The 141,669-nt window shown below is 34.5% G+C and overlaps 16 protein-coding genes and 1 non-coding gene across 27 annotated transcripts; 8 read left to right on the top strand and 9 right to left on the bottom strand.

Moving 5' to 3' along the window:
• The first annotated feature begins 885 nt into the window (after positions 1–885).
• On the top strand, positions 886–4,914 carry LOC110812447 (glutathione hydrolase 3-like). Its single transcript, XM_088208049.1, has 7 exons — positions 886–1,377; positions 2,265–2,602; positions 2,828–3,346; positions 3,571–3,806; positions 3,912–4,176; positions 4,265–4,402; positions 4,495–4,914. The coding sequence occupies exons 1-7, from the start codon at positions 1,266–1,268 to the stop codon at positions 4,771–4,773; spliced, it is 1,887 nt and encodes a 628-aa protein (XP_088064175.1). The 5' UTR covers positions 886–1,265; the 3' UTR covers positions 4,774–4,914.
• Positions 4,915–5,631: 717 nt separating this feature from the next.
• On the bottom strand, positions 5,632–12,636 carry LOC110812432 (SNARE-like superfamily protein). The gene is made up of 4 exons (XM_022039210.2): positions 12,409–12,636; positions 8,476–8,562; positions 6,076–6,144; positions 5,632–5,933 (listed from the first exon to the last, which is right to left on the bottom strand). The coding sequence occupies exons 1-4, from the start codon at positions 12,547–12,549 to the stop codon at positions 5,799–5,801; spliced, it is 432 nt and encodes a 143-aa protein (XP_021894902.1). The 5' UTR covers positions 12,550–12,636; the 3' UTR covers positions 5,632–5,798.
• A 2,337-nt stretch (positions 12,637–14,973) lies between these two features.
• Positions 14,974–21,672, bottom strand: LOC110812435 (ATP-dependent 6-phosphofructokinase 3). The gene is made up of 13 exons (XM_022039218.2): positions 21,087–21,672; positions 20,188–20,234; positions 20,002–20,041; positions 19,611–19,673; positions 19,367–19,504; positions 18,427–18,585; positions 18,285–18,338; positions 18,061–18,129; positions 17,787–17,916; positions 16,755–17,020; positions 16,031–16,079; positions 15,793–15,947; positions 14,974–15,483 (listed from the first exon to the last, which is right to left on the bottom strand). The coding sequence occupies exons 1-13, from the start codon at positions 21,351–21,353 to the stop codon at positions 15,286–15,288; spliced, it is 1,635 nt and encodes a 544-aa protein (XP_021894910.1). The 5' UTR covers positions 21,354–21,672; the 3' UTR covers positions 14,974–15,285.
• An 18,943-nt stretch (positions 21,673–40,615) lies between these two features.
• On the bottom strand, positions 40,616–40,697 carry TRNAS-AGA (transfer RNA serine (anticodon AGA)). The gene has a single exon. It is a non-coding gene; the product is annotated as a tRNA-Ser (tRNA).
• Positions 40,698–42,356: 1,659 nt separating this feature from the next.
• Positions 42,357–44,376, bottom strand: LOC110812419 (nudix hydrolase 8-like). Its single transcript, XM_088207522.1, has 9 exons — positions 44,257–44,376; positions 43,926–44,173; positions 43,761–43,826; positions 43,447–43,584; positions 43,276–43,350; positions 43,155–43,205; positions 42,993–43,027; positions 42,763–42,871; positions 42,357–42,659 (listed from the first exon to the last, which is right to left on the bottom strand). Exons 1-9 carry the CDS (start codon positions 44,348–44,350, stop codon positions 42,465–42,467), a joined length of 1,011 nt encoding a protein of 336 aa, XP_088063648.1. The 5' UTR covers positions 44,351–44,376; the 3' UTR covers positions 42,357–42,464.
• Positions 44,377–47,740: 3,364 nt separating this feature from the next.
• On the top strand, positions 47,741–53,527 carry LOC110812446 (mitochondrial-processing peptidase subunit alpha-like). 2 transcript variants are annotated; one of them, XR_015813369.1, is made up of 13 exons: positions 47,741–47,909; positions 48,808–49,050; positions 49,169–49,465; positions 49,551–49,718; positions 49,849–50,016; positions 50,140–50,223; positions 50,402–50,468; positions 50,670–50,767; positions 51,356–51,428; positions 51,528–51,598; positions 51,747–51,796; positions 52,472–52,572; positions 52,718–52,830. XR_015813369.1 is itself a non-coding variant. In XM_022039230.2 (13 exons), exons 1-13 carry the CDS (start codon positions 47,871–47,873, stop codon positions 52,972–52,974), a joined length of 1,518 nt encoding a protein of 505 aa, XP_021894922.2. In that variant the 5' UTR covers positions 47,741–47,870; the 3' UTR covers positions 52,975–53,527. The 2 variants fall into 2 exon arrangements, 1 of the variants encoding a protein (XP_021894922.2); XM_022039230.2 differs by lacking the exon at positions 52,472–52,572 and adding an exon at positions 52,928–53,527.
• A 2,512-nt stretch (positions 53,528–56,039) lies between these two features.
• On the top strand, positions 56,040–62,188 carry LOC110812428 (NAC domain-containing protein 75-like). 8 transcript variants are annotated; one of them, XM_022039205.2, is made up of 7 exons: positions 56,040–56,056; positions 57,365–57,664; positions 57,992–58,169; positions 58,460–59,022; positions 59,686–59,976; positions 60,227–60,337; positions 61,542–62,188. In XM_022039205.2, the coding sequence occupies exons 2-7, from the start codon at positions 57,542–57,544 to the stop codon at positions 61,626–61,628; spliced, it is 1,353 nt and encodes a 450-aa protein (XP_021894897.2). In that variant the 5' UTR covers positions 56,040–56,056; positions 57,365–57,541; the 3' UTR covers positions 61,629–62,188. The 8 variants fall into 8 exon arrangements, with proteins under 8 accessions (XP_021894897.2, XP_021894896.2, XP_088063307.1 ...); XM_022039204.2 differs by lacking the exon at positions 56,040–56,056 and adding an exon at positions 56,414–56,550; XM_088207181.1 differs by lacking the exon at positions 56,040–56,056 and adding an exon at positions 56,452–56,605.
• A 4,221-nt stretch (positions 62,189–66,409) lies between these two features.
• Positions 66,410–69,433, bottom strand: LOC110812429 (Phosphotyrosine protein phosphatases superfamily protein). The gene is made up of 6 exons (XM_022039208.2): positions 68,927–69,433; positions 68,139–68,261; positions 67,813–67,906; positions 67,631–67,713; positions 67,386–67,475; positions 66,410–67,031 (listed from the first exon to the last, which is right to left on the bottom strand). Exons 1-6 carry the CDS (start codon positions 69,125–69,127, stop codon positions 66,771–66,773), a joined length of 852 nt encoding a protein of 283 aa, XP_021894900.1. The 5' UTR covers positions 69,128–69,433; the 3' UTR covers positions 66,410–66,770.
• A 5,059-nt stretch (positions 69,434–74,492) lies between these two features.
• LOC110812418 (Leucine-rich repeat (LRR) family protein) lies at positions 74,493–76,021 on the top strand. The gene has a single exon (XM_022039193.2). The coding sequence runs from the start codon at positions 74,615–74,617 to the stop codon at positions 75,818–75,820; it is 1,206 nt and encodes a 401-aa protein (XP_021894885.2). The 5' UTR covers positions 74,493–74,614; the 3' UTR covers positions 75,821–76,021.
• Positions 76,022–77,767: 1,746 nt separating this feature from the next.
• Positions 77,768–79,960, bottom strand: LOC110812398 (HAD superfamily, subfamily IIIB acid phosphatase). The gene is made up of 3 exons (XM_022039167.2): positions 79,497–79,960; positions 78,287–78,496; positions 77,768–78,105 (listed from the first exon to the last, which is right to left on the bottom strand). The coding sequence occupies exons 1-3, from the start codon at positions 79,865–79,867 to the stop codon at positions 77,928–77,930; spliced, it is 759 nt and encodes a 252-aa protein (XP_021894859.1). The 5' UTR covers positions 79,868–79,960; the 3' UTR covers positions 77,768–77,927.
• A 13,676-nt stretch (positions 79,961–93,636) lies between these two features.
• On the bottom strand, positions 93,637–96,633 carry LOC110812436 (DUF1005 family protein (DUF1005)). The gene is made up of 2 exons (XM_022039219.2): positions 95,823–96,633; positions 93,637–94,766 (listed from the first exon to the last, which is right to left on the bottom strand). Exons 1-2 carry the CDS (start codon positions 96,416–96,418, stop codon positions 94,106–94,108), a joined length of 1,257 nt encoding a protein of 418 aa, XP_021894911.1. The 5' UTR covers positions 96,419–96,633; the 3' UTR covers positions 93,637–94,105.
• A 5,012-nt stretch (positions 96,634–101,645) lies between these two features.
• On the top strand, positions 101,646–106,678 carry DER1 (DERLIN-1). 2 transcript variants are annotated; one of them, XM_022039239.2, is made up of 7 exons: positions 101,646–101,768; positions 103,205–103,340; positions 104,947–105,020; positions 105,188–105,281; positions 105,646–105,774; positions 105,870–106,030; positions 106,306–106,678. In XM_022039239.2, the coding sequence occupies exons 1-7, from the start codon at positions 101,752–101,754 to the stop codon at positions 106,415–106,417; spliced, it is 723 nt and encodes a 240-aa protein (XP_021894931.2). In that variant the 5' UTR covers positions 101,646–101,751; the 3' UTR covers positions 106,418–106,678. The 2 variants fall into 2 exon arrangements, with proteins under 2 accessions (XP_021894931.2, XP_021894932.2); XM_022039240.2 differs by having other exon boundaries at positions 105,870–106,054; positions 106,283–106,678.
• A 510-nt stretch (positions 106,679–107,188) lies between these two features.
• Positions 107,189–109,040, top strand: LOC110812462 (profilin-4). Its single transcript, XM_022039247.2, has 3 exons — positions 107,189–107,528; positions 108,382–108,519; positions 108,605–109,040. Exons 1-3 carry the CDS (start codon positions 107,400–107,402, stop codon positions 108,737–108,739), a joined length of 402 nt encoding a protein of 133 aa, XP_021894939.2. The 5' UTR covers positions 107,189–107,399; the 3' UTR covers positions 108,740–109,040.
• Positions 109,041–111,962: 2,922 nt separating this feature from the next.
• On the top strand, positions 111,963–114,800 carry LOC110812407 (profilin). Its single transcript, XM_022039180.2, has 3 exons — positions 111,963–112,250; positions 113,937–114,074; positions 114,363–114,800. The coding sequence occupies exons 1-3, from the start codon at positions 112,128–112,130 to the stop codon at positions 114,495–114,497; spliced, it is 396 nt and encodes a 131-aa protein (XP_021894872.1). The 5' UTR covers positions 111,963–112,127; the 3' UTR covers positions 114,498–114,800.
• A 914-nt stretch (positions 114,801–115,714) lies between these two features.
• On the bottom strand, positions 115,715–119,664 carry LOC110812443 (glucan endo-1,3-beta-glucosidase 13). 2 transcript variants are annotated; one of them, XM_022039226.2, is made up of 4 exons: positions 119,264–119,664; positions 116,685–117,959; positions 116,297–116,330; positions 115,715–116,195 (listed from the first exon to the last, which is right to left on the bottom strand). In XM_022039226.2, exons 1-4 carry the CDS (start codon positions 119,319–119,321, stop codon positions 116,036–116,038), a joined length of 1,527 nt encoding a protein of 508 aa, XP_021894918.2. In that variant the 5' UTR covers positions 119,322–119,664; the 3' UTR covers positions 115,715–116,035. The 2 variants fall into 2 exon arrangements, with proteins under 2 accessions (XP_021894918.2, XP_088064371.1); XM_088208245.1 differs by lacking the exon at positions 119,264–119,664 and adding an exon at positions 118,761–119,206.
• A 1,208-nt stretch (positions 119,665–120,872) lies between these two features.
• On the top strand, positions 120,873–126,775 carry MKK6 (MAP kinase kinase 6). The gene is made up of 8 exons (XM_022039222.2): positions 120,873–121,054; positions 121,511–121,595; positions 123,624–123,758; positions 124,607–124,831; positions 124,919–125,101; positions 125,292–125,515; positions 126,374–126,419; positions 126,540–126,775. The coding sequence occupies exons 1-8, from the start codon at positions 120,981–120,983 to the stop codon at positions 126,630–126,632; spliced, it is 1,065 nt and encodes a 354-aa protein (XP_021894914.1). The 5' UTR covers positions 120,873–120,980; the 3' UTR covers positions 126,633–126,775.
• A 13,073-nt stretch (positions 126,776–139,848) lies between these two features.
• Positions 139,849–140,601, bottom strand: LOC148252923 (uncharacterized). Its single transcript, XM_088207811.1, has one exon. The coding sequence runs from the start codon at positions 140,599–140,601 to the stop codon at positions 139,849–139,851; it is 753 nt and encodes a 250-aa protein (XP_088063937.1).
• Positions 140,602–141,669: the final 1,068 nt, after the last annotated feature.

Here is a 141,669-nt window from a genome sequence, read left to right as displayed (position 1 = left end):
ACATACAATATTAATTACCAGTCAATCAAATATTTTAATTATGATCAATAATCTGATTTGTGAGATTTAATTTGATTAATAGTAATTACACAATTAATTTTTCTAATATAAATAACTTTTTGAATATGTAGCCACGTGACGTAAAATTATAGGTTGAGAAAATCTTTCATAATAAACAAAAATCAAGTCAATTCCACAAAATTATAGGAAAATAATCAAAGAAGCAAGTTCCAAAACAACTAATAAATCAAATTTGATAATTATAAATACATGTTAATTAATGTTAAGCAAATTAATATATACAACTTCTGAGAATAAGCCATTGACCTATATATATATATATATATTTATATCAAGTTTCCATCAATTTGAAAATATATAATAACCCAATAACATGAGTTAAAAAATTATATTCCCGTACATATCTAACAAACACGTTGAACTACATCAATTTTAAAATAATCCTCAAAATTTATTGATTGCAAATAAATATGTTAGTTCAACTTTAAAATAATCCTTATAATAATTAAGTGATAACATTTGTTTGCTGAGACACACTTAATTGATTATGTTCAACCTTATCTTTTATATAATATATATATATATATATACACATATGCAAATTAGTTCACACTTTCCAACACGAGTCAGAAATTTTTTAAGCAAAGATGAAGCTATATATATATATATATTTATTTATTAATACTACAAGTTGATAATAATACAGTTTTATAAGGAGAATATATAAAGATGAACGCCATGTATCCTCACACAGAATGATATAAACAATCACTCCAAAAACTAATTCGAATAATATTAAAACCAAAATTTGGATATTTTGTTTTTGAAATCCAAGAAAGAGAGAACATGGGGGAAGGAGGGGGAGAGAGAGAGAGAGAGAGAGAGAGTAGCACAATTTGCACGTTCTCTTCTCATTCAACTACTAAATGTTTTTTTCTTACTATCTATCCTTCTGGTAGAAAATATATACACATATATATATAGATATATACATACATAGGGTGTGAAAATCAGGATTTAAATTGTTGAAAATGTACTCACGTGGCAGAACCTGATTGGATAGGAGTATGAAAAGAGTTGGCTCTGTTATAAGGAATCCTTCTGGCATTAGAAAGGAAGACCCTGTCTCATTTCTGTTTGTAGATTCTATAAATACTACTGAGAAAACCAATGGCAGTCTACAGTTATTCCATCTCTCTTCTTGGTATCTGCTTTGAGTCGGAGAGAGGAAGGGGAGGAGGCGCATGGCGGAACTAACACTTCAAGCTTTACTTATGGGGAGTGATGAGAGGAAGGAGAAGAAGAAAAACTGGAGCAGAGCTCTCTGGTTGCTTCTTGTTTTGCTTATAATCTCAAGTCAGTTTCTTCTTCTTCTTCTTCCATTCACCTACTGATCTTTTTTCGATTTCCGTATATACTTAATCACTCTTTTCGGGTCTCAGTTAACATGTGTTGTTACTTTGGGTTTTCTATGCTCAGTTGACTTCTTCACTTAGTCACTGTTTTCAGGTCTCAGTTAACTCATGTTCTTACTCTGGGTTTTTTTATGATCAGTTGCCTTCTTTTACTTAATCACTCTTTTCATATCTCAGTTCATTTGTATTCTTACTTTGGGTTTTCTATGATCAGTTTCACTCTTTTCACTTAAAGTCACTCTTTTCAGGTCCCATTTAATTGTGTTCTTATTCTAGGTTTTCCATGCTCAGTTGACTTTTTTCATTTAGTCACTGTTTTCAGATCTCAGTTAGTTTGTGCTGTTACTTTTGGGTTTTCAGTGCTCAGTTGACTTTTTTCTGTGAAATGATACTCGCATAACCAGTGACATCTCAAACCGATACAGTAATGAAGAAATTTGTGGTCAAAGTTTTATGAGTTATCATACTCCATGCTCTTATCCTACCTGTTTCATTTTATTGACCCCGGAAGAAAGAGAAAATTCAATTGAATTTGAATTAAGTGAGAAAAGAAAAGAAAAGAAAAGAAAAAAAAAAACAGAATCATTTCACTATTTTCCAAGAATGGGGAAAGAGAAATTTAGGAGATATTGTCACCATGGAAAAAGTAAAGAATAACAACCTAGCAGAGAAGAAAAGGGTGAGATTATTTAGTATTTTCTTAATCAAGGATCGGATTATGATGACGTTTTTTGAAAAAATGAGTATGGCAGCCTTCAGATACAGATAATATTTGTAACTAACAAAGCTTTGTAATTAGCCCTTTGCGTAACATTGTTTGTTTTTCAGTTTTAGGTGTTCCCTTTAGGGAGAATATAAGTAGGCGCATACTGATACAAGAAAAGAAACAAAATGAGAGGATCAATCACAATGTGGATGACACTGTTGAGTCCGAAAGAGGTGTTGTTGCTGCGGATGATGGTCGGTGTTCTAAAATTGGTGCATCCATGCTTAGACAAGGTGGACATGCTGTTGATGCTGCTGTGGCAACTGCACTGTGTCTTGGTGTTGTCAATCCAACGTCTAGTGGAATAGGAGGTGGAGCTTTCATGGTTGTCAGGTCTTCATCAACTTCAAAGACTCAAGCTTACGACATGAGGGAAACTGCTCCCCTAGCTGCTTCAGAGGTTCGGACTTCTCCTTTCCCATTTCTAAAATGCTTTTTTGTCCCTACTTTTTCAAACATAAATCTATTTCAACCAAAGAAATAGCTATCACAAAACTTGCTGCTAGTTCTATCAAGTTGGTCCATTGTTAAAATTGGATCCAATTCTGTGAGACCTATGATTAATACCCAATGTCCAAATCATCTGACATTAGTTGCTTCTCTTGATCGGTGTAACAACAAACAGAATATGTACGAGAGTAACCTCACAGCCAAATATGTTGGTGCATTGTCAATGGCAGTTCCTGGTGAGATAGCCGGCCTTCATGAAGCTTGGTTGCAGTATGGACGTTTGGCTTGGAGGACCTTGTTCCAACCTGCCATCAAACTTGCTAGAGAAGGTTTTTTGGTTGCTCCTTACCTTGGGTTACAAATATCTAGGTTTGCAGATAAGATCATGAATGACCCTGGTTTGAGCCGAGTACTTGCACCAGAGGGGAAATTGTTACAAGCAGGTGATATATGCTACAATCCGGAACTCGCTGAGAGTCTAGATGCAGTTGCAGAACAAGGACCTCAGGCCTTTTACAATGGGATAATTGGTGAGAAACTAGTGAGGGATGTGAGGGAGGCTGGTGGGATTCTAACAATGGAGGATTTGAGGAATTACCAGGTAAAAGTTACAGATGCAGTTACTGCGAATGTGATGGGCTACTCTATCTCTGGAATGCCACCTCCTTCAAGTGGAACGCTTGGGCTATCTCTGGTGGGCATCTTTTTCCCTTGTATATCTTTTTCACGATTATACCATATTTATACTGTCAGTTCATACTATAAAACTGGATGATTATTGTTGTTTTGCTGACATTACCTCTCTCTATTCTAATGCAAGATTAGGAAATCTTGATGAAATAAATCTCGGATTGCATTCTATTAATTATGGTGGAACCATGTCAGTTCATTTATCTAACATGGATGTGCTTCGAACAGGTAGTAAACATTTTGGATAGCTACGAAAGTTTCTATGCTGCCAATAAAAGTCTTGGCCTACATCGCTTGATAGAAGCAATGAAACACATGTTTGCTGCTCGGATGAATCTAGGTGACCCTGATTTCGTGGACATAGACAAGTATATGCGCAAAATGCTATCCCCAGGTTTTGCCAAGAAACTTCAGCAAAAGATATTTGATGACACTACTTTTCCTCCAGACTACTATCTTCCCAGGTATAATATGCTCCTTCACTTCATCTACCTTTGTGCTCAATAGAATTTATATTCTTGTTTATGGGAAGAATGAGAACAAACATACCAGGTTTTTGTTATCACCAGATGGAGCCAGCTTAGAGACCATGGAACCAGTCATTTGTGTGTTGTAGACTCAGATCGTAATGCTGTATCGATAACATCAACTGTAAATTTTGTCTTTGGAGCTGGGGTACTCTCTCCTTCCACTGGTATTGTGCTCAACAATGAGATGGGGGACTTCTCAATACCCACAGAGAAATCAACTGATATGCTCCCTCCAGCTCCAGCCAATTTTATCAGGCCAAACAAGAGACCATTATCCTCCATGACTCCTCTTGTAATCACCAAGGTATAGTAATCACATGCTTCTACTTCTTCCCTTTTAGTGCCAGGTGCTGGAAGGTTCAATTGCTTACTTCATTATGATTACCTGGCAGAATGATCAATTGGTTGGAGTTATTGGCGGCAGTGGAGGAATGAACATTATTCCTGCAGTAATCCAAGTCTTTCTTAACCATTTCATTCTGGGGATGAAGCCTCTAGCCGCGGTTCAGCATCCTAGAGTTTACCACCAGGTTATTGACCTGCTTTTAGCAAGCAGACGCATGCATACAACCAATTGCTAAAAAGGGAATTTCGCTAATATGATGTTTTACGTATTATGCAGCTAATTCCAAATGTCGTCTTGTACGAGAACTGGACTGTGATTGATGGTGATCATATTGAGCTTGACAACAAGACAAAGATATTCTTGAAAGCTAGACACCATAAACTTGAAGCCAGGGCAGCAGGAGCCATTGTTCAACTGATTGTTCAAGATCTCCTAAAACCAGTTACTAATATGAGTCGTAGGATTGGAAAAGAGTCTAATAATGCTCAGGTTCTGCATGGAACCCTCACTGGAGTTAGTGACCCCAGAAAAGATGGGAAGCCTGCAGCTGTTTGATATGGGAGGCAGTGGTTTAGGAATTTGAGGCAGTGGTCTGCAAAGACACTGTGATTTATGATGTTTTTCCAAATAAATGAGTGAAATTGAAATGGTACCCCATTTCTTTATATAAAAATATCTCCTGTTCATTACTCATTATTCATGCCTCTGTTAAATAAATATTATTATACAAAATACACAAGGACAGAAGCATAACGGGGAAAGTAAAATAACTGCATGCGGTTTCCGAAGAAATCCGCTAAGCATCACTTCAAAATTTCCCAGCTGTTAGAAACTCAAAGTTATAATATATAAAGGGTGTGGAATATTGGTTAAAACGATTTAACCCAACCAATTTTTTAAATCAATTAATTTGTAGTATTTTTTCAGCTCCAAGGGATTTAATTAATCAGTTTTTACTCTTCTTTGTTTGGAATTTTCACAACTGAAACTGACCAAAATTTGAAGATTTAACTTCTTAAAATTTTAATATTATATTATATAACTTTAAAGATAATTATATATCTCTTTTGGTTGGAATTTTCATGACAACTTATGTTACTGAGGCTTTTGGCATCGTTAATCTGGCCCCCCCTTTAGGCGTGCAGGCGAAGTGCATTTTGACAACCATTCATTTTCAATGAAGGAAAAATATAACAGCCACATTTAGCTTCGCCATGGATATATACATATCTATATATATATATATATGTATATATATATATGATATTTGAGCTACTATGACCAATGCTCATCAGCTTCTATAACCAAAAACATGGGAGAGAGAGCGGTAAATCCCCATAGGGATATGACAATTCTAGTCTTTGTGAGGGAAGAATATTATGCCGCATTAAGCTGAAGGCATTATTGTAAAGGTAAGGAAATCAACTACATGTATCTTCATTTAACATTATCAACGATCAAAGAAGGTGAAATCTCTGTTCGATTTCTAATCAGGTTTATAATAAAGATCACGGTACAAATAGACAAGTAATGAGGGGGAAGAGGCTCACACAAAAGTAAGAAAATCCCATCAAATTTCTTCATGAGGTTTTGTCCATTAACTGTATAGGGGCCAGAATGTTAGACTTGCTTGTTTCAACGATACACCCATTCATGACCATTTCCTCCAACATGAAGTGTGCTTTCTCTAAATGAAACATAATATCAAGTTCACACTGCATAATTAAAAGTACAAAAGAAAATCAATCAACTTCTTTCTATTGTATTATACAGATAAGGAAAAACAATATAGACAAACCAGATATCTGAAACAATGGATTAATTTCTTTTTTTCAATATTTCCGTGGGGGTGCTTACCACATTGCCAAAATGCCGATCCATGGTCTCAACTAACAGGTGTATGAACTCCAAAATGGCAAGTTCATTCTACAAGAGAAAAAATAAATAAAAATTGTTGAGATGGAAACAATTTGAGACCAGTGAACTTAAAACATCCTGTGGAGTTTCATCAAGATTGGACAAGTCACAAGGATTCTAAGTGGGCTCATCATGCAAACCAAATCATCCATATTGAAGAATTGAATACAACCTACGGCCCACATATCAAAGAATTGAATACAACTAATCCATGTCATGCACAATGTATATTACAAGCCCGTATCATCAAAATAATATCAAGGATATTCTCATAGGATAGATACTAGTCACTACCAATCATGGCTCTTTCATTTACAGCCGGCATATTGGTTATAACATGGTTTTGGATAGCAATGGAGACAGACTGGCCCCACCTCTCAATGCCATGAACATTGAAAATATTTAAGGCCATACTTATCCCAGTAATATCAATGACACCCCTTGATTCATAGATCTGAACTAGATCTTCTAGTTAGAGTATAGATTTTATTTCTATCTAATCTACAATTTAATGTAAGCAGATAAGATTAGATATTTAGTAGTTTTTGAATTTTACTTACAATTTAAATCATCCACTGTAAGCTTTCAATTAAAATCTTATTAGTTACAGAGGGTGTTTGGATTGGTTCATTTTTATGGTAAAGAAATGCTTAAAAAAATGATAACCCTTAGAAGGGCTGAAAGCTCTATAGTTTGTTGCTCCAAAAAAACTTCCTAAAGACCAAAAAATGTTTTTAGAGCTTTAAGCAAAAGAAGCTCAATTGATCATTCTTTTAATCAAAATACCCTTAAAACAAAAGATTATATGCCTGTATCTATCAAAACTAATTGTCTTTTTTTCTTATCATCTTCCTAAAGTTTCAGCCTAACACCCTAATTATACCAAACATTAAATAGCTTCTTTGAGTTCAAAAATAAACAAAAAGAGTTTGATGTCTGAACATTTTGTCTACTTAAAATACAATGGAGCTAAAAACCTTATAGCCTAAGCACCAAAAATACCAAGTCAATCCAGTTTATTCTTCAGCAATATAAATACCTCTAGTATTTTATTTTTGAGATCAAGCCATGCATTGATATATATAAAATATGAGTTTGCACTGTCTTAGGGTCTATACTTGATGATACTCTTTATATTTGTTATTTCAAATATATATATATATATATATGTATATATATAAACAGGCCATGGGTGACGCAACTGAATCTTAAATACGATGCTTAAGAAACCCTCACCTCAAATCTAATGCTTTAGAAATTCTAGGTATGATTCCCTGTTTTCTTTTTATATTCTAATAATGAGATGTAATATTTAAGATACCTAAATTATCCTTAATCCCTAAATAGAAAAATTAACTAGATTTTTCCTACATCAACTAGTATTAGAGTTAAAATTTCCTACAGCTAAATCTCAAAACATTACATCTAAACAAATCTAATTGTCCAGACAACATCAATTAGATATCTAAACTTAATTTGCACTTAAAGCACTATGATCTTAAAATTCAATGGAGCAAAAAACCTTATAGCTTTACAGCACCAGAACGACTAAGTCAATCCAAAGAGGTCATAAGTAGATTACTAGTTTATATTTCAGCAATATAACCACCTTTATTATTTTCCTTTTTGAGATCAAGCCATGAGTTAATATATTACAAACAAGCCATGTGTGATGCAATCAAATCTTAGTGATGTAGGACAAATAGGCTTTAGAGTTAGGTATGCATTAGATTTTTTATGGGTTTTCTCAAATGCTTTAGTTGTATCAGCCAACCAAATCTTAAATATGATGCTTAAGAGATATTAAGTACCACTATAGTTAATTCCTTTGGTTTCACTCCCAGTTCTTAAGGCGCGATATCTAGAATACCTAGAGTTATCCTGAATTCCTAATTAAGCAAATTAACCATGACTTGTCTCATTGTTCTCATCACATAATAAATGGTAGTCATTACCGATCGGCTCTTCAATTACAGGCACATATAAAGTGCTTGTAGAACATGGTTTTGGGTAGAGTCTCTCTCCATGTCATGCACATTGAAATGTTTAAGGCCATATTCATCCAAATATATCGAGTATATCTCATAGAAGAAAAAAAAGGACCAAACACAATAAAATTTAAGCTTCATCTTAGTTACAGTAGATTAGTTACCAGTTCCTAGTAGATTAACACAAGCTATGTAGAACATGCCCTTTAGAGCCATGTGATTCCCATCACAAAAACTTTTGGACCTGGGAAAAGGTCTGTGGAACTAACCATTTCCCAATACTTCTCAGAATGCTGTGATTCATTTCATGATGGATACTATGCAAACATGATAAGTTTAGCATGTTACATACCTCATCATTGTCGACTCCAACTAAGAAAAAAAGAGACGCGTAACGCCTGTACACAATTTTGTAGTTACGATGCTCGACAAATGAACACTGTTATCACAATAAAGACAACATAAGTTGCATAAAAGCGTGCCATAAATAACTGACAAACATTCATAAGCATAAAAAATAAAAATGAAACAAAATGTTATAAGACAATGAAAAACAAATTAGAAGGTAACTTAACCAAGAAACAGATTTTGAGAGCAAAACATTTAACCACACAAGAACATAACAGCAACCAACAAGCTCTTTGGCGTATTATGGAACTTATGGATTTCCAAAATTTAATTCTATAAGGGAAAAAAAGTTAGTACATTTGAAGGGGAAACCAAAACGCTAATCAAGCAGATCTCTGAGAATATGCAAATTAAGTTTCTAAAAAAGGAGCCTATAGCACAATGTTGTGCCATTGAAGCTAAAACTGGAGTAGGTAATGATAAAGAAATACAGTGATGTTTTTGAAACACCTATAAAGTTACCCCTAGATAGATTTAGAAATCATAAAGTTAAATTGACTGTTGAAACAAAAACAGCCAGTCATGTTATGAGTGAAGGAGGAAAAAGATGTTACTGAACAGATAACAACTAAATTGCTGTAATCAGGGTCATCAAGCACAAGGCAAGCCCATTTTCCTTCCTAGTGGTGCTAGTAAAGAAACATAACGGGACATGGTGCACGTGTATTGACTAATGAGAGCTCAACAAACTCATTTTGAGTGACAAGTTCCCAGTGCCAATTATTGAAGAGTGAGTAGATGAGTTGGGAATGCCAAAGTTACTCCCAGTTAGACTTAAGATTTGGGTACCCGCATAAAAAAGTCCACATGACTGATATATTTTGACCGTTATTAAATGTGGTTTAGTACTCTTGGGTGATCAATCGGCATACAGCAAGGATATTCAACAGCACAAAGGGTGCTTAAGAGAAATTCCTACAGATATGGGTGTTCATTATCTGTTCCGGACTGAAAAAAACTGTACTGGACTGGTGTATTCAGTCCAGAATGTACTAGAAACAATCCAGTCCTGGGTCCAAGATATTCTGAACTGAGGAATCTGGTCCATATCAGTTTCACCGTGTGCTGCCTATCACCTCTGCCTCCTTTTACCCAGCAGCCTCTCACCTCTGCTTCCTTTTATCCAGCAGCCACGCGCTCTGCTTCTTTTCGTCCATCAGCTCTCCCATCTCTGCTTCCCTTCAAGCATGTACAGCCAATCCCCTCTCACGTCTGCTTCCCTCACATTTCTATTTTTTTCCCCTTTTATTTTTGTTTTAATGATGATTTTAATATGTGATATATGGAGTTTACTGATGATTTTTGGTAAATAAAAATAGAAATGTGAAATGGGTTGAATGTATATGAAATTTGTTAATTTTCAACAAAAAAAAATTCATGCACACAACATGTTTGATAAAATGCCTAACAAAAGAAGCAGACGTATTTGGAAAACGTTTGGACCGAATTTCAGGTCCAGACTGAAACATCCCGAATTGGAAACAGTCCGGTCTTTAATCCAAACTTTTTCCCAAATGGGTTTTCGTTCTGGCCCAGAGCGCTCCAATTTGGTCCACTTCTTGATCGATTAACACCTCTACCTATAGATCCTAAGAACGGATGTCCTCTATGCTAAGGGATCAAAATGCAGATTTGGGAGAGTATAGGTGGAGTATTTGGTTCATGAAATATGAACAAAAAGGGTTTACACAGGTCCAACAAAAAAGAAAGCTGTTACTCACTGACCACAAACAACCATAAAAAACTGGGGATTTTTAGACTTTAATGGCCACTGGAGTAGATTTATCAAGGATCATGATCAAATTGCCAAACCTAAGGAACAAATTAAGTGCACTAAACAAGCATAAGAAGCCTTAACTCAATTAAAGGAGACTCTTTATGCAGCTCCTGCATTAGTACTGCCAGATTCTCAAGAAACTTTTGCAATTAAGACAGATGCGAGCAAAGAAGTGAGGGTTGTTCTCATGCAGAAAGGAAATCCACTTTTTCCTATATGCAAAGTGCTAAATAAGAAATCAATTGCTCTCGAATTATGAAAAGAAACTAATGCCTATTGTTTTCACAGTAACATAGTAGGAGTAATATCTGGTGGGGAGGAAATCTACTATAAATACAGATCATGAAAGCCTAAAGCATCTGTTGGAACAAAGGATGGCAAGCTTCAGCCAACTGCAGCTATTGAGCAAATTCATTAGTTTACAAAAAAAAAAAAATCCATTACAAGAATTTGCATGCAAATGCCTTCTCTGGAGTCCATCCAAATCGAATATTGAGCATGGGAGAAACCAAACAGAGATCGCAAGATGATGAAAATTTGCAAGCAATAAGGACCTCAAACAATGCAAAAATCCAACATCTACAATTACATGGGAGGATGGATTCTGAGAAGGAAAGGGATGATAATATTGGGCCGGAATCCTAACATTAGAAGGAAATTGATTAGTTTTTTTTTTTTTTTGAAATAAAGAAGGAAATTGATTAGTGAATTTCATGATAGCCCTGGGAGATCATTCAAGTATCCAACCCACATAAAAAAGATTAGACTCCATCTTCTATTGGAAAGGGATGGAAAGAGACATTCAAAGCTATCTTTGTACTTGTAAAATATGATCAGCCAGGAACTTGGCAGCAGTGGCTGAGACTTGCCAGATATTGGTTCAAAACCTGCTACCACTCAGCTAGAAACCAATTGAGACGTTACATGCGTACAGTCAAACAATCAAATCCCCTATTTCCTAGAGACTCAAAGATTGCAGCTGAAGATAGTTACTCTCTAGATGATTTTCAGCTGGCCAACTAGTTAATTAACCTAAAGACAACAATTAGAGGATCTTTGGTTAAACCAGAAGTTGATTCTTGTTCGTTTTGGACCTTACAAGGGTCTAAAAAAGATTGGACCTTCTACTTACAAGCCCTCTCACAGGGGAGATCAATGGTCCTCAACCTGAAAAGCTCGTAGACAGAGAGCTTGTCAAATGTCTGAATAATCCAGTGCTAAATCAAGCAGAAGAATACACCCGTTACTGACAGCACCTGGAAATCTTAAGACGACTTGCTCCCCAGGTTTCGAACATTCTCTTTTGAGGACAATAGGGATTGGAGAAGAGAGGGGAAAGGGGGGTGAGGTTAAGTGAGGAAGTTGTAACTAATCTGTTAACAACAAATAAAAAATCCTACCTTTACAGATCTGAGCAAACTGATGCAACCAATTCCCAAACCTTGTACACAAGCTAGGAAATAGATGTAAAAGTCATTTGAAGATTAAATAAGACTTCACCTCTTACTTTGATCCTATGCGTTCTCTCTGTCTGTGCTCTCTCTGTCTTTTTCTTTCTGAACAACTCCAGTATCAAGTGTTAACGTATGTAATCACATATTGACCAACAATCTATACTAATTTATATACATATCGGGCAATTCTCACTATCATTCTATGATTTTCGATAAGAATCTAACATGATATTCGATTCTCTCATAGCTTGATCATGCCCAATAATTTGTTAGTAGTCAGACTGTATCTATATCTGCGTCCTGCCGACTCACTTCTCTCGATGCGTGGAAGGTTTTTAAGAGGTGTAAACCCACACAATCAGACTAATTTATACACATGTTGAACAACTCTTGCTAATAGTGTAAGAATCTAATACTAAGAAACAATTAATTCCATCAACGATTCACTTAGAACAAAATCATTTCCAATTTCATCTATTTCACGAAATATGAAACGAATCCATTGTCGTCAGATCAAACAGATAACCAAAACAAAAAAAAAAATGGGCAGCAACTGAATGAAGACAAGGTTGTTTTTTGATCCTAAGGTACAGATGAATATGATCTGGGGAATCAAGTAGAGAATTTGGAGAACAAGAGAGAGAACCTGTTGCTCGGTGCGAGCAAGGCATTTGCGGACGATTTCACCCTCAAGAGCGCGGCGTTCCTCGAGAGTGAGCCACTCGTAGTATTGGGCGAGACGAGTCTGCCCTTGCTTGTTCACCATCAATATGAATCTTATCCCCATTTTAGTCCCTCTGATATTCACACCTCCGCTTTTTGTCTCTACCTTCTGACTAATTTATCACCGGCATAAAAGAAACCAACCGGTTTGATCTGTTTTGGAGGAAATACGTCTGTTGACCCCTTCGGTGTTTTTTTTATTATTATTTTTTTTTTAATATTAAAAAGGCAAAGAAGATTTTTAACGGTAGCAATGTAAATAAAAATTTATTATATCTAGATTTACTTAAATTGTTAGTTCATATTAGATATCTAAGAAGCAATCTGTTATTTTAATTTAAATGCTTACTTTAGAAGTACATTAAATAAATAATTGAAAAAATTTATATTTTATTTAGTAACAGTTGGTACTGCCGTTTCAACAAGTAAATCTAGTATTCATCTATTTTGATCCAACATAAAATTTTTATATATGTTATATTATTATTAAAATAATACTATGATTATCAACTAATTATGAATCAATATAGTAAAATATTAAAAGACAAAAGAATTAAGGTTGAGAAACAAAAATTAGAGTTAGATCATAATAATTTGCAAAAATGTGAGAGATGAAAAATTGGTGGTTGGTGCCAAATATCATTTTCTATATCGAGTATACGGTGACATGATTTTTTTTATTATATTAGATAAAAAAATTTATAAATCTATTAATAGATTAAAATAATACTTTAAATAGATTTATAATTCTATCTTTCAGCTCTTAAAATACTTTTATGGGTAACCATTAATTTTTTTTTATCTCATCTATGAGATAGAAGTATTATTTGATCTCATGGTCTTTCTCCTGATAGAATGGAAAAGACTTTCGTGAATTTTTCTTAAATGAAGTCGTCTCTTATTAATTATTTTTGTTGTTTATATTTTTTCTATCTTTATTATATGTTGCAGAATATGTTTTTATAAAAAAAAAAAAAGTAAAGAATTATAAGTTTTAAATATTTTGTAAGTGAGATAAATATCTCTCTAGTAATACTAGCATTGATTATTGTTGCAATTTTTGCCTTAATCCAAGTTGAGACTTGTACCTCCTCTCCTTAGGGTTACTTCCAGTTTACTATAAGCATTAAGTAATTTTATCTTTCTCTATATATGTGTCTCTACTGATTTAAAGTTTTTGGTATATATTTTATACCTTGAGTTTGTCATATTTAATTAAATTAAATAGAATTGTAGTAAAAACAATATGAAAAATCGTTACTATCTTTATTTAATTTTTGATGTGATTTTAGATTTTTGTGTTTAAGCTCCCAAATAGTGGAGTGTAGTTGTTTACAAACTTTTACATTATCTCAAAATTTTAAATAAATTTAACCTAAAAATAGGCTAAACTAATCAAAATCTAATATTTGAAATGGTAGACTTCATCTGAATGAGAAGTTCTCAGTAATTATACTAAAAACATAAATAGACTTGAAAAGTTAGTAAAAGATATTAGTATCATCGGCTTATCCAACTTACAAAATGATGTGGAGATCACTAACTTACAAAATTGAATTATGGCTCGTTTGGTTTGTTAGGAAGCTAACAATACTTCAGCATGTTGGTTAGCTAAGCTTTGTCACGACCATGATGAGAGGGCCTTTATGTCCCACGGCACCTTTCTGATGAGTTTGCTTTCTTTAGAAAATCCGGTAATTCTTGATGATTATTTGTCTCTTTGTGCTTTCATTTTTTTTTTCCTTTTTGTCTCCTAAGAAACTAAAAATTAAGACATCAAAGAAAACAAAAGGATCACCACAACATTTGATTTAGTTTAGGTTTGTAAAGGGAATGGAGTAGCAAGTAAATAAATTGCTAAAAGAAGTATCATTTACCAAGTTAGACACTTCAAATTAACATTACAAATTTTTAATTTTTTTTTTTCTCTTCTTTTTCTTCCAATTTGAAAATTTTAAAATGTTTTAACTTTGGAAAAGAAAGTAAAAAATACTCTGTTAATCTAAACATAATATTAGAAATAACACAAGCTGAGATGACATGAACAGGAAAAGAGATGGTGGTCATGTGTGAAAATATTTGGAATGATTAACAGAGAAAGGCTTGCACATGGGAAAGTCTTTGTTGCAAAAGGAAATACATAAAACTAACAAAATAAAGTTGCATATGTAGAGAAAGAATACCTAGAGTGTACATAGACCTTAAAACACCAATGAACAATTCAATATGAGAGTAGATATTACCTATGGACGAGACACACATCTCAATCTATTTTTTTCATTTCCCTAAATTAGAAAAAAAAAAAATAGAAATGAAAACAAATTTTCTATTTTCCACTCAATTATTTAATTTATTATCTCATCAATAAAATACATATAGTTAACAATGTCATCGTCAAACTTGATTTGTGTCAATTTCCAAGTCTGAGACTGAGGAAATAGAGAAACCACAAAAACTACTGAATACAAAGCATCCCCAAAAGGAGAAGTTTACCCAAATACCATTTATTAATTCGTTTCTGAACAAGGATCCCAAACTACTAATTTGTCTTTCCATCTGAAATTTGTTGTCACAGCCACAAACTCTCTTAACCAATATAAGTTACATGATCGAAGCACACTAATCTCTTTAACATGAGCATCGATAAGACTAAGCGCAGCTATGTACCACCAAATAACACATATAACAATAGAATCTATCTTGGCAGGGGACAGGATATTTTTGAGAGAGCTTACTGATCCTCACTCGCAGCTAAACAATGACAGAACCGATAAATTGATCTTCTTGGTATCGTTGTAATTCATGTAGTAATCTCTTTGTTCACCAATTCAGCTTGAATAGAAGAGGCATTATCCAGCAATTGACTCATTGGTTCTTCCTCTTTCTTGTCTTCAATAACATCCTTGGGAGTTAAAAAGCTTGGCTGATTTGTCGAAGACAGAAGCCTTGCCCACATTCTGTCGGTAATCACAACCTTATTCTGTTTCTCAGTTATTCTCTGCAAAGCAACCGTCCAGAAATTAATGTCTAATACTCGCTGACTTCTTAGAGCTTCTCAAAGGTATAAAGAGCGGAACAAAGAACAATACAGCAGTTTGAAATTCATGAAATTAAGAAGCCAGTGACCAAAAACTTATCAGATAACCTTGGCACAGATTAGAAAACCTGTTCCAGACCATACTGGCACATACTCTATAATGTCTGAGCAAGAACGTTAAAATTTAATTGGATGTCCAGGATAACAAAACCAATTCTCTTTGAGCATTAAAGAACTAAAGTCCTCATGTTATGCATTGAATTAACTCACATAAAATGGAATATATGTTTGCCTTCCATTCACAAGACCACTTGTATAGCCTGTATAGCCTGCCATTGCTCCATGCACAGCACTTTGAGCAAGAAGTGTGCAGTACACATTGTCAGATGCATTGCTAGGAACAGCACGAATCATGTATGTAGGATCTGCCACAAAAAAGGTACATTGCTTAATCATATCATTCAATTGGTAGCTTCCTTCTAAATATACAAGTGAATTTTTTACCAACCTATGTATTTGAGGTTTATGGCCATCTTCTTTTGCTTTGAAAAATGATCCTGCAGAAGTTAGATAGATTAACTGTTGTTATTTCATATCAAAATAAAATGAAAATGCAATAAAAATGAAATAAAATTTAAACGAAAATAACATTATATTTCGCATCATTCCAAGTCATATTCAAATAAGGCATTTTTATGACTCATTCCTTTGACAAATGAGAATATAGATAAATTATTCTAGACTTGAAAATATGAGCAGAGTTAGTTCAACTATACATTGCATATGTAAATTATAACCAAATCCCAATATCATATAATTAAAGTTTTAGAATGAGAAGAAATTAGATATAAACCGAACATGCTGTAAATGTCTGGGAGAAGGGAAAATTATTTCAGGTTTTATACCTAATTGAAAGACAAAAATATGAAATTGTAGTGTATTTTAAATTCTACCCAAATTGATGAATTTGAAAAATGAATTATGATAGTTCAAAAGAGAAGCCGTTACGTTCATTTAGTTTTTGTAGTATCCAAAATAAAAAAACAATTTCATAAAACTAAAGATTATTTTTTGGACATACTCTAAAAGGACCATTAAGAATCTATATCATACAACCCACGCTATTTTACTGATACGGTAAGAGAAGATTCTACTTTAGCAAAAGAAAAAAGATTTTTTCTTTAGTTTCAAAGGAGAAAAAATCCAATAAGAGAAAATGAGAAAAGAAATACCTTGATTTTCTGTGATATCCACAACCCAAAATCTTGGAGAAGTTTGTTTCCAGAAGCATCCTTAAGGGTATTTGACTGCATGCTCTCAGACACCAATTCCTGTCCTGCACCTTCAGCAATCACAATAACCATGTGTCCGTTTTCCTTCAGTCGTTTCTCAATGAATTCAAAAAGTCCACCATCGCCTTCGAGATAGAAGGGTGACTCTGGAATCAAGCAACAATCAACATCTCGGCTTGCAAGAGTGGCGTACATTGCAATGAAACCTGCAACACCAATCCAGGTTAGCATCCTACATCACTAACCTTGTTTCACCATAACAGAAAGAGCTGCCACGATGAACTGCAAGATTCTCATCTACCAGCACACAGAAATTTAAAAGTGAAGATCATAATTTCTGAGTGTTTGCATCTCTACAACCAGCAACCTATCAAAATCTTATATCAAACAAATATTGCCATTCATTATTTAAATCAACAGACAACCTTTAAATACCAGCAATGATGTCTGTAATCAAGCAAAGATTCTGAATTGAATGCTCTAATATATCAGAGAACTCTGCTTTCTTCATTTCAGAAGATGAACAGCACCTTAAATGGGTTTCAGCCTCTCTCATACAGCTGGACATTTTTCTAAAATTTACAAAAGGTTTGATAAACCTACATATTATTAGTAGGAAGCAACTAGCGCTAACCAAATGCCAATATCAAATGATATGGTGATAAGATAAATTGCTTACATGATAGTGCAGAAATAACATAACCACCAAACAACCAACGAATTAAACGATGGTCTACAGTCCTCAAGCTTTGACATAAGCAATAATTAAGACACATTTAAAAGCTGAAAATATGTGTGGGAGGAGTGAGGAAAGACACAAGTGCAAGTGATAAGATGAATTTGCTTTAGACACCTCATTGTTAACAGCAAGACCATGAATAAACATAAAAACACATTTAAGGATGAAACTTTATTCCAGGTTCTCGCTTTTGCTATTGAAAGATGATAACTGTTGTGAAAGCAGGTGCTTACCACTATAGCGACCCATTAACTTCACAACACCTAAGCCATTCTCAATACTTTCAGCTTCAACATGTGCTGCATTAATAGCACGTTGAGCCTCCTCAACAGCAGTGTCAAAGCCAAAGGATTTGTCAATAACCTAGACACAAGGAAAAAAAAAACAAAAAGAAAAGCTAAGAATGCATAATGGAGTTGTCAGATAAAAGAATTAATTGATAGCGAACGCAATGCATAATGTTTAACTCGAACAAAGATCCAAAACTAAAGAAGGAAAAAGGTTTACCGGAATGTCATTATCAATAGTTTTGGGAATTCCAGCAACAGCAACTTTGAGACCACGTCTTCTAACTTCCTGCATAGTTGAAAATTTAAATTAGATTTAATATAATTAATTTATCCTTTTATTGGAGGACTTTGGGTCAAGAGGAGAGAACACATCTCAACAAAAAGAGATACAAACAGGCACATGGAATTGATCCTCACTGACATCATACAGAATAAATTTACCTCAAAAATAACAGATGCCCCACGTTGAGTTCCATCTCCACCGATAATGAAGACCTGAGTTACCCAAAAAACTTATCATCATGTCTAATTCACAATTTATACTTCCAAAATATTTAGTGAATTGAATGTATCCTCAACAAACCAGATTAATTCCTCGATCCTGAATGCTGTCCACTATCTTTGAGGTATCATGGCCCCCTCTTGACGTCCCAAGGATGGTTCCACCACGCTTATGAACATCATTTACAACCTTAGGATCCAAGGGGATTGTATTTCTAGCATAAAAGCCCCTGTATCCTCCCTGCAAATCCATTAATTATACATAAAAATCATAAACTGAAAGGTTCAAAAAACTTTAGAACTTGCAGCTGACACAACACAGGTGCATTTTTATGTCCTGCACACCAGGAGAAGCCATACATATTGAAGCATGCAAAGGACAGGGAAAAAAACATTATAGAAGTTGTAGTAGAGATTAAATAAGTCAACTGGTAAAAAAATCATGTCCTGTGATGTTCGAAGGAAAAAAAAAATGATATGCTGGTGATGTAGAACAAATTAGTGTTAATTTGGCTGCTAAGAAATTGAGGAAAAAACCTAAATATCACACCTAGAATTCTTAGGCATCACAACTAAGAGTTGATTAAGTCACACAATCAATTATGAGAAATTCTCAAAAAATTATTATTTAATACTTGAATGATTAATAAGTAAAATTACAAATCTATTTATAATAATTTTTTTAAGTAAAATTAAACAAAAAAATAGTAAATTAATAAAATTAAAAATATTAATTTTAATATAAATAGAAAAATATTAGTAAGAAAAAAATTCTTAATTTACTAAAACTATAATAACGCTACTCAATAATATAAATTTTTAAATAATATAGTAATTTTACATTGAATATAATTATAATTTCTAAACTACTTAGGAAATCTATTGCTAGGCACTATGCATCACTTGGCATCTATTCATAAGTTGGGGATAAACATCTAATCATGTCAAGATAAATTATTGAAAAATAACGGGTTTATGTTATTTCAGTAAGATAATTGTCCAATTTGAAAACAGGAACTTACATCTATCCCCAGGATTTTCCTCACACCATACACGTGATGCAAAGTACACACTATTTCTCTAATCACAGTGTTGAGTCCAGGGCAGAGACCGCCACATGTAACAATACAAGCATGAACCTCGTCTGACTCAAAATACACCTGCAGAGAGCAAAACATCAGCATGACTCAATAAAAACAGGTACATACAATGCCTAGCTACATCTTACCTTCTCAAATATCATGTATAGACACACAGCAGCCATACCTTTTGACGGGGTCCAGCACGTCGGAAATGTGTCCCTCTTGGACCATCTTTGTGAACAACAACCTATAATGAACAGGACAAAATTAAGTACCCAAGACGCACACAGTAACAATCTTCATCACAAAAAGTCAGCATACAGAACCCGCAGCTTTCTTGAAACTAAGGTTGAACTCATTCAACTAATGCACCCAATAAAATCAATTTACTATCGATATAGAAATTCTGCTATCCTATCATGCAGTTGCAGGCACCTTTTCATAAAGTGCAAGGAGTTATCATATGATTCCTACCTCTGCACAAACAACCCCCAAAAGGCAAATTAAAAAATCTTGAATAACAAGGCAACAAGAATTGGGGTGATGAAGTCACATGGAAAGGCTGAGAGGCTAACCTTTCTTGGAACAGTGTCATCTATATCCACAAAGTACTGCCTGGCAAAACAGAAAGTTTCAGTAAAATAACCAGAAAGAATGCACAAAAAGCTATTAGAAAGACTAACTAGTGCATGGGTCTCAATCCAGAATAATTTCAGAAAGAAAAAACACTTGTTTTGGGTGAATGAAGCCAAAGCACTCACTTAACAACCGAGTAGGCAGGATTATCTTGGAGTGGATTGGGATAGGTCTGCAACACCAGACACAAGAAATGAGGAATTAAATAACTTCCAAACCAAACTTCAATTAAATAAAGAAAAATAACAGACATTTACTAACAACCCACCCATTTCCCTTCTTAGGTAAGCACCAACCAATAATTAGAGAAAGAAGCGGCGTCCTTTACCTTAAACAATTCGTAACATTATCTCCATTAAACAGAGAACGCATAATAGGTATAATCAAGGGACAAGCCAGCATTAAAAATTAATTAATTAATTTGGCCTCTACTTAACTCAGTGAGCGAATACCTTAATAATACGATTCCACAATAAAATTCGAATGAATGGGCATAAGCTTAAAGGTAAATGAGTGGGGAATTTAGAATCCAATGGATTATCCAAAAGCAGAGCTCGTAACCCGAAGTTAGTAAAGTTAAATCGGCTGATGAGAGAAATCTGGAAATTTTTTTTTTTTTTTTTACCATTGGGAAAATAGCTCCATTATTTAATCGAAATAGAAAATTTATTCTGATTGGTCGTCAGATAAAGAACAAATAAAAAGGCTGTAATGCGCTTGTCGTTGGTGAAAATAATGCTTGAGAAAGGTCGGTTGAACTTATTATCAAATTAAATATTAAAAAATCGGTTGAGTATTCTGTTCTCCCATCTTCTATAATCGAGAAACAACTAAAGAGACGGAAGATCATTTTCGTTTCCTTTTCTCTCCATTTTCAGAGGAACCAAACGGAGAAACAATTATGAAATACAGGATCGATCGACGAAAAACTTAAGCATAAAGATATATATATGTGTGTGTGTGTGTGTGTGTGTGTGTGAGTGTAGGTATATAAATGTGTAGATAGAAGAAAAGACTAACGTACAGGAAGGTCAGGAATGTAATCCGTGAGATGAGGAACATCTTCCAGGACGTAACCAGCAGGTCCAGTCACGATCTTAGGCTTGGAGCTGCCTAAGGAGCCCATACTAACGGCTCTTCGAACTCCGATTTTCTTATGAGAAGGTGAATCGGAAAAGAGAATCGCCGACGAGTATCTCTTGAGGCCAAGAGCCGGGATCCTGTAACTGGACTGGTCGAAAAACCGCGATTTTAGAGGAGAGACCCGTGGCGGAGCATAAATGGAATCCATCCAGTGGCAGAGAGAGATGTGGTTGGAGCGCAAGAAGAATGGAAATCCATATTTATAGGACACAACAGTGTTGACTAAGAACGAGATATCAGAAGACAGAGAAGCACGCAAAGGCCTTGTAAATTTTCCAAACCCCCAAAAACACGGAAAAAAAAAACACAGATAAGGCAAAAAAATACAGAAAGTGTGTTTGCTATTTAACGAGCTTGCGAGTTGTATAAAAATGGATGAAAGGGGTGAGGGGAAGAAGAGATGATTGAAGATAGTAAAAGGCAGAGCCAATTTGGACAAACTGTTGGGAAAGCAAAACAGCGAAAGGAAATTTATAGACCCAAAACAGGAAGATCCATCGAGTTTATTATTATTATTATTATTTTCTTTTTTTTGGTCTGAGTCGTCGTTTTGACTAATCGTACATTAGGCGAATGAAAGGAAGATTAGCCCGGTCGGGTAATCGGGTTTGCAACGACAATCGGTTTTGGACGCCGACTACTCATCGCCTCTTGTTTTGGACCAAGAATGTGTATTTTACTTTTTGCTTTTTCCAAACATTATAAACCATGGATCATATTATGTTCATGGCGATCCTTTTTTTTTTTTTTTTTTTTGAAAAAAAAAATGTTATATCAAATTTTTATTTTATTATAATTATTGTAATAACAAAAATTGTTCTTCACAAAATGATCTTTTTACTTTGATACATCATAATCCGTTGCAATTTATATTAATTAATCTTTTTTTTTTAAATAGTTACATAATTTATATTAATTCAAAGAGAGTATTTATGCTAGACTTTAAAAATAAAATAAAAAAACTACAATCATGAAAAACATGCTCAATAGATTCAAATGTCTTCCCACAATAAGACAAATTGGAGCAAATTTGGGATTGCCTAATTGATTCAAAGGTTTTCCTTTAAATAAAACAAACAAAATCAACATTTGATATTCATAATATGGTATGAGCTTTAACAGAGATTATGTTATTATATATGTGTCAAAATATAAAATGATTAATTTTTATAAGGTACTAAAAAGTCACAATTGTTGAATAATAGAAATATTATATCTGAAACTGGTAAAAGCACCTGATATATCTAAATTATAATTTCATTCTAAAATTATAAGATAAATATATATTCAACTAAAAATAAATATATTTTCGATAACTTTATTAAATTATTGAAAGTTGTAAAACTTAGTATATATTAATTTATGAGGAATAACGGTGGAAGACATCATGTATGATTGAGGATGATAAAGACTATCATGTCAATCCTTAAAGGTAAACTTGACATTGAAAGCTTGTTTAACAGAGGATTTTAGTGTATACAGAGGTTGTAACGGCCCCGGAAAAATTTAATATATTGGAAAGGCATATATATAGATAAATAATCTGAATTTGCGGAAGAGTATTAAACATTGCAATTAACATCCCTTACACAATACCAAAACGTGTTCAACAAATGAGGGAATAAACTAATTAAAATAAATGCTCGAAAGTAAGAACTACAATTATAACTATGGGATCTTTAGGCATCTCATTCGCCGTCTTCCTGCGGAACGGGCTCGGGAACCACGTCTTCCTGATCTGAAATGGTTAAGTAAGGAGTGAGCTACACTAGCCCAGTAAAGACATCACTCTACCTCATTGCCACAGGAGTAAGGGTGGGTAGAAAACAAAAACGATCAATGGAGCATAATTTGTAATAAACCCATTTGTTCAAAAAAACGTTTACTTTCCATTTACCTGGGTGAGATCCATAAAATAATACACAAGCAACACATTATCATTATCACGTTATCACATAGACTTTATAATACAACATTTATCACGCGTTTGCATTTTAATCTTTAAACAGCATAATTCCTCTTTACCAGCCTACTAGTATCCATGGGGATCCATAGGGGTCCCGCTACCCGTGAACCCTTAACACTTATAACCTGATTCCAAGGCCGTCCCCATACCCTGTCCTGTATGGGCGCCAAAACCATGAACCTCAATACCCCGTCCGGTATGAGGGTGAAACGGGTCGTCCCCATACCCCGTCCGGTATGGGCGCCAAAACACATAAGATCTCCATACCCCGTCCGGTATGAGAGACCACATTCCCGGTAGGATTCCCTACGGACCCGGTCCGTCCACCATCTCCCAGGATACCTAGTCAGGCTGTCCACATTATCCGTTTGCCAATTCACATAACTTTTTATCTCTTTTACTATAGTCACCATCATCAAGTCACACACAAACATGCAAACCAATAGTTCATGCCAACAAGACAACACACAACATCGGGTTCTCAGTCATTCAGTCCATAATCAATGAAACAGTGATACATGCACACGAAACTATGAAATAAAAACATCAGACATCATACTGCATTTAAAATTGTAAAATAGAACAAACAACAACTGACCGACAAATACACTAGACTCGGGCTCCATTAGTAACCTTAAACAATTTCACACAGCTATTGATTCATAAAATACCATTTTATCATTTATTGCACTTTAATAGCGTGATAGGAAATAGGGCGAGAAATCCTTACTTGCTTTCGGGACCCGAAATAGGCTTTTCCGAGCGCCTGCGGGTTATCCCTAAATTTCCTGAATTTTTTTTCAAAAAATTGAAACACGCTACCGGTACCTGCACGTGTCCCAAAAATCTCAGAATCAGACCTAGGGCCCCTTCGGGCCAATATCGCAATTCTGGCATGGTGGCTCCGCCGTGCTCCGGCGACGGCACCGCCGGATTCGTCTCGGGTTGGCTGTTTTCGGCCGAATTCGGCCACACTTGTATCGGTCTCTGCGATAAAACAACCCTAGGGCCCTCGGGGAGCCAAAAAATTACGAAAAACTGAAGCTTACCGACGGCGGTGCTCTCGAGTGCGGCGGCTCTCCGGCGTGGTTCGTGTTTTGGTGATTTGGCTCCAATCAACCTGTAGAGAAAAGAATGGTGATCACGGTGATATAAAAATTGTATCAAACGGAGGCCGGAAAGGGCCTCATCGGAGGCAAAAATCGAGGAGGGGCGCGGCGGCACCGCTGCGTTTCGGCCGTTTGGCCGGGAGTTTGGCTCCAATTTGGCCACAGGGGAACTCAGCATTGAAAAACGAGCTGGGGGTATGAAATTTACCTCGATCGGGAGTCGGAAAACTCCCCGGTGCGGCGGCGGGTGGCGGCGGCCGACTCCTCCGGCGTCTGGTTCGTCTTCTCCGGCGAGGGCTGGCGGCTAGGGTTTTTGTGGTCAGGTGTGGGGGGTTGATTTATACCCTTTGCCTTTTAATCACAGCTGTCCATCTTGATTTAATCTGGACCGTTCGATCGCGATTTAATTTGAATTAAATCTGGGCCGTCCATCGCGATTAAATCTGAGCCGTCCGTACTTGATTAAATCTGGGCCATCCGTACTTGATTGAATCTGGGCCGTCCGTACGCGTGCATCTGGGTCGTCCGTGCGCACGCTTGATCTGGGTCGTCCGTGCGCGCGGGGACGCATCTGGGTCGTCCGATCGCGCGCACGCGGATCGCCCACGTGGCCCGTTCCCGGGTCGGCGTGGCCTTGCCACGCGGCAGGTCCTGGTTGGCCAGAGCTGCTGACTGGGCCGCTGACGTGGCTGCTGACGTGGCGCTGACGGAGCACAATTTTTCTAAATTGCATTTTGACCCCCAGTTTCCGATTTTTTTTTTCAAAAATACCATCAGAATCCAAATTTTCACCCTTTTTTTCCAAAATTAATTTCAATTAAATCCAAATAATATTTTTACCCAATTTTATCATTATTAATATTTTTATATTCACAAAAATTAATTTAAATTAAATTACATCAAAAATAAAATAAAATAAAATAGAAAAAATTATTTTGGGTGTTACAACTCTCCCCCCTTAAGAAATTTGGTCCCCCAAATTTGCCTCTTACTCTTGGTCGAACAAATGGGGATATTGGGCTCTAAAGTCTGATTCTAGCTCCCAAGTAGCCTCTCTGGGCGTGTGGTTCTGCCACATGACCTTTACAAATGATATTTCCCTGTTGCGGAGTATCCTGCTCTGTCGGTCCGTGATACCAACAGGTACTTCTTCATAAGACAAGTCCTCTTGAAGTGGAAGCAGTTCATGAGTCAAGACATGAGAAGGGTCAAGGTTGTACTTACGTATCATGGATACGTGGAACACGTTGTGGACTCTGGAGAGCTCTGGAGGCAGTGCTAGTCTGTAGGCAACAGTACCAACCCTGTCTAGGATTTCGAACGGCCCAATAAATCGGGGGTTCAGTTTCCCCCTCCTGCCGAACCTACTGATCCCCTTAAAAGGAGTGACCTTAAGAAACACTCGGTCGTCTTTTTCAAACGCTAGATCCCTCCTCCGGGTGTCTGCATAACTCTTCTGTTTACTTTGGGCTGTCTGAATGTTCTTTCTGATTTTAGCTATCTTCGAAGTGGTCTCCTCTACCAACTCCGGACCGAACAACCTTCTGTCGCCCACTTCCTCCCAACAAATCGGTGACCTGCATGGGCGTCCATATAACACCTCATACGGAGCCATGCCAATACTCGTTTGATAGCTGTTGTTGTAGGCAAACTCTATCAGGGGTAAATGGTCGTCCCAATGGCCCCCAAAGCCAAAGGCACAAGCTCGGAGCATATCTTTCAGTGTACGAATTATTCTTTCTGATTGTCCATCGGTCTGAGGATGGAAAGCAGTACTGAGGGACAGCTTTGTTCCCATGGCTTGCTGGAAGCTATTCCAAAATCGAGAAGTGAATCTGAGGTCCTTGTCGGATACCACTGTCACTTGGACTCCATGCAATCTGACTATCTCCCGGATATACATTCTTGCCAACTTATCCAAAGAATCAGTCATTCTGATGGCCAGGAAGTGGGAAGACTTAGTGAGTCGGTCAACAATTACCCATATAGCATCATGTCTTGATCGTGCCTTGGGTAGTCCGGATACGAAGTCCATAGTGATATGTTCCCACTTCCACTCTGGAATCGGTAAAGGCTGAAGTAACCCACCTGGGCGTTGATGTTCTGCTTTGACCTGCTGACATACCAAGCACTTAGATACAAAGTCAGCTATATCTCTCTTCATCCCATTCCACCATAACCGAGGTCGCATAGTTTGGTACTTCCTGGATGCATGGCAAACTTTGAACTATGGGACTCCGTCATGATGTCTCTTTTTAACTCACTGTCGTCTGGGACACACACTCTGTCCTTGAAACGAATCAATCCGTCGGCAGAGATCTGGAATTTTGAACTCACTCCCTGTTCTGCATCATTCTTGCGGGTTACTAGGGCGGGGTCGACTGACTGGGCTTTCTTTATTTTTTGGATTAACTCGGGTTGGACTGCTAGGTGGCCCAAACATGTGGCCCTCTTCAGATCTTGCAGTCAAACCTGTTGTGTGGCCCCAATTGACCTGCATTCTGAAACCATCAAATGGGCTAGGGTGCCTGTACTTTTCCTGCTGAGGGCATCGGTTACCACGTTGCCCTTACCTGGATAGTATAAGATATCACAATCATAGTCCATGAGGAGTTCCATCCACCTTCTCTGACGCATGTTGAGATCCTTCTGAGTGAAGATGTGCTTCAAACTCTTATGATCGGTATAGATCTGAAAGGTTTCTCCATACAAATAATGGCGCCAGATTTTCAAGATGTGTATGATTGCGGCAAGTTCCAAGTCATGGGTATGATAGTTCTTCTCATGATTCTTTAGCTGTCTGGACCCATATGCTATAACATTTCCATGCTGCATCAGGACACAACCCAGGCCCAGATAGGAGGCATCACTATAAACTGTATACCCTCCCGATCCGCTCGGTAGAGCCAGTACGGGTGCAGTAGTTAGTCGCTTCTTCAATTCTGAAAAACTCCTTTCGCAGTTCTCATTCCATTCAAACTTTGCATTCTTCTTTGTGAGTCGGGTTAGAGGAGCTGCTAGGCTAGAGAACCCTTCGACGAACCGGCGGTAATAACCTGTCATCCCCAGAAAGCTGTGAATTTCCTTAACTGTTATCAACTTTTCCCAACCAATTACCGCTTCAACCTTTTCGGGGTTCACTGATACCCCTTCCTTCGATATAACATGTCCTACGAAGGCGGTTTGCTCAAGCCAGAATCCACACTTGCTCAACTTTGCATACAACTTCTTTTCCTTGAGGACTTGTAAGACTTGGGCAAGATGATGAGCATGTTCTTCTCTACTTTTTGAGTAGACTAAGATATCATCGATGAACACGATGACAAATTGATCTAAGAACTCTCTGAAGATCCTGTTCATTAGATCCATAAAGATGGCCGGGGCGTTGGTTAGCCCAAACGGCATGACCAGGAACTCATAGTATCCGTACCTGGTTCGGAATGCCGTCTTGGGGATGTCTTCTGTTCTTATCTTTACCTGATGGTAACCTGATCATATATCTATCTTAGAAAAGACATGTGCACCCTGCAACTGATCGAAAAGGTCATCAATCCGGGGAAGAGGATATTTGTTCTTAATTGTTACCTTGTTTATCCCTCTGTAATCAATGCACAGTCTCAACGTTCCATCTCCCTTCCTTGCAAAAGTAACTCCGGCACCCCAAGGAGAAACGTTGTGTCTAATAAAACCACTGTCTTGTAACTCAGTGATCTGTTTCCTTAGTTCTTCCATCTCAATGCGACTCATTCGGTAAGGAGCAACCGAGATGGGCTGGGTATCTGGCTGTAAGTCTATGGTGAACTCGACCTCTCTGTCCACTGGTAAACCGGACAGTTCATCCGGAAATACGTCTGGAAAGTCTCGGACTACTGGAATCTCTTGGATACAAACTTCTTTCTTGGGTTTACCTAGTTAGAGAAAATACAAGATTAAGGCACTGGGAATTAAGAAAATTTGCCATTAGGAAAAATCAGTACTGAATGATTTTATTAACTTGTAAATGGCTCCTCGTTTGGAGGATTAAATACAACCTTTTTGTTAAAGCAGTCTATGGTGGCGTGATACGCCGCTAGCCAATCCATTCCTAGGATTACATCAAAATCCCCCCATGTCTAACCCTATCAGGTCTACCCTCAGTTTCCTATCTGCTATCTCCACGGCACATGTCCTGTAGATAACCTCTCGTAGCAATGTCTCCCCCCCAGCGGTAGATACAAGCAACAATGAATCAAGTTTATCAGGTGATACACAAATTTTGAAAGCAAGAACATGTGAAACAAAAGAATTTGATGCAAATTTTGGGCCGCTGACGTGGCTGCTGACGTGGCACTGACGGGGCACAATTTTTTTAAATTGCGTTTTGACCCCGGTTTCCGAATTTCTTTTCAAAAATACCATCAGAATCCAAATTTTCACCCTTTTTTTCAAAATCAATTTCAATTAAATCCAAATAATATTTTTACCCAATTTTATCATTATTAATATTTTTATATTCACAAAAATTAATTTAAATTAAATTACATCAAAAATAAAATAAAATAGAAAAAATTATTTTGGGTGTTACAGAGGTTTTCATTACTTGAGATATAAGGTAGTGATAAATTTTGTTTAAAAGCATAATAACGATTAATGATAAATTTTTAATAAAAAAAATTCAATAAAAAATATATGTAAAATATTAAAGAGCTAAGGACGAGCATAAAAATAAATTTCAGAAGAAAAATAATAAAACCAAATTTGTATTAGCATAGGGTATGTTTTTATAAACTCCTAAGTAGAATTCACTAAGTAATTAATTAACCATATAACTTATAAAAAATGACTAAATTTGTGCATGGATAAGTTATACTAAGAAATTTAGGACTAATTTTTTGATAGATTACATTTAAATTATGCAGTTGATAACAAGAACATCACGACTGCAAGTTCATAAACAAAAGATTTTGCCTTCTAAAACATGAGGATATCATTCTTCTTTAATTCTTAAAGACCAATACGAATTTATTTATTTTTATGATACGAAGTCATGATGGCTAACATTCTCAGTTTCAAAAGAAGTTGTTAAAGCAACAATTTATAAAAATACCTCTTTAATTAAAGAGGAAAGAATCAAAGTATGTAAAAACATATCATCTTTCTTGAACTAATCATATAAGTGCATGATTGGGGACTTCTTGATTTGAATTATTTTAGATAAGATAATTTTTAGTATATTCAAGTTTATGACATTGATATATCCAAAGAAATTTTATAATTAAATAAAGAAAGAACAAATGACAATGGGCATGTGAAGAAGGCGAAGAAATCACTAAAAATAGGCTACACTAAACATTAATCCCAATAGTTTGAGACATTTACAATTAAGGATTAACTTTACCATGATTGTTATTTTAATAACTCTAATACCACGAAAAAACATATAGTTTCGCTTTGAAATTTTGAAATTACTGTCTTAATATATTTTTGTTATGTATTTATGATATCAAAAGTCTTCAAAATTTGCAGCAGAATCTTATGTATTCATGGGTTATGTCATTTCCATCGCTTATTGAATAATATTTAAATCTGAATTATATAACAGAATCTCTAATAAAATTTTTTAATTTGTTCTTCAGTCAATCTTCTCAGTTTTTATTAGCTCAAGACTCTTCATTTTTTTATAGTTCTATGAATAGATTTATATAATTATGCATGCATTTATATTGATGCTTTATTATATTACCTTTTAGGAAATGATCTCATAGACCTTACATATTGGAATCATATATCATTGATATATTTTTTTTCTTTCTCTCATACTTCCATTTATCTGCACACTTTTCTATTTTGTTTCACAACTTACCATACTTCGAGTTGTTTCATGCCCTAAATAAACTCGAACACTCAAGAAATCCACTAGACATGTAGATTCACAGCTCTTACACCTAATATAGTCATATGTTCTTGGAGCAAAAGCAATTTACTTATTTTTACATTCGTCCCGAGGTATCATTTCTAATATATATGTGGGGTATGCTTAGATACATTGAGTACATCATATTCATGTATTATAAATTCTTATTAAATGTAATATATAATCTATAGATTTTTAAATATCATTAATTTTCAATCTAGTAAACTTATAAATAAATTATATATTTAAACACTAGATGAATCAATGATTTACTTTACCATAAAATTTTTAATCAATTTATTTATGGATCAACTAATAAGAGATGGCCAAAATACTTTGATTTCTTACGTTTTCATCAATTTAAAAATTAACATGTAGATAACTAATATAATTTGATCCATAATATTCTTTCATTACAATTTACTTTTTAATATGTTTCATTGTTTTAAATGTCCAATTTTATTCCATTATTTAATGAAAAATGTTTAAAATAATTAGGTCACCTTGGTACACTTTATAAAACAGTTTAAAAAAATAATAATTTTGATTAATTAAATTAATAAATTAAGAATAGTAAAAAAAATAAGTCTAATACTTTTATTAATTTAATTAATTAATCAACATTATAATAAAAAAAATTAGGAATCATACTACAATAAATACTAAACTTGGATATTAATATGATAATTTGTATATATATATATATATAAAATACTTTACATATATGTATGTTATCTAAAAATATATTTGTCACGTGGAATGGGTACCCTTTGTTTTCCTAATACGGGGCGTACCATGTAACGGCCCCGGAAATATTAAAATGAAATGAGTATTTAAATATATCAAATGCGGAAGCGAGATCAAAATTTCAGTTAACATCCCTTACACGAAAAAAAAAAAACCCAAAAACGTACTTAAAATACAAAAGATTAAACTAACTAAGAGAGAAACTCGAAAATAAAACTATGAGTATGACTACAGAGTCTCTAGGCATCCCCTTCGTCGTCCTCCTGCGGAACGGGCTCGGGAACCATGTCTTCCTGATCTGAAATGGTTAAATAAGGAGTGAGCTACACTAGCCCAGTAAGAACATCACGATATCTCACCGTCACGGAGGTAAAGGTGGGTAGAAAAACACAAAAGACCAATGGAGCATAATTTACAACAAACTCGTTTATTAACATGAAAACCTTTACCCTCCACTTACCTCGGTGGAATTTATGAAAACAATATAAGAAAAACAATAACATTATCATAATCATTGAATAATATAAGCTGTAAAACATAACACTTATCACGCCCCTTGAAATTTCAATCATTGTACAACATATCTTTTTCTCATTTACCAGCCTACTAGTATCCGTGGGGGTCCATAGGGGTTCCGCTACCCGTTAACCTTTAACATTCATAATCAGTTTCCAGGGCCGTCCCCATACCCCGTCCGGTATGAGCGCCAAAACCATGAACCTCAATACCCCGTCCGGTATGAGGGTGAAACGGGCCGTCCCCATACCCCGTCCAGTATGGGCACCAAAACCATAAACCTCAATACCCCGTCCGGTATGAGGGTGAAACGGGCCGTCTCCATACCCCGTCCGATATGGGCGCCAAAACCATAAGATCTCCATACCCCGTCCGGCATGTGAGACCACAATCCCGGTAGGGTTCCCTACGGACCTGGTCCGTCCACCATCTCCCAGGATATCTAGTTAGGCTGACCCCCATAATACAATTATCAGTCTACACAATCTTTCATTTTCCTTTTCCTCAGTCAGCATCATCAATTCACATACAAACAAGCAAAACAGTAATTCATGCCGAACAGACAACATACAGTATCAGTTTTTCAGTCATTCAACCCATGATTAATAAAAACGTAGTATATGCACACAAATCTGTAAAATGAACACATCAAACCTCATTTTGCATTTAAAGCTGTAAACAGGCTAAATAACAGTAAATCACCAATCACACTAGACTCGGGCTCCATTAGCCACCTTAAGCAATTTCACACATTCGTTAATTTAAGAAATACCGTTTTATCATTTTGAACTTTAATACCGTGATAGGAAATAGGGTGAGGGGTCCTTACTTGTTTTCGGGATCCGAATACGATTCACAGTGCGCCTGCATGCCGTCCCTAATTTTCCCTGAATTTTTCCCGGGGAACTGAAACACACTAACAGTACCTGCACGTGTTCCAAAAAAAATCCAAATTAGGCCCAGGGCCTCTTTCGGCCCAAATCGCAACTCCGGCACGGCGGCGAGTCGCCTCGGGTTGGCTGTTTTCGGCCGTTTTCGGCCGAATTCGGCCACACTCGCATTGGTCCTTGTCAGAAAACAACCCTAGGGCCCTCGGGGGGCCAAAAAGTCACGGAAAAGCGGAGCTTACCGGCGGCGGCGTTCTCGGGTACGGCGGCTCTCCGGCGAGGTTCGTGTTTTGGTGATTTGGCTTCGGTCAACCTGTAGAGAAAAGAATGGTGATCACGGTGATATAAAAATTGCATCGAACGGAGGCCGGGAAGGACCTCGTCGGAGGCAAAAACCGAGAGGGGGCGCAGCGGCGCCGCTGGGTTTCGGCCGCGTATTCCGGCCGTTTGGCCGGGATTTCGGCCTCAATTTGGCCATAGGAGGAATCAGCGGGAAAAAACGAGTCGGGGGTATGAAATTTACCTCGATCGGCGGTCGGAAATTTCCCCGGTGCGGCGGCGGGTGGCGGCGGTCGGCCTCTGGTTCGTCTTCTCCGGCGAGCGGCGGGCGGCTAGGGTTTGTGGTCTGGTGTGGGGGTTCTATTTATAACCCCTTGCCTTTTGATCGCAGCCGTTCATTTCGTTTTAATCTGGGCCGTTCGTTTTTTGATTGAATCTGGGCCGTCCGTGCGATTGAATCTGGGCCGTCCGATCGCGCGATTGATCTGGGCCGTCGGATCGCACCCACGCGGATCGCCAACGTGGCTCCTTTTGGAGTGACGCGGTCTTGCCACGTGGCAGGCCCCGGTTGGCCGGGACTGCTGACCGGGCCTGCTGACGTGGCTGCTGACGTGGCCCCCCTTTTTTTTTTTTTTTTTTTTTTTTCCTCCTTTCCGGGTGCTACATACCATGGTATTTATATAATGGAAAATGTGGTTCATGTCTAGAATTTGGTGGAAAGGAGTGTTTTACAGACATGAATGTTTACGTCACTCCGGTATATACAGTTTTAAAGTTTTAATTAATTTGTATTTTAGTTAATGACGTCGGTTTAGCTGGCTAATATATTCTGCCTATTGGCTGTCAAACTTCTTACATCACCCAAAATAAATAATATATATTTAAATATTAAAGTAGAGTTTAAGTAATACTCACATGTATCGCAATTATATCTAATGTTTAAAATATATAATAACTAAATTTATATATGAATTAGTCTTTAAAAATTATATATAATTCAAATTAATTAGCACATGTATTAATTTCAATAGAATTTTAATAGTTATTACGTTTTAATTAAAAATTTTATTAAGATTATAATTTATACTTATTATCTGATTTAAATAATATTTTATTAATGATATAATTTATTAATATATTAATAAAATTATTATAAATATTAATTTAAATTTTTATAATTTATTATATTTTTAAAAGGAAAAAAAATATTATATGGATATTATCTTTCCAAAATTTGACTTAGTTTTTCTTCTTGTCAAAAGGGAAAAGGAAAATATTAATAGGAATCAAAACAGGTAGAAAACCAGTTTTAGTTTATAGATTTGATGATTATAGTATTGTACGTTATTTTTATGTAATATTTAATAGTTTATATATTAAAGGTAAATTGTATTTTTAATTTAATATATTTCTATTTCTAATAGTTTTATAATTTATACTTTAATCATTAACAAATTATATAGTACGGTTAATTTATACATAGAGAGAGGTAATCTAGATGCAACGGCCCAGATTCTCACATAGAGTTTTGACCGAATGCCTATAACGTTATGATAAGATAATTAATAAGAATACTTTCGTACAGTAAATCTTAAAATAATAAAAATACATATGTTGCATAATTAAGTCAAAATATCAAATATCTATGAAATATGCCTAAACTATAAAATAAACACTTATTAAAAATAAAATAATTAATATTAAATATTGTTCGAATTAAAATAAAGATTGAACGATCTCCTAACAAGTTTGTCACTGTTCAAAAACAGGATTTTGAATATCTTGATATGAAGAAATGAACAATAAATAGAGTAAATTCAATATGTTCAGTAAACATGTAACTACCAACAAATAATAAGATAATATGTTAAAGTTAGTAGAAAACATACAACTACTAATGGAGATAGTTCAAAACACTTTTCTCTTTAATTCGGAAAATACGTAGTATTTATGCCCTAATTCAATTACCAAATTTTCTAAATCAGTTTATTAAAAAACATTCAAAATTACTTATTTCAGTATTATAACTCATAACATAAACAGTTCAATAAATATCATAATTTAGTATTCAATATTATAATTTAAGCAGTAAACAGTTCAATAAATATTAATTTAATATTTCAGTATTATAAATATCACACATAAATCCTTATTCATTCCTATAAGTTTATATCCTATTAATAATAGTTTCATCGTGCGATGTCATTTTTGACGGTATCAACGAGGGCAATAAGGATCCCCTCTACCACATGAACACGTCATAATTCAGTTCATAATTTACAGTTTGTAGTACACAGTATTCAGTTCATAATTTCACAGTACTTGTCGTTTCGCCATGTCTGACTAAAGTTATATCCACAGGTAGGGTTCACCATAATCACACGCCAAAAGGCCACACACGCACTCACCCTCGGTGATACTGGTTAAATGGGTTTTACATGTCTTTTAATATTTATTTATTTGTTTCAAGTCGCTAATAAATTCTTTAACTTTATTATTTAATATTTATTATACTTATAATGCACATATTATAAATATTCATCACTTTATATTCTTATATGTATTTTTAGTATATTGATAATTACATAGTAATCATTACATATACGAACTCAATTACAAAATATAACAGAATAATTCATCAGTAATTTTAGTAGTAAACATAAATAAGAACACAACAATTAATGGTAAAATCACGTCAAAATTATGTACCTAATTATCAATTATTAAATATCATAGTTTTAATATTTTAGAAATATTAAACTACATTTGTAAGCGTTTAGGTACTTACTTGATTTTCGTTCTTGGATCTACTTCACATAAGATTTTCTGAATACCAATACAATCGTGTGTAACCACCAAAAAGACGCGCTGTTGCATGCCTCCACACGATGTCACCGGAGCGTACACACGTCGCAGCCGAAAACTGTCATGCGTCGCTGCTGGACCACCGTATGCTGCCACGAACCACTGCGAATTGACCAGAACTTACCATTAAATGCTTCGCGCCCTTAGATCCAGCACAAATATGGTGAAATCGCACTGGAAGGAGCCGTAGAACAGTAAAAATGTAGGCCGAGCTGCCGCGCAGATCGTTTTTTTCCCTATGCGGATTGATTTCTGGATTTGCTTGAGTTTTTTTTTTCTCTGGTTCTTTCTTTGCACGGGTCTAACGCGACTTAGGAATACTGTGCTGTCATCGCTTCTTCTTCCCTTTACTCTCTCTATCTCTCTCTCTCTCTCTACTTGCTCTGATCTGTTTCTCTCTCTGTCGCGCTCTTTCTTTTTTTACCTAATTTATATTTGGCGAGAGGAAAGCCCTCCACGGCTCTTCCTCCTTTTTCTTCAGTGTGTAGGCCTCTTCTTCCTCTTACTCCCCAACCGGAGGTGAACAGGCCTTTGGTCAAATATTTTTTTTTTTCTGACCTAAACAATATCGTTTTGATCCTTTTTTTTTTTAATTTTCTGAGTTGTTACACTATATCTTTAAAAAAAAATCAACAAGTGATTGCTATTATATATTTTAATAATACTAAAACAAAAAAAAAATTAAAGTGCTATATATAAGAATTAATATGCAAAATATTTCCTAAACTTTTGGGTCTTATTTTTTTATAAATATTTTGCATTTTTTAATTTCTTAATTTTAGAAAATCTACTTAGAATTATCGATGTGTCAAATTTAAAAAACGTAAAATCACGATATATTGAACTGTAATTTTTTTTTATTTGAAATCATATTATATGGTATTTTGATAGATTAATTTTATATAAATTGGGAAATACCATATACTTTCTGAGGCACAATAATTATTGACTCCATAGATTTTAGTTGGAACACATGTGATTAAGAAAATCACTATAATCAATTGATTTACTTATATAAGCACTATAAAAGTATGTGATAATTGATTCAAAATTATTAATTAATTTTTTTTATAAAAAATACAAATTTATATTGAATTTTCTGACATATTGTGAGTATTTAAACTAAATAAACTTAATCCTTAAGGACTATTCATTTATTCCACATACAAAATAAATTTATTAATACTTAATTCAATTTAGCCACTATAATTTTATCAATATACTAATTAATTAAGTCATTAATATCATTGAATCAAATGTTATAGGTTGATAACTATTAACTTATAATACATTTATAAAATGATGATCTTTATATATTTAATTAAATTCGAACTCGCAATGTAGCGACTTTAGAAATCCAAAAGTGAAATATATAATAATTTAAGTGCGGAAGCGAAATAAAATGTTTAAATTGACATCTTTTACACAATAACTTAAAAGTATTGAACAACATTACGGAATGAATTTTTTGAAAGAAACACGATAAATAAGAAAAATAATAAAAAATAGAAAGTATCTACCATCTACTCGCAATCTTCTTGCGGATCGGGCTATGTAACCAGGTTCTTTTGATTTGAAATGGTTAAATAAAGGATGATGTACACTAGTCTAGTAAGGATATCATACTATATCACCGGTATAGAAACAAAGGTTGGTATAAAATTAAAACAACTAATAGAGTATTAAATTTAGCAAATTTATTTATCAATCATAAAATCATTCACCGTTTACTTACCGTAGTGAAATTTATGAAAACAACTTATAAAAACAATAATACCATATAAATCATAACTTCATGAACAATCAGCAACATAGAACATATTATAAATTCATATCCATTAACAATAAACTAAATCATAACTGTTTCTCATTTCACCAGCCTACTAGTATTCATGGGGGTTCATAGGAATGTTCCCGCTGTACGTGAACCATTTTCTTTAACAATCTCAATTACAGGGTCGTTCCCATACCTCGTCCGGTATGAGTGTCATGACATTAAATCTCAATACTCCGTCTGGTATGAGGGTAAAGCGAGCCGTCCCCATACCCCTTCCGGTATGAGTGCCAAATTACCAAGTCTTCATACTCTGTCTGGTATGAGACAACGTTCACGGTAGGATTCTCCATGTACCCAGTCCGTCCACCATCTCCCAGGATATCTAAAAAGCCTGTCATTCCATCTATTTATTTGATCACACCCCTTTCCTGTTTTCCTTTAGTCTCTATTACCAAATCAAATATAATCACATAAACAAATAAACATGCATCCGGTAATGCAATCATGTCTCAAATTCCAAATCAAACAGTGGTCAGGTAAGCCAGTAATACATACATTCAAACCATAAAATAGATAAATTATATACTATCATACTTTTAGACTGTAAAGTAAATCAACAGAGAACAATGTCTGGTTTGGGCTCCATTAGCAATCCGTAATTTGTTATGCACATCTATTTAATTTGTACAAAATACCGTATTATTGTTTATTTAAACTTCAATTTTATGATAGAGAATATGGTGATGGGTTCTTACTCGATTGACACCGAAAAAGTAAATGGTTTACTATGCTTACGGGCGGGTTCGTAGGTTTCTTGAATTTTTTTATGAGAACTGAAACGCGTTTACAGTACCTACAAATGTTTCAAATAAACCCAAAAATTAGTCCCAGGGTCCACTCGGCCAATTTCTGAAATCCGCCACGGTGGCTCCGTCGTGTTTTGGCAAGTGCGGCGGTTCGCTTTGAGTTAGTCAAATTCGGTCGATTTCACATTGATTCATGCGAGTACACACGCTAAAGGGCCTCGGGGGGCCGAAAAAATACGAAAAATTGAAACTTACTGGCGGCGGGGCTCTCCGGTGCGGTGGCTCCTCCGGCTCACGTTTTGGTTGGGTATTTCGCTTCGGTCAACCTGTAGAGAAGAAAACGGTGATTATAACGGTAAAAAAATTACGCGAATCGAGAAGGGCCTCATCAGAGGCGGTTTGTGAAATTCTCCGTGGCGGCAACGCCGGGCTTCGTCGGTATTTTTCGGTCAATTGGCTGGTTCTTTCACTCCGATTTGGTCATGAGTGAGTTTAAAATTGAATTTCGTGCAAAATTTTTTTTTTTTACCTTTTTGGCGGTCGAAAAGGGTTTCGGTGCAGTGGCGATCCGCTCCTCGGCAGCTGGGTTGTCTTCTCCGGCGATGAGTTCTGGCAGCTAGGGTTAGGGTTAGGGTTAGGGTGCATATGAGGTTATTTATACCTATCCGCTTTTGATCTGGACTGTCCATCGCATTTGATCTGAATCGTCTGATGACGATTAAATAGGGAGTGAATCTAGGCCGTTCATCGCGATCCAATCTGAGCTGTCCGTGTGTGATTCACTATGGGCCGTCTGTGTGCGCAGGAACGGACCTCAGTTGTTCGATCGCGTGCACGTGGATCGCCCATGTGGCTCCCCTCGCGTGGCTTCCTGCTTCAGCGCCTCTGCCACTTGGCGCGTCCTGATTGATCGGGGTTACTGACCGGACGTCCGACGTGGTAAAAATTTTTTAAATTGCGTTTTAATTTTTGATCTTTTATTTTTTTAAAAAAATATCCCCGAACCCAATTTTTCAAAATTATTTTTAATTTAATTCTTAATAAATTTTATTTTTTAAAAAATAAATAAATAAATAAATAAATAATTATGTTTATTAATAAAAAATAAAAAAAAAGTTTTGGTGGGTGTTACATGCAACCTTTATGTAAATTACGAGAGTCTTAACTATTATACTACTTTATCATTGGTAATAATTAATTAAAATTAATGAAAAGAAAATTAAAATATGCAACAAGTGAAGTTCAAAAATAAATGAAACTAATGGATTTTTATAACATGAACGAATGAGATTGTGTTTAATTACGTTCAAGATAGATCATGGCACATGTGTAGGTATGTTTTTTAAATCAATAAAATAATTTTCGTTTTATATTTGTCATTCCATAAATAAAAAAAAAATCAAAAAATACAACATAAAAAAGGTTGGAGTCACCTAATGTTATTATAATGTATGGATATACAAATATGCGAATATTCACAATTATAATAAATTCGTGGACATTAAATTTATGCTACAGTAACAAGTTATAATTTAATATTTTTAAAAACATATTACTTTGATTAGATAAAGAAATATAAATTAATGATGTATAACTGACACATCTAAATAATAATATAATTAACGTTGTCAAATTAATACTGGATCATTAAAAAACTTTAATGTTTAATAAATGAAAAATATTTAAATACATATGGATATGGATATGGAAATGGAAACATCAAGAAAGCGGGGTGTGGACTCTGGAGTCATCTTGGAGGAGTAGAGGGTTTACTTTTGTCAAGAGCCATTGGATAGTTGGTGGTGGACGTTTTATTTTATATTTTAAATTTTATATAAAGAGTCGGTGTTCCACGTGGACCAATCATACTTCTTTACTCAAAACTCATAAACTGACGTCATAATTAATTAACACCAAAAAAGAAACAGGGCACGAGTTTTCCGGCCTGGGCAGTTGGGTCAGGTGGCCTCCCTCTGGGAACTCACTACTTCATGATTCATGCAACCACCCACACACTTTTTGAAAAACATTATTATTATTTCGATTAATTATTTTTTAACATTATATGCTCATTTTTTTTATAAAAAATATTAATTAAATGAAAATTTTAATTTTAATTTTCATTGTGCATATCAATTACATAGTGTCGAGCAATTTAATTATACTTCTATTTATTGGGTTTGTTGATTTAATTAATTGATTCTCGTACATGTTATTTCTATAAGCACCCGAAGCAGGTAGAATCATGCACTCATCTTCATCCTACGAATAAGCATTGCTGCATGTAGGTTGTTTTATCCTGTCAATTTGTCTGAAAATAATTAAATTAAATTTCTTAATTCATTTATGTAAAATATAATAAATTTATATATATTTTAGTAAATTAAAAGAATAAATATATTTATATTTCAGTACATATTTTTGAGTAATTTTAATACAAAAAAAATTAATGGATAAGAATAGCAGATGGGCTTAATCGTACTCATCTAATTGACTTGGGCTCTTGTTGGTACCAGGCCACAATTAAAGCTAGAACTTGACAAATCACCCAAAAACAATTTAGAGCGTGAGCGGCAGGATTCGAACCTGCGCGGGCAGAGCCCACATGATTTCTAGTCATGCCCGATAACCACTCCGGCACGCCCACTTTATTGTTCGATAATCTACTTTGCTACTAACTATTAAATAGTTTTGGTTCTTTTTTGCAAATTTTTAAAATATTATTTTGTTTTAAAATTGTAATATCTCTTAATAAATTTGGTAGGAAAGAGTAAAAAGTTGTATACGCTACTTGCTCTACCTTAACCAATATTTTTAGAATAGTTTTTTTTTTTTTATATATAGGATAAAAAATACTAATAATTTTAGAGATGATTAAACTTTAATAATACTTTAATTTGATCAAAATCATTTTTTTCTCCATCTTTACACTTTAACAAAATGTTGTAATTAGTATTATCATTTGTTCATATATTTTTATTGCTACAATCGTCAATAAATACGTGTTATTAAAATAATATAACAAAGTTTAAATTTTTAATACATTAATAAAATTAAGAATTATCATACAACAAATCCAAATTGTACAAGAATGTATATATTAAACATTGAAAAAGTTAAATATTTTAGAAAAAATAAAGGTTCCTAAGATCATGTATTAGCCTATTAAAAGTTAGTATTTGGTTTAAAAAACTCTTTAATGCGAGCACGAATAATCTTAAACCACTTAAAAGAGACACCATCATGTCAAGTGGGCTCATAACAACAAGCCAGACCCATGGAGTACAATAAACTTTCCTAACTCTTCATCCAAACTTGGATTAATGAGGAAGATGGGTTTGAATCCACTAAAAAAGTTTAAAAAAATAAGCTACCAAATCAATTAACACAAGAACATAATGGTTTTATCAACTTGTTTCAAGTACATGATGGAAATGGATAAGAAAAGAAAGTAATGGCCAAGAAAAAAAAAATCATATCTATCATAGTTAGAAATTTAGATTTTAATTTTAATTAATTTACTACGTAATTGCACCAATTTAAAAATTTAAATTTAAATTTTAATTAATTTTCTATGTAATTATCCTTAATTAAGGATCTAGATTTTAAATTTTAATTAATTTGCTATGTAATTGTAATTTTAATTAGAAGATTTTATTATTTTTTTATTCACATGTCTTATCCTATAAATAACTCATCAAGTTTTCATTGTAAGCACTCAAGATTAAAATCAATGATCTTATGAATCTTATTTAAGAGAGGTGTTTTCATCATTCTTGTTGAGTAAGTAGTAGATCTATTTATTAAGATAATAACTTATGTCATTTTTTCATTCTTCTTTTAATTTTCTGTTTTCCAATGATTTTAGTTCATTTCATTCTTAATAGATGGTTAAGTATGAAGAATTTTCATAATATTAAATTCTTTTATTGCCTTGAATGAAATTATGTAAGTTTCTGATCACGTTGGTTGATATTAGATTTCGCATTACTTTTATTCTCTCTTAAAATATCCATAATAATAAAGATACATATTCTTTAAGAAGACAAGAATTAGGAAAAAATCCAAAGATGATCTTTTGAGTTTTCATTTGAAAGAAAATACTTCATTCAATAATTTATTAAAGATTAAAGTTGGACTAGTAATAAGCTCCGATTCGTTTGTGTTTTTCTTAATCGTATTTGTTTTTTTATTAACAATCACATAATTATAGTATGGGTGTTAATTTTAATATAAAAAATTTACCAGGAACAATGAAATATAAATATTATTATGTATAATTCTGTTTAAAATTTTAGAGTACACATGTATAAAATTTATCAGACGAATAACATCCCATATATGTATATGTATTATTTTCTTTTAACATATATATGAATATATGCATGTAATACCAGAGATGCAGTACATGCATTTATACGTCGTTAAATGAATTAGAAGCATGATAATACAAGTAGGAAGGTTTGCCATCAAGTTTTGAAGCCAAATGATGAGCAACGAAACCATACTCACCATCTTCAGAAGCTGCAATGCATCTGTCGATCATCTTTCTTGACATTTCATCTTCTCCGTACAACGGCTGCTCAATCAATTCGCTCACATGCATCCACTATAATCGTCCCAGAAATATATATTAATTACATATATAATCAGGTTAATTAAATTAATTAAGAAGAAAGCTTTTAATTTCTTTTTAAATTAAGTTTATTTACCTTGGCAGCTTGAATTTCCTTCTCGTCAATTCTGATATCATGGGACAATGGCTTGAGAATGCAGACGAACAGCAAATCTGACTGCTCGAAAGCTACCAGGTGGACGTGTCTTTCAAATTAATTTTACACAAAAATCCAAAAGGGTATTAATTAATTCATATACCCAGGTACTGATTATAAATAGATGATGATAATATATATGAACATTGTATACAAATAAATATATTTACCTGAAAGCAACCATTTCTAGAAAAATTGTCTCAATCTGCAGCACATTCTTTACTACTTGTAATAACCGAAAGGATAAGAAGATCATGCATATATATATATATATATATATATAAAAGTATTTAGTAGTTTATAAATAAATCTATATAAGATTATGTACTTACACCGGTTTCTTCTTTCACTTCTCTTACAGCTCCAGCGAATATATCTTCGGACTAATAAAAAGATCATATTACAAGAAAGAAAGAAATTTTGCACCGTTACATAAATTTATATAATAATTACCTTGTTGATACAACCAGTAGGCAATTTCCATATGTTAGAGCAACTGTAAGGACGTCTTTCTTTCACCACAAGAATCTGTGATTAATTATATGTGATATGAGTTTACCTTTAATAAAATTTATGAATTTAACAAAAAAATTATAAAAGAATTAATGAAACATTAATTGGTACCTCATTTTTTTGGTTCATAACAAATCCTGCAACACCAATTTGATGAGAAGGAGAAGGAGGAAGCATAGAGGGTTCATTAGGAATCCAGTGTGTTAACACGACGTAACCCGGTTCAGCGTGATGATAATTGAATCCCTCCTAAATACTCCAAAATATTCGAATTAGATAAAAGTTCAATAAATGAATTTAATCGTTCTTGTTTTTTTTTTTTTTCTTTATGTATAGAATAAGATATTATTCGTAAAATTTGTAATAAGTAGGTTATACTTTCTGAACTAGATACTGATGATGAGTTTTTGAATTAAACAGAGTACCTGAATTGCAATTGGAACAAGGTCTGCTTGCTCTTGTAATATCTTGAGCCATATTCCTTTTTTTCCCTAAATCAATTACCCACGTTAAAAAATCTTAAATAATTACTAAGAAGCTTTTGTATACGTAGATAAATAATATTATAAAATATTCACTTAAAAATAAACCTGCATCTTCCAATTGACGAGTGACATGCGAATAGCTGAGGCAAAAGCATTAGCAGTTGATGGCAAGTTTTGAGGATCAACAATCACACCATCATACTCATCATCCCACGCATCAAGAATTTCCATTCCCAAATTTGGTGATGTTCTATGTGAATATCTCCCACTAACACCAATTCCCTTCCTCATTTGGTAACAATACTCGAAAGTTGGGCATTTTAACTTGAATGAATTCTGAGATATCGCTAGACCTAACAGGGAGTTGTTTATATTTTCGTTATTATATACAAATATAAAGATCTTATTCTTGAGTTCTAGAGGACTTATTTCTAACCTTTTGGCCATGGAAATCTGGCTTCCTTCCTAAACTGCTGATAATGGAAAGCCGTCCATCGCCCGCCATTCAACCTTAATGCTGCCATTCTCATCTTCCTTGTGATGAAACTGAGCTTCCTCAAGTATATATGCATACACAACAGACACCCAAGAGAATATTACTGAGAATAGAATTAATCCTACAGTATTCAACAAGTGTTTCCATCATCCAAAATTCCACCCACTTGCTTCTAAATTCATCAACTAAAACCAATAGCCACTCACTTTCTCCACTGTTACGATACACATTCCTGCGAGAGAATCAGAATATTTTATCCTCATTTCAACAAACATATCCATTTGTTTTTTTTTTTTGTTTTTGTTTCTATTTCTCTATTTTTAAGAAAATTATAACATAGAGATGTTTTCTGATCAATAATTTGCAAGAAATTTTATAACAACATAGTTTTTACTTTTTTTTTTTAAAAAAAAAAAAGAAAAAATCAATATATACTATTTATATTTTGAAATATATACATTTTAAAAAAGTACGAAAAATTAATTCATAATATATATTATAATTGAGCGTAATTTAAAATATTTTATTTTTATATTATAAAATTTAATATTTTCAATCTTTGTAAAAGAATTTAGGAATTGAATAAATTCATCAACTAATGTTTATTTCTACCCAACTTGAGCTTAGAGCTTCAACATCTCAAGCCATTTCAAATTTCGGTGTGTGCATGTTAACTTATTCTATTTTCAGCCTCAGACTAACTACTGCGTACTGACTTGATGTTTACTTCTCTGAATTTATGAATTCTTCTGTTACTATATAAAATAATTAAATTAAAAAATTAGTTTTTTTTACAATTAAATAACAGTATATATTAAAGCTACTGTTAGTATTTATCTCCTCAAGAAACTAAGTTGGTAAAAATCCTTTCTTTAAAAAAATAACAAGAACTGTTTGTCGCTAGGTTTTATTAGTCTTAATTGGTGGAGAATGATCCCAAAGAAGAGTGTTTGTGAACTGAGCTGGCACGGGCTAATATGTTGGCAGGAAGGGAATTGGGAGCTCAAATCAAGGTTGACAAGAACGAAAAATGGGATAACTTATATCCGAATATTGATTCATATGAAATTGAATCTCAGTGACTAAACTCTTTATCCAACTATCAGTTATTTCATGTGCCGATAAAAAATCAATATAATTATAATTGATATATATATATTAAAAAATTTTGATATAAAACTCTTATATTTTATTTGAATAAATTTTATGATGATTCGTTAATATATAATATTGTATGGTAATAACATAATATGATAATAATAATATTATATTTAAAAAGATTGTGTATTAATATATGATAATGATAACTGTTTTATTTGAATTGATATAATGATATTGTTGTATATTTATTTAATTTATTATATATATTAATAAATAAATAAAATATTTATTTAATTTGTAATTCAGTAAATTCATTTATAAAATTATTTAAATTATAATTTTTAATGAATTTTTTTTTTAAAATAGTAAAAAAAATTTGTTATAAAAAATAAAAATTTAATTTTTTGATTGTGAATATAAAAATTTCTTTAAAACTTCAATTTTTCATTTCTTTCTTTACTTTTCTTTTCTATCTTTTATTTATTTTTTATTTAATTATATATACACACACACATATATATATATATACACACACGAACATAAAGAAAAAGAGATTTTCTTTGTTTGGTTTGTGGGAATTTCGTTCTGAAAACTTCTGTTTGTTTGATGCTGTAAGATTCTGAGAATTTTCTTACAATTTTCTGTTCCTGATTATGGATATTCTAATTCATGAAGCTCGTCAAGCTTCCGGGTTGTTTTTGAGCTCATCTCTTCTTTTTCTTCTTCTTATTCTTGTTCGTGTAATTTACAAACAGCATTTCTCGTCACAATTGGTATTAACAGTGCTTACGTATTGGGATATTCTAGGAACTGTTGTGGTGTCACTATGAGTTGGACAGGTGGTGTAGTCGATTTAATTTCGGAAGAAGATTTCGTAAAATCCTTGGAAAAAAAATTAATTTAAGATGGAACTGTTAATGTTTTGTTAATATTATTATTATATGTATATCATTAGAAAAATATTGGGTAAGACTTTTAACATATTTGTAGGCGAATGGTTCTCAAAATCTCAAGATTATTATGTGTATAAATGCACATATAAATGTATATGTATATATATGTAATTAACAGAAAAAAAAAAAAAGAGAGGAGAGAGAGACGCGATTGTGAGAGGAAGAGAGAGGGGGGCCGAGCAGCATCGACGGCCGAGAGTGGAGAGTCGAGCGGTGTTGCGTGACACAACGATAGCGCAAAGGGGAGATGCAGACGGAAGAGGAAGTGAGAGAGAAGAGAAGTTCGGGTAGAAAGGAAAAAAGAAGAATAAGAAGAAGAAGAGATGAGACAAGAAGAAAAAAGCAGAGGAGTGTCTAAATGGAACTTCCCACGTATGGTGAGGGTATAAATGAAAAAAACAAATATCTTACCATAAAAAAAATCACTGATAGGGTGATTTGCAAAATCTGTCAAAATAATAATTAAAATTACGATAAAATACCACCAAATAACCATACCATTTTTTTGCAAATTGATCAAAATAAGATAAAACCATGATATTATTATACCGTACGTTAATTACCCATCATCCAAACGAAACATTTGATAGTTATTAAGACAACATTCTAATTGATTGATATGAAGAATAACTATTATTTGTTAAAACTCTACTTGACATAGGATTATAGTTGTGTTGTTAAGAGAATCATAAATGATTTTCATACATTATCTCATTATCAAAACTTGGGTTATGAAATTTTTGTCATTATATAAAAAATTACAAATATATTGATAACATGAATTTAATTTCTAGTAATTATACATCATCATTGTCATCTCTGTAGTTATTGTACATGTTATTATCTCGTTTACTATACCTATAATCATAATTATTATTGTTATTATCATCTCGTTTACTACTGTTAATATAATTATTATTAATAATGTGATTGTGATTCCATCATTATTTATTTGTAGTTATTATTTTTTACTGTGGTCGTCAATATTATTAGTATTATAATCACCACATAAGTTGTATTATTTATCAAGCATATAATTTTCCAAAAATCTTATCCATGTATAACTCATTTTCCTCACCTATGATAACCAACCCAATACCAAAAGTAGTTTAGATTTTAAAGTACACAAATTTAATCGTACTTTATAAAGGTAAGTTATCTACTTTTTTAGTAATTAAAATGGTTGAAAATATGAACCCAAATTGGTAAAGAAACTCCTGCCAGAAGCTGAAACCCTAAACTCCGTGTTTGAGATTTTTTAAGTAAGATTTAGGCCCAACTCAAGCTCCTCCATCTGAAGCAAGACTAAACCTTACGCAGCCCGGCCCGATTCTCGCCACTATGCTGCTTTACTTCGCACAAGTAAACCAAGGTTTTTTCACCTGCCAAGCACCTCATCTCACGGGGACACAACCCACCCGCCCTTCCCTCTTTCGTCTACCGCCCCAAATCGGCCATTTCTCCGGCCAACTAGAGTTTTCACGGTGATCCAAGGTCCCCATGTACAGAATCACAGCTTCCCGCCTCCAGGCTCTCAAGGTTAGTATCAATTTCTCAATCCCCGGACTGGAATCCCTTTCGATTCGGACGCGACTTTTACATTTACAATCCCGTGGTTTTCATTTAATCTCTCATTTATTTTTTCTTCTTTTTCCTTTTTTGACTTTCAGTGATTTTTGTTTTTTTGTGAGTTTAATGTTAGTTAATCGTTGTTATTTTCTGGGTGCTGATATAAAGCGATTAGCTTGAGTAGATATTATAATTTGGATAGGTTTTTGTTTTCTGGTTACAAAAGCTGATTTTTTACTCTCTAGGATATTCGATATGTTGCACGGTTTTCTGGTTGAGCTTTTTCTATGCCTAGAAAATAACGCATTCATTTGGTCGAAGATTGGATTGGTTATGAATAGTTTCCTTTGAATGTTGTGATGTCAGAAAAGGCCTTCTCTTGAAGGCATTCTCGTGATGCATTTGAAAGTTGTGGAAATGCAGCTATTGAACAAAATCAGAATTGTATGTGTTCTTGCTCAGTTCTGGTTATGTGAATGTTGCCTATACTATATTTGTGTCCTCTTGTTTGTGTTGTACCTTCATGTAAGAAAGGGATTTGTTTGAATAAGGGGCCATGTGAAACTGCTACCCAGTCTCATTGTCAAGAAATAGCACGCAGAGGTTTGATATTCTGCTAAATGGATAAACCTGCATAAAAGTCATCCCTTTTGACGTTTTTTTTAGTAGAACTATCCATTTTGATCTGGTAGTATTTGAATGGTTCAGTTAGATAATTTAAAGATAAGTATATTTGTGTGTGTATTCTCTTTCACCTATATTATATGCAAAAACATCTGCAATGTTTTTGTCTTAGTATTACTCCCTGATTACTTATAATGAATGTCAATGTGCCACGTTCTAAGTCAATATGGAACTCTGAGAATAGGGCCGAACATGCGGTTGGGCACCTGCACGATTTGCAAGTTCTAGCACTCTTGCTAGAGAATCATCATCTACACGTGGTCTCTTCACATGGCTGACAGGGGAACATTCCAAATCTTTGTCTCCTCTGGGCTCCCCACTTTCGGATGTCATCTTTCCACCTCCACTGCCTGATTATGTTAAACCAGGGGAAACAGAAGTGACAACTCTTCCAAATGGTGTCAGAATTGCATCTGAGACCTCAGTGGTTAGCATGCGGTTTATCCTTTTGCTGACAACCTACGTCCTGCTTTAATTCCCTTTTTGCAGAAATTATTTTCTAGTTTGTTAATATAGTTTCTGCTTGGTTTTGTTTGAAAAAGCAGACTCCTACAGCTTCTATTGGCTTATATGTTGATTGTGGTTCAATCTATGAGTTGCCAGTCTCTTTTGGTGCATCACACTTGCTTGAGCGCATGGCTTTCAAGTCCACAACAAACAGAAGCCATTTGCGAATTGTCAGGGAAGTGGAGGCAATTGGTGGCCTGGTGCAAGCCTCAGCTTCACGGGAGCTGATGGGGTATACCTTTGATGCCCTGAAGACCTATGTTCCTGAGATGGTGGAGCTACTTATTGACTGTGTACGGAACCCTGCTTTCCTGGACTGGGAGGTCAATGAACAGGTAAGGAAAACTTAATGTATTTCCTAATGGTTTCTGTTGGGTGTTAAATTTAAATGCTCTAATAGAATATCTTTACCATCTGCAGCTTCAGAAAATGAAAGCCGACATTAGTGAATCTCTCAAAAACCCTCAAGGCTTGCTTTTGGAGGCAATACATTCTGCTGGTTATTCTGGTGCTCTGGCAAATCCTCTTCTAGCACCAGAATCTGCAATAAATAGATTAAACAGTTCAGTTTTGGAGGAATTTGTTGCTGTAAGGCTAGGCAAACTTTATACCTTAATCTGACATTTGTTTCTTTTATAGGTTGTCACTTTTTCCTTAATTTAATTTCTGTATGGATATTTGCTTTTGCATTCTTACACTGAGATTTTGAAAATTTCAGGAAAACTACACTGCTCCTAGAATTATACTTGCAGCATCAGGTGTTGAACATGAGGAACTGTTATCTGTTGCAACACCTCTTCTGTCTGACCTGCCTGAAGTTCCTCATACTGAAGAACCAAAGTCTGTGTACACAGGAGGTGATTATCGTTGTCAAGCTGACTCAGGGGTATGTATCATAAATAGCCAGTGTAGAATGCATGTCTTTATATCATTGAGTATCCATTTTAAAATGTAGTCTCTGTAATTGTCTCGTCCATCTAGGGGTCTTAATTAAAGTATTCCCTTGTAGGAAGAGACTCATTTTGCTATTGCATTTGAACTTCCTGGTGGCTGGCACGAAGTAAAGGATGCTATGACTCTGACTGTTCTTCAGGTTCTTGATATTTGTTCTTTGTGACTACCACAAAATAAATTTCCTTCTTATTTTTATGAAGTGACTAGCACCTTGTTGTTGTTTGGTAAATAGTAAAAAATATATGTAATTTTTATTTGGTTATGTTTTGCTGGTAAAGTGATTTAAGACGCATTAACATAATCTAATATTATTATAGATGCTAATGGGTGGAGGAGGATCGTTCTCAGCTGGTGGCCCTGGAAAAGGAATGTACTCAAGGCTATGTAAGTTGCTTTGAGCATACCAGAACTTGGTGACTGGGGTTGACAAACCAAGAATTGTTCCTTTTTGTTAATTTATCTGTAAAATTTACTATTTGATGGGATATGTCCTTTGATGGGATATGTCCTTTGAAGAAGTTATGTGTTATTTGCCTTTTTCTCCTTAGCCTTTGGATGAGAGACTTTTGCTGATCTGATGAACAGATCTTCGTGTCTTAACTGTGTATCCACAAGTGCAATCATTTTCAGCATTCAGCAACATCTACAACCATACTGGCATATTTGGTATTCAAGCTACCACTGTAAGCCACTACCCTATCTGTCTGCAATCTACATGAACGTGGCAACCAATATTTATCTATCATAGTGAAACCATCAAAATCTTTTAGTTTTGCAAATTGAAGGTTTATTCATTCAGTTAGAAATGGTTCTGTTTACACATACATTAGCCCTTTGTTTGCAAATGGACTATTTTCAATTTCTTTGAACTTTCATTTTTGTTAGTCTAATTTGATTCTCATTATGGTAATGCACCATTTCTTTTTCATTTAATTAGATACATTTTAGTGAAAAATTTACTCTTTTCTTTTATGTTCATTTCGTTGATGTGAACATGCACATGTATATATATATCTCCATTTTATCTTCTCAACACAGTTACTATCTGCCTTCGGTTTTTAGTTTCTATTTATATGGAAGGGAGAAAATGTATTTTGCTTGGGTCTTTTTTTTGTTTTTTTTGTTTTTTCCGTTTTTGGAGTTGAAGTGCTTCCCCTGGGCCTTGGGCCTTTAAGGGGAGTGGAACTCCTGTGTTTTGCTAAATTTATTCTGAGTTTTTTTGAATTATATCATAATATGCCCCTTTAGGATGCTTATGTTTCTGAATTCAGGATTCTGATTTTGTGTCGAAAGCTGTTGATTTGGCATGCCAAGAGCTTGAGTCACTTGCCACACCAGGACAAGGTTTTCTTTAGCATTTTCTTGGATGGGTATTAAGTGTTGTCATTATTCGATTGGTAGGAGCCTATTACTGATACTCTCTTGGTTCTCTGCTTTTTGCAGTTGACCCAAAAGAACTAGTCCGTGCTAAAAATGCAACAAAATCTGCCATTTTAATGAATTTGGAATCCAGGGTAATGATTTTTTAATATGTTGGTTTAAGTTACAATTTAGTTACCTGGTATTCTTTTACAAAAAAACATTGGCTAGGGACTGTTGCAATCTGTCAACAAAAATAATCTTACTCCAAACTTTTTTGTTCTTTGAATTGCATTCTTGTAGATTGTTGCTTCAGAAGACATTGGCAGGCAGGTTCTGACATATAATAGGAGGTATGACCTCAATACTGCTTTTTTCTTTTCCTTTTTAATTCAAATGAACTAACAGATGCTTGCTTGAGAGAACTATAAATCTACCAGGTTCTCCTCCCAAAAAAGTGCTCGTCTTGCATTTGTTCTATCACATGCTTCAGTTCTTGTGATATTCAAATTGGCAGGTTTAAAAAATCATCTATGTGACTGGTGCTTCTTGATTTTTAGATTACTACCAGGATTTTTTTTTTTGTGGTGGGGAATGGGTGTAAAAATCAGTAAGGCAAGAAGGTCCTATCTGGTCCAAAGGGTTACCACTAGGAGCATAAGGATTCATGTAAATTGCTTTATATGACTTCTAAAAGGATCCTTTTTGTTAAATCACAGGGTAAAAAGCATTTGTGGTTATGCCCTTCACTTGCCATGCTGAGTAAAGTTCTGGAATTTGTCCAAGTACTCTCAATTTCAATTCCATAGGTGGCCAGGAATTAGCTTATAGTTGAAATGCGTATAAAGACTTAGCTAAAAGTGGGTAGCCAGTATAATTTTGACATTAGATTGAACAGCTTGATTTTCTGGTCTCATTGGTGAAATGCATGCATTTATGGTGTTGCATTATCTTCTTCGGTTAGGTCTTGAAATCTTCAGTAATCTTGGGATGCTTCAGATTATTTGACTTGTCTGATACGTGTCCAGAACATTTTCAAGTGCAATCCTGAGTTATCGCTAAGAACTGCAAGCAAATCTGATGAGATGGTTGAACTATCTTTGATAGTTTTAACCAACCAAAAAGAAAGGTTGTTCCTGGGCAGATGGATTACCTTTGCTAGTTTAGACGCTAACCTTGCCCTTGAGACTGGTTCTTAACTTGGATATGTGTTCTGTAGAAGCTAGGATTGTTATGAATACTCTTGTACTAATAGAAATCTCATCATTCCTTAGGAGTTCTGTGGATTTCTTCTTGGAGCTTATAGACAACATTAAGGCACAGGATATTTCTGCTGTTGCTCAAAGGCTTATATCTTCATCTCTGACAATGGCATCATACGGAAAGGGTACGATCAGATTTAGTTTTTGTTTTAAAATGATAAACCATTTCGTTTTGGTTAATTAGCGGTTCTGGTTCTCATTAGCTCTCCTGACCGTTCACAGTTGTAAATGTCCCAAGCTATGATTCAGTCAGCAGAAAGTTCAAGTGAAGATGAGATTGCTTGCTTGTGCTTGTACCAAATTGGGCAGGCAGGCATCCAGTCTGTTGTGTGATTGCTGTGCGTCTCCAAAATAGGAGCTCTTTTTCTTTTCAACGTCCACTTACAGTTGATAATAAGAAATGATGGCACGCCAATTTTACAAATAAATGAGATATACCTGCCAAGTTTGATATGCCTGATCGATGCTGAGTCAATTCCATATGGAAATAATGCTCTTGCACGGTTGTCGCCGTATTTTCTGATTTCTTTCACCCATGGGAAGAGAGGAGAAAGTTCATATTCTTTTTCTTTTTTTCATTTTACCTTTGGTTTAGTAATTACCAAAAGGGAAATCCGGCTAAGTTATCATTGTTTCTTTAAATTTTTTGGGTTAAACCATTATTGGACTTTGGCAGTTGTTGGGTTATTTTTGGTTAAGTTGGTGCTTGTGATAGCAAGTTCCTGATTGCTGCCGCAGTATACAATTTGGAAGGGCGTCTGAGATGATGAGGATGTGTCCTATTTTTTGAACTATTCATACTTGGTGAATCATTTGGAGTCACTTGGGATTTGTCTCGATTTACTTTTCTGATGCTCCGCGGAAAATTTAGGAAGTAGGGGAAATCAAGTCCATTATTGTCTGCGTCATTGCTAATAATTGTTGCAGTACCTTTGTTTTTATGCAGGATTGGTTGGAACAGTCGCTTCCATTCAGCACAAATAATATTCGTCAGAAGTTATATGTGCACGTACATATATTATTTTCTGAAAAAAGTTTCCAAGTATTATGTGTGAAATTAAAGTGTTGAAGAATAGAGTGGTGTAAAAGCCGCAGTATTTGTTACTCACTGACGAATGCTCCTTTTTCTTTTTTCTTCTTTTATGTGCTTAATATTCTTCTTTCTAGATTTTGTATCTGCTTTTTTTGTTTTTGTTTTTGTTTTGTTTCTCAATATTTGCATAAAATGGACCCATTCGTTGTGGGTTGGAGCTCTGAATTTGCAATAATTTGTTGAATGCTTTATTTATTTTTGAGGATATAGTTGAGGACATTTGGATCTTTAATCTCCTATGAAGAGGCAAGGAATACGCCAGTTGACGAACGAAAGGCTAAGTGTCATTTGCTACGTACGTACTTGTGAAGCACATGCAACATTTTGTTAGTGCTAGAAACAAAGGCCATTAATAAATTGGTTTCTTCTTTATTTTCCATTGTTCTTAAAAAAAAAAAAACACAAAGCTACACTGTTGGTAACATGGCATGTGCACAAGTTTGTACCGGGGAATAATAACTAAAAGAATAGGGGATTTTAATTAAAAAGGTAAAAGATAAGAAGAAAACTTAAATATATATACACACACACGCACATATACTGTCTATGTATATGTATATGATATACGTATTACACACAAAAGAATACGGGATATTCACCGCATCTCCATCATAAATATATTGCGTACGCACATATTGTGTGTGTATCCCGTTCTTATCGTTTCATGCATTCATCCAGGCAGATCGTGCTACGTCGTTTCATGCTTGCTTACCCCCCTTTTCTTTTTTAATGCATGGAGTTTTATAATGTAACAGTATAATGAAGAGAGGAAAGAGATTTTAAAGTATTTTATATATGTTTACGCGGAAATTACCAATGTGATTAATTAAGAAAACACGAAATGAGATACAAACACGTATACACATGTGTATATATTCCAATAATAATGAAAGCAGCCTTAAGCAAAGCATGAAAAGTTAGCAGCAGCAGCATGCATGCCCCATCAGCTGAATATCAACCCCATAAATTTGGAACATGTTTATTTTGTATTCACCTCACTGTTTCAGAATTTTCTTATTTTCCTCCTTTTTTGCCATGTACCCTCTCTCCACTACGTACAATACTACTTGTTGTATAATAATAATAATAAATGAAAACGAAGGTGCCTCTTTGTAACATATATTCCCATGCAACATCTACTATAAAGTTTAATACGGAATATTATTGTTTCGCTCCTCTTCCAAATTAATTAAGCAGAGTGTTTGTTTGTTTAATTAATAAATATGCATTAGTAAATTATAAGGCAGGAGGGCACATGAGCAGAATCAAAGAGCATAAGAACAGTTGGTCAAAAGTCAACCCCTTTGGATGGATAATTCTGATTCTGTTCAGGACAAAAAGAGAAACCTAATCAAATGTTGTTCACAACTTGAATGATTTTTGGCCCACTCCCCTTACGAACACACCATATATTCTAATTCCTTCAATTTTTTATTTTATATATATATATTTATATTTTTTAATTAAAAAAAAAAAGAGAATAATAAATATGATAAGGGGGGAAAAAGAAAAGAAAAATAATTATATATATATATATATATATATATAAATGATATCAGACAAAGGAGGCGCAATCATGGCCATCTATCTGTTATGCAAACATTTGTTTGGTCCTTTCATGATGTAAACTCTTGACTGCCCCAAAAGAATGTTATAAACGTGAATGCTAAACCATCATCTGATCAAGATACTTTAGTGGCAAATCTGGGTCCCACTCATCCCTCATTTTGTGGGCTCCCCTCTTTTTCCATGTGCACTGAATTTACTGTGTGAGTACGTTACACTTGAGACTTCCCTCCTCCCCCCCCCCCCTCCTTCCTCTTCCCCGTTGGAAGTCTGAAAAACATCAGGCCCAAAAAGGAGGTGGTGAAAAACAACAGTTAATCTATCTGCAAAACTACAAAACCAAACAATTCAATTTTCAATTTTCTTTTTTTATCTATTTCCACATGGAAATAATTCTGTATTATTGATTATTGGGTGCGTCTACTTCAAGTTTCGTAGTAGATTTTTTTTCTAAAAAATGATTTTTAATTTTGAAATTAAAAATAATATAATATGTGTGTGTGTGTATATATATATATATATATATATATAGTGTTAATTAGAGAGAGGAAGGGGTGGTGGTGGTGGTCCATCAAGTACACTGCTCATTTGCCTTGTATTTGAAGCAACCCTCCGTAATTCCTCTTCTTTCTCTGCAACATTCAATACCGAAAGAATCATGAGCAATCCCAGCACTCCCCCTCAATACCCATGTGAGTTTCTATCATCCTTTCTCTTTTAATTTTTAACTCCCTCTATTTCTATTTTTTTTCCCTTTTACTTATATTCATAATCTCTCCAATTCTCAATTTAAACAGAATTGTTTTTGGGTCTTAATTAACTAACTAATAAACTAAAAATTCATGTTTAATTTAAGTAATCCCCAAAAGAAAAAAGAAAATCTAACTCTCTCTAATTATCAGATATCGTCTTTATTACTCAATCTTCAGTACCTGCCACGTAAAATGGCACGAAGTGAAAAACAAATTAAAAAAAAAACTTTAATTTCTTTCTTGAACAGTTTTCATTTATTTACAGCCAAATGGTATTTGTTTACGTATGTAAAAGTGTATATATAATAAGATTTAGAAAATATTAAAATATAAAGAAGGGGATGGGGGATGTTTGATGCTTTTGAATGGATGGATGGCTTGAGTAACAGCTAGCTGTGATCTATGGAGGCCGTTTCTTGCCTTTTGCTTTAATGGTCAAGCCCTCTAAACATCTCTTGAAGCTTTTACGATAACTAAAAACAAGTCCCAGTTGGGTTTGTTTTCCTTTTTCAATTTTTTTTTTTTTTTCCTTTTTATTATATATTATAATATATGTTTATGTATATGTGTATCTCCATCTATCTATCCTGTTCTCTCTCTGTCTCTCTCTCTCTTTCTCTCTCTATTTTTTTGCGGTCTTTCTCTCAGATAAACCGCCTTGCTACATGCGCTTCTTAAATTAGCAAAGGCTTAAAGGTGATGAGTGTAGGTTAGGGGTGGCAACTTTTCCTTTTTCCTCACTTGGCTTCAGTTAAAGTTAGAGAGAGAGTAAGGAGGGAATTCTGGGGTATTCCAATGGTTAAAGCAGGTTTATAGTTCAATCCCACTGTGACAGTTTCCTCTTTTCCTCCCCCTTCTCTTTCTCCTCCCCCTTAACTACTTCTTCTTCTTCTTCTTCTTCTTCTTCCTTCTCTGCACCAATTTATTTCTATTTTTTTCAAAAAGAATAATATTTAATTTCCTCTTTTGGGTTCACCTGGGTTTTTAATTCCAAGTAAGTTTGTTTCTTCATTGAGCTAGCTTTAATTCTTTTCTTCCTCTTCTTTTTTTTTTCTGATGAACTGGTACTCACAAACACCGACTCCTTTTGTAAGATTCGATTTCTGGGTATATGTTTTTTGGGTGTTTTTTTTTTTGGACTGCTTTGTCCATTAAAAATTTCATTGGTTTCAAGTTGTTCATTGTTTGCAGGTTGTACGTGTTTTGATATTTTTGATCATGAAATAATTATTTTCTTGTGTTTTGCAGAACATCAGATCTCAAGCAAGTTAGATTCAGATACACAAAGATAGAGAGAGAGAGAGAGATAGAGAGAGAGAGAGAGGATCGGGATATGTGCAGTGTGGGGGTGTTATTATATAAGTTGGAAAAGGATATATTCAAGTGTTTAGTGAGAGAAATTAGGAGTTAATTCGGAAAGGAGAAATGAATAAGAACAATTTGGGATCCATAAGTAATACTGATCTCATCGATGCCAAGCTCGAAGAGCATCAGCTCTGTGGATCCAAGCAGTGTCCCGGTTGCGGCCACAAGCTTGAAGCAAAGCCGGTACGTATGAATCAATATTTAATTTTAATCATCACCAATCTCTTCTTAATATTCTTAGCTTCTGCTGAAAGATTTTCTCAAAAAGATGAAGAATCAAAATTCAAACAAAAGGATTATGCTTCCTGTTTTATTCTTTCTGGGCTTATTTACTCTTATTTTCCTTCTAATACTTATAATACTGGCTACCTTTTTTTTTTTTTTTTCAAATTTCTCCCTTTTTACTCTCTTTATTTATTTGTTTATTTATTTATTTTCAAAAACATTCTTTTGCTTTCAGTGGTTTTCAATTAATTATTGACACTGAATGCGATTAAATTAATTTTACAGGACTGGTTAGGTCTACCAGCAGGAGTGAAATTTGATCCAACAGACCAAGAACTGATAGAACACCTTGAAGCCAAAGTTGAAGCCAAAGACATGAAATCTCATCCTTTGATAGATGAGTTCATCCCCACCATTGAAGGAGAAGATGGGATTTGTTACACCCATCCTGAGAAACTTCCAGGTCTTAATTAATTTCTCTCTTAATTTTCTTGACAATTAATTTCCTCTCTCTTCATCATCACTGCTTCCCCATCATTACATTCAATGTGATTAGGTTTCATATACAGTGTATATACATAATTATAAATGAAAAGCTGCAAGTTGTACCCATATATTTCTTGTTCTTCTTAGTTTGTTTATGAGTTTTGAAGAATACAAGATTCATTGTACGTATGAGTTATGATATCTGAAATTGTTGCACCTAACGTTGATTTTATGGCAACGGTTTGAATTAACGTACGTTTCTTGCAGGAGTTACTAGAGACGGACTGAGCAGGCATTTCTTCCATAGACCGTCGAAAGCTTACACCACTGGTACAAGAAAGAGAAGGAAAATTCAAACCGAATGCGACCTACAAGGTGGAGAAACAAGATGGCACAAAACCGGCAAGACCAGGCCGGTTATGGTGAATGGGAAGCAAAAAGGGTGCAAGAAAATCTTAGTCCTCTATACCAACTTTGGTAAGAACCGAAAACCCGAAAAGACTAACTGGGTCATGCACCAATACCATCTTGGTCAACACGAAGAAGAGAAGGAAGGCGAGCTTGTCGTCTCCAAGATTTTCTATCAGACTCAGCCCAGACAATGCAACTGGTCGGATCGAAGTGCATCCACCACTGCCGATGGAACCAGTGATCCCAACAGCCGACGAGATAGTGGTAGCGGCAGCTCTTCTTCTAAGGAAATAATTAATATTCCTCATAGAGATAACCATGAAGTTGCTGCTGCTATTCCTAATTATGCAGCTATGGAGATTCAGCACATGAAGTCAGATCATTTCAGCTTTGTTCCCTTCAGGAAAACTTTTGATGAGGTATCTATCTACACACACCACCTATCTGTCTTCTTCTTCTTCTTGAAAAACTCGCATGCATGTTTTTAATGGTCTATTCTTCTCAGCCTAATCAAACAAAAACATCACTAACAATCAATCAATATTCAACTATTCAGCGTATTATGTCTTTTACTGCGTTAATTTTTTTACAGTAGAAAAAGTATACTCATTAAACCAATCTTTGCGGTAAGCAAATTGTTGGAATACGAAAGCTTTAAATCTAGGAAACTTAATTGTCAGCTTCACAAATTAAATTAAGAAATTGATTTAAAAACTTCCCATTTATATACCACGATCCTGGTCAAAATTTAAACGAGCATAGACGTTAAAGTTTTAACATCTAATAAATCTTAGACTAAATCTAGAAAAGAAAGAAAGAAAGTAAAGGGAATGGTTGAAACTAAAAAGTTCTAGCTAGGGTTGCTTTTTAATCTCCTATTAGTTGCTTGCAGATACAGCATTAGAACTGTACATGGACCTTATTTGATTATCATTTTTAGCTAACTAGACTTGGTTTACCCACCCATACATATACACACACACACACACACAGTGGGTTGATAATAAATTTGAAACCGATATATATTGAAAGAAATGGACAAAGTAGGAGACTGATACATGGGTGTATGTCCATTTTTGCAGGTGGGGATAGGAGAGGCTTCGACGGGAAGGGAAGGACCAGGAGCAGCTGGTGGCACGTGCGAGGACTTGGGAGCTGATCAGCACCACAGATCACATCATATGGGCCACGATCATATCCAACAACAACAACACCATGCACATCAGATTGCCACCGCGGCCTTCCATATCGCCAGGCCTTCACATCCCATCTCTAACATCATCTCTCCTCCTCCCCTCAACCATACCTCCATCATTCTCGATGAGGACTCTTACCACGTCTCCCGAATAATGCTTCAAAATCAAAGTTTTCAGGTACGTAATGTATATAAACTACCTACCCAAAACTCCACTTCTCATCTTCTCTATTCATGAAATCTTACATATAGTTTTCCTCACCAAGATGTTGGCTTCCCACGCACATTTCAATGTGTATATGTATACATATATATACCCTCCGGGGTAATTAGTTCTTGTTTGATTAGGTTAGTTTGTGGTTTAATTGACATGTGAGTTGTAGAGAGATGTATGATGATGATTAATTTAATTTAATTTGAATGAACAGCAGCAGCAGCAGCAGCAGCAACAACAACAACAGCATCATAAACTAGGGGGGAGGTCTGCATCTGGTTTGGAGGAACTCATAATGGGTTGCACTTCAACTGATATCAAGGAAGTGAGTATCAACTTTTTGACTCTGAATTCCATGTCCCCCCTCACCCTCTTCTCTTTATTTCTTTCTCCTACGTATCCTCTGGGTCCACCATATAAGAAAAAGTTAAACTTCATAAAATCATATCATTATATATATCTTTTTTTAAGCTGGCCTGCTTCGAATATTATGTTTTGGAGCTTAATTATAAATCACATTTTACATACATGATTATTCACTTAATCAACAATGAATTTACTACAACCCCTCATGATTTATAATTTATGGCATCACTGCGTTTTGATTTTTCTACGTCACCATTATATATGTACATGCATTACATGTCATTACAGACATATATTGTTAAACTAATTTATGGAATTATTATGAGATATAAATTAACAAGAAAAGAAAGGAAAACAAAACATAGAATAAGGTAAAGGAGAAGGAAAAAGAGTGCATCATAACGATTTCTTTATTTGTATTGTATATTATTTTAAACACTAAAAAAGAGAGGAACTAGAAACCTTTTTCTTTTTCTCTTTTTCCCTTTCGTTTTTCTTTTCCCCCCTCATATTTAATTTGAAGGTTAATTACCCCGAGAGAGATATATATATATATATATATTTGTATATGTCAGATTAGATGTACAAAATCCTTATATTCAAAAGAAAAACACTTTTAGCTATGCTATATGCTTGTTGATATGGAGGTGGAAAAGACATATAGTCGCCATATCTTATTTTCCACATCAGGGTTTAGGTGACCCAGAAAGAAAGAGAAAAGAATACCTGCAATGGACCATAGAAACATATAACAAGCCTGGAATGTACATATATATATATATATATATATATAATAGAATCTTTTCTTGTCTTTTGAACAACAAAGGGAGCGAGAAGTAAAGCTGAAACATTGCCCCTTTTTCCATGTTTAATTTGATAATTTGAAGCTTTAAGACCTGATTAAGAATTTGAATTTTTGATATCAGTTTCTTCCTAGCGAGACATGGTACGTGTGGAATATATTTTGGAAGTATACACAAATACTTTATCTTTTTATTCTTTTAAAGGAGCATATACATATTTGTATGTAAAATCTTTTTCTCAAGCTCGCGTGACAAATTTGATTATAGATATGAAAAGGACAAAAAAGGCAGCTTCTTCATAACTTCTTTTTGAGATGAGAAAAATATTTGCTGTTATAAAATCTTCACTGTTTTTTGCAGGAGTCATCTGTTCCAAACCCTCAAGAGACAGAATGGCTCAAGTACTCCTTCTGGCCTGACCCTGACAACCAGGATCATCATGGGTAGGATCAAAAAAAGAAAAAAAAAATTATACAGTAGATCAAATAAAACTTTGAAAAAAAAATTTGTTGTAGCAGCTAGACACCATCATTATCTCATCGATCATCATTATGAAGCCTCCTTCTTCAAGTTCTTTCTAAGAAGAGGCCATGCATATCTATACTTTGCTCTTTAATTTGTTTCTTTTTCCTTTTTTTTTTCCTTTTTGTTTTCGCTTCTCTTGGGATGGGGGGGACCTGGTTTAGAAGGTCTCGACTTGAAAATGGCTGTCATCAACTCCCAACTCATGAACTAACTCCCTGCAACGATATCCATGTTTGGAAGAAAGAGCAGGTTGAAAAAGAAAAAAGAAAGAAAGCCAAGAAAGGCTGCTACCTCTCTACTGACAGTAGAAGGAGAACCAAACAGTACCCAAAAGCAAATTCTATTCCTGCGTCAAAATCATCACCGTCATCATTACACCATCATCTTTATATATATTTTCTTATAATTATTTTATTATTTTATCAAGTTTGTATATTTTCTTCCCTTTCACAAAAGAAAATATTACCACACTCTTGCAACAATTACTTTCTCAATTATGTCGTGGTTACAGAAAAAAAATATATATTTATATATGAACAGGGGCTTCTTTATTTAATTCCCTTTTATAGAAATGAAAATATGTATGCTTATGTATAATTTACTCTTTATTTCATTCCTTGGTCATTTTTCCGATGGTTTCGTCTGTACGTTTGCTCCCTACCCTATTTATTTCAGTAATATTGTTGTTCGGATATAAATATATGAATGTTGCCCTAATTTTCTTATAATTTCCTGAATGTGACGATCAAATTTGCGGAAATGGCCAGTCATGCTATAATCAAGTTTCTAATATTCAATTCCTTCTATTTTGTATATTAATGGATGGAGCTTGTAACTTTTTCTTGTAAATAAAGCTTTAGAAGAACAATTTAAAGAAATACTTTTTCTATTTGTACATCTCCAGAATATTGATAACAAAACGTAAGTTCTCAGCAAAAAGGATTCAAATCTTTTTAAGGGCTATCAAAATTCAGAAAGTGAGTTGCATTTTCAATTTAATTTAATTTGGGTGCCGCATTATTCTTATTTATTTTAATTACTCGTGCCCTATTATTCTGAACCTTATTCATCACTACTGTCTCCCTGTGTCTTTTTATTAATGTCACGAGGTCTATATATGGATCTCGAGTGTATTAATGGGAGTATAACTGATATTTTAAGTTAATTACTTTAAATCCTCTAGGGAAATATATACTTCGTTAGATTAGTGATGATCATGAATGATGTAATAAACAAGCGGATTTATATGCGTGTGTATGACTAGTTTATGTCGTCAGATTTTCACTTTTAATATATATATATATATATATATATATATGTATGGTTGTAGCGAAGTGCCTGCTATTTGGGTTCCTTTTATATATAAGAAATAAGAAATTTGAGGCCGAAATGGGATAAGTATAATTAGTCTGTGTACATATATAGATTCTTGGAATTTTCGAAATGAAAAAGAAGCGTACTTATTTTCATTTCCAGAAAAGAACTTGGAGTTGGATGAATTAAACAGCTCGGCAGTAAGTGATATTTTCAGAGAACAGTAGATAATGATGGTGCTATATTTAGCAGTTGCAACCGATATATGATACGCATATATATATATACGTACATGTAAAGTAGCACATCATCAAAAAGAGACAAATGGGAAGCTGCCATTTCCAAAGAAAACAATCTTTTTTGGGGATAAAGAAAATAATCTTTACAATCATCATCAATTCATTCTAGTGGGTTTGTCACATTCTTAATAAATTTTAATTATTTTATCAAAATTAAACGAGAGAAAGTGTAGCGGAAGGTGGGAGGTTAAAATAGTTTGTCATTGGGTTGGGATCTTTATTTGTACAGTTAAAAACAAACAAATATAACAGTATACATATATACACAGTGGTATGGGCTAATTTATTCATAATTACTAAGAATATTGGAAACTTGTCTAATATATGCTTCCTTTTATTCCATTCCATACTTAGATATTGGATCGAGTATATTTATATATGTGTATATAATTGAGGTGAGAGAGAGAGGGAGAGACAAAGGTGGATGGTGTCTTTTCGTTTAATGGCACGTACGGTGCATGTAATAAAAAGTTATGAAGATGGAGGCAGCTTCATCGTAGTTTCTCAAGAGAATAAAGGAATGAGCAGACAAGAATAACCTTTCAGTTTTGAATTGACACTTCATTTACTTTTTTATTCCATTTCATTATTTTACCTTCCCCACATAACTTATATAATAAATACATATATCTTAATAATTAATTTTAATCACTGATAAAAAAATAATAATAATAAAACGAAACACTGTCCTGCCCATCCAACTTTTGCAATATCCTACTTTTCAGACACTGAATACTTACGTTCGATGCAAGAGATCATGCACGGTATTATACATACATACATACATATATTGAGGGAGAAGAAGAAGAGATGATAGTATTAGTAGTAGACGTAAGAGTAGAAAGAAAGCAATAATAGATGGAGAGAGAAGTGTTGTCTGTTTCCACATGCAAATAAAGAAAAGAGAAGAAAAAAGAAAGGAATGGAATGTGGTGTTCAACCTAAAAAGTTGATATTGGCTTTTTTTATGTGGAGATTTTAAAAGGGGAAAGAAGGAAGGAAGGAAGGAAGGAAGGAAGTATTTTTAGGTTTCATTGGTGTGAAGTTGCAGAGATTTGGTCCCATAAAGAAGTTGCAGGAAGAATTGTCTAGTGCAAACACGAATCTATATCGATATCTCTATATATGTATATACCTTTTCAGGATTCTCCAACAAATTAACACCTTATGCTTTTCAGTCAATGGTGCACCACATCATCAAACTAGTCTAATTGGTCCAATTCACTCCATAGAACTTCTAGCCCACCTGCTTACTTTCGAACCTTCCACTACTCTTTAACTCTTAATTATTTTTTCAATTAACTCGTCCAAATCAAATGGCTAAATCATTACTTGGAGGGAGGGATGAAAGGTAAAATGCTTTTTAATTAATCTTTACTTAACAAAAAAAAAAAAAAAGATTATACAAGTATTAAATTATAAATTTTTTTTTGGCCAAATAATTAGTAGTTTACTTCCCTTTATAAGACCCTGTCTATTTGAATTATAAGTACTGTGTTCTTGTTAGCAAATTGCGTGTGCGTTTTGTGTTGTTGCTTCAATTAAGAAAAAGAATGTTTAGATACATATATATATATATATATATATAAACAAAACCCTAATCAGTTTTGATAAATAATCACAGTCATAATATTTCATGATTAATTTAATTTGTATTTAAATTACTAGGTGATGGGAAATGTAGATGGCCAACCATCTTCAATTGGAAAGATAATCTTTATCTTTTAATTTATTTTAGGATAAAGTTTGGATTCTCCGGCCAATGTATATTTGATCAAAGGTTCTAATTTGTAATTTGCGGAAGATATAAATTACAATATATACTTGATTTAGACTCTGCAAAATTCAATTTTCCTTTGGTGAAAGTAACACCGGAATTTGAACTAAAAGAAATAAATGTCTTATGCCTCACTCTTACTAATTTTCAAACACTTTCTAATTATTATTACTGCATTCTCATGGTTCATCAGTGCTAATGATATAATATATAAATACACACACATGCGCAGCAGATATAGGATTAATAAGATTGCTACGTACAAATGTCATTTACCCATATAAATATTACTTTTAAATTATTATTATTTAAATCTAAAATAAAAAAAAATAATTTAAATAACTTATAATATAATTATACAATTAGTAGTGAATAATCTACTATTATAGTTTTATTTTAAGAATATTATTAACAAAATAATCTGATATAAATAATACACTCATTCAATTGCCATAATACAAATCATATATTTAAAATTATTTGTTTCTGTATCAGAAGTTACGTAACTAATACATATTTGCATTTGACCAAATTTATGCTTTGTTTTTGTTTTTTTTTTTTTTTAAAAAAAATTCTCTAAAGAGTTTTATTTTTAAACCGTCGGTGTATACAACTGAAGAGATTTAATTAACTTAAACATAAATTTTGAACCAATAATAATTTAATTGACAGAGATAAAAAAATGGATAAGAAGTGATTGGCAGGGTCAAATTTTGATACTTTAAAAATAAAATTCCCGAAAAATACAAATAAATATATATATATATATACATATAGTTTTTAGTCGTCTATTTTGAATATTATAATATATACCATCATCATCATCATCATATATATATATATAATTTATTCAAACATGAATTATATAAAAATATAAGGAAACTACAACGTAAATGAAAATCATCAATACCTGACGGCTGTGAGCATCATCTAGATTAAATCATCTCATTAAAAAGTAGTAAGGAGTAATTAATGAGAATGGAGTAAACAGAGACCTCCTCTACGCACCTCATACCACTCACTAATCCATCAGATTATACGTATGATTTCGGATTAGATTTAAGTAACATATCTCAAACTTTCTACTCCATTCTAAGAAGATACAAATCTAATTTTAGTCCAAATTGAATATAAGTTTAATTAGCCAGCCAAACCCATCATCGTTTATCAATTAGCCTACCCAACTTTAAAATATGTCTCTCCCTGTATGAAATAATATTATCCTCACACACAAAAACCCATCAAGACTTTTAAGGTTTAAGACATGTCAAACAATGGAGACTTACCACTCAACAAGAAGCTGGGCAGCAAACTAAGAGTTCAAAGTAGAACAAATTATTCATATGCTAGTAGAATGACCAACCAATGTAATTAAAGAAGAAGCATGTCCTAGTTGAAATTATTAGGACAAGATGATACAGAAATATAAAATGCAAGGATCTCTATAAAAGCAGAAATGCATGGATCGTGCATCACGAATACCCTTTTTCACAACAACATTAAAGTGCTCTTCCAAACTTTTCTTTTATCCGATTTTCTTCCATCTTTTCCTCTCACCAACTTAAATTTAATTTACTGTAATATGGAATATTTATTATACCTCTCTAATTACTTCAACAATGCTTTTTCTGTATAATCATCAACAACCTTGTGTCATGTTGCCGCGGGGGGGGCTTAGCATGCACGGGCCTCAGGCAGCTGTCTCGTAGCAGGTGCACAGACACCAGAAACTTTTAAGGATGCAAAGAGGCAGGAGAGCCTAGCTATCATGGGCATTGTTTTCATCACTCCAGATGCAATCACAAGTTCCTTACCAGGATTGTAATCACAAGCACCATAATACCCTTCAAGATCGGCTTTTGTTATCAGAACAGCATCTCTTGAGGGAGAGCACACACTGGTGGCCGGACAGCACCTGCTGTATTCCTGAACTGCCTGCTCATCATAATTGATAACCAATAACCATATAGCAAACTAACTGAGGCCAACTAAGCAGGCATTTCTTGTTTCAAATACAATAGGAAAAATCAGTTTATAATAAATAAAGATCACAACTTCATCAAATTTCACAAGAAAATAGCGCAAATCTTAAAATGCATTGACTAAAATGCGTCAGGTTTAGCTTAAAGATCATCAGCATTTTCAGTTCCAGCCTTAAAAACCAAAAAATCGAAATTCAAAAGATTAATTAATAACAAAAGAAAACTACAAAAAATCTAACAGAAAATTGCAAAACAAGAAAACTGCATATCATCCATAAAAAGATTTTGCGTACAACATATTATTTACCTTCCATTGTGAGGGAGCTAGCAACACACGAGGTCTTCTAGACCGCACATGCTCCAAGGCAGCAACAGGAGTCATGTGCTTATACTTTATCTGCATAATGAGCCATTATGTGCAAATGCATCAAAGATAAGTTTATATAACCAATCTTTGACTAACCAAAAGTTAATCATATAAAATTAAGATCAAGAACCTTCTATAATAGACATAATGTTTGTCTAACATAAATGTAATAGATAGAATATTACCAAATAGCAAAGCACAATGGTTGTGCTCCTTCCTCGACCAGCTTTACAGTGAACATAAGTAGTTACACCGCATGAAGCATTCTCTGTAAACAAGATGAAGGAAAGAAAATAAAAATCACATAGATGAAAAAGCCACTTGTAAGTAGGAGATTTAGAGCTTAGTTCAGAGGATATCCACTCACTGTAGATGAAATCCACAGCTTGGTTGATATCTTTAAATGAAGGAGCAAATAGATAGTCTCTTGTTGGTATTACTAGATGATCAATACCATGAGCCTGTAAACCAGAAAATGATACAAGGGAAAGTTCATTCATGTAAATATACTTTTTAGGAAAAGCTAGCTTTCTCAGAGTTATAGAAGAACCTCGAGAATAAACACAAGGAAAGAAAATATCATTTCAGAAACCTAAACAGAAAAGCTAATGCTCTTGATGAATCTGTCTTAAATAGCAACATTTGTATGAAATGGTAGCCAAAATAAACATATTGAATAGAAAAATAACCCACGTAATATAAAGATGATGGAACCAAAGTTTCATAAGCCTCATTGAGAGTGATTACACCACCGACCCCAAGCTGCTTCAACCGTGGAACATCCTTGGGAAATGGGACCGCGCCAAGTAGAAGATACTGAAATCCATGCATAAACCCAAAAGGGCAAATGAAACCAAAGAAAAAAACATCAAAGGAATGAGAAATCACCTCAATGAAGAATATATACCACTACTAATACTCCGTTGACAGAGCATATAGTTCCTTCTATCAGCCATTAAACCTAGACGCCAAAACAATCAAATAACTGCCTCAAAAGGGCAAGATAGCAATATCAAGAACTTTGACCAGCATTTCCATTACTAGAGTTCTCCGCCCATTGACCAAACAAGACTTCACCTTCCAACTAGTCCAGAGAGCAAAAGAAAAAATTGAAGAAAAATATGCTAATAACTTGAATTCCTAAGCTCAAAATCCTCTGATGGTTTCTAAATATGAGACTAGATTTAACTTTCGGGCTAAACAGAATTCTAACAGTTGGAACTCATTTTTCTTGAATTAAGTCTCCACATTTCACAGTAACCAGAAGGAGCATAATTCCTTCTATTTATCAGAACCAAAAGTCTCAAGTTCCTAAATTGAAATTTACCTCCTCTCAACACCATAAATCCCTCCTACTTCTGTTCACTTCCTCAGGCTCCAAACAAGCATAAACAAACCCAACATCTAGAGAATAAAATAAAATAAGATCATTTTCGTCAAAATTAAAAGACCAGACAAATCACGACAAACAAAACAAAGACCTGATCAACTTCATCCCACCATCTGAACTCAGCTTGGATCTTGTTCCTGAAGACGTTATACAAAAGGGTTGGGTAAAAGAGGATCCGAGCACCCGCCCCAACTAGTGCCCTCTTAGCGTCCACCCTCACTATGTGCTGCTTCGAGAGAACGCCACCATTGTGATGATCGGAATCTGCGTCCTCTAATTCTTCGATCTTCATCTCAGGAGCACCCCCTCAAAAAAAATATAAAAATAACACCGATTTTTTCAACCTTAGGCTGAATAATAATCAGAATTACAAATTTTGAGGAAGATAAGAGAATAAAGATACAAAAGATTGAAAATTAGAAAAGTGGCATAGGGGAATAGGGAGGCAGGGATTATGGACAGAGGGTGGCAAGGAGGAGAGAATTTGGGAATTGGGAAAAGCCGGAGGACCAGATTGCAAAAATGGGGATTCTATCAAGTCATATAAGGAACTGAGAGAGTAAGTATGGAAGATGATTTGAGGTCACAGTGAATAGTCAAACGGATTACGGAGATGGTGGTGGCATTTTTTGAAGTAATTTGGATAAATAATCAGACGTAGAATTTAATTTAATTATTTTTTAAAATTATTATTATTAGACTCGTCGATTTTTCTTTCAAAATCTAGTTAAAACAGTTTCAATAACGAGATTAATACCTTATGTATAAATCTCATATTCTCAAATAATTTTTTTTTTTTTTTGCTATCACAGAAAAATCCTCCAAAATAAGTAAAGTTGTCTTTCTTTACCGTTACATATCGATTCTCTTTGCCCTAATTAATAAAATCACTTATCAATTTGTTTGAGAAAACAATTTTTTTTTTTTTTAAAAAAAGAAAAAAAACACACACCTCATTTAGAATGAAGATGGGGATAGTTGTTGACGATATTGTTTTTCAATCTACATAGATACTATATTTAGCAATTATTATATTGTAATTATTAAAATTTTACTAAGACGAAGAAAATGTAAATTTTTATTAACTTTATTCTCTTTAAAATTAATAACTTAAAAGAGATTTAGATTAAATTTAAATTTTTTTAAAAATAATATATCATTATTTAAAAAATAAATATAAATAAAATATTTTAAAAAATAAACTTCTATTAATAATATAATTTTTTAAAAAAAATAAATATATTTTAAATTTAAATAAAAATAAATATTATTTGAATTTAAATTAATAAATAAAATAAATTACAACTTCTATATTTATCTTCAATAGTAATAAATTAGCTTGACACTTTTGAATTTTATCTAATTACATATTTTTATCTAATCAAAGTATTAATACTAGTTGTATTTTGATTTAAACCATGATCAGTTACAGTGATTTAAACACACTTCAATATACGCATAGTATGTACAAACTTTTAATTTTTTTGCAAAAATTTCTTATGAATTCTAAATTGAAGTGTATATACATAGATTAAAATTATTTAATCTATTGAATTTCCTAGTTAGTAGTAGTAGGGGTGGGAATGTGGATGGTTCTTGCAATTAATTTTGTTGTCAACAGAGGTAATAAAAATATAATGCAATTGACTTAGTTGTTGGGGGAAGAAGAAAATAATAAAATGAAATTACAAATTGAATGAGACTACATTTTTCAATCTGTGAACTCCCATCAATGTATTTAATTTGATATGTATAAATTTAAATGTGGTCGTAGTAAATGTTTATGTATTAAATAAAATAGATTTAATTAAACTAAATATAATATAAAAATTTTGTGCCTCAATCATACATGCTAAAAAATGAAGCACTTTAAATATTTGTACTTTGAAATTGAAAAATCTACTCCAATTGTTTGTCATGATTTTGGGTATAAAAGATATAGATTGTATGAATCATATACGTGTGTGTGTATATATATATATATATATATATATATATATATATATATATATATATTTCTTTTTTCTACATAATACTAATTCTCAAGTGTGAACAGCAATTTTCTTTTCTAATTATGGCAAAAGATGAGCATTGAAGATTGGTTACAGCCCAATAGAGAGCATGCGTTTGCTTTATTTATTGGTTTCAAGCTCATTCCCACTTTATTATAATGATTTTATTCACAATAAAAATAACATGTAGACATGATGTAGTAAATCAATTTTGAGTATTTACTGTAGGCTATTATTATTATTTTAAAATAAATAAATAAATAAATACAGATTTCTAAAATTAATCTAATTATTGTAAAATCTCTATTTAAAAATATATTCACATAAATTAGCAAAGAATATTATTAATAATTTTAAACTTTAAAAATATGTAAATTCATTTTATATTATCTCTATTGCCAAGGTTTGAATATTTGTTCTTACATTATTCAAATAATCCGATCTAGTTCTGTCTTAAATACCTACAAGAGACATTTATACCTCGTAGAGCAGAGCCATGGCAATCACACTGACCGCTTTAGCTTTTGGTTATGCCAAATTGGTCGTGGATCCATCCACCATAAAATTTTAATACTTGTTACACCTAGTAGCTCCAGTACAACTTTGGCAAAACTCACGAGTCGAATTCACCACCTCAATAATATTGTAACACCCACAATTTTTTTTTAGTGATTAAAAATTAATAAATATAAATTTTTATTATTTTATTTTGTATTATTATATTTTAGTTTTATTTAATTTAGAATAAAAAGAAATGAAATAAAATGTAAAGAGAATTTAATTAAAAATAATTTTGAAGAAAATGCGTAAAAATTTGGATTTTGAGAGTATTTTTGAAAGAAAAATCAGAAAACAGGAGCTAAAGCGCAATTTTGAGAAGTTTCGCTACGTCAGACGTCGAGTAATCAGTCCTGACCAACCAAGAAGCGCCAAGTGGCAGAGGCGCTAATGCAGGAGGCCACACGGGGGCCCCACGTGCGCGCGATCGAACGGCTGAGGTCTGTTCCCACGCGCACGAATGGCTTGGATGCGCTCTCTTCCAAACACAATCGAATAGTCAGATTCAAACGCGATTGGATAGCTTAGAGTGAATTACGATGGACGGCCCATATTGGATTGCGATGAACAACTCATTCATTTCCTATTTAATCGCGATCGGACGGTACAGATCAAACGCAATGGACAACCCAGTATCAAAAGCGGATGGATATAAATAACCTCCATCCGCATCAAATCCTAACCTTAGCCGCCAGAATCCCTCGTCGGAAAAGACAACCTAGTAACTGGGGAGCCGACCGCCGCCGCACCGGAACCCTTTTCGACTGCCAAGGAAGGTAAAAAATTTTTTTTTCATGAAATTTAATTTTAAGCTCACCTATGGCCAAATCAGAGTGAAAAGACTGGCCAATTGGCCGAAAAACACCGACGAAGCCCGACGGAGCCGCCGCAGAAAATTTCACAAAATGCCTCCGATGAGGCCCTTCCCGATTCCCATTCGGTGTAATTTTTTCACTGTTGTGATCACCGTTCTTTTCTCTACAGGTTGACTGAAGCAAAACACCCAACCGCAACGTAAACCCGAGGACCAACTGTACCGAAGCGCTCCATTGCCAGTGAGTTTCGATTTTTTTGTATTTTTTTGGCCAACCGAGGCCCCTAAGTGTGTTTTCTCGCAGGGATTGATGCAAAATCGGCTAAATTCGACTGAAAACAGCCGAAAACAGCCAACCCGAGATGGATCACCGTCGCGAACGGCGGAGCTGCAGTGCCGGATTTTCAAAATTGGCTGAGTGGGCCTTGTGACTGATTTTGGATTTATTTGAAACATTTGTAGGTATTAATAGCACGTTTCAGTTCCCGGAGAAAAATTCAGAAAACCTAGGGACCGCTCGTATGCGCAATAAACTGTTTAGCTCTTTGGCGTTAAATCGAGTAAGGATCCATCACCCTATTTTCTATCATAGAATTAAAGTTTAAATAAATAACAATGTGGTATTTTATGCGATTTTAGTAAATATGCATAATTAATTACGGATTGCTAATGGAGTCGGAACCGAAAATTATCTACTGTTGTTTGTTGATTGATTTTACAGTTTGTATGCATGATGGTATCTGATTTATTTTATGGCCTTGAACGCATGTATGGTTTAATTGATGTGTTTACTGTTGAATGGGGAAAAAATAAATGTTAAACGGTAAAGAAATTGTGTGATTTAAATGAATAGATGAAATGACAGCCTTACTGAATATTCTGAGCGATGGTGGACGGACCGGGTACATAGGAAACCCTACCGTGAACGTTGTCTCATACCGGACGGGGTATGGAGACTTGATAATTTTGGCGCCCATACAGGACGGAGTATAGGGACGGCCCGCTTCATCCTCATACCAGACGGGGTATTGAGGTTTAATGGTTTAGCACTTGTACCGGACGGAGTATGGGGACGACCCTGTAATTGAGATTGTTAAAGGAAATGATTCACGTGTAGCGGATACATCCCTATGAACTCTCATGGATACTAGTAGGCTGGTGAAAAGAGAAACAATTATAGTTTGGTTTATTGTTAATGAATATGGATTTATAATACGTTCTATGTTGCTAATTGTTCATGAAATTATGATATGTATGATATTATTATTTTTATAGATTATTTTCATAAATTCCATTATGGTAAGTGAACGAGAAATAATTTTATGATTGATAAATGAATTTACTAAATTTAATGCTCTATCAATAGTTTTCGATTTTATACCAACATTTACTTATGTACTGGTGATATAGTGTGATATCCTTACTAGACTAATGTAGCTCATCTTTTATTTAATCATTTCAGATCAAGAGGACCAGGTTTCAGAGTTCGATCCGCAAGAAGATGGCGAGTAGATGCTATATACTTTCTATTTTCTATTTGTTTACTTATTTCTCGTGTTACTTTTAAAGAATTAATTCTGTAATGCTTTTAAATACTTTTAAGTTATTATATAAGAAATGTAAATTTTAACATTTTATTTCACTTCTGCACTTAAATTATTATATATTTCTTTTTGAATTTTCGAAATTATTACAAATATACACTTTTTAGTTGTCTTTTTGAACTTTTATTTATAATTGATATCATCAATTAAATCAAATATTTTTTTAACAAAATTTTAAACTGTTTTATTATTATAACAAATTATTTTATAAGTAGGTAGATAAAAAAATAGCTCATTGTTTTAGTCTGTCTAAAATTTCCGAAGAATTTATTTAAAAATTTGTATTTAATTTTATTTAAAATAGTATATATTATTAATGGGAGAGAAAAATAAATCACATAGGTAGCTGTTTCCAATAGGGATGGTTGTGTTTTAATTAAGAAAACCATACGGAAATAAAACTTGTTTATTTTGGGCATTGCTACAGTGAGTAGATACATGAGGTACTGCCTCAACTAACTTCCTGTTTCCCTCAAACAAATGCATTTATAAATGCTACAGTTGGATTGAACGAATGGTAAGACTATACATACACACACACACACACACACACACACACACACACACACACATTGTCTATGTCTATATATATATATATATATATATATATATATACACACTATATAAACAAAAAATATATAAATAGCAAAATTATAAATAAGATGGGGAGAGGGCACATTGAAGGCCAATCAACCCCACCATTTTCTCTCATCAATACAGCAACCACATTTGCACAAGCTTACAAGCAACCCCATCAAATAACCTTGTTCAAAATCTTCCTCCCAACAACAATGGGGACAAGATGCTTTCGTCCCTTTTTTTCTTTTATACTCCTCCAGCTCATTCTCTCAGGAGCAACTGGGTTTAGCCTTGGTGGTGGTATTGCTGTCGGCATTGGTGCTGGCGGTGGCGGTGGAGCCGGATGGATTGGTGGAGGAACCAACGGCTCCTCGCCGTTGACGAAGATGGACAATGCTTACATTGCTCTGCAAGCATGGAAATCTGCAATTACGGATGACCCAAATGGGATTTTGAGGAATTGGGTCGGGTCTATTGTGTGTTCTTACGAAGGCGTGTTTTGTGGGAGGGACGAAGAAGGTGGAAGCGTGGTTTCAGGTATAGATCTGAACCGTGCAGATCTTGAAGGGAGTCTTGTCGGGGAACTTGGTCTCCTCACTGATATTTCTCTTCTTCACTTGAACAGCAATAGATTTTCAGGAACAATTCCTGAGACTTTTAGAGACCTCTCCTCTCTTCAAGAGTTGGACCTTAGTAACAATCAATTCTCCGGTTCTTTCCCCATGATCATTCTCTACATTCCCAATCTTGTTTATTTAGATATCAGGTTCAACTGCTTCTCTGGAGCTATCCCTCAAGATCTCTTCAACAAGAAACTTGATGCTATTTTCCTCAACGACAACCAATTCGACGGCCAACTCCCAGAAAATCTTGGGAATTCCCCAGCTTCTGTCATAAATTTAGCTAATAACAAGTTTACGGGAAGTATTCCTTTTAGTTTTGGGTTCATGCGTTCAAGGCTTAAGGAGATTTTGTTTCTGAATAACCAGTTGACGGGATGTATACCGGAGGGAGTTGGGATTTTTACAGAGATGCAGGTGTTTGATGTGAGCCACAACGATCTGGGAGGTCATTTGCCAGACACCATATCTTGTCTGACTGATATAGAGGTTCTCAATTTGGCACACAACAGGCTGTCGGGAGAGCTGCCAGCGCCACTATGTACATTGAAAAGCCTTGTGAATCTCACAGTTGCTTATAATTTCTTCTCTGGTTTTAGCCAACAATGTTTCCAGTCCTCCTTCAAGAACATAGGTTTTGATTTCTCTCTCAATTGCATTCCTGGAAGAAATATGCAGAGACCTCGACCAGAGTGCTCTATAATTCCTGGAGGAAGCCTCAGTTGTCTCAGAATGCCATCACAGCCTCTTCTTTGTGGCACAATGTTAGCAAAGTCTGCAAAGCCACCGTCTCCATAAACCATATGGACGGAGACACAGATTTTCCTTTTGGTTTTTTGGACTGTAATTGTAAACAGGTTAGTGGGGAGTATCCCATTAATTTAACTTAATTAATTAGAATTTGTGATGGATTCAGGACGATCGCCTTGAATGGATAAAGGGATTTGTGATCGATTGTCTAGTAGATATAATAATAAACTATTCAGGTTCACAGGTTAAGCTACTTTAATTATCATATCCTGATGCCTGACTCCTACTCACTCCTGGCCAATCTTGGATTGTCGTTGTAAATAAACAACTGCGGATACCAGTAAACTAAATATGAAAATATATACATGTACATCACATGATTATTTACACCTCTTGATTTCTGTCCCCCAATAAGCTAAGCTTTGTTTACAAGTTACTCAATCTCAAAATTATAGACATTAATCAAAAGAACAAATTTGTTTGTCTTGGTGCTGCTCTGTGTGGATGATCTATGAGTATCTGTCATAAGAAGAAGCAGCAGCAGCAGCACTTGGATGAATGAATGTCACCCTAACGTGGTATTTTTCTGCTGTCCAACTCAACCGGTTACATCATATGAGATAGACCTTGCCTTCACCAAAACACCCAGTAAAGAGACAAACATAACTATTACCGGGTAAAAAAATGATTACTCTCTTTTAATTGTTGTCTAGTAACCACATACAACAAGTATTTATATATACATCACCATAGCTGATGATAATGGCAAAGTCATTAAAAACTATTATCAACTAAGTAACAGAAAAAACAACTAATTATAACTAATTTACACCTCAAGATGGAGCAAATATATTTTTAACAGATCATCTTGGATATTAGAGGAAACATATCATGAGATAATAAAACTTTAGTGAAAATATTTACAAATTGGCGTTGAAATCGAATAGAATGAAACTTGATGAATCTTGTGAAAATCTTATCTAAAATAAAATGATAATCAATTTTAATATGTTTAACGCATTTGTGACATAATAAGTTGGAAGTTGTGTAAATAAAAGCTTGACTGTAAGAAAAGACTAGTGCAAGCTGGAAAATATCAACACAAAAATTATGAAGCAATTGTTTAATGCAGAGCAATTCACTAGTAGTTGAAACCAAAGAATGATATTCAGTTTCTATGGAAGATCTAAAAACTGGGGACTACTTTGTGGTTTTTTATAAGATAATAAAATATTCAAGAAATATACAATACCTAAAAACAAATGTTCCAGAGAGAGGGTAAGATGCCCAATCAGCATTAAAAAAAAAAAAAAAAAAAAAAAAAAAAAAAAAAAATCCTTCAGTTACAGGAAACTTGATAAAGAAAAGAGAATTGTCTTGTCCAAGCATTGCCTCGAGGCAACCAAGCAATCTGTTTTGTTTCTTTGCTTTGAGGCAACCAAGCAATGGGTAGAAGCAATCTATGAATTGAGAATATTCCGATCAGAATCATTAGATTTTGTTAATAGATCTATTTATAAATTTTATCTTGTTTTTTTTTTATCGAAAAGTGCAACTGTCTATCATTTTATTTCAAAAGAGATAATAAATTACTAAAACATTAGTAGTAAGTCGTAATTATATGAATGATGTAAAGAATAAAAGATTAATTGGATCACTAATGGTGTATTTTTTATTTTGAAGTTAAAAAAATGAGATTTTCCATGGAGTTAGAAAAGAAGATTCAAGAAAACAACGACCAGATTTCTTTAAGGAGAGTTATCATCAGGAGGGAAAAGAAAAAGACGATGATGGGAACTTATTAGGAAGGAAAATATCAGAAGAAGAAAGAGGATGAGTGGTTACTGAGAAGAAAAATCAGAAGAGAGTGACTGGAAAATTATTGGGAATCAAAAATTAAAGTTGTAATACTATATTACTGAGTAAAAAAATGATTACTTTCCCCAACTGCTTATTAATCAAATATAACAAGCATTTATAAATACATCACCAAAATTAATGATAAAGATAATCTAATTAACAACTAGTTTAATAATTTACACCTCTAACAATAATTTCCATTCATCAGAATAATAAGACAGAGTTGCTCAACAAAAAAATGAAGATAATGAATTACATCATGCCACACTTGATCCAGATGTTCTTCAGTTAGCTTTCATAATACATAGTACATTGGATTGGGCAACTTAAACGACCGTGAGGCGACTGCATATCCCAACAAGTCGCTCCACTGATCTCCAGAGTTCCCATGAATCCTATAACTTTCATTGATCAAATCTAATCTCCTTTCGGATTTGAACACGGTGGCTTCTTTGCCTTCATCAGTCAGTCCCCTATATCATTTCAACGTAAGTTAAATGGTTCTCATCAAAAACACATGGTAGTAGTTTTACTTTATTCTATAATGGCAATAAATGACTGATTCCTACATGATGGCCTACTTTTTTATCCCTCCATTCAATAACTGGAAAAGAGATATCAATCACCATTACTCCTATTAACTAGTCCACATACCTCAAGATTAACCTTTCCCAATCATTGAAGCCAGCATACACAAGATTCTTAGCTGTTGCATTCCTATGGTATTCAGTTCGCCCAGTTAGCAAAATTATCTTAAACCCCATCTGCTTGAGCTCCTTGTACAGCTCCAAACTATGTTGCAAAGCAGGGGCCTCTGCTAAATCTACCCACTCATAAAAGGATGTCTCATTGAAAGTTTCTGATCTGTCAAAACATTATATACTTGGAATCAAATTCAATAAACATGGGAATGCAAAGTCAAATCACCATAAATCGGAAAAGGCTGGAGCTTCCTATCAGTTTGGAGTAGATCTTTACGTGATTCACCCAATTGATGATTTTCACGGAAAAGCATTTGGAAGCCAACTATGAGGATAACAAGTTGTGCAGACAGCTTTTATGCTGAAGGAACTCAGCATCGTTTTGGGTGGAGCAGTGACATTTATAAATAGTAAACCCAGGCTGTTTTATGGTATTATAAACAAAAGCAATAACAGTAACTCATTTCATATTTTTGAAAAAAAATATATATATATATATATGACTTAATCAAGAAAATATTTTCATTAAGGACAATTAGTTAACTGTTTAAGCAGATATTATACCTTACAAGAATCTATTTTCATCAACCATTATATCTTACGAAAGCTTGATTGTGTTATTTTCTTATTAGAATATTTGATTATATTGTTCTTCATGTGTAATAATAACTTAATTAACAAAATGTAAAAAAATAAAAATTTATTCTGAGTTTTGGAATTACCTCCATGCTCAAACTGTTTTTTTTTTTCCCTTCTACAGTAAAAGTATCAGAAATTTGACAGACAGACTTCTGTTGTTTTTATTTTAAAAAACATATTAAAAATCAAATGTTAAAATGAATTAGTAATTTTAGAAACTAAGTTTGATCTTCTAAAAATTAAAAGCCAATTTCCCAATATTTCATAATTGGAATACTAAATTGATAGTTTGTACTGAAAAACAAACAAGATAACGATGGAGTTATATGACAAGATTCTTTCAAAGTGTATATTATGAGATATGCAAAGTGTCATATTTCAATTAGACAATTGATCCTTCAAACGGGGATTTTCTAGTCACATGCCTCCCGCAATATTGAAGTCACAAGATTACTAATTATTATGGATTCATAAGGGTGCTAATTATTGAATGAATCAAACGGCTACGTGTACTGCTAACTTACCCGAATCCATGGAGCTCATAGTAGGGTAAATTGGAGAGGAGAGTCTCGTCAATGTCGAAGATCCAAGCGTCCTTCCCGTCGGTGCCGATCTCGACGGACCTGGCGAAATCTAGCGAAAATTCCGAAACAACGTGGAAGTCAGAAAGGTAACGGGCGCCGGTCATGTAATCCTGCACGAACTGAATGCATCGGGAGGGAATATTGGTCCAGTAGCCGGCGTTATTGGTCTCGGCGGAGAGCCTCCAGCTATCGCAGCACAAGGAATCATCCGAAGAGGTTGGCATTTGGATGATTGATTTGGCGGAAGCAAGAGAGATAAGGAAGAGTAACAGAGGGATAATGGAGAGGAGGGAATGGAGATGGGAGTCCATGTTTTCGAAACGACGACGTTCCAACCTCCTCCTCTCTCTGTCTCTCTCCAGGAGATGAGATGTGAGAAGAGATGGGAAACGAGAGAAACTTTGCAGGTGTTGACAAATTTATAGAAAGGGAATATGAATTTCCCTATCTTGACCTTAAGACCACAAAACGATGCCGTTGTGTTATTACAAATAACAAAGTCAAATGAAATTGTGAATGGTGGACTAGTGGCAATTGGGAATTAGGGATGTTTACTATCTACTTCTTCCATTCTTTTTGCCTTTGGTTTGATGTAATATGTTTTTATTTAATTCTTGAATTTAGTTAAATTATAATGTTGCTTCTATTAAAATTTTTATCTCATTTATACTACATTTTTATTCTTGTTTTATATAATTAAATTTTAAATTAGTATTTTCATGCTAAACATAACTCTATTCTTTTCCATTAGTTTCTCAAACTAAATAGTTTGAGAGAATCCAATTTTTTTACAATATAATTTTTTCTAGGTTTAATTCATAAAGAAAGGGAGTTTATATATCATGTTTGAGTAATGTGAATCTTATATTCATAGCTATAGAGCATGAATTAGTAAATTTACTCACAACTTATTTCTTATATTCATATTTAATTAGCATGCTATGAGATCATATATTTTTTAAATTCTATATATTAATATATTTCAACCATTTTTAGTAAAATAACTTCAAATTTTTTTTGTCAATATTATTATAAGTATACAAATTTCAGTCCAAATTAAACAAGAGAATTTATTTTAGATCAGACTGAATCATGTTATTTTCAGTTTAAGGGTAAAGAATATAGAAAAAATTGATCTAAATAAGTATAGTTCTGATCAGGTTACCAGTAAAAAATAAAAACCATAAAAACTAAAAAATTCATGACTTTCCTCTTACTCATTGTCGTTCACATAGGTTGTTTGTCACTCTTCAGTCTCTTCTTACTCTCTCCATGTTTCAAATCACAAGTATCTCAATCCTCTCTCTCAACTCTCGCTTAATTGCCCTTTCTTTATGGGCGTCACCACGACTCCTTGAGTCCTTATCATTCATTGATCTTCTCAGCGGTTTTCCTTCCTCTCTTCAAACCCCACACACCCAAGTTAGATGATGGCCTTATGCAACCATGCTCATGGTAGTTCTCTCACTCCAATGCTTGTAGCCTCAAGCTCTCTGTGGCCCTCTATCCCTCTTTAATTCTCATGCAACACTCTAACTCTCACGCTCACAACTTTATACAATACGCACCCTTTATCATGTTTACATGTCTTCTCTGTTATTTATTTCTCTTTTACATTGTTTTAAACCAATTAATATTTAGTTTCAAATTTTTAGTTAAATTCAATGAATTTGAGTAATATAAAGTGTTAAAAAAATATATGACAAAAAACAAAAACAATTAAGGAGATTGGCCCATATTTTACTATTTTTGTTGTTCTCTTTGATGATTATTAGGGCATGACAATAAAACTTGTGAGCTTATTATAATTAACATATCTACCTTAAATTTTTTATAGGATATATATATGCTTAATTTCAATATGAGAGCATATTCTTCATTATTTGACTAGCATAGGACATCCGACACTTTTTTTTTTTTTTTAGATTTTTTTTTCGTAATTATTAAATCTGGGATTGAATTTTCTGGTTGGACGTAATGTAATACCCTAAATTTAATTTTAATGTAATTTAAGAATTTTTTATAAATATAATTTCTTAATTTTTTAATTTTTAATTTCAATTCAAAAACCAGATGTCAAAATGTAATTTAGAAAAAAATTATCACGTAGAATACCCGGTCAGCAGCCCCAACAAACCAGGACGCGCCATGTGGTAACGGGCGCTGATGCGGTCCACGCAGGGAGCCATGTGGGAGATTTGTGTGCCTGCGATCAAATGTCTCAGGTCTGTCCCGCGTGCACGTGATCGAACGACCAGATTCAAATACGATCAGACAGTCCAGATTAGATCGCTATGGACGGCCTAGATTAGATTGTAATGAACGGTACAGATTCACTCTTTATTTAATCACGATCGAACGGTTCAGATCAAACGCGATGAACGACCTAGATCAAAAGCGAATGAATATAAATAACTCTCATTCGCACCAAAACTTAACCCTAGCCGCCAGAACCCTTCATCGGAGAAGAAGATCTGGCCGCCGGGAAGGAACCGCCGCCACCCCTCGTCACACCGGAACCTTAACCCTAGCTGCCAGAGCCGCTCGTCATATAGGAAGACCTGGCCGCTGGGAAGGAACCACTGCCACCCCTCGTCGCACTGAAACCTATTTCGACAGCCAAAAAAGGTAAAAAAAATTTCTTTTGCTCGAAATTCAATTTTAAGCTCACCCATGGCCAAATTGGAGCAAAAAAATAGGCCAATTTGCCACAGAATGCCTCCGACGAGGCAATTCGCAAAACACCTTTGATGAGACCTTTCTAAATTCCTGTTCTGTGTAATTTTTCCACCTTATGATCACTGTGTCCTTTTCTATAGGTTGACCGAAACAAAACACCCAACTGCAATGTGAGCCGAAGGAGCCGCCGCAACAGAGAGCCCCGCCGCCGGTGAGTTTTAATTTTTTTGTATTTTTTGGCCAACTGAGGCTCTTTAACGTGTTTTCTCACAATGATCGATGCAAAATCGGTCGAATTCGACCAAAACCAGCCGAAAATAACCGACCCGAGGCGGACCACCGCTGCAGGCTGCAACGCCGTGCCAGAATTTCGAAATTGGCCAAGTGGGCCTCGGGACTGATTTTGGGTTTATTTGGGATATTTATAGGTACTATTAGCACGTTTTAATTCTAAAAAAAAATTTAGAGAACCTAGGAATCGCCCGTAGGCGCAGTCAAACAGCTTAGCTTTTCGGACATCGAATCGAGTAAGGATCCCTCATCCTATTCCCTATCATAAAATTGAAGTTTAAATAAATAATAATATAGTATTTTGTGCGAATTTAATAAATGTGCATAATTAATTACGGATTGCTATTGGAGTCAAAACTTAAAATTGTTTTCTGTTGATTTCTGTTGATTTATTGTACAGTTTAAAGTCATGATAGTATCTGATTTATCAATTTTATGGTTTGAATGCATGTATTGCTGCTTTACATGATCACCATTTAGTTAGAAAATTGAGATATGCTTGTATTCTCTTATGCATGTTTGTTTGTTTGTCTGATGCATATTTGTTTGTTTGTGTGATTATGATTGATTTAGAAAATGAAGACTAACAGAAAATGAGAAAGTTGTGTGGGAAGTTAAATAGATGAAGACGACATCCTTATTGGATATCTTGGAAGATGGTGGACGATCCGAGTATATAGAAAACCCTACCGTGAATGTTGTCTCATACCAGACGGGGTATGGGTACAGCCCGTAATTGAGATTCCAAAGGAAATGGTTCGCGTATGGCGAAGACATCCCTATAAACCCCCATTGATACTAGTAGGCTGGTGAAAAAGTTACAGTTATTGTTTGGTTTATTAACGATGTATATATAGACTTGTGATATGTGTTATGTTGCTGATTTTATATGAAACTATGATCTGTATGATATTAATTGTATGCATAGGTTATTTTTATGAATCCCACTACAGTAGTGAACGGTAAATAGTTTTATTTATGATAAACAAATTTATTTAAATTAAGTGCTCCATTAGTGTGTTAATTTTATACCAACATTTACTTCTGTATCGATGATATATTGTGATATCCTTACTGAGCTAGTGTAGCTCATCCTTTATTTAACCATTTCAGATAAAAATGACTAGATTCCAGAGCCCGATCCGTAGGAAGATTGCGAGTAGATGTTAGATTTCTTTATTTTTCGTTTAGTTCCTTATTCTTATGTTTCTTTTAAAAGAGTGAATTCCGTAATGCTGTTTGGTACTTTAAGTTATTTGCGTAAGGAATGTAAATCTTGAACATTTATTACGCTTCCGCACTTTAATTATCTTTTATTTCCTTTGAATATTTTTGGAATTATTACACGTAATTAATGTATTTTAGTTAGAATAACAAAATGACTCTTTAAAATATATATATTTGTAGTTAAAGAGAAAAATATATTCGTGGCATTTATTTATATTTTCCCATTATTGACAAAAAAAGATTATGATTTGCATATTTGAGAGATTTTATGAACACATATTTTATGAACTATTAGTGTAAATGTTCAGAACTTAAATGGAAATGAATTTATAAAATTAAATACGGAACCGATTAATAGAGTTAGAGTTCACATTCCTTACACAATAATTTAAAATACCTAATAGGGTTATGAGAATGTCCATTTTGAAAGATAAACGGTAATTAAAGAAATGAAAAGAAGAGCGAATACAAAATTACCCTAGGACAAGCTTCACTAGCACTTGAAGTGAGTCCGGGTGGTGAACTACTCACAGCCTTCTTGCTGATCAAAATCTAGATCCTGGTCCTTTTTATCTGAAATAATTAATGAAAATGTGAGTTATACTAGACCAGTAAGAATATCACACTAATTACATATACGAAAAATTGAATATTGGTAAAAATTAAAAAAATAACTAATGGAATCCTTACTTTATTTAAATACCTTTAAACTTGAAGACGTTTGTTTGATACTTACAGTAACAAGTTTTTCAAAAACAACCTATAAAGACTCATATTCATATCGCTCTTCACTTTCACGCACAGAATAAGAGATAATAACTTTTCTTTCTTACCTGCTTACTGGTACCCCTGAGGGTCCATAGGGATGCACCCCTAACTCGTGAGCCTAATATCCAATTTTATAATTAATTGATCGTTTACATACCTCGTTCAGTAATGGGCGCCAAATATTCTATCGCATCGATACCTCGTCCCATATGAAAGTAAACCATATCTCTCAAACCTCTCTGCTAAGGACTTTTCAACCCCGTCCGACTGAAGTAACATTTACGGTAGGGTTTTCTATGTACCAGGCTCGTCCTCCCTTTTTGTGGGTAACGAGCAAGTCTTTCACATACAAATTTTTTATCAACAAATAACCAAAAAACGCATATCAATATCTCATATTACATTCACAAATCAATTAAACTACATTCATGCTGATGGTATATAACCAAAATAATTAGATAAGTCGATAATACTATTAAAACTGTAAATTAAGAACATGTACTATACGAAAATCAAGTAAGTAGGACAGTATAGGAAAATAAATAGGAAATCAAGACAATTGCGAACTAACCGATTCCGGCTTCACTAGTGACCTGTAATTATTTTTAAAATTTTCTAAAATTTCACAAAAACACAAAATTATACATCGTTAAGTCTCAATTTTTCATAACGAAGAATAGAGCGAAGGATCCTTACTCGGATCGGTATTTCGAGATGTCGCGCTATCTACCACGCCTCCTAACATGTACCAGGTTTCCTGACTTTTTTTTTTTACAAAATTTAAAACATTCGTCACGTACCTAAAAATATCCCAAAAATCTAAAGTTAGTGTCTAAAACCCTTTTCGGCCAAATTTGGGGTTCTGGTACGGCGTCGCCGCCGTGCTTCGGCGCCAGCTCCACCGTCCACGATGGTGATTCACCTTGGCCTGGCTAATTTTTACCGATTTTGCATGTATTCTTGTAGAAAAACACGTTACAGGGTCTCAGTTGGCCAAAAAATCACAAAAACTGAACCTACCTGCTGGGGGGGGGGGGGAGGAGGATCTCTGGGTGCGGCAGCTTCGTTGGTCTTCCTTTACAGCTGAGATTCTTTCTTCGGCTAACTTGCACAGAAAAGGATGGTGAACACAATGACCGGTGTGAAACACGAAATAGAAAGGGGCTCATCGGAGACACTTTAGAGTTTTGGCTATCGCTGCTCCGTCGGACTTTGCCCGCAGTTTTTGGCTCACCTGCCATCCCTCTTGCTCCGATTTGGTCACAAGGGTGCTCAAAATCAAATTCCGAGTAGGTAGGGGGAATGTTTATCTTTTTTTTACGACCGGCGATGACTCTGATGCAGTAGCGGTTGACCTCCTTATCTGGCATCTAGTTCTTCTTCTCCGGCAGGGGCTGGTGGCTAGGGTTTGGGTTCCTATGTGATGAAAAGTATTTATATCCATCTCGCGTTGATCTGAGCCGTTCATTGCGATCGATCTTGTCTGTCCGATTGCACTTAAGGAGGAAAAAAATCTAGACCATTCATCGTCATGGATCTCGACCGTCCGATCATGCTTAATGTTTACATTTTTTTACGGCTGGCGATGACTCCGGTGCAGTGGTGGTCGACCTCCTTCTCTGGTGTCTAGTCTTTCTTCTCCGGCAGCGGCTGGTGGTTAGGATTTGGGTTCTTGTGTGATGAAAAATATTTATACCCATCTCGCCTTGATATGGGCCATCCATCGCGATCGATCTTGTCCATCCGAACGCGACTAAGGAGGAAACGAATCTGGATTGTTCATCGTCATTGATCTCGACCATCCAATCATGCATAATGGGGAAATGAATCTGAGTTATCCATGCGCACGTGATCGATCCTGGACCGTCCGATCGCGGAATACGAGGATCACCCGCGTGGCACCAACGTCAGCGTGCCTTGCTACGCGACTTGTTCCGATTCATTGGAATTGCTGACTGGGCAGTTGTACATGGTCTAACTTTTTTTTTTGTACTTTGACCATCTGTTTTCAATTTTTCTTTTAAAAACACCAATCAAACCCAAATTTTCACCTTTTTTTTTCAAAATTATTTTCAATTTCATCCCTAATTCATTTTTCCTCAAAATTTTACTTAAATAGAAATGAAATTAACTATTTAATTTTATTTAATTTAATAATTTAATCATAAAAAATTATCTTAGGTTATTTTTTGGACCCCGGTATTACAACTCTCCTTCCCTTAAGAAAATCTGGTTCTTCAAATTGGTCACTCTCTAATTCAGTCGAACAGCTAGGGGGACTGGGCCCTGAAGCTTGATTCCAGTTCCTAATTGGCCTCTTCCTACGTATGGTTCTGTCATATGACCTTGACGAATAGAATTTTCGGTTACGGAGTACTCTACTCTTTCGGTCTACAATACTTACCGATATCTCCTCATAAGATAGATCTTCTTTGAGTAAAAAAGGCTTATAGGACATGATGTGTAAAGGGTTCAGGCTGTATTTGCATAATATAGATACGTGGAACACATTATGAACCTTGGATAACTCTAGAGGTAGTGTCAGTCTGTAAGTGATCGTGTCAATCCAGTATAAGATCTCAAATGGTCCGATGAACTGAGGATTTAATTTTTTCCTCTTGTCAAATCTACTGATTCCCTTGAAATGGGTGACCTTAAGGAATACTTGATCACCCTTCTCAAATTCTAAATCCCTCCTCTGGATGTCCGTATAACTCTTCTCTATATTTTGAGCTGTCTGAATATTCTTTCTGATCTTAACAATCTTGAATGTAGTCTCATACACAAGATCTAGGCTGAATAATTTCCTATCACCCACCTCTTCCCAACAGATCGGTGATCTGTATGGGCGGCCATACAATGTCTCGTATGGAACCATGCCGATACTTGTCTAGTAGCTGTTATTGTAGGTGAACTCTATCAAAGACAGGTGATCATTTCAATGGCCCCCGAAATCTATAACACAAGCTCAACGTATATCCTCCAGTGTGCAAATCGTCCTCTGATTGTCCATCGGTTTCATGGTGGAATGCGGTTTTAAGGAACAGTATTGTAACCATAGCTTACTGAAAACTAAACCAAAATCGATAAGTGAACATGGGATCTCTGTCGGATACTAATAATACTGAAATGCCATGTAACTTGAATATCTCTCGTATATATATTCTTGCTAACTTGTCTAAGGGACCGGTCATCTTGATAGCTAAGAAGTGAGAAGACTTGGTGAGCCAGTCGACAATTACCTTAATAACATCATGTCTTGAGCGTCTTGAGCATGCCTTAGACAACCTTGTTACGAAATTCATTGTGATATATTCTCACTTCCACTCTAGGATTAGTAATGACTGAAATAATCCGCCTGGGCGTTGATGCTTTATCTTAACCTGTTGATATACTAAACACTTGGAAACAAAGTCAGCTACCTCTCTTTTCATTTCGCTCCACCAAAACTGGGATCGTATACTTTGATATATTTTAGTACTTTTTGGATGTATGACAAACTTAGAGTTGTGAGCCTATGTCATAACGTCCGTTCATTATCATTTGGAACACACCATGTCTTGAAACCTGAGCAATCCTTCGGCAAAGACTCAAAATTCTAGATGTACTTCATGTTCTGCATCTTTCTTGAGGTCAACTATGGTGGAATCTGTTAATTGAGTTTTTTTTATTCTCTGGATCGATTCGGGTTGGACAGTCAGATGGGCCAAGCATGTAACTCTCTTCAAGTCCTGAAGTTGTATCTGTTGTACGACTCCTATTACTCTGCATTCAGAAACAATTAGGTGAACTAACATACTTATATTTTTGTTGCTGAGTGCATCAGCTATTACATTGCCTTTGCCCAGGTGATATAAAATATTGCAATCATAATCTTTGAGGAACTCTATTCAATGCCTCTAACACATATTCAAATTCTTTTGAGTGAATATGTATTTTAAACTCTCATGGTCAATAAAAATCTAAAAAATCTCCCTATACAAGTAGTGGCGCTAGGTCTTCAAGGTGTGGATAATGGCGACAAGTTCTAAGTCGTGGGTGAGATAATTTTTCTCATGACTCTTCAATTTTTTGGACCCATAGGTTATGACTTTATTATGCTGTATTAGAACAAAACCCAACCCCAAATAGGAGGCATCACTGTACACTGTATATTCACATGTCCCACTCAGCAAAGCCAACATGGGTGCAATAGTTAACCGCTTTTTGAGTTCCGTAAAGCTCTTTTTGCAATTCTCGTTCCATTCAAACTTAATGTTCTTCTTTATGAGTTGGGTCAAATGAGAGGTTAGGCTAAAAAATCATTCTACAAACATACGATAATCACCTATCATTACTAGAAAGCTATGAATCTCCTTGACTGATGTCAATTTCTTCTATCCAAGCACTGCCTCGATTTTTTCGGGATTCACTGATACTTAATCCCTTGATATGATATGTCCTAGAAAGATAGTCTGTTCGAGACAGAACCCGCACTTGCTTAATTTTGCATACAATTCCTTCTTCCTGTAAACTTGCAGAACCTGAGTAAGGTCATGAGTGTGTTTCTCTTTGCTCTTTGAATAGACCAGGATATTATCGATAAATACAATGACAAACTAATTTAGGAATTATCTAAAAACTCTATTTATTAAGTCCATAAAAATGGCTGGTGCGTTGGTTGGTTTATAGAGTATGACCAAGAACTCATATGTCCATAACTGATTCTGAAAGTGTTCTTGGGAATGTCCTCCGCCCTGATCTTTACCTGGTAGTAACCTGAATGTAAGTCTATTTTGGAGAAGATCTGGGCACCCTGCAACTAATTAAAAAGGTCATTAATTCTAGGGAGGGGGTACTTGTTATTGATCGTGACTCTGTTTAATCCCCTGTAGTCAATATACAATCATAAAGTCTTATCCCATTTATTTGTAAATGTGACTCCAGTACCCTAAGGAGATACACTATGTCGGATGAACCCACTATCCTTACCATAGTGTTGGCAAGTCCCACCACGTCTTATTACCGGAGCCTGAAGAGGAGCCTGAATCACTGGCCTAGGCCTCTTGTTTTGTTGAAACAGTACAGTGAGTAATGATTTGCGGTGTGAAACCAGGGGTCTGGGATTCCCTACTTCTTGAGAAAAGATACGAAGGTTCCTCTCCATTAGTTGTGCCTTAGCCAGAACGACTAAGTAGGTACTGAGCTCAAATACGTACAGCTACTGTCTGATCTCAGGGCGAATGTCTCATTCGAACTTTTTTACCTTCCTACCTTCATCCATCATGCTCTCAGGGGAATACCGGTCCAACTCTAGAAACCTTCGGACATACTCTGACGTAGTCATATCATCATGGACTAGGTGTGCAAATTACATTTCTTTCAAATGTCAGAGGTGCTTTGGGAGGTATTCTATATTGAAGGCAATCAGAAATTATTTTCAAGTGACTGAAATGGGCAGGATGATCTACTTGAGCTACCATCAGCGGTTTGTCTCTCCCACAAGAATATAGGTGGCAAGTACAACTTTTTGTTCAGGAACTACCCCAAGGGTTGCGAATACCTTCTCTGTCTCAGCTAACCAATACTCGACCTCTTTAAAAGAGGATACCCCTGCAAAAGTAGATGGGTTTAATATTTTGTTCATTTCAATGTAGTCTGAGTCCATCATGGATGGAATTGGGTCCCGTGAAAGAGGGACTGAATTGTGCTAGAGATGAACCAGGTGGACCTACGGTGGTGCTGGATGATACGATGGAGGCACTAAGTTGTACTGTGGCAGTACCGGATGGTGCGATAGAGGCACCAAATTCTATTGTGGTGGTGCCGGATGGTATGGTGGAGGAGCAGGGTTGTATCAAGGTGGCTCCAGATCTTTCAGCCACAAATGTGGCTCAAATTGTGGCAGCGGGGAAGGGTTAGACAACTCTCTCATTTTCTCTCAGGTCTGCTGGATAGAGATGAGTCTCTTCAGTATCTCAAAGAGTCAGTCAACATCCTCTTAAAGTGTGCCATCCTGGGCTGCTCGGTTTAGTAAGGGTCTTCCTCTCCTCATTTTTTGTACCTGTATTTCACAAAGAATGGTTGAGTGATAGTTTATATTTGGTGTTTTTAAGTCTTTGTGTAAGGAATGATTTTAAGGAACTTACTTTGATACCAACTGTAAAGGTTCGGAACTTAAATAGAAATAAATTCATAAAATTAAATACGGAAGCAATTAATAGAGTTAAGGTTCATCTTCCTTATACAATAATTTAGAATGTCCAATAAAACTATGAGAATGTTACTTCTGAAAGACAAACAGTAATTAAAGAAATGAAAAGAAGAATGACTATAAAAGTACCCTAAGACAACATTCACTAGCACTTAAAGAGAGTTCGGGTGATGAACTACTCATAACTCTCTTACTGATCGGGATCTGAATCTTGATCATCTTGATCTGAAATGGTTAATGAAAGGATGAGCTACACTACCCCAGTAAGAATATCACACTAATCACATATACGAAAAACTGAAGATTGGTAAAAGTTAGAAAAACAACTAATTGAGTCATTACTTTATTTAAATACCTTTAAACTTGAAGACATTTATTTGATATTTACTGTAACGAATTTTCCAAAAACAACCTATGAAGACTCATATCCATACCATTCTTCACTTTCACGCATAAGAGAATAAGAGACAATAACTTTCCTTTCTTATCTGCTTATTGGTATCCTTAGGAGTCCATAGGGATATCCCCCTTACTCATGAACCCAATATCCAATTTTATAATTAACCGGCTGTCCTCATACCTCGTTTGATAATGGGCGTCAAATATTTCATCGCATCGATACTCTTTCAATATGAGGGTGAACTATATATCCTAAATCTTTTCGGTAAAGGACTTTCCAGTCCCGTCTTATTGATGTAATGTTCATGGTAAGGTTTCCTATGTACTGGGCTCGTCTGCCCTTTTCCTAGGTAACCATCAAGTCTTTCATATATAGATTTTCATCAACAAACAATCAACAAACATATACCAATATCTCATATCACATTTACAGATCAATTAAATTATATTCATGCTGGCGGTGTATAACCAAAATAATCAGATAAGTCAATAAAACTATTGAAACTATAAATTAAGAACATGTACTATATGAAAATCAAGCAAGTAGGACAGTACAAGGAAATAAATAAGAAATCAAGACAATTATGAACTAACTGGTTCCGATTCCACTAGTGACTTATAATTATTTTTAGAATTTTTTAAATTTTCACAAAAACACAAAATTATACATCGTTAAATATCAATTTACCGTAATAGAGAATAGGGTAAGGGATCCTTATCCGGATTGGTATTTTAAGACGTCGTGCTGTCTACCACACCTCCTAACAGGTACCGGATTTTCTGACTTTTTCCTACGAAATTCAAAACACTCGTCACGTACCTAAAAATACCTCAAAAATCTAACATCGGTGTCCAAAACTCTTTTCGACCAAATTTGGGGTTCCAACACAGTGCTGCCGCCATGTTCAAGCGCTGGCTTCGCTGCCCATGACGGTGGTTCTCCTTGGTCTGACCAATTCTGCATGTATCCTTGCAGAAAAATATGTTGGGGGCCTCAGTTGGTTGGAAAATCACAAAATTCGCGGCTGAGATTCTTTCTTTAGCTGACCTGCACAGAAAAGGACGATGAACATAATGATCAAAAAATCGCATGAAACAGAAAACGAGAATAGACTCATCGGAGGTATTTTGAGGTTTTGGCCACGGCAGCTCCGCTGGGCTTTGCCCGCTGTTTTCGACTCACCTAACGTCCCTCTTAGTTCGATTTGATCATAGGGGTGCTCGGAATTGAATTCCGAGTGGGTAGAGAGAATTTTTTCCTTTTTTTGGCAACAGACAATGGGTCTGGTGCGGTGACGGTTGGCGATCGGCCTCTTTCTCCGGTGTATGGTTCTTCTTCTCTGGCGGGGGCTGGCAACTAGGGTTTGGATTCTCATGTGATGCGAAGTATTTATACCCATCCCGTGTTGATATGGACCGTCTACTGCAATCGATCTCGTCTGTCCGTTCGCGCCTAAGAAGGAAAAGAATTGGGACTGTTCATCGCTATTGATCTCGACCGTCTAATTGCGCCTAATGAAAAAACGAATCTGAGTCGTCTATGTGCACATGATCGATCTTGGGCTGTCCGATCGCGGCACACGCGGATCGCCCATGTTGCCTCCCACGTGGCACCGACGTTAGCGTGCCTTGTCACGTGACGTGCTCCGGTTCGTCTGGGCTGCTGACCGGGCGATGCTATGTGGTCATTTTTTTTTTTTTGTATTTTGACCCTCTATTTCTAATTTTTCTTTCAAAAATACTTTCTTAACTTAAATTTTCACCTATTTTTTCTAAAATTATTTTCAATCTCGTCTCTAATTCATTTTTCTCAAAATTTAACTTAAATAAAAATAAAATAAATAAATAAATTATTTTAAATTAATAATTTAATAATAAAAAATTATATCAGATCATTTTTCGAGTCTGAATATTACAACTAGTATTTATAGTGGATGAGCCATCCAATTCGGTCTCTAGGATTAATGAACATCATTAAATGTAATAACTCAATCCAAGATCCTACTATATATAGCAATAAATTTGAATAATTTTTGTATAAATTTCCATGGATAAATGAAAAATGATATACATCATTAGCATGGTAATTTAATGGTAAACTGAAGATAAAACATATTATGAATTAATAGTAGTTAAAAAAAGCAATTTAACATCACTCTTATGGTAATATAATTGTTAAATTAATATAAATCAAGTATGATATTTTATGACTAAATTTACTAAATTCAATTGAAGTACGAGTTTAGATCGGATCGAATTTGGGTTGGTAGAAAAAATTAGAAAGGTTCAAATTTGATAGTGTTGAAGTGATTAAATTAAATTTTATCTGAATAAATTATTATAATTATAATAAAAATATATATTTTATGACACTTAAATTATCTTAGATAACTGGATTGGTTAATAACTGATAGTCTTATGTGATAAAAAAAAAAAAAAAGAATTATACAACTGTAAATCTGCCAGAAATACTTCTAGGAATAATCTTATCAACAATTAAAACAGAAACAGAAGCAAGCTCTGTAAAGAGAACACGTTGACCAAATATATCTAAGCTTGGGAAGTTCACACAACTAATACAAAAATACAAAAAAAAAAAAGAATCAAATAAAGTACAAACAAACAATTTCCGTGCTCTGTGTATACAGTTTTGATATGTAAGGTATAAACGCACACAACAATCCCGTAGTAAACAGAAATCCCCCTCTAAGACGCCACCACCAGCGCACAAAAAAAGAATTGTGAATTTCAAAGACAAAAATCAATCAAGGCATCCTAAAGCAGGGGAAAAAGATTACATCTGTGAGAGGAAAAATCAAAATGGAATAAGAGAAAGGAGGGATATATGTGCAAAAATATCTTCTCTGCTCAAAACCAACAGCAGTAATTTGCTTGGGAAAGCTATAACTTTCTGGTTATCACTGCATCAGAAGATGAATCTGCAGGAGCAAATTAGGATGGGTGTTTTTTTTTTTTCTTTTTTCCCTTTTCCTTAAGAGAAGGAATCTTGTTCGTGGTGGCAAAGCTCCTTCCTAAGTTTATGTGAAAAGAGGCGACAAGCGTCCATGCTAAGATCAATGGCGGCTGAAAGTGCAATAAACAGTGCAGCATCCGTCATGCAAGTTACATGCTGGGCACCAACTTGCACTACAGGCTTGCTAACCTTACCTTCACCTTCCACAGTTGAACACATGACAAACCCTTTGACAGGGGACCTTGAACCCACTCCTCCATCTCTCGTTAACCGACTATCAATGCAAAATTGACCACCCTTTTTAACACTCATTGTAGCTTCTGTAATGGGAATGCGACAGTTGGGACCATTTTCTGTAACAAGCTCAAATTTATAGCCCAGCCCATCGATGGGACCTCTCTCTCGCCATGCCTCAAGACGACCCCATGGCTTCCAGCTGCTAACAGATAATCCATGGGGCCGTAGAATCAACCATGCACCAGGATTTGATCGAGTCACATGGTCTGTGCCTGGAGAGGGCACAAATGGAGTTATCATAGAGGCTGCTGCAACAGGGGATCCAGAAAGATCGTGTATTATTATCATCCATCCTTTTCTTTCCCTCCCTTGTCGTTCTTTTTCAATCGAGAATGTTCTCATCCATCTTTTGTTGTGGGGGTTAAAATCTGTTGGCAGCAATCTGGTTTTCCCACCATAAAAATTAAATTAAGTTTTCAAGAGAATAACATAATCCAACTAGCTATAAACATGGAAATGTCAACCAAGAACGTAAAGAGGGAAAAAAAAATACAAGATAAGCCAGCCAAAATATCTTTGCATATGGGAGGGAATCAGAGGCGGTTGGGTCTGTCTGATAATTTAAGAGACATCTTATATAGCAAGTTTGACCATGACAACATCTTGTTTTATTAGTCAATTATCTTATTTAAGTAAAAGAGGATATATATATATATATATATTTTTTTTGTCCTTGCTGACTGCTGTAAATATTGCCATTTTAGAAGGAGACTGGTAAAACACCAACTTGCCAATGCGTTCCCAATCCTAACATGAACTAGTAAATATTGCATTCACTCAAATGCTATGAATACGTCAATCAAACCCAAGATATATCCTTATATATATGCATATACATATATATAAATATCATGCTAGTTTGGTAGTTAAACTATTAAACTAGTATGGTATTATCTAGGATCCGATATTGCTTCATGGAATCTATAGGGAAGTACTAATATGTTGCCTGATATGAAAATTGTGAATGGTAAACAGTTGACTAAGAATCAAAATGGCAAAACATAGAAATGAAATCCCCCCCCCCCCCCTGATATACAATGTATTTAAAGGTAAATGACCATGAACTCAATTGCCATGGAAGGAACCAAAGAAAAAGCATTGAACAAATAAGATGCCGGTGCCCCAACTCGGAACAATGGCATGTGGGACTTAGTTATTGACTAAGAAATATGTTTGACACCCCCACATGTACATTTTATTACAAGGAAGAAAACGACAGAAAGAGATATGAACTTTCTTTCCCCAAAAAACACAAAAAGAAATCAGAAACCAAATCCAAATTCAATCATTTTCGATAAAACTTATTAAAGAAAAACATGCCAATTCATGGTTAACCACTCGAATCAGTGCACGTTAGCAAACGCACCATCAACATGCTAAAATGTACCAAAAGATTTAATTACCAAAAAAAGAAAGGTGGGCGAAATGTTATGCTCACCGAGATCTTGAGTTCCGGTCGGCACTAAACTTGCAGCTGAAAACCGGTTGCCTAATATTGCCCTGAATCTGGAAAACAACGGGGCTACATTCCGGTTCACCTCCGAATTGGAAAAAGAAACGAGGGCTTGGTTCGCCCCGGACGACGAGGTGTAGCCAAACAGAAGGTTTACCGGGCTCACTGCTGAGCTTCGTCCAACCGGTATGAAACACGGTGGGTCTGGAATTTGCAGCGGCAAAGTCGACGGTGACTTGGGTCCGACCCAATAGCTTTCCAGAGTTGACGCCGCAAGTGTGACCCATGCGGCCAGTGTAGACGTGCACATGTAGGGGTAGTGGCTTAAGGGAAAGGCGGCGGATAACAGTGGCGTCGACGTGGAAGGCAGGAGAAGAAGTGGCGGATTCAGGTGGTGAGTCGTGATTGGAGTTAGTGGAGAGCGGGAGGAGCGTTGTCTGAGAAGGGAAGTTCTTAATGTTGATCTTGCAAAAATAGGGAGTGGTAGAGGATTGTACGATTGAGCCGGGTGATTTTGCGTCCAATGGAAGTTTAAGAGCGAGGGACTCCACACTTAATCGCACAAATGGGCAAGGATCCATTTAGCGCCTTCTGCAACTCTTGTCGTCTTTCTCCTCCGATGAAGAGTAAGGAATTTGTGAAGGTCGGATTTCTCAGACTGATCTTAAAAGTATACAGAAAGGTGGGTAGGGAAGGCCAGTTGTTGATGGAGGAAAATATAGTTATATTTGCTTTTAGGTGAAGCTGAGAGCATTTGATTAGTAAGGGTGTGAAATAAAATTTGCAATTATCTAAAAACGAATCTGTTTTTATTTATTTATTTATATTTCTTCATCATTCAATCTCGCAGATCTTCTACCATACACCGTTCCTCCTCCATAAATGCTATCATTATTTTTTAACTCTCATGGATTTCAAGTTCCAGTTTCACGCGTACCCTAAATAATGAAAACCATAAATTTACTTTTACTCATACTGTAATTATATCTTATCATTTTACTTACTGCTAATTAACCTTAAAATCATCAAATTAAATTCTTACTAAAAATTAATTTAAATAAATAATCCACATTGATTAGAACATCACTTTCTTACAAAACATTTCAATCCGTATACATGCATTTATTAAAATTTTTGCAAGAGAGTGGGAGGGGAATTTATGATGAACAAATTCTAAATAGTTAATATTCACGGATAAAACGTTAAAATTTATTCATGCAAATGAGGAAAACTATGAATGAGCTGGGACAGTTCATCTTCTAGAAAAAAAAAAAAAAAAAAAATTACAATCTCTATCATTAAAAAAGTTGCAATTTTTACATTTTACTATTTTTTTTTCTTCAAAATATATTAGGGCCTACTTGTACTGGTTTAAACTTTTAATACAATCTAATATATATATATATATATATGGATATAATCTCCACAGAAATTATTCAAGTAAAAGAAAATATCATAATCAACTATTCAATTATTTATAAAATCATAATTTTTTTTTTTTTCTTTTCCAGCATGCATGTCCTTTACTTTGCCAGCTATGATCCATATATGAAATACAAATCTGAACTGATACATATATGTATATATATATTAAGTATCATTAACAATCCCAATACGTGAGTAGTTTCACCAGCTATATATAACTAATTAAGTTTCATGATTGGAAGTATCTACGGCCACTTCCATTTGATAATTATCAAATCTTAAGAAAAGGAATTAATATAGATTATACAAAAATAGTATTCTAACGCGTTGTATCCCATATTGATTAATTTCATATCTTCCGATTACATAATTGTATATATACGATATACGAACAGGTCCGTTCTATATTTATATATGTCAAATATAAAATATATTCTTTTTGGGGGATGATACACTGGAAATTATGTAAAGAAAATATATGAACATGTTTTAAACATTTGTAAAAAAAGAAAATTACCACACTTCAACAAGAACAATATTATATTATATTATATTATATTGATCAGAGAATTAAAAAAAAAAAACCATAATAAATAAAATAGCATTGACTTCAGTTTTTAATTCTCTCCTTGTACGGTAAAATGCTGTTATAATTTGCTCTTCGAACTCCATGGATCCGTCATTCTCCAAATGTGGATACTTGTTTGGAGTCAAATCTTGTTTAAAGGTAGTTAAATTGTATAATGCAATTGTTCATTACATGACCATATTTAGTTGCACAAATGTTCACAATTATATGAATACATATATATATACATAATTACGTTATGTTTGACATTTGAATAGGAAATTAAATTTGATAGGATCAAGGACTTGTCATGTACAACATATGTATAAAATTTTTATTTTATCACGTATTTAAAATGATTACGAGGAACTCTAGTACAGCATTAAAAATTATTTTATTATTTTTTAATTTATATTAATAATATTATTGATAATTATAGTAAAAATAGTATTCACAGAAATAATGGTCAATAACACCAAAAGCATCGGTGGCAACAACAACAATAATTATAATGATAACAATGACAATGGTGAAGTTTACTTAGAATCGATAACGATAAGAGAAATAGTAACGAGTGACAGTAATAGCACCAAGTGTAAAGGTTTAATGACAATAACTATTATAATAGAGTGATGATAATCATGATGATAATAGTGGTAGTCATGACATCAATTAAGCAACGATATTAATATTGAAAGTAATGATGGTGGATGAGATGAGTGGTAATGGTGTTTGTGGCATCAAAAACAATAGCAACATTATTAGCGGCGGCAACAATGTGAAATTAGTGATTGTAATTTTAATTTTTTACATTTTATTTTTGTAATCTTTTATTTATTCACCTTACAAACTCATAATTGAGATAAAAGATAACTAATTTTTTTATAAAAAGTTCTAATGGTTTTAAGTAAATCCAAAATATAGATTTTCTTTATTGACACATAAGCCTTGTTTATACCTCTTTAAGGCCTTGAGCCCAATTATACCCACAAGCTTAAATTAGTAAATCTATCATGTCTCACAAAAAATCGATTTTTGTCATTTTTTGCATCTAAATTAGTCATACATGTTATCAATTGAGAGAGAGTTTAGGATAGCTGTGTTTGGTGTTTGGTATAAGTAGTCGTAAAAGATATTCACACTTTAAAAAGATAGAAAATATATATTTAGTAGAAATGAAATTTTAAGATTTTATATGTTCAACTTTTTTACAAACAAAACTATTTTCTAAAAGTTACAAATTGTAGTTTTTATATTTAAACTTATCAAAAACATATTTGGTATTAACTTTTATTAAAAATACTTTTTATTTCACTCACTCAATTACAAAAGTATTTTGTAAAATATAAAAGTTAAAGTCAAAATCACCTTAAATACTCTCTAAGTTATTTAACCTCACAACTCATGCCTAATAGTCATGGATGTCAAAGACATAGGTATCATCCATTCCAACTAGTACATACGCACGCCTATTGAGGGTATGTGTGACAATTTATTTATCAAATACTTCACAAATAAATACTACTAAACTTGGATCAGTACATCAAGACAATGGATATAAGGGCCTAAGATGTTATTTAAAACATCTTTTAAATATTAGTGAAGTTTTGGATTACTACCTCTAAGTATAATGTAATTTTATACTCTTTTTAGTATGATGGTTCTAATATTTTTCTAAACATTCTTTTCACGATCACCAAAGTCTATTTACAATATACCAATATTAGTTAAATATTTTAATAATCTAAAGACATCTTTTGACATGCAAGATATAAATGAACGAGAAGAAAACACTATATGATATTACACCCAATAGTCCTAAACTAATAAAAATGAGTGAATCAAGAATATATGAATTATAGGTAGTCTTTTTAGTTGTAACACGTGAAAATTTGAATTTTTTTTAATAATAATATTAAATTCTTAAATTATTTATTCAAATTATGCATTTATTTAACTTTATAATATCATTATATTTTTAAGATCATTAATATTTTTCCCAAAAAATTATTTAATTGTATCATTTTAAATTATTTAAATAAATTAGTTGATTTAATTTAACAAAGTCAAATTGTTTGTCATTCAACAAAACCATTGGTATTGAAAGTGTCAATGATTTATTTAATCTATGATGTTATCCTTATATTATGAACACATAAATTTTACAAACAGATAATTCTTTCGATATCAATTAATCTAACATTTTTATTATAAAGATTCTACACTTACTCAAAATATAGTAACTATAAATATATATTGGTAAAATGTTTTATAAGTTCATGGTCTATGGAATCTGAATTCTCTCCATGGGGTCTTTCCACTTCATTTTATGAGCTCTTTTCTCCTTAAGCATGAAACATATCTTCCTAAACTTGTCATCCCCCTTTTGCTCTATCTTCATGATAAAATCTCTCCTTAACTTGTTTCCAATAGTCTTGTAGTCAACCTTTTTTTTTTTTTTTTTGAAAACTTGCAATTTTGAACTTAGATTTTTTCTAATAGTATCATATAAGACAAAGAATCTCTACAACTAGGACAAGCAAGTAAATAAGTTAATGCTCAAGACACCACACAATCAAGTGAAAATAAGCTAGTAGTAGACTTAAATATAGAAGAGAAGAAATATAAAACATTTAATGAGCAGATGAATTCATTGATAGTCAAGCCAAGTCATATAGATTTAGAATAACCATTACTATTAGTAGAGGATCCAGATAAGAGCAGTCTATGGGAACTCTTAAATGTGGGTAAGATTCCCTCTCCGAGGACTATTTATTTTAAAACAGTACAACAAGTTTTAAGCAATATGTGGAGAATCAATAAGAGTCTTTTTAGACATTTGGTAAAAATTCCTTCATATGTTCTTTTGAATATTAAGTTGATAAAAAGAAAATAAGTGGTAGAGGGGCTTGGAACATAATACACTCATTAATAATTTTAAAAGATTGTAAACTTGAACTTCGAAATAAAGATATTGATTTATCTGAAACTACCTTATAGATAAGAATAACATACCTCGCTCACAGGCCTATTGAACAAGACTAATACGTGATAATATTCTAACAAAATTGGAAAAGTATTGGAAATTAATTTCACATGAAGGGACGGTATATAGACAGATTATGTAAGGATTAAAGTTTCACTAAATGTGTTAAGCCACATAATACTTGTCATTAGATACAATTTAAATATGAATTCTTACCGGATGTTGATAGAGTGATTGGACTGATATGGACTGCATTTTTGGCTTCAAAATACTTGAATATGGGATTAAATTATTTTTGTTTTTATCTAATTTATTTTGGACCAAACAATCAGTTCAGTATGATTTTCGAATGCTTAAAGAGAAATGAACAACATTAATTATGCACCCACAAAATAAAAGATGCTCTCATTATTCAATATCTCTCGTAATGATAATCTAAATTTAAAGCTTTAGAGAAAAAAATATACTAAAAAAAACTTTAAAAAGATTTGCAAATTTTTATGGTTTATCTTCACTAAATTTAAATTTTCTCAGCAAAATAAAATCCATTGTTTCCCATCTAATTTAGAGGACAAAAAATAAGTTTTTTTTTTTAGTTTTTTGAAAAAAAAATCAGTAATGGTTATCATCTCCTTGTTTATTTCATTGTTATTTTTAAAAACTAAAGTTAACAAGAAATTGGCAGAATTATATGCTTTCTTTTTCTTTCTTCTTCCAATCCAGACACAATTCTCCCATTTGCTTGCAAAACTAAACTAAAGGCCCATTTGGCTCTTAATGGGCCTGATAACTTGAGCCCAATAACGCAGAACATTCTGGTTGCCGTACAAAAAATCTATTACTAACCGTTTCCTTGACCGGACAAACCTTTTCTTCTTCCATCACCATCCCTCAATTTGGGGCTTCTCCTTCAATTTTTGCATTTTCAACCTGCAATGTCTACTCCTGCCGAGTATTCTTCTCTTCTCTTTCTCTCAATTTTTTTTATACTTCTTTTGGTCATTTTTGCAGCTCATATTTATGTGTTGTTTAATTGTTGCAGTTTTTACGCGTTTTATTTGGTAATCTTGATTTCATCTTCTCGACTTATGGTTTAGTTCATAAATGTTTACATTCACTGTTTTATGTTTCGGTGTCCAAATTTTGACGTCTTCTTCGGTTATCTTTTCTTTGTGAAATAGTTTTAGATGCGGTCACTTATGATTGGTCCCTGAATTGGTATTTTCTTGAATAGAGTAAAGCTATGCACTGCTCTTCCTCGACTTTCTTAACCCAGATTCATATTATTTTTTCTCGTTTTATATGTGAAATTCATGCATGCATACTTCATGTTGCTTTATCTCATAGACTGATCCATTTGGTAATTTCCTTTTTGAATAAGCATACAGGTGATGATTGTTTTCTCAAGTCCGAAGTCTATTCATTCACGTTAACAAAATCAAATGTCTTTGTAATCGTCTCAGGATGTAAAACTTTGAGTTGCATCTGGGAATATTTTGACCCAACTCTCGATACTGTATTGGTGTAGAATCTCTAGTACAAAGTATATTAATTCAAGTTAAGAAAGTCTATGTCTTTGTAATCATCTCAGTGCAGAAGTATGACTTGCATCTGCAAAACTGTCAATCTGAAACCTCAAATTGTATTACAGAGTACGGAATTTTTTAACGTATCATGATACGCTTACCAAATCTTTATGCAAAGAATAGATTGAATACAAGTAGCAGGAAAGCCTTCTAGAACATTATCCCTTGTTTAGAATTTTCTTCTTATCTCTTAGAACCGTCAATTTTCCTAAATAAGATACCTAGGTGGCTGGCACAAAAAAAGAAGGAAAAAAGAAAAAAATATACTTGGGCAGTCAGCTCAAGTCAAGTCATTCTTTGTTTCTCCTGCATACATGACATTTAAAATTCAGGTTGTTAAGATTTTGTAGAATAGGTTATATTTTTGTGAGAATAAGAATGGGTTATATCTTATATAATATCTCATGATGATACTTTTGGTTTTTCGGTGTCACACACTTTTGGATCTCTCCATTGCATGTTATGCCACTGTAATAACCATTCACTCACTTCTAAGTGGCTACATTCAAATGAATAACTTTACTCGCTTAGCAAGTTCTTCATGTATTGGAGCATCCCTGGACTTAATGAATTTCTGGCTGAAGCTGCTGATGCTTGTGATGGTATTGCCATGAGTTTTGGAAAAAGAGTTTGAGTGTCTTGGTTAATATGATTGCTAATATGTTGTTCCCTTCTAATTTTCTTGTCATTAGATTGATGTAGTTGCTGGATTAATGATATCAGTAGTTTACGTGCATAGCTTTATTATAGTTCGCTGTGTTTAGTATGTTGGATAAACTCTTTTAACCATTGTTCATTTCAGATTCTATAACTCTCTTCCACCTATAACAAAGGCTTATGGGACTGCGTGCCTGTTGACAACTATAGTGTGTCAATTGGGAATAGTTCACCCTCTATATATTGCACTGATATATGAAGATGTTTTCTCACATTTTCAGGTAAGTACGCATTTTCTGTGAATTACAGGGGAGAGAAGTTGAATACTTTATTGATATCTTCATAAGCAGTATCATGTTTGTTGTATGTATTTTTTTTTTAAATAACATGTTTGTTGTATGTTATGAAAGTTTCTCAAGTTCCCCTACCTGGATTGGGTCACAGGCCCATGGAGGGAGATTTTTTTCCAGCAACAGTGAATCTTGCTGATTAAACTTACACCAGTACAGCATATGGCTGGGTTGTCTGTGAATAACACTCTAATTTTATAGTGGATGTTGCATCCTTTATTCATTATATAGATAGGTACTTAAAGGGAGGATAGCTCCTACAATTTAGGATTAAATACTAGTATCTTGTCCAACTTCAAACTATAGTGTTCTAAGTAAATTCAGAGTAGAAGAGTAATTTAAAGGGAATCCTAATGTGGACTCATCTTATACATCCAAATATCCATAGGAGAGGCAGAAGTCTACTGGTAGTCCACTACTTGTGGCTTCTGTTCCAACTTTTATTTCCCACAGCTCCAACAGTGAGAGACCTGAGTGGCAAACGAGTTCTGGGTTATGCACATAACATAGTTGTATTTAATGTTTTCTATTTCAAATGTTGATAAATAGGACAGTAATTTTATGCTATGGAGAACTATATAATTCTTTTGCTCCTAATTGCAAAATCAAAATGGCACTTAATGGGAGGTCTGTTTGAGGACCACTGTGGACAGTTGTACGAACTGCAGCTGTTTCATCACCAAGTGCTTAGCTTCATCTTTGACAACAATGTTTCAGGCATAGTGATGGCCAGGATCAAGCAATCATGATATCAACAACTTCATTTTAGAAATCCTCTTCTTCTACTGGGAGATGATTTTCCCTAGCTTAATTATTGCGTTTTTATCTCTTTACTATATGTAGTTTGACTTTTTTTTATGTTAAAAATTACTTTTTGTATTATATTCTATGCCAAAAAAAGCATGATTTGATGAATGAAATTCTGGTATTCCAGAGTGAAATAAAAAATAATATATTGGTGCTCTAGATTTCTATGACTATCCATAAGGACCATAACCAATTTGACTATGGGTCATGTGCTAGACTTATGGACTGTAAAATCTTTTGTTTTCTGAGTTGCCTGTGTAGGTCCAAATACTGCTGTCAAGGTTTATTCACCTGTTTTCTTTTCCCAGAATAACATTTCTGAAGTCTGGATACTTTGAGTTCTCAAGCTGTCGACTCTGTTTTCCCTCTCTTCTTATAGTTAACAAAATGAATGGTCTTTTAGGATATGCATGACCAGCTTATACTTAGACGGAAGAGTCATCTGTTTTATCATATATAAAAAACTTAAGAACTTTTATCTGCAACCTTGGGTTCTCAAGGAGTTTGTTCTTCTGTCCAATACAGACTCCCTTTCCTTCTCTTTAATCTAGTTAACAAAATGAATGGCTTTTTTAGGATGGTGACCAGCTTGTGCTTGGACTGAAGTTCTTGTTGTGTTTAGAAATAATTATGTGGATTGCCTCTCTGTCTCTCTCAGATGTGCATCATCATCTCAATTTCTTTCCAAACTAGCCAGCATAATATTTCCTTTAATTGACATTATTTGTAGGTTTGGAGACTGATTACAAATTTCTTTTTCCTTGGCAAATTCTCTATCAATTTTGGGATACGCCTTTTAATGATGTAAGTACGAGTTCAACAACAGTTAGTTAAATGCATTTTACTATTGTTAGTTCAGTGTAATTTAATTGTTTCTCCTGTGAAAACGGCGGGGTTATTTCATAATTTTAAAGAGGCTACATTTTTTCCTGGGTGTAATAGTTTAAATTGTGATTTTAATGACTACACAGAGCAAGATATGGAGTCCAACTTGAGAAGGGACCATTTGAAAGGCGTACTGCAGATTTTTTGTGGATGATGATTTTTGGATCCTTATCATTACTGGTATGTGGAATTATGTTCATTGTTATTCATCTTATTTATTCTTGTGAACCAAAGTAATTGTATTTCTTAGAAGATTACGGATTCATTATGTGAAGAGAGGCCAGAAATACTGGTCAGGCTGACAGAAGCCTGTCCGAGTTGGAGTTAATAAATCCATTATGAAAGTCATTCTTAATTTATTTTTCAAGATAACGAAATAAGAGAAATAAACTTATGCTTCTGTTTTAAGGCTTAATGTAGTATATCCCGAGCTGCTCTATATTAATTTTTTATCTTGCTAATATTTGCTTGGTTGTCAAAAATTCTTCCTAATGTAATGTTTCTGTTGTCTTGGTTTGCCTTAATGTTCTTTCTGGAACTTAAGGCTTTATCAGCTATCCCCATATTTCGGTCCGGTTTCTTAGGCATATCGATCGTATTCATGCTTCTCTACATTTGGAGTAGAGAATTTCCAGATGGTCAAATCAATATATATGGTCTTGTCAGACTCAAGGTACAAGTAGTTTATGTGTTGGGTCTGTGGGCTCCCACTGGTTTGATCTTCAAATGCTTGTAGAATGCAGTTGTACTGAAGCTTTCTATTTACAGGCATTTTATCTACCATGGGCAATGCTTGCTTTGGATGTTATTTTTGGTTCTCCTCTCTTACCGGACTTGCTGGGGATCATTGCCGGACATTTATACTATTTCCTGACAGTATTGCATCCCTTAGCCACTGGAAAGAACTTTTTGAAGACTCCGAGGTTCATGTATCCTTTAATTGGTTCCTTGAGGTGATAAGCCTGCTAGCAGTTTGAGATATTAATTATTCACACTGCAGTATCTTCTTTTATTACATGCATTCAAATTGGACTCTTCTTTTCTCTCCCTTCGTAAGATGGTGATCAAAAACCGATATCAGACTTGAAATATGATTTTTAATTAAAAATGGGAAAAAAAATTGTAATAGATGACCAGAGGCTGATGACCCCCATTATTTACTGCCTTTCATGTTGTTGCAGTATTTCCTTGATTTGTTATATAGACATAAACTGGTGCAAAGGTGGAGATTAGAAGCTCCAGCAAGCGGCCGAACCCAGCCTGAAAGAAATACCGGTGTGGCATTTCGAGGGAGATCATACAGACTCAGTGATTGATTGTTTGCTCCTTGCACATAGCTGCAACAGACAGGAATATTTCGCCTTTTTTTTTTTTTCTTTTTGGTTGCAATTTTCTCCCATATCATGCCACTGAGGAGGTATATCAAAGATGTTGTATGAGAACGCGGTGAGAGTTTTTGTTGAAAGGTCCTTGACAATTGAAGCAAACAGTTGAACTCTGTTTTAGAAACAGTAGTGGTTTAAAGTAAGGAGAGTTACGTTGAATCAAAAATGAAAATGGCGAAAACTTTGAAGGAATTTGGTTGTGTATGGTTCAAATTTCATCTACCCAATGGCACTGATGTGTTTTTAAAAAACCAATGCAGGGTTCTGGGTCGAAAGGTGGCAGTTGTTAAACTAGCTTTATCACAAAAGAAAAAAGGAAGAGCAGACGGGCATGAATGGTTATAAAATCAACAATTACACATAATTTTCTTTGGAAAAGTTCAAGTCACATCTTAATCAGATGGGAAACAAGAAAAAGCAAGAACGAAAATTTTGAAAAATGGAAGAAAAAAGCATGGTTGAGTCGTGGTCATAATTAGTTGTACAAGATTAAAAGATTTAAGGAAATGAAGAAGAAATAATTTCGGAGAAATGAAAAATTAGGGAAGAGGGAGGGAGAAAAGGAAGGAAAAGAAAGAGGATCGGGTGGGGTAAAAGACACGTGAGGGAGGGGGGGCAAACGTTGAGCTAAAATAAAGGCGGACGTGAATGGCACTAATTGAATCCAGCAAAACGGACGGCTCACATTCCATCAATCTCACTGTTCAAATCTCCCCCACCATTTCCTTCCTCCCCCTATTTATCAAACCCCATTTCATAACACCCTCCTTCATCTTCCATTTCACAACACCCGCACCTCCACGCACGCGCACAAAACACACATTACTACAATCACCGGCACCGGAGAAACATATAACCTCACTTCAAATTACTTTCGAAGACCGCGCGCCACCGACCTATCCACCCTACCAATATGTCGTGGCAAACCTACGTTGACGATCACTTGATGTGCGATATCGATGGCCAAGGCCAGCATCTCACTGCTGCCGCCATCATCGGCCATGATGGTAGCGTCTGGGCTCAGAGCGCCAACTTCCCTCAGGTTTTCTTTTTATCAACTTTCTACTCCATTTTATCTGCTTTTCTTCTTTTACTTGTATTTTTTTATCCTTCCTCGAATCAATCAACTTCGTACGATAATGATTTTGTTTCTGTCCATCGCTGACACCGCAATGTGATTCTCGAATGATCGGATTTTTCTTTTACTTTTGTTTTTGTTCTCCACAATGCGATTCGATTAGGACTGTTATGTTGAATCGCTGTTATTTGCCAAGCGTAATAGAACGAATGATGATAATGACCTGTGTGTTAATGTCATTGTACGTTAAATTTTCATTTCTTTTGAACGACTTTTCTCTTTTCTTAATCCTAGTTTTGAGATTTGGTGTGTGCATCACGTGTCTATGGTTTTGGATCTGTTGATTATGTGTTTGAATATAATATGTATTGCGAATAGATTAACGACTCCATCAGCATAGTGATTAATATTGCTGGTCATCTACTTGTAACTGATTTTTTTGGATTTTCTGTTCAGAAATCAACACCTAATGGTCACTGCAAATTTTGCTTTGATTTATTTTGGATTTAATATGATAGCCAAGCGGCATGTTTAAAACAGTATTAAATTCAAACGTATTTGTTGAACTGAGGCATGGTTTTCTTTGATGCATGCATGTCCTCAATTTAAGCTCTGCATCAGTAATCACACCATATGACTTTTCTCCTCGAATAATCGATCCCGTGTAATTGCACTTTTGTTTGTGCACCTTGTATAAGCTTTCTGAGATGGTTTGGCACAGGATGGTCCATTTAATTGGGCATTAATTGCTTTCCCTATCAATTAAATTTCCAAATTCAAGGATTTCTGACTTGTATAGCTATATATTTTTTTCCAGTGCAAGTCCGGGGAGATCACTGACATCATGAAAGACTTTGAGGAACCAGGTCACCTTGCTCCCACTGGGTTACACCTTGGTGGCACAAAGTACATGGTAATCCAGGGAGAGGCTGGAGCTGTCATCCGTGGGAAGAAGGTGATAATATGAACTAAGAATTTAAAAGATTTTACTTTGTAATAAATAGATATGGTTAACGTTTAAGTGTTTGGATAATTGATAGGGATCTGGGGGCATCACTGTAAAGAAAACTGGCCAAGCTCTTGTTTTTGGGATATATGAAGAACCAGTGACTCCAGGGCAATGCAACATGGTTGTCGAGAGGTTGGGAGATTACCTCATTGATCAGGGCCTGTAAGCCAGAGTTGCATGAATATCATCATACTAGTATTCATTTTTGGAGGGCACGAGTATTGTTCTTTTTGTTGTCCTTTTGTTTGTTGGTTCCAAGTTTGCATCTTCCTCCTCCTTAATCCTTGCATGCATTGGCAGCGAAGATCTTGCAGACAATAACTATGTGAGAAGTAAAACGGTTGTTTGGTTTGTATGCTTTTAAGTTTTGTACTCTTTTTCTTTTTTGCTTTTTTCCATTTATATTTGCTGGAATTGTAAGCACCTTTCTTGAATATATATTTTGAATCGAATATTTTGCTGTAAAAGCTTGGCAAAGTAGCCTAACCCCACTGGGGAGGAAATCAAATTCTTTTTACATATCATTTCGTTAGAATCATGACCCATGGGATTAAAGCACTTTGAGTTAGTGCAAGATCTGACCTCATAAAATCTGTCCCCATACCCAGAAATCTCCTGGGTTAAAGGCCTAAAGGAACATTAAAAACCCTTTTCTTTTCTTCTAAAAATAATCTGAAATCCAAACGCTACAAGGGACTCATTAAGATTTTGCAACATAAAGAAAACATCTTGGTTCCCCAATTCTTCTTTTTTTTTTTATTCTTGGTTAAAATGTAAAATAGATTCAAACCAGGACATGTAAAAACTCAAAAAGAATATAATCTGAGAAAGCAAGTGGAAGAAAATGATTGCAATTTGGTGCGTGTAGGAATATAAAAGTAATTATGCAGTCAGAGCATGCATCAGTGGAAAGTGATGGGCAGCAAATCCTCGATGATTAAATTTGACAGAGAAGAAAAATGATTAAGAGGTTTCCCTGAAAATAAGAAGGTATCCTTTTGGAATAATTGATGCTTTTAAAATGAGAAGCATATATAATTTAGATTAAAGTTGGAAGTTATGATGAGAATATATATATATATATATATATATATGCCAGTTATTCAGTGTTGCATGGTTGGTTTAGAATATCGTCATTAGCTTTTACCTCAAATATGCACAATGCCAGAGAATGATCCAATTTAAACTCTTTGATGATTAAATCAATATGGTGAAGAAGGGAGACAAAAGAGCAAAAATGAGCAACCAGGAAAATTTAGAATGGCAAAAAGATTCTTTTTTGTTTAAATATAAGAGATAAAAATCAATATTTAATGGTGAGTAACATGTAACGTACCCGTTATTTATTTTAACTAATTTAAATAATTTATGATTAAATATGAAAAATCATAAAATTAATTAATTTAAAAGTGACTCTTGACGTTATAAAATTTTTAGATTTAAAAAAATTATTAGACATGACTAAATATTCATATATTGACTCTTATCAAAATAACATTCAATGTTTCATGTTAATTGAGAAAATGTAAATCACTTTTTAGATACTAAAATATTATATAATAATAGGATATAATTATGTAGAAATATAATTTTAAATGTTAATAAATGTATTTTCTTTTATCACATGTTACTCAAATGATTATTTAATATACGATTACTTTCATTATTTAATGCTATATATATATATATAACTTTTGAGGAAGATTTTGGTTCAATATTGATGGACTATAGTTTCAAGTACTTTCATTATTTAAAGTACTTCAAACATTTCTCAATTCAAAAGTTAGTACATAGTAATACTACTAAAATAATTTAATCGATCACATCAATTACTTAAAAGTTAATGTAATAAAAAGAACATAAATACTTATTAAAAAATAAATTTATTGAAGTAATTCACATAAATTCTTAATATGAAAAGTTTCTTGCCTATCATTATAATTGAAAAGTCGAAAGTACTAAAATATACTGAATTTATGAGTTTCTTACCATTTATAAGAATGTGATATTTTTATTATAACTACAAATAAGCATGCGTATCTCTCAATAAGAATTTTATACATGACTATTGAAGACGATTTATAATACATGTTTCTTGATAGTTATTATAATTATTTTCATAGGCAAAATCTCTTGATTTAATAAAAATTTAAAAATCTCTATCTAAATAATCATAATGGAGAAAGTGAGAGAGAATGTTTGAAATTCTTTTATGTAAGGACGATTTAGTTATTTCGTGCTCAATTTTTATCTTTAACATTTTAAATTAATACAATTAGAATTTTATTGATTGTTATAATATATAAATATAATAATCATCAAATATAGATAAACTAAGCTTCAAAAAGAAAATCAACTAGACACCAACAACCTTTTTTTCTTTTTTTTAAAAAAGGTGAATTATTATTATGCAATTTTAAAAATATTAAGATATTTTAATAATTTTAATGATATATATATTATCGGAATATATACGGATGTAATGATTAAATGACACTATTATAATATGATAGTAATAAAAAAATTATTTAAATAATAAAATGAATATGTATTATTATTATTAAAAATGACAAGTTATTATGTTTAATTACTAAATTTTCAGCATTCGAAATTAGTGTTCATATTGCAACCAAAATAAGAGAAAGAAACATGGATAAACTTTCAAAATAAATAGATGTGTTATGCTCTCTTTATTTTTGTTAGATTTTTTTTTATGTTTATTCGTCATTTTTTTTCTAATCCAACATTTTCAGCGAAATAAGTGTAAAATGTGCATTGAGTATGCTTCAAATTATTATTGTTGACAAATATTTTAACAATTTGAATGTATTAATTTTAAATAATATTGGTTCTTAGTGTATCAACTTTTAAAATTTTTAATACATAAATAAAGAATGACGAATATAGTAATTTTTTATTAAAAAATTAAATAATCTTATCATAAATTTAAAATCGTGATATTATTAAATTTATTTTTTTTATAAAATATTTTGTAGCATCAAAAGTATATTTCAAGTGTGTCTATCAAGATTTTTAAACACTAACATGTTTCATATTAAAAAAACATATATTATATTATATTATATTTGGGTTACAATAGATTCATAGTCTACAAAAATAATAATAGAGTGATGAAGCTTGACCTTAATAAACAAATAAAGAGTTAAAATCTTTTTAAAATAAAAATTAATGATTAATAAAAAGATTAGAATTTTTTGGTTTAGGGTTGAAGATTTTTTTTTTTATTTTATTTAAAAAAAAAAAAAGAAAAGTGGAGAATGAAAGAAGACGACGGACTTATCTTGAAAATCAAGTGAAAAAAAAAAAAAAAAGATATTTATTTTTTTATAATTTTTATTTAGTTTATGAACATCGCGTAGATTCAACGCTATATCCCAGTGTCTGCTGGCAGTCAAGCCCACGACGGGTTCAGCTAACGCAATCCGTCAACATAAATACCCAGAAATCTCAGTCTTAACCCAGAAGCGAATAGATTCATACACAGACACCCTCTACCAACATCAAAGAAGAACAAGAAGAAGAACAACAACAAGATGTCGTGGCAAGCTTACGTTGATGACCACCTTATGTGCGATATCGAAGGCAATCATCTCACCGATGCTGCCATCATCGGCCATGACGGCAGCATTTGGGCACAGAGCTCCAACTTCCCTCAGGTTCCCCTTCTCCCCTCCGCTGCTTCCTTCTCTCTGATCTAGGTCTTCTCCCGAATCAAATAGACATGGTTTTTTTTTTTTTTTATATGTATTAGTAAATTAACACGATTTTGTTCGGATCTGATTATAATATGCATGTTTGATTGTTCTTATCCCTGTTTCAAGGATTTCTTGTCAGCTGTGTCAATTGTTCTCATGCGATTTATACGATTTATTTGCTGATCTGACTTCGTTCGAGTTAATTGATATCAGTCCAGGTTCTTTCTTGTCGAAATGGTTTTTTTTTTTTTTTTTTAATCTGTTGCTCTTTGATTTTTAGGGTCAACTTTGGTTTCTGGGATCCTGTCTATCATATTATTACCTCTTATCTTGTGTATCTTGGGTTACTCATTGGTTGATTTCATTTTGTTGGTAGATTTGTGAGTTTGATTTGATATGTTTTCCCTTCCCTTTATCTTTTGTTCTGGTCATGCATGGTATTTGTCAGTGTTCGTCAAAATATTTTAGAGATGAGATATGATTGTTGTGCGTATATATCTTCGTTTGTGCTTAATACGGTGTCGAGAAACCCACTGGAATGATTGTGGTTTAGGGTTTCAAAACAATTAAGCACGGTATCAATGAGTGATCATTGAGTTACTGGCCGATTGTCTATGTATCCCGACTGAAAGTGGGTGTCTTGTCTTATTTGAAGTAAAGATGTGAAGGATCAAATGTTTTTGAGTGTGAAAGAAAGTATGGCCTTTGGTAAGTCATGAATCAAACTGATCATGAAAATATGAATTGGATCTGTACAGGACACTCCAACATTATTGTGATCATGTTGCCGAGAAAGACTATTATAGATGTTCGAAAATTTTACCATTTGTTTTCTTAGCTTGTTTTGTTAAGTTTTGATGGTTGTATTAACTGCCAAACAGAAAGTATAATTAGTTAGATGATTGCGACATATAATAAGGCTACAGCATTATGAGTTTCGGCAATTTAGATTCGATGCTGAGGTGTCATGATGTGATTTTTCTATTATGTGAGGGTGCTGTATAACTTACATCCTTTTTCCATTTCAGCTGCACGCATCCAATCACATCCTTAAATGGAGAGTATGGAAATTTTAAAAGCGATTTCCTACTTTTCTCTTTCATTTGGCTACATCTATATGTTCTTTGCTAATCAACTGTTTTATAGTTTGAGTGTTGGTGTTGTTTTAGTTAAACCTTCTTTTTTCACATGTCTTTGGATTTCATGGATCAAATGAACCATGGAAACTGTAAATAAGATTCCCAAAGACCAATCAACTGCTCTTACCATCTTTACTATGATGTGGACAACCATAAATGTTGAAGAACTTTAAGGTTTATTTTCTTACCTTGTTTTGTTAGCATTGACAGTTTCGTTACATCTCCAAATGGGAAGTATTAATAACTAATGCGTCTGGAGAAGTGTTAATAACTACTGCTTAATCAGCCCACAAAATTGTGACATCAAATTTGTTCTGATCTGGTGCACTGTTGCTGTTCTAGTGTACATTTTGTGTAGTATAACCTTCTCCCTCCCCCTTCCCCCCACCCCCTTAAAAAAAAAAAGAAAAGAGATGCATTTGTTCGTTCACATCTTTTAATAAATGCGATATATCTCGGTTCTTCATTACTAGCTATGCTAATTGTTTTTGGTATTGATGCGGTTCAGTTGAAGCCTGAAGAAGTCACTGCTATCATGACTGACTTTGCTGAACCTGGAACACTTGCTCCAACTGGATTATATCTTGGGGGCACAAAATACATGGTAATCCAAGGCGAGTCAGGAGCTGTCATCCGAGGGAAGAAGGTGATGAAATTTTACATTATAAATGTGTTTATACTTTGGAAACTTCCTTCAGTTATGGAGTAGCAATGCCTACTGTGTTTGAATGTGATTAATGTCGGAAGCATAAGTTCTAAACCTAAAATTCTGCTGCATTTACAAAATGAAATCTGGTCAATGATTTGCTACAGCCTGAATAGGGGATTTAGTTAGAACAGCCATTTGCTAAAGCTACAATTGAATTGTTCCTACCATACATGTATTTTTCATTTCTTTGGTTGTTTTATGGACCTTCCGTTATTCTGAGTGCAGGGACCTGGAGGCGTTACTATCAAGAAGACCGGTCATGCCTTGATCATTGGTATTTATGATGAGCCTATGACTCCTGGCCAGTGCAACATGATAGTTGAAAGGCTTGGAGATTATCTTATCGAGCAGGGTCTTTAAAACACTGACCTTGTTGTTCATCTCACATTTCTTGGCCTCTACACAGATTTGCATCTTGTCTTTCTTCTGCTGTAATGTTCAGATGCAGTCAAAATAATATTATAAGTATTTAAAAGTCTTGGGAAACGTTCTGTGGGAGAAGGAAATTTCATGCTTTCGAAACTGATGGATATTTTATCATAGTTTGCCCTTGAACTTGGTTTGATAGGAAGTATTAGTATGATTGCCAGAGTGAGGTACTCTTGTCATACAGTGGATTTCATGTAATGGGTGTTTTAATTGATTGGAATATGGTTTGGCAAATCTCTGTTGGCTGTGGTTTTGTTGATCCATTTATTTTTATTGGCGAATATGAGGAGAAATTCTTTGGCTTTGCAAAATGATGTCTGTAGAAGTTTGATGGATGAGCTTGAATGCCAAAAAGATTCCTATTCTAAATCTGATTTGCTCTTTTCTCTGGTTTAAGTTAAACAAGATATGGGAAGATTCGTTTCTACGTGGTAAATGGGATTACTCATGACATGGGAGACCAAATTGGACCTTGGAAGATCTGTTTAACCTTTGACTGCTTTTTCTTTATTGGTGGACTGAAAGGATCTGCCTGCTTAATCGAGCAATCACAAAAGGTGAGAAATTATTATGTAAATTTGGTGTCTTCCTTTCCCATAAATAGGGTAATGTAAATCTTATTTCGTGAATACCAATCCATATACAAAATAAATTTTCAATTTTCTCCTTCAAATTCAAATTATGAGTTTAAATTTCACCCAATACATAAAACTTAGTACTTAATATATTTTAAACCAACATAACATCTACTTCAGGAGACTTACAATTTAACTCATTAATATTACCGTAACTAAACTGAGCTTCATTTCAGCAAAATATTACAATTTATGCCAGATAAAGACATCCTATAGTGGCCTTCCCGTTCACTTCAGATTTTCTACACGGGAAACTTGAAAAACTATGCCCTCTATTTGTACTGTGGGTGATACTTCAGGAAAGTAGTTACTGACATATGAAAGTTTTAAGATCATCCCAAAAAAACAAAAAAAAAAACAAAAAAAAAACAAATAAATAAGCTGATTAGGAGTCATCTCCCGGCCGTGTCGCCAAAATTCATGTACTAAAAATGCTTGACAAAAAGCTGATACCATCAGGATCATTCCGCTCCAACATAAAACTATATGCTTGCACTTAAAAATCTCACGTAGTTTTTATCTTAAACTGACTTCATTTGCTTTCAGACACCGCATGGTACATTCAACAAACAGAAGCTGCAAACTCACAGCACAAATTGTCATATCCTACACTTCCATTATGTGCAAAAAACATCCTGCAGACCAACTATTCTTCCTACCCATCTTTTTAAATAATATCATAATCATACAAACAAACCACAACCCCATGCTGCTCCACACCCACTTACCCCCATTTCAGTTCACCACCAACTTATCCAATCAAATACATCACAATCCCGCTCTGTTGTCTGTTCGATAATCATCTTATGCTGTCCTTAAAATGTTCCCTCGAGATCAAGCATCTCCAAACATTGTGCAAACATTCAAAAGAAAGGAGAGCGAGATGATAAGAAAGAAGCTATAGATCCAAGTAAATGATTGATTCTGCGTGGACAAAGAGGTCGATGAAGCAAGTGCTGTTGAATTAGTATTACTCGCTGCCGTCTTGTTCGTGCTGCATAATAATCGCATGATGATACAATGAGTTAAATGACAAGATCTCCCGCAGAAAGAATAAGATATCAAAACAAAAATGTAGGCAATCTTTGAACTAACCTGCCGGCAGTCATATACAGGCAATTATCATAACCTGCACAAATAGTAAGAATCAGTTAACTAAGCCAAACCGACCCTACTTCCCGCCAGAAAGAGAGGATGAAGCTCTAATGTGAATCAGTTTACTAACAAAAACCTGAAGCAACAATAAAATAATGACAATTGGATGGATACTGCCATACTGATAAAGTTAGAAAACAAAACTCAGGATCATTATAAACAATCTATACTCTGTAGCCTAAAAAGGACTTCAAGGTCAGACTCCAAATGTGATTGAAGCTACTTTTAGGTGATAGATGAATGAGGCTTGATGCAGATAAGATGTCCCAAAAGATAGGTCATCATAAAGCAATAACAAGAAAAACATTTAAGTTATAAATGAACATACTAGGATCCTTGTCAACTTTTACCCCAGCCCCACCAAAGCTGCAGGCAACATCAGTAGCCCCATTTTGTTGGTAGTAACTATTGAATGCATATGATGCATGTGAAGCCAGATTATCTGGCTGAAAACAAGGCTGGCTAGGTTGAATAGCAGAACAGTCCACATTGCCAGAACTGCAAGCCCAATCTAAAGCACTCTGCAAATCCATTTCAGAAGCCTTGGAAGAAGCAATGCACCATGTTGTTCCACTTGAATTTGTAATACTTGAGTTTGGTGTCAAGAAAGCAGTGCCTTTTCCGGTGAAATCTAAGTTATAGACACTAGTCTGGTCTGGATAAAATAAGCCCCAGTTCCTTTCAGATTCTAATCCCGGCTTCCTGTTCTCATTAAATAATGAGAAAATATACACATCTAGCTCCTCGCCAGGCTTTCCAGGAGTCCCAGAATCATCAATGACATGACGAATTAGATTTGTGTTATATGTCTGGGCATTATCAGGGGTAGCAGCAGTCTCCTTGCGAGAACCTTTGGATGGCCAACCTGTCTCTGTAACCATGATCTTTATTGTTCTGAAATTCAGTGCCATCAGGGCAAAATAAAGGGCATCAATCTGGGCATCAAACATGTTGGTGTAAATTAATCCAGTGTTTGGATCTATGACTTCTGAAGATGACTCAAAAAGTGCGTAGTCCAGAGACACATTACTTGGAGAATCTCTGTAAGCATAGTAAGGATATATATCGATCATAAATGGTGACTGGTTTTCAGCAAGGAATTCCAACATAGGTTTCAGGAAAAATGCATGACTGCTATTGAAAGCCCCTGCAGAGGGAGGGAACGATCGAGATAGAACACCAAGGGAATGAGTGCTTGAAACTTTAATCCTTTTATGCAAACCAGCTTTTTTCAAAGCTGTAAGAACATTTTGCATGGCAGGTACAACCAGTGCAGAGGCATTGTTTGGGGCTTCTGTGACTTCAGCACCAACTGTTATGTATGTGATTTTTGTTGCTGGGTAGTAAGGAAGAATGCTATTCCGTAGCCAAGTGTCTGCATTAGATTGGAACTGAGAGAAGGGCAACAAATCTGAATTTGAAACCCCAACCATTAGTTCCACCCCAGTATTTGCAAATGCCTTGAGAACCTGGATATTAGAATCATAGATCCTCACATATTTAATATTATGCTGTCGAATCAACTGGACAACCTTATCAGGTGTAGGGATGTCATCAGCATTTCTTCCATAGCAAATTCCAATCTTGCTTCCAGAACAACAATCTGCCATTAAAGACAAAGTTCACAGTCTTGGATTAAGCTGTGGGATATTTCTTTTAGGAATATATACGGCATGAAAAGGAAAACACATTGGAAGAATGCTATAGATAATGAACAAAGGACTTCCATTGAGAAAACTGAGACTTAGTTTTCATTGACAGCTATAAGGCATTTTTTGTCTTGTACACTTTTCTATCTATTTTACAATAACTCTCCTTAAGTGTAATGCGGTAATCCATATTTGAACAGCTACCAGGCATTCTTTCTTGTGCGCCTGTCTGTCTACTTTATAATACCTCTGCTTAAATGATAACGCATATTCAGATGCCAGTTATAACCATTACAAAGCGATCATTATGTCCCAGTAATTATGCTCTAATGTAGCAAATTTGTGGTCTAGTGTTGATAACTCAGTAAGTACCGTATGTAACAGAAATGAGCATGTCATAATTCAAGCAGCAAGGCTTGCGTGTGACAGTGTGAATACAACCTAAAGGAACTAGGTAAGGAATATCATGAGCCCTATGAAAGAATATGGAGTTTTTAAAGGGACTACTTAAACCAATCTCACCAGCTTATGGTTCCCTTAGAAACCACTGATTTGGATTAACTTGATTAAGCACAATTATCAGATCAACCTTGCCACTAAATCCACAATCCCCCCTTAAAAAAAACAATGACATGGCTGGAGAACATACAGGATTATAGACATTGATCACATCACTGAATGTAATGTATGATACTGATTCTTACAATCATGAGTTCATAAATTAATATGCACGTGAGCTTAGAAAATTCACTCACATAGACGGGTTGGTGCCACAACTGCCAGGAAAACATTAAAAAACGTGACCCACAATCTTAAATATATGCAATCTAGCTCTGTACAACATGTTGAAAGGTCACCAACTTCATTACTGAGCTGTAAATACAGCTACTAACCAGTGATTTAACAAAATTAGAAGGTGGCCTTAAGAAAGTTCATTTCGTTTCTCACACAAGAAAGTGAAGATATTTAGCTGCTGAGACTAACATTTCGCCGACGAACAGTTTACGGAATGGAGAAAGAAACCGGAAACAAAAAAGCAGACAAACACTAAAAAGAAAGACAAGGTTTTCGGGGTGCAAATGAAAGATTAAACGGTCAATGGCAGCAAAATAAGAAAGATCTGAATGTATTAACATAAAATGAGATCGTTGAGAAAAAAAAGTACCCCATTTATGAAAGAGTTCCAGGATTAAAAAAGAAGAAACGGAGAAGAAAGAAGGGGGAAAGTGGAAAAATGTAGAAGAAGAAAGAAGAGTACCAAAAAGCACAAGCAGCAGTGAAATCGCAAAGAGAAGGTTGAATCTAGTCCTCCCCATTGCTGCTCAGTGTAGAACTTGTAATGCTGCTTCTCTCACTTTACTCTTCGTCCTCTTATTGAACTGCGAGACTGCAACGTCACTTTCTTGTAGAAAACAACGTCTCTCTCTGTCTCTCGTTGTCCGCAAAAGAGAAAAGGAAAAGTCTCTCTCTATCGGAGCTCGAGAGATGGAGGAAGAGAGCACTTGAAGAGTGTACGTAAAGGCCGTGCGGTGGCACAGAGAGAGAGAGAGAGAGAGAGAGGGCGGATTTCAGATGGTTTTATAAAATATGGTTAAGAAAAGGAGTCTGGATCCCGCGAATTGGCATGTCTGTCTGTCTCTGTTCTCTGCTCTCGATGTTTTGTTACCACTCGCCACTGTTTATATATTGCCCCTTCAACGGTCTTTTTTTGTGTTTTCGCTGCTAAAACAAAATCATTATTTTTCTATAATGTCGATTCTGATAAATTTGATTAAGCGTTTAAATTACAAAATATTAAATTATTAAAGAACAATATGGTTAAATTAAAATTTAAAATTTAACCACTCCTCATTTGAAAATAGTTACTGTAGATTTGTCTTCAACTATTGGTTTGATATATTTTGTTTTTATATTTTTGTTGCAGGAAAATTATTGTACCAGTAAGTACTGAAATAGATGAATTTATTTTTTTAATTTATTAATTAAAAATAAAAACTAATAAATTATATTTTTAATTTTTGAATGAGAAGATGTATGGACGGACATATACATGATAATATTTAATTTATAATGGCAACTTCCTTTTTTTTTTTTTTGTATTTTCCCCACAAACAATGCCTTAATTTAGAGTCTCCTAAAAAGGGGATTTATTTCGCTAAATCTATGCTCTTTTATAATATTTATTGTTTAATCTTGATGATTATTAGAACATTTCTTCATATCGCCTCAGATTAGAGATTCGGTTTTGATCACACCGACAGGTTCGGGTTTGAACCCACCCCCCTCTTTCCATCCTTGCTTTTCACTGGCCTTGCCCCGCTTCTTCATATCATGACATCATCTTCACGGCGGCGGTGGCGGCAGAGCCAGATCATGACTCCCCTTTGAGGTAGTTATTTTTGATGTGGTTTGAGCCGCTTGGCAGATACAGACGGATGAATGAATGAATGAGGTGGATTTTTCAGGCCTGCTGCAAGTTGGGGCCGGGTTAGGGAAGAAACAGTCTAATACGGTTAGTTGGGGCAGACTGGACTGCAGATTATGGGTTAAAATGTTTATTTTTTAGATCATTAAAAATTAAGGAAAATAATAATTCAATTCAAATGGTTTCTTAAATATTGAAGATATTACAAAATAAACCAAACTAAAGAAAATGTAGTTGTAATTTTGAAAATTAACAAATAAAATTAAAGCCGGAGGACTAATCAATAATGATAGAGTAGGTACGGTCGCATGGGATTTTTTCTCTTTTTTTTTTTTCCCTCAATTTGTACATAAATAAGTAATAATTATTTTAACAAATAACTTTTGCGCGGTCTTTCTCATTTGAATTCTTCTCAAATACTTTTTAACGACTATTTCTCATTAAAAACAAAACATCCTCCTCTAATTCACTTCCCCCTCTCTCTCTCTCTCTCTCTCTCAGTTCCAGGTTATAACCCTAGACAAGAGACCAATCGACTCAGTCAGACGCCATGAAGACCAAAACACCATTGAAGCAACTTAAGCTCTCTGTTCCAGCTCAAGAAACCCCAATTTCTTCCTTCTTGTAAGTTTACTTTCATATCATGATCACATTTTGATTTCGTTATCTCTGCACTTCTACACATCTTTTTCCCCCTTTCCTCTTCTCTTGATTAATTATCTCCCTTTCTTGCTTCTATATTTTGATTTCCTGCACTTGGCCTCTCTTTGGCTATGTGGAAGTACAAAAAGATCCAAGAGAATCCAAAATTTCGTTGTTAAGCTTCAATATCGTCCCTATAAAATAGAAATCTAGAATTACTAAGTGACTCTGTAATCGTAAAATCCAGACTTAACCTCTATAATCGTGAAATTCACAATTATTGAATGACTGGGGTCCTGGGCTGCTAAATTCGCTGTTCACCATTAGACCACGCTCGTTGTAACCGATATATGTTTTTTAATGGTATTTATCTGTATTTAAATTTATTTTTGGTTAGATTTTATAGTCAATTGTATTTTCTCTTCTGCTAATTTTCAGGACTGCAAGTGGTACATTTCATGACGGGGATTTGCTTTTAAATCAGAAAGGTTTGCGTCTCATATCTGAAGAGAAAGAATCTCGTGTAAGCTTCCATTGATTTAGGTCCACAATAAATTTTCCTAAGGTCATTTAGTTATCATCTGAAAACTAAGAACCCTTAGTGTTTTGGTAATTTGGATCAAAGTCTTTTCTACGTCAAGTCAAATACTTAGCCGTGTATATTTCACTTCTTTGCTTAAAACTCAAGAGAAGCAATTAGTTTAAATTTTTTCGTTGAATAGTTTCTCGTTCTTAATGATCTTAGCGAATATAAGGCATAGCTCAACCACAAAATAATTTTCATGTCCTTAGCTTTTCTTCACTTTCTTCTTTTCATTAATATTTTGGTTTGATCAATATGATCAACTTTAACCAAATCACAAGCCTTTGAATAGCAATCTTCTCATTCTTATGGCTGTAGGTAAAGCTTAAGGGTACCTAGATAAAACACTCACGATATCAATTAAGACATGATCTGATTCTCAACATTTTGCCCCTTATTGGGTGTACTTTTAGTGTTTGATGAAATTAAATAAATTGAACAAAATAGAACTAAATAAGCAAATATAGAACAAGACAATGTAAAGTAATGTCTTGGTAGAATGAGATCGATTTAAACAAACTGGTTCTATATTTTGTTTGATGATAAGTAAAAAATACAAAACATAATATATAGTTATTAAATTGTCATCGATATAATTTCCATGTTTACTTTAATATTTTGTGGAATTGAAAACAATAGTAATGTATATGTGTACACAAATATATTAAATTAGTATTATTTTATTATTTAGTAATAATAATAACGATTTTAATACTTTTTTAATTTAGTTAGTCAAGCTTATAATAAAATTCAAACTATCTATATAAAAAATTAATTTTTTTAAAAAAATAATAGACCATATTTATTTATGATGATCCTAACATGAACAATGAATAATAGTTAATAGATAGAATTAGGACTGGACTTAAAAGAAGTAATGTGAGACATTCTAGACCCAAGAATCACTAACCAAACAATTTCGGGCTGAAAACATTGACTTTCGAAAAACTTATTTTAAAATTATTAGTAGTGTGTCACTTAAATTCTCATCGGGAAGGTAAAATTATATATTTTTTATAATATGGAATTGAAATATCACAATTTCTATTACTTAAATTTTTAATGTTTTCGTTAACACTTATGAAAAGTAACAATGACACATTTTTCTTATGTAAAATTAATGTATCACAATTTTTATTATTTAAATTTTTGATGTTCTCATCAGAATTACATAATTATTACAAATTATAACTTAAAAACTCACAAACTTTAGAACTATATCAAACTGGAGTCACCGTACTGACATGTGTTCTGATGCTATTTTTAACTTTCCGAGTCTAACAACCACTAGCTTAACAAGTTTCAGATTGTAACCACTTGCCCTTAAAAGTTTAATATAAATTTATTAATAGTATGTCATTTGAATTATCATATAGAAATAGTTATCTCTCTTTTCAATATGAAACTGGATATCACAAAGGGACTGAGAAGAAGAAGAGAATTCCCAAGGAAATTAATCATCTGATATTGATTAAAGTTTGCATAATTATCAAAATTTCTAGACACACAATATAGCCTACCTCAAGAATTCAGTAACTAATAGTTCAGGCTTCTAAAATACAAGAGAATTGAAAGAAGGAAATGACAAATATGGCATAATGAACTCATCCTCAAGATGTTTTACACTTATTGGAGGTCAATAGCATTAAAACAATAGCACGAATCTTCCACCTCACGAAATTGTCATCAAGCAAAAATTCTAAAAAAAGTTGAGGACAAACTTGTTCTTTGTGCATTACTTTTTGGTTCAGTTCTAAGTATAAGTTTGTACCATCAAACATAGGATTGAACTCTTCTGTAATGACCAATCCTATAAAATTGCTGGTAGCAAAAGCTCTTTTGTGTTATTTTACCTTCTCCTCAATAACTTCCTCCGTTATTATTTTCTTCTTTTCATGATTATGTGTAATTTTTGGTCTATATGGTTTGGAAAAGTCAAACTATCTGTCTTTCTTGCCTATGTTATAGCCTTCTGACTGCAAGGAACTTGATTTTGAGTTCTTGCTGGAAGATCTGGAGACCGTTAAAGTCATTGGAAAGGGAAGTGGTGGTGTGGTGCAACTTGTCCGTCATAAATGGGTTGGTAAATTGTTTGCTTTGAAGGTAATTATACTACCAAACCAGATACTTTTTATTGCATTTTTAGTTTTCTTTACTTGCTTTCTGACTCACTGGAATTTATCTTTTATGTTTTCTAACTTGTCTTACCCTGTTTCTAGATAGTTTTAGATTTTATGTGCTTCTGCCTTTTGTTCCTGAGAAGCATAGAAGTTGCTAATTTCAGCCATCTCACCTTGTGCTTAATGAACACATACTGACTACCCATGAATAGCATATTAAGTAAAGAAACGAGACTTTTAACATTTAGATAAATAGAAGGTAGCATTTGCCGAATTTGTTACTCATGTAAGTAAAGCATGTAAGTAACTCGTAAGAAAAAGGAAGAATGGGTGAATAAGTTAAGATCCAGTACCTTCATTAAGAGTATGACTTGGCAGTCAAAGTTGTAAATATTTCAATATCCAGTAATAATATCACATGAATGGATTGGAGATTACCTTGTTTCTTTTTTACTAAATCTAATAGATGATTAATTGCTTCACGTAGTTGCATAGAGGAGTACAATGAATAACCTAAAAGCTGACTTCACTTTCGTTTTGGTGCATTAGTGTTAAAATCGGGTTGTTAATCTTTAAAACCTATAGTCAAAATTGAGCAGCATTTTTCCTTCTTCTGATATGCTGAATTAATTCGATTGTAATGCTTGGTCACTCTTTTAGAACATTAACACTTCCTTTCAGAGTTCCTAAAGAAACATTTTCCCTTAAAAAATTAATGATAGTGAGTCCTTTCCTATTTATGAGATAAACACATTAAGCAGTTCTTAACTGATAAGCTGCTTCAGAGCAAGAACTTTGATTTCAGTCAAGAAATAATGTCATGAAATGCAGGCCATCCAGATGACTATACAAGAGGAAATCCGCAAACAAATTGTGCAGGAACTAAAAATAAACCAAGCATCACAATGTCCACATGTTGTAGTTTGCTATCATTCATTCTATCACAATGGAGTGATTTCTCTTGTATTAGAGTACATGGACCGTGGATCTCTAGCAGATGTTATCAGACAAGTTAAGACAATTCTCGAACCATACCTTGCTGTTGTATGCAAGCAGGTTTGTGAGCCTCTGTGGCATTCAAAAATATTCAGCTACTCATCAGAGTAGTTGACATGGCTCAAACAAGTTATTTCTGAGTTTCAGGTTTTACAAGGCCTTGTATACTTGCACAACGAAAGGCATGTTATACATAGAGATATAAAGCCATCCAACCTGCTGGTAAATCATAAAGGTGAAGTGAAAATTACTGATTTTGGGGTGAGTGCAGTGTTAGCTAGCTCTATGGGCCAAAGGGATACATTTGTCGGGACCTACAACTATATGTCGGTATGTAGAATCTTTGTTCTTCTAAATCTTTTGTAAGATCTTAACCTGAAAGATAATAATAATAATAAGTTACGAGTCTGAATCAATTCAGTCACTTTTGGCACGTCTGTTTTCCATGTTTATATTAATTGTGGATACCACATATTTGATCCACATCTCAAAATGTAACTATTTTTTTCTTCTATTTTAGCCTGAGAGAATCAGCGGGAGCACATATGATTACAGCAGTGACATTTGGAGTCTGGGAATGGTGGTACTTGAGTGTGCTATAGGGCGCTTTCCTTATATACGATCTGAAGATCAGCAAAGCTGCCCTAGTTTCTATGAGCTTTTGGAAGCAATTGTGAATAGTCCACCCCCTTCTGCTCCTCCAGATCAGTTCTCCCCAGAATTCTGCTCTTTTGTATCAGCCTGGTAATAAGCTGCATAAGATAAATTTGTACTTTTCCATAAAAGGAAATCATGAATTTTCAATGAGTTTACTTTCTTATTTTGTTTATCAGTACTTGCACTCCTAGTTCCAGTCTACTCAATCTGGTCTAGCCTTCTTTTTTGTTTTGAAGCCTGCACCAAATACCATTTGTTGCCTAGGCTTGTAAGTGCAAATCTAAGTGCAATCCTAGACCATCCTTAACTAGAGAATCTTTTTAATTTTAGACCACAAGAAGTCACGAAGATTGTGTCTTCTAATGTGTCACTTCAAGTGAGTCCTTTTCATTATTAGTTTGAAGTCCATTTTTTATGCCTCCCTTAAAAAATTCAGTTGTTTCCATTTTGCTGACAATTCCAAATCCTCATGGTCGAACAAACTACAATTAGCTTTCATTCAGATAAAAAAAAATTCTTCAAATCTAAAATCAGGAAGTCTACTCAATATGATGCTATTTCTCAAGAGAAAAGATAATTCATACCTGCTTGTTGGTAGACTCTAGAAACTTTCACGCTATGATGAATAATGTTTAACCCATCTATCCCATGCATACAATAAGGTCTTTATGTTACGCTAGATATTTTCTGCTTCTGGTCTGTTTACAATTACATTCCTGACATTGCAAATATATTATTAGGCTCGCCATAGATTAATCTTAAAATTTGGATGTTGTTGTTATTGTTGTTGTTATTATTATTATTATTATTATTATTACTTTTATTATTATTTGAGGAAATGGATGTTGTCATTGTTAGAAGAATAATTTTTATCATAGATTTACTTCTAAACTTCAGAATGTTCATACAAATGGTTTTGCTGATTTCTGTCCTTTGCACTGGCAGCATACAAAAGGATCCTCGAGATAGATCATCCTCTTTGGATCTCTTGGTAAGTAATATATTGATACAGACGAATACATATAACAATATATATATACGTACGAAGCATTAATCCTAATGGCCAGAAAAGAAAGTTGAGACTTTGGTATCCTTTTCTTTCTGCTTACAGAGTCATCCCTTCATCAAAAAGTTCGAAGACAAAGACATTGACCTTGGGATTCTTGTTGGGAGCTTGGAACCACCAGTGAACTACCCTAGATAGATTTTCTATTAGTAGTATATATGGGTAGAGTATAATGTGTCTTACATTTGTATCAGTCATCAATCTCAGTCATATGATTTACTATACAAATGTTATATTTACATATACGCAATGCTGCTATGAAAATCTTCTGTTGTAGTTGATTTTGATCTAAATGTTTTACAGTTTCTGCTTTTAAAATTTCAAAATGGAAATAGTTTAATTTTTATTTTAAGTTTCTAAAAAACTTTAGTAGTTTGGAGCTTTTTTTCTAAAAAAAAAAAAAAGCATTTGTCTGTTTAAATTTAGTTTGATTTAAAAAAAATATATATTTTAAAATGAAAATCGCTAGGATAATTACTTATTTTGTTATAAGTTTTATTTTTAATCCATAAACCAAACTTTCTTTTTAGTTATTTAATTTTCAGTCTCCAATTTTTGGTTGATCAGGAGTATAAAAAAAATTCATTTAGGTTAACATGTCTAATTGTTAAAATGGCAGCAAGAGTAAGTGAAAGAATATGAAAGAAATGCAATGCTCTTCTTTTCATTAAGCAACAACCTTTTAAATAAGTTTTACACAAACTAATTAATTATAAAATTGGATCCAACGAATTCAAAATATAAATCAAACTTATTTATTGAGTTTTTGCATATTTATCACACCTAATTTCTTAACTTATTAAACACATGTTAAATGCTACTGACTAATTATCTAATATACTCTCTTAAACTAATAACTAATTATTAGTTTAAATATAAAACAAAATCTGAATTAAATTGAACTCTTTGAACAAACTCCAAATAACTTTCTGAGCTTCTGAAATGCACTTGGTTTGAGGGCCTTTGTAAACATATCAGCAACTTGATCCTCACTTTTGCAGTATACAAGATCGATTGCTTCATTCTTTGTAAGATCTCATAGAAAATGGTACCAGACATCTATTGTTCGATTGTTTGAGGGCCTTTGTACCCATATCAGCAACTTGATTCTCACTTTTGTAGTACACAAGATCAATTGTTTCATTCTTTGTAAGATCTCATAGAAAATGGTACCGAACATCTATGTGCTTACTCCTCCCATGAAGAATTGGGTTTTTGGACAACTTAATTGCAGAATTGTTGTCACAAAAAATGATTGTAACTCCCTTTTGTTTGAAGTGAAGTGCTGCAAGAATTTTCCTTGGCCAAACAGCTTGGCACGCACACGAACTTTCTGCTACAAATTCGGCTTCGGTTGTCGACAAAGTGACTATTGCTTGCTTCTTTGAAGACCATGAGACTGCTCCAGACCACATCATGAAGACATTACCAAATGTGCTTTTTTTATCATCTGGATTTCTAGCATAGTCACTCTCTGTAAACCAAACAACTCTATTTTTTCTCCCTTCTTATACATGATGCCATAATCAATTGTTCCTTGCAAGTATATGAAGATTGTTTTGCAATTAAGAGACATATTTCCGTTGGGCAATCCATAAATCTGCTAATGAGGCTTACAACATGCATTATATCTAGTCTTGTAGTAGTTAAATACATTAAGCTCTCCACCATTTGCTTGTAAAATGTATAATTAATTCTTTTACTTTGAGAATCTTTGAAAAGTTTCAACCCCGTTTTTTCTGGTGTACAAGTAGAGTTGCAGTCCTTCATTTAAAACTTAACTAGTGTACTACCCAAATTAAATTTTTTCTTTGTAATTTAAATTAATTTATAAATATAATTTTTTAATTTTTAATTTAGTGTAAAAATGAAAGAAATTTGATGGAGGATGAAATTAAAAATAATTTTAGAAAAAATGGTGAAAATTTAGATTCTGAGAGTATTTTTGAAAGAAAAATTAGAAACTGTGAGTCAAAATATAATTTGAGAAAGTTATGCCATGTAGGATGCTCGATCAGTAGTCCCGACAAATCAGAACGCGTCGTGTGGCAACGGACGCTGACGCGGTGCCACGTAAGAGGCCACGCGGGCGATCCACGTGCCCGCAATCGAACGACACAGATTCATTCACGCGCGCACGGATGGTCCGGATGCGTTCCCTCCCTAAACACGATCGGACAGTCAGATTTAAACGTGATTAACAGTTCAGATCTACTTTTTATTTAAACGAGATCAGATGATCCAGATCAGATTGCGATGAACAGTTGTACATTCACTCCCTATTTAATCGTGATCGGATAGTCCAGATCAAACACGATAGACGATCCAAATTAAATGGGGACAAATATAAATAACCCTCTTTACACCAAACTTTAACCTTAGCCGCCAGACCTCCTCGTCGAAAAAGAAGACCCAGCCGCCGAGAAGGAAGCCGCCGCCGTCACCTGCCGCCGCGCTGGAGCCATTTCCGACTGCCAAAAGAGATAAAAATTTCTCTCCTTGCTCGGAATTCAATTTTAAACACCCCAATGGATAAATTAGAGCAAAAGGACTGGTTGAAAATTGCGAGTAAAGTCCGACGGCGCCACCGTAGAAAATTATAAAAAATTATCTCCGATGAAGCCTTTTTCGATTCCCGTTCTACGAAATTTTTCCACCGTTGTAATCACCATTTCCTTCTCTACAAGTTGACCAAAGCAAAACACCCAATCGCAAAAGTGAGCCAGCAGAACTGTCGCACCGGAGAGCCCCGCCACTGGTGAGTTTTGGTTTTTCATTTTTTTGGGCCAATCGAGGCACCTTAACGTGTTTTCTCGTAGGAATTGATGCAAAATCGACCGAATTCACCCGAAAAAGGCCAAAAATAGCCAACTTGAGGCAAACCGCCGCCGCTCGCCGCTGGAGCATAAGGGAGCCGCCGTGCCAAAATTCTGGAATTGGCCAAAAAAGGGTCCTGATACTGATTTTAGGTTTTTTTGGGATATTTATAAGTAATTGTTGAGCGTTTTAATCCCCGAAGAAAAAATTCAGAGAATCCGAGGACTGCCTGAAGCACAGTCAATAATTTAGTTTTTCAGACACCAATTTGAGTAAGAATTTCTCACTTTATTCTATGTTATAGAATTAAAGTCAAATTAACAATAATATGATGTTTTGTATAATTTAGAAAGTATCCATAACTAATTATGGGTCATTAATGAAGCTAGAACCGAAAATTATCTACTATTGTTTCTGTTGATTGTTTTTACGGTTTAAATGCATGATAGTATCTAATTGATCGATTTTATAGCTTTGAATGCATCTATTATTTGTTTTATGTGTTTACGGTTGAATTGAAAAAAATAGAGATTAAAGGAAAAAGAAAAATTGCATGATTAAGTGAATGATGAAACAGAAGCCTTATTGGATATCCTGTGAGATGGTGGACGAAGTGGGTACAAAGGGAACCCTACCGTGGACGTTGCCTCATACCGAACGGGGTATGAAAATGACCCATTTCACCCTCATACCGGATGAGGGATTGAGGTTTAGTAGTATGGTGCTTATACCAAACAGTGTATGGGGACGACCCGTTAATTAAAAATGTTAAAGGAAAGGGTTCACACATTTTGGGGACATCTCTATGAACCCCCATAAATACTAATAGGCTGATAAAGGATAAAATTATTGTTCAAATCGATTACATATGAAATCATGATCTGTGTTATGTTATTATCTCTATAAGTTGTTTGTAAATATCACTATGATAAGTAGATGGTAAAAGATTTTGTTTATGATAAATGAATTTATTTAATTAAGGGCTCTATTGTTGTTTTGATTTTTTAACCAACCTTCATTTATGTATTGGTGAGTAGTGTGATATTCTTACTGGACTAATGTAGTTCATTCCCTATTTAACCATTTCAGATTAAGAGGACCAGGATCCAGAACCCAATCCACAAGAGGGTTTTGAGTAGGATGCTTGTTTTATTTATTTTTCGTTTGTTTTCTTAATTTTTTTGTATTTCCTTCAAAAGAGTATTTCTCATAGTACTATTTGATACTTTAAGTTATTGTGTAAGGAATGTAAACCAACTAATTATTTTTTTCCGCACTTAATTTATGATTTATTTCCTTTGAAATTCCAAAGTCATTACAGTTGGTATAAATGCCACATTTCTCAGACCCTATTCCTTACACAAAATCCTTAGGAAACATTAAAAATAATGAATTATTACTCAATCATTCCTTATGAAATGCAAGTACAGATAGATGAGGAGAGGAAGACTCCCACTAAATTGAGCAGCCCAGGAGGGTTCACTTAGAGAGCATGTTGACCGATTATTTGAGATGCTAGAGATACTCATTGCTACCTAGCAGGCCCAGGAGGAAAGGAGGGAGCTACCTGACCCTCTCCCGTTGCCAAAGGTTGAGCCACCCCTGTAGCGAAAGGATCCCAAGCCACTCCGGTATGACCCTACTCCTCTACAGTACCACCCGACACCACCACAGTATAATCCGGTGCTCCAGCCACAGTACCACCTGGCACCACCACAGTATGGCCCGGTGCCCCAACTGCATCACCCGGCACCACCACAGTACAATCCAATACCTCCACCGTATCATCAAGTACTACTGCAGGGTCATCTATTATATCCTCAGCACAGTCCAGTCCCTCTTCCACGGGACCCAACTCCTCCTATGATGGAACCAAGCTAATTAAAATGTATAAAAGACTAAATCCATCTACTTTTACAGGGGGATCCTCCTTTGAAGATGTCGAGTACTGGTTAGCTGAGACAGAGAAGGTTTTCACAACCCTTGGTGTGATTCCTGAACAGAAAGTCATCCTTGTTACCTACATGCTGATGGTAACTCAAGCAGGCCACCTTGCCTGTTCCAGTCATTTGGGAACAATTTCTGACAGTCTTTCATGCAAAGTACCTTCCAGAGCATCTCCGACATCTGAAGAAGAGGAAGTTTGCACACTTGGTCCAGGAGAACATGACTGTATCAGAATATACTCGCAGGTTCCTAGAGTTGGGCCAATATTCTCCTGAGAGCATGATAGATGAAGGCAAGAAGGCTAGAAGATTCGAGTGGGGTCTCCGTCCTGAGATCAGACAGTAGTTGTATGTGCTCGAGCTCAATACTTATTCAGTAGTTCTGGCCAAGGCACAGTTAGTAGAGAGTAACCTTCGCACTTTTCCTCCAGTAGTAGGGAACCCCAGGCATTCGGCTCCACACCACAGATCAGCACCTACTGCACTTGTTTAACAAAACAAGAGACCCCGACCGATGACTTAGGCTCCCCCTCAGGTTACAGCAGCAGGACGCAGTAAGATCTGTCAACACTGTAGCAAAGATCATGGGGACCGACCCTCTTATCGCCTCAACAACACCTACCACATATGTGGAAAAGTCCAACATCATGCAAGGGAGTGCCAAAGGAACCAGAACTAGGTCAGACCTCCTATCCAGGGCAGGGCTTACAATCTCACTCAGCAAGATGCAAAAACCAACTCAAACGTGGTATAGGGTATGAACACTATCTGTAACCATCTTGTTCATGTTTTGATTGATATTGGTGCATCACATTCAGTTGTTTCACCTATTTTTGTATCAAAATTAAATGTATTACTCGAGAAACTTGATTTTGTATTATTTGTATATACTCCTGGGAGTAGGACACTACTGGGGGGAGGTTGTATATAGAGCCTGTATCATAAATATAGCATATAAAAAATTGAGTGTGGACCTAATAGAAATTGACATAAAGGACTTTGATGTAATTTTATGAATGAACTGGCTAACGGCGTATCACGCCACCATAGATTATTTTAGCAAGAAAGTTGTATTCAACCCTTCTAATGAGGAGTCATTTACAAATTAATAAAATTCCTTAACATTTATTCTCTCATGGCAAATTTTCTTATTATAAAGTACTTTAACCCAGCTGTTGTCTCTAATTAGGTAAACCAAGAAAAAAATTTGTATTTAAGATATTCCAGTAGTCCGAAACTTTCTAAATGTGTTTCCGGATAAATTACCTGCACTGCCAGTGAACAGAGATGTCGAATTCACCATAGGCCTTCAGCCAGGCACACAGCATATTTCGATTGCTCCTTACCGCATGAGTCGTGTTGAGATGGAAGAACTGATGAAACAAATCACTGAATTGCTGGACAATGGATTCATCCGACATAGTGTGTCCCATTGGGGTATTGGAGTCACATTTGCAAGAAAAAGATATGGGACGTTGAGGTTATATATTGACTACAGAGGTCTGAATAGGGTCAGGATCAAGAACAAGTACCCCCTCATCAGGATCGATGACCTCTTTGATCAGTTGTAGGGGGCCCAGACCTTCACCTAGATAGACTTGCATTCAGGTTACTATCAGGTAAAGATCAGAGCAGAAGAAATTCCTAAAATAGCATTTCGAACCAGGTACGGACACTATGAGTTCCTGGTCATGCCATTTGAAAACCAACAAGATTTTCAGACAATTCCTGGATCAGTTTGTCATTATGTTTATCAATAATATCTTGGTTTATTCGAAAAGTAGAGAAGAACACGTTCACCATCTGACTCAAGTTTTTCAGGTTCTCAAAGAGAAGAAACTGTATGCAAAGATGAGTAAATGTGAGTTCTGCCTTGAGCAGACTACTTTTTTAGAACACATCATATCAAAGGATGGAGTATCAGTAAACCCAAAAAAAGTTGAAGCAGTCCTCTGTTGGAAAAAATCGACCTCGGTTAAGGAGATCTATAGCTTTCTAGGGATGACAGGTTATTACTGCAAGTTTGTAGAAGGGTTTTCTAGCATAGCTGCTCCTCTGACTCGGCTCACAAAGAAGAACGTCAAGTTTGAGTGGAACGAGAACTGTGAAAGAAGTTTTTCAAAACTAAAGAAACGGTTGACTACCGCACTTGTGTTGGCCTTGCCGAGCAGATCGGGTGGGTATACAATTTATAGTGATGCCTCCTACTTATGGTTGGGTTGTGTTTTGATGTAGCATGGGAAGTTGGCTAAGGGTTCAAGCAGTTGAAGGGTCATGAGAAAAACTACCACACCCATGACTTAGAACTTGCCGCAATTATCCACACTTTGAAGACTTAGCGCCATTATTTATATGGGGAGACATTTCAGATCTATACCGATCATAAGAGCTTGAAACACATATTCACTCAAAAGAATCTCAATATACGTATGAGAATATGGATAGAACTCCTCAAGGATTATAATTGTGACATCTTATATCACCCGGGTAAGAGTAACGTGGTAGCCGACGTACTCAACAAAAAAAAGTACAGGTACATTAGCTCATTTGATGGTTTCAGAATACAGGCAGATATAGGCCGCACAATAGGTACAGCTTCAGAACCTGAAGAGAGTCACATGTTTGGGGCACCTAACTATTCAACCTGAGTTAATCCAAAGAATAAAGGAAGTTCAGTCCACCGATTCCACCCGAGCAGCCCGCAAGAAAGATGCAGAACATGAAGCTAATTCAAAATTTTGAGTCTCTATCGATGGGTTGCTTAGATTCTAGGATAGAGTGTGTGTTCTAGGTAACAGTGAGTTGAAAAAGGGACATCATGACAGAGACCCATAGCTCAAAGTTTGTCATGCATCCCAGAAGCACTAAAATGTATCAAAGTATGCGACCCATATTTTGGTAGAACGAGATGAAAAGAGATGTAGCTGATTTTGTTTCTAAATGTTTGGTATGTCAGCAGGTCAAGGTAGAGCATCAATGTCCAGGTGTGTTACTTCAGCCATTACAAATTCTAGAGTGGAAATAAGAACACATCACTATGGATTTCGTGACATGATTGCCTAAGGCACACTCAGGACATGATGTCATCTGGATAATTGTTGACCGAATTACCAAGTCTTCCCACTTCTTGGTCATCAGAATGATCAATCCCTTGGATAAGTTAATAAGAATGTATATCCGAGAGATAGTTAGATTACATAGAGTGCCACTGACAGTAGTGTCCAACAAGGACCCCAGGTTCACTTCTCGATTTTTGTCTAGTTTTTAGCAAGTCATGCGAACAAAACTGTCACTTAGTACTGCATTCTACCATCAGACCCATGGACCGTCAGAAAAGACAATCCGCATACTTAAAGATATGCTCCGAGCTTGTGTTTATGACTTCGGAGGCTATTGGGATGACTATTTACCCCTGATAGAATTCGCCTGCACAAAAACTACCAAGCAAGTATTGGTATGACTCCATATGAGGCGTTGTATGGCCGCCCATGCAGTTCACCGATATGTTGGGAAGGAGTTGGTGATAGGAAACTATTCGGCCCAGATCTTGTAGAAGATACTACAACCAAAATAGTTAAGATCGAGAAGAACATTTAGATGGTTCAGAGTAGGCATAAGAGTTATGCGGACACCTGGAGGAGGGATTTGGAATTTGAGAAAGGCGATCGGGTGTTTCTTAAGGTCACTCATTTTAAGAGAATCATTAGGTTTGACAAGAGAGTGAAACTAAATCCCTGATTTATTGGGCCATTTAAAATCTTAAACAGAATTGGTATCGCCCCCTATAGACTGGCACTGCCTCCAGAACTTTTCAGGGTCCATAATGTGTTTCATGTGTCCATGCTTCGCAAGTACAACCCGGACCCCTCTCATGTCTTGGCCCACGAGCCTTTTCACTCTAGGAGAATCTGTCCTACGAGGAAGTATTGGTCGATATTGTGGATCGAAAGAACAGATTACTCCACAACCAGAAAATTTCATTTGTTAAGGTCCTATGGCAGAATCACACACCGAGAGAGGCCATATGGTAGCTAGAATCAGAATTTAAAATCCAATATCCCTAACTGTTCGATTGAAAATGAGAGAGATAAATTTGAAGGACCAAATTTCTTTTAAGAGCATGAGAGTTGTAATACCCAAATTAATTTTTTTTATATAATTTAAATTAATTTGTAAATATAACTTTTTAATTTTTTTAATTTTAATTTAGTGTAAAAATGAAAAAAAATTTGATGGATGATGAAATTAAAAATAATTTTTGGGAAAAAGATGTGAAAATTTAAGTTCTAGAGGTATTTTTGAAAGAAAAATCAGAAACTGAGGGGTTAAAATTCAATTTGAGAAAGTTGTACCATGTAGGATGCCCGATCAGCAGTCCCAACGAACTAGAACCCGCCGCGTGGCAACGGACGCTGATATGGTGCCATGCGAGAGGTCACGGGGGCGATCTGTGTGCCCGCGATCGAACGGTCCAAATTCGCTTCCGCGCGCACGGACGGCCCAGATGCATTCCCTCCCCAAACACAATCAGACGGTCAAATTTAAATGCGATCAACGGTCTAGATCTACTTTTTATTTAAACACGATCGGACATTTCAGATTAAATAGCGATGAATAACTCATATTGACTCCCTATTTAATCGTGATCGGACAGTCCATATCAAACGCGATGGACGACCCACATTAAATGAGAACAGATATAAATAACCCTCTTCACACTAAACCCTAACCCTAGCTACCAGACTCCTCCATCGGAGAAGAAGACCCAGCCGCTGGGAAGGAAGTCGCCGCCACCCGCCACTACGTCGGAGCCACTTTCGACCATCAAAACAAGTAAAAAAAAATTTCTTTACTCGAAATTCAATTTTAATCACCTCTATGGTCAAATCAGAGCAAAAGGACCAGCTGATTGGCCGAAAACTGCGGGTAAAGTTCGGCGACACTGTCGTGAAAAATTGTAAAAACTGCCTCCAATGAGGCCCTTCTCGATTCCCATTCTGCAAAATTTTTTCATCATTGTAATCACCATTTCCTTCTCTACAGGTTGACCGAAGCAAAACACCCAACCGCAAAAATGAGCCGGCAGAGCCGCCATACCGGAGAGCTCCGCCACTGGTGAGTTTCGATTTTTCATTTTTTCGGGTGAACTGAGGCCTCTTAACATTTTTTTCCATAGGGATTGATGCAAAACCAACGAAAATAGCCAACTCGAGGCAGACCGCCACGGCAGACAGTGGCGCCATCGCTGAAGCACGGTGGAGCCGCCGTGCCAGAATTCTTGAATTGGTCAAAAAGGGATTCTGAACCTGATTTTGGATTTTTTTAGGATATTTGTAGGTAATTGTTGCGCGTTTTAATCTCCGAAGAAAAAATTCAGAGAACCTGAGAACCGCCAATAGGCACAATCAATAAGCTTAGCTTTTCGGATATCAATTTGAGTAAGAATCTCTCACTCTATTCTTTGTTATGGAATTGAAGTCAAATTAACAATAATACGGTATTTTTTACAATTTAAAAAGTATCCATAATTAATTATGGGTCACTAATGGTGGCAGAACCGAAAATTATTTACTATTACTTTTGTTGATTATTTTTATAGTTTAAATGCATGATAATATCTGATTGATCGATTTTATAGTTTTGAATGCATGTATTGTTTGTTTTATGTGTTTACCGTTGAATTGGAAAAAATAGAAATTAAAAGAAAACGAAAAATTATGTGATTAAGTGAATGGATGGAACGACAATCTTACTTGATATCTTGGGAGATGGTGGATGGATCGGGTATATAGGGAACCCTACTGTGAACGTTGCCTCATATCGAACGGGGTATCGAGATTTGATAATTTGGCACTCATACCGGAAGGGGTATGGGAACGACCCATTTCACCCTCATATCGGACGAGATATTGAGATTTAGTAGTTTGACACTCATACTGGACGGGGTATGGGGATGACCCGTTAATTGAAAATATTAAAAGAAATAATTTTCGCGTTGTGGGGACATCCCTATGAACCCCATAGATACTAGTAGGCTGATAAAGGATAAAATTGTTGTTTTAATCGATTACATATAAAATCATGATCTGTGTTATGTTATTGTCTCTATAAGTTGTTTGTAAATCTCACTACGATAAATAGATGGTAAAAGATTTTGTTTATGATAAATGAATTTGTTTAATTAAGAGCTCCATTAGTTGTTTTGATTTTTCTACCAACCTTCATTTCTGTGTCAGTGAGTAACGTGATATTCTTACTGGGCTACTGTAACTCATTCCTTATTTAACAATTTCAGATCAAGAGGACCAGGATTCAGAACCCGATCCACAAGAGAATTGCGAGTAGGATGTTTGTTTTATTTATTTTTCATTTATTTCCTTAATTTTTTTGTATTTCCTTCAAAATGGTAATTCTCATAGCACTATTTGGTACTTTAAGTTATTATGTAAGGAGTATAAACCCTAACTAATCATTTTGCTTCCGTACTTAATTTATGATTTATTTCCTTTAGAATTCCATGGTCTTTACAACTAGCATGTCTTGGGAATATTTTTTTTAAGAAGTAAAGATACATGCAGTAGATTGAACTACTTATATACCAAGAAACTAATGCTTGATTCCCAAATTAGACATATCAAATACAACCATCATTGACTTCTTAAAGTTGTAAAACATGGCTTTATCATTTTCAGTATAGATTAAATCATCAACATACAAGCAGACTATGAGTATTCTCTCACTACCTTCTGATTTTATGAAAAATGAATGTTCATAAAGACATTTGTTGAAACCTTCCTTCAAAAATTGTGCTTTAATATGACTGTACCAAACACATGGAGCTTGTTTTAGCCCGTATAAAGCTTTCCTTAACTTATAAACTTTGTACTATGCAGGAAAACTGATTTGACGTCTAATTAAAAAATAAGCCATGAATTTTGAGCTGTCAATGAGATTATTTATCTGATTGTATCATGTAATGCAATGGGAGCAAATACTTCCTTGTAATCAATCCAAAATTCCTGTTTGTAGCCTCTCACGATTAAATGCACTTTGTCTTTATCAACTTCATCATTCTCCTTCAATTTCGTCTTGTATACCAATTTTACATCAATGGTTTTCACTCATTGTGGAAGTTTTGTCAACTCCCAAGTGTCGTTCCTCTCTATAGTTGTAATGTCATCATCCATGGCTTTCTTCCATTTTGATTGATTAACAGCCTCTTCGAAAATGACAAGATCACAATCTGTAAAGAGAGAGAAGTGGATAAGAGGATCCTCAAGTTGATCAATTCCCGTTACCTCATAATCACACATCCATGCTGGCCTTCGTCTAGGTTGTGATGACATTGGTTCTCTTACAACCGTAATTGCATCTTATGCTCGAATAATGGTGGATTCTTGTTGATTTTCCACAGGATGCCGCTTTTCTTCATCTTTTTCTCCATCAAAATTTGTAGGAATAGGAGCTCCATTTGTACTCCATTTTCAAAACTTTTTTTCATCAAAGATTACATCACAACTGATGATGATTTTCTTAGTGTTAGGATTATATAATTTATAAGCTTTTAAACAATCACTAACACCAAGAAAAACATATTTTTCTCCCTTGTCATCTAACTTTTTTCTTTTCTCATTCAAAATGTGAGTGTAAGCGATGCACCCAAAAATTTTAAAGTAACTAATATTTGGTCTTCTACCACATCAAGTCTCTTCAAGTGTCATATTTCGAACAGCGAGAGTTGGACTTCTATTCAAAATGTGAACACTCTAGTTTACAGCTTCTAGCCAAAACTTCTTTGGAATTTCACTCTTTATTAACAAACTTCTCGCCATGTTCTTGATTGTGCGATTTTTTCTTTTGCATACTCCATTTTGCTGTGGAGTGTAGGCAGTTATGAGTTGTTTTTTGATGCCTTGATCTTCACAAAATTTTTTAAATTCATATGAATTATATTCATCTCCGCGATCGGTCCGAAATACTTGAATTGAATAGCATGCTTCTCTCTCAACCATGGCTTTATAGCTTTTAAAAGCCATTAAAGCTTCATACTTATCCTGTAAGAAGTAAAACCAAGTTTTTCTACTTATATCATCAATAAAAGCAATAACATATCGTTTACCTCCATTAAATACATGATTGATTGGTTTGCAAATGTCGGAGTGAACAATCTCCAATAGTTGCTTTGCTCTTCGAGTTTTTCTTTTTGGAAGTGGCTCTCGGTGTTATTTGCTCACAACGCAATCTTCATAGACATCTAATGTGCTTGATAATTTTAGAAGGCCAACAACCATGTTCTGCTGAAGTATTCTTAGACAAGAAAAATTTAGATGATCGTAGCGAAAATGCCATAACTAAGCCATGTCTTTTAATTTTGCATAAAAACATGTTTGTTTAACATTGTTGAGATAGAGAGGAAATATTCAATTCACTATCATCGTCACTTGAGCAATTAAGCCCAATTTGGTATCTTGAATTTGACAAACATCATTCTTGATGGAAACCTCATAATCCTTCTCCTGCAACTGACTAATACTCAATAAGTTGGTCTTTAAATCTAGAACAAATAGGATATTAGAAATGGTTTGAGTGCCTCAATTGTTAGTTTGGATAATTACTTCTCCTTTTCCCATGATGGACACTTTAGAATTGTTCCCAAATTTCACATTGTCTCGTAGTGATTCATCTAAACTGGAGAAGAAAGACTTGTCACCACACATATGGTTGCTGCAACCCGTGTCTAAATCCCACATGTTCTTGCTCATTTCTTCTTTGTCATAACACACTATCAAGAGAGAAACTTCTTCCTCTTCATTTTCTGCAAAATGTGATTTTTCTCCATGGGTTTTAGACAAGTTAATACGACATTCAGATTTGTAATGTCCATACATGTGGCAACGATAGCATTCTACATTAGATTTGTCTCTTGGTTCAAGAGTATTTGAAGGAGATCCTCCTTCCCCACATCCTCTTCCTCTTCCTTTTCCTCTCCCTCTCCATCTTCTAAGAGACTCAGAGGACTGATTGTCTATTTGGGATTGTTGTTGCCTTTTGTAAGTTGCTGGTTCTTTATTCTGCTTTCGATCATATTTATTTGAAGTCAAAGAGTAATTGTTGGTCGAGACTTGTAATGCTTGTTCATCTCGGTCTTGTTGGTTGAGTTTATGCTCATGAATCAGCAAAGAACTCTGCAATTCATCGAGAGAGAGTTCATCAATATCCTTGGACTCCTCTATAGAACATATAACAAAATTGAATTTTGGAGTCATTGTGCACAAAATTTTCTCCACCATTGTAACATCGTCTAACTTATCGCCGTGAATCCACATCTTGTCGACAATTGCCATGACTCGTGAAAAATAATCTGTAACTGATTCACCAGACCTCATTCAAAGTGTTTCAAACTCCGTACGAAGGGCTTGAAGCTATTGCCTCTTTGCTCTTGCAGAGCCTTGGTACTTTTTCTTCATGGAGTCCCAAATGTGTCTCGACGTATCCTTGCACAAAATTATTTCTAGAATTGAACAATCTATGACTTGGAATAAATAATTATTAGCTTTAAGATCTTTCAACTTTATTGCTTCTATTTTCGCCTTTTGCCCTTCTGACATTGTTATGCCAAATGCTGGTTGTGGTATGCCTTCAGAAACAATTTGCCAATACTCTTTTGGCCTGAGAAAGTTCTTCATCAGCATGCTCTAATGATCATAATGACCATCAAAGCGAGGTATAGCTGGTTGGACAAAAATTTCAGATGCCATCGTAGGAAGAGGAAGTTACTGCTGTATATCTCTTTGTAGAGGCTCTGATACCATTGTTAAAATAACAACAAGAATAAGTGAAAGAATGAAAGAAATTCAATGCTCTGCTTTTCATTAAGCAACAGCCCTTTAAATAAGTTTTACATCAACTAATTAACTACAAAATAAAATCCAACGAATTTAAAATATAAACCAACTTATTTATTGAGATTCTGCATATTTATCTCTAAAGACTTGATAAACACAATTAATTTTTTAATTTATTAAACACATGTTAAATACTTCTGACTAATTATCTAATACTAATTACTGAAATCATAAAACGGGCAGTATGTTGATTGATTGTTGGTTGATCTAAGGTTTCATTGGAAGTGAAAAATATTATTCAGATATTAAACTTTTGTCCATAAAAAAAAAAAAAGATATTATACGTCAGATTAATGTTCAAAGAAAGAGTATGATTTTACAAATAAAACATTATCCTGTTCTTCAAGAATTGATCAAAATAGGATAAAGTTGGAAAGTAATTGGTGTTAATTAGAAAAAGAAAAGTAAGGAGACATGAGGAGTTAAGAGATAATAAAAACAGTAATGATGTGGAAACAACAGTTTATAATTAATTAGTGAATAAAATATAACGTGGTGGTGGGGGAG

This window comes from Carica papaya, chromosome 7 (assembly GCF_054855325.1).
Source record: "Carica papaya isolate Zhongbai chromosome 7, ASM5485532v1, whole genome shotgun sequence".
Lineage (NCBI taxonomy): Eukaryota > Viridiplantae > Streptophyta > Magnoliopsida > Brassicales > Caricaceae > Carica > Carica papaya.
Note: the sequence above shows the minus strand (reverse complement) of the source record. Positions and strands in the feature narration are given on the sequence as shown.

What these genes read in the sequence shown, in the direction of transcription:
- LOC110812447 (XM_088208049.1), top strand. Translation starts at nt 1,266, where the DNA reads ATGGCGGAACTAACACTTCAAGCTTTACTTATGGGGAGTGATGAGAGG. An exon ending in TGTTTTGCTTATAATCTCAA is followed by an intron (nt 1,378 to 2,264) that starts GTCAGTTTCTTC and finishes TTTGTTTTTCAG; the next exon opens with TTTTAGGTGTTCCCTTTAGG. An exon ending in ATCCTAGAGTTTACCACCAG is followed by an intron (nt 4,403 to 4,494) that starts GTTATTGACCTG and finishes CGTATTATGCAG; the next exon opens with CTAATTCCAAATGTCGTCTT.
- LOC110812432 (XM_022039210.2), bottom strand. Translation starts at nt 12,549, where the DNA reads ATGGGGATAAGATTCATATTGATGGTGAACAAGCAAGGGCAGACTCGT. An exon ending in TTGCTCGCACCGAGCAACAG is followed by an intron (nt 8,563 to 12,408) that starts GTTCTCTCTCTT and finishes TTGTGATAACAG; the next exon opens with TGTTCATTTGTCGAGCATCG. An exon ending in ATCGGCATTTTGGCAATGTG is followed by an intron (nt 5,934 to 6,075) that starts GTAAGCACCCCC and finishes TTAATTATGCAG; the next exon opens with TGTGAACTTGATATTATGTT.
- LOC110812435 (XM_022039218.2), bottom strand. Translation starts at nt 21,353, where the DNA reads ATGGATTCCATTTATGCTCCGCCACGGGTCTCTCCTCTAAAATCGCGG. An exon ending in GGATATCACAGAAAATCAAG is followed by an intron (nt 16,080 to 16,754) that starts GTATTTCTTTTC and finishes TAACTTCTGCAG; the next exon opens with GATCATTTTTCAAAGCAAAA. An exon ending in AAACATATATTCCATTTTAT is followed by an intron (nt 15,484 to 15,792) that starts GTGAGTTAATTC and finishes GTTGCTTTGCAG; the next exon opens with AGAATAACTGAGAAACAGAA.
- LOC110812419 (XM_088207522.1), bottom strand. Translation starts at nt 44,350, where the DNA reads ATGAGAATGGCAGCATTAAGGTTGAATGGCGGGCGATGGACGGCTTTC. An exon ending in CTACTGGTTGTATCAACAAG is followed by an intron (nt 43,206 to 43,275) that starts GTAATTATTATA and finishes TCTTTTTATTAG; the next exon opens with TCCGAAGATATATTCGCTGG. An exon ending in CTAGAAATGGTTGCTTTCAG is followed by an intron (nt 42,872 to 42,992) that starts GTAAATATATTT and finishes TTAATTTGAAAG; the next exon opens with ACACGTCCACCTGGTAGCTT.
- LOC110812446 (XM_022039230.2), top strand. Translation starts at nt 47,871, where the DNA reads ATGTACAGAATCACAGCTTCCCGCCTCCAGGCTCTCAAG. An exon ending in TTGCATCTGAGACCTCAGTG is followed by an intron (nt 49,051 to 49,168) that starts GTTAGCATGCGG and finishes TTGAAAAAGCAG; the next exon opens with ACTCCTACAGCTTCTATTGG. An exon ending in ACTTGCCACACCAGGACAAG is followed by an intron (nt 51,429 to 51,527) that starts GTTTTCTTTAGC and finishes TGCTTTTTGCAG; the next exon opens with TTGACCCAAAAGAACTAGTC.
- LOC110812428 (XM_022039205.2), top strand. Translation starts at nt 57,542, where the DNA reads ATGAATAAGAACAATTTGGGATCCATAAGTAATACTGATCTCATCGAT. An exon ending in ACAAGCTTGAAGCAAAGCCG is followed by an intron (nt 57,665 to 57,991) that starts GTACGTATGAAT and finishes TTAATTTTACAG; the next exon opens with GACTGGTTAGGTCTACCAGC. An exon ending in TCAGGAAAACTTTTGATGAG is followed by an intron (nt 59,023 to 59,685) that starts GTATCTATCTAC and finishes CCATTTTTGCAG; the next exon opens with GTGGGGATAGGAGAGGCTTC.
- LOC110812429 (XM_022039208.2), bottom strand. Translation starts at nt 69,127, where the DNA reads ATGAAGATCGAAGAATTAGAGGACGCAGATTCCGATCATCACAATGGT. An exon ending in GGTGGGATGAAGTTGATCAG is followed by an intron (nt 68,262 to 68,926) that starts GTCTTTGTTTTG and finishes CATGGATTTCAG; the next exon opens with TATCTTCTACTTGGCGCGGT. An exon ending in TAGCTCCCTCACAATGGAAG is followed by an intron (nt 67,032 to 67,385) that starts GTAAATAATATG and finishes TATGATGAGCAG; the next exon opens with GCAGTTCAGGAATACAGCAG.
- LOC110812418 (XM_022039193.2), top strand. Translation starts at nt 74,615, where the DNA reads ATGGGGACAAGATGCTTTCGTCCCTTTTTTTCTTTTATACTCCTCCAG.
- LOC110812398 (XM_022039167.2), bottom strand. Translation starts at nt 79,867, where the DNA reads ATGGACTCCCATCTCCATTCCCTCCTCTCCATTATCCCTCTGTTACTC. An exon ending in TATGAGCTCCATGGATTCGG is followed by an intron (nt 78,497 to 79,496) that starts GTAAGTTAGCAG and finishes ATGTTTTGACAG; the next exon opens with ATCAGAAACTTTCAATGAGA. An exon ending in TGGGAAAGGTTAATCTTGAG is followed by an intron (nt 78,106 to 78,286) that starts GTATGTGGACTA and finishes GAAATGATATAG; the next exon opens with GGGACTGACTGATGAAGGCA.
- LOC110812436 (XM_022039219.2), bottom strand. Translation starts at nt 96,418, where the DNA reads ATGGATCCTTGCCCATTTGTGCGATTAAGTGTGGAGTCCCTCGCTCTT. An exon ending in GACCGGAACTCAAGATCTCG is followed by an intron (nt 94,767 to 95,822) that starts GTGAGCATAACA and finishes TGGGAAAACCAG; the next exon opens with ATTGCTGCCAACAGATTTTA.
- DER1 (XM_022039239.2), top strand. An exon ending in GGGATACGCCTTTTAATGAT is followed by an intron (nt 105,021 to 105,187) that starts GTAAGTACGAGT and finishes ATGACTACACAG; the next exon opens with AGCAAGATATGGAGTCCAAC. An exon ending in TTGAAGACTCCGAGGTTCAT is followed by an intron (nt 106,031 to 106,305) that starts GTATCCTTTAAT and finishes TTTGTTATATAG; the next exon opens with ACATAAACTGGTGCAAAGGT.
- LOC110812462 (XM_022039247.2), top strand. Translation starts at nt 107,400, where the DNA reads ATGTCGTGGCAAACCTACGTTGACGATCACTTGATGTGCGATATCGAT. An exon ending in AGAGCGCCAACTTCCCTCAG is followed by an intron (nt 107,529 to 108,381) that starts GTTTTCTTTTTA and finishes ATTTTTTTCCAG; the next exon opens with TGCAAGTCCGGGGAGATCAC. An exon ending in CTGTCATCCGTGGGAAGAAG is followed by an intron (nt 108,520 to 108,604) that starts GTGATAATATGA and finishes GATAATTGATAG; the next exon opens with GGATCTGGGGGCATCACTGT.
- LOC110812407 (XM_022039180.2), top strand. Translation starts at nt 112,128, where the DNA reads ATGTCGTGGCAAGCTTACGTTGATGACCACCTTATGTGCGATATCGAA. An exon ending in AGAGCTCCAACTTCCCTCAG is followed by an intron (nt 112,251 to 113,936) that starts GTTCCCCTTCTC and finishes GATGCGGTTCAG; the next exon opens with TTGAAGCCTGAAGAAGTCAC. An exon ending in CTGTCATCCGAGGGAAGAAG is followed by an intron (nt 114,075 to 114,362) that starts GTGATGAAATTT and finishes TTCTGAGTGCAG; the next exon opens with GGACCTGGAGGCGTTACTAT.
- LOC110812443 (XM_022039226.2), bottom strand. Translation starts at nt 119,321, where the DNA reads ATGGGGAGGACTAGATTCAACCTTCTCTTTGCGATTTCACTGCTGCTT. An exon ending in AAAAGTTGACAAGGATCCTA is followed by an intron (nt 116,331 to 116,684) that starts GTATGTTCATTT and finishes CTATTTGTGCAG; the next exon opens with GTTATGATAATTGCCTGTAT. An exon ending in CTGTATATGACTGCCGGCAG is followed by an intron (nt 116,196 to 116,296) that starts GTTAGTTCAAAG and finishes ATTATTATGCAG; the next exon opens with CACGAACAAGACGGCAGCGA.
- MKK6 (XM_022039222.2), top strand. Translation starts at nt 120,981, where the DNA reads ATGAAGACCAAAACACCATTGAAGCAACTTAAGCTCTCTGTTCCAGCT. An exon ending in ACCCCAATTTCTTCCTTCTT is followed by an intron (nt 121,055 to 121,510) that starts GTAAGTTTACTT and finishes GCTAATTTTCAG; the next exon opens with GACTGCAAGTGGTACATTTC. An exon ending in TGCTCTTTTGTATCAGCCTG is followed by an intron (nt 125,516 to 126,373) that starts GTAATAAGCTGC and finishes TTGCACTGGCAG; the next exon opens with CATACAAAAGGATCCTCGAG.
- LOC148252923 (XM_088207811.1), bottom strand. Translation starts at nt 140,601, where the DNA reads ATGGCAATTGTCGACAAGATGTGGATTCACGGCGATAAGTTAGACGAT.